The sequence below is a fragment of the Podarcis cretensis genome (genome assembly GCF_951804945.1).
Source record: "Podarcis cretensis genome assembly, chromosome: 16".
Classification (NCBI taxonomy): Eukaryota; Metazoa; Chordata; class Lepidosauria; order Squamata; family Lacertidae; genus Podarcis; species Podarcis cretensis.
The window spans coordinates 10,110,989-10,212,907 of record NC_137186.1 but is presented as its reverse complement, the minus strand read 5'-3'; the positions used below and the strand labels follow the sequence as shown (position 1 = coordinate 10,212,907).

The following is a 101,919-nucleotide window of genomic DNA, read 5'->3' as shown; positions in this document are numbered from 1 at the left end:
GGGTTTGGTGTCAGCGTCGCTCGTGCTGTTCATTTGTGTTTCTTTGGTGGTGAGAGAGGTTGGGGTTGGCCTAGGGTGTGGTTGATAGTTTGTGATTGGCTGTGGTGATCTTTGTTTTCGTGTGTGAGTGGGGTGGGTGGGTGTTTTGGATCAGGTTAGCCATATTGATTTGTACGCTGTTGGTGGATTATTGTCATTGTCTTTGTTATTGTCATTGTTGGGCTGTGTACATGATAAAGGGAAGCCATACCGGGGTAAAGGCGTCTTCTTCTGTTTGTCCCTGTGTCAGTTTCAGTTTATTGGTTATTTTTTCTAGTAGGGCTGTTTCCCATACTATTTAGTACCATTGATCCATACTTACTCCTGACAGGTCTCTCCAGTGTCTGGTTATGGTGTTTCTGGCTGCTGAAAGTAGGTGGGTTATGAGTTCTTTGTGATGTAAATGGGCATCGTTGTCTTGGAAGATGTTTAGTAGGGCCAATTCTGGGGTGATGTCTAACACTTGCTTAGTTATTTTACATATTTCTTGTATGGCTGTTGTCCAGAATAGTTGGATTTTGGGGCACTTCCACCACATGTGGAGTTATGTACCTGTGGAGGTGCACCCTCTCATTCAGGGTTCCAGTTGAAGCTCTGTAGCTCAGTGGCAGAGCTTCTGCCTCACATGCAGAAGGTCCCAGGTTTGATCCCCAACATCTCCAGAAATCATGCCTGGAGCCTGGGAGAACCCCTGCCAGTCAGTGTAGACACTATGGAGCTAGATGGACCCAATGGTCTGGCTTGGTATAAGTCAGCTTCCTATGATCTTCTTTAAACTAGCTGTACATTTTGAATAGTGAGGATTAGAATCTTGCAAGCAGAGGCATCTCCAGATAGAGCTTGGAGAGGTTTCTGCCCGTCTGTGTTGACAATACTGAGCTAGATGAACCCCACGACCTTGCTCAGTATTGGGCACCTTCCTATGTCCCTATAGAAAACTCGTTCTGCACTGCTAAGAAATCAAAACTTCTATAGTGAGGATTCACTGGCAGTTTGGAACTCCCTGCCGATTGACACCGATTGCACCTTCGCTGCACTCTTTCCGGCGCCTGCTAGAAACCTGAGGTTAGGAAAGCCTGCCTAGATTTGCAGAAGGTTAATCTGGTTTCATGGGACGCAGGTGGTGCTGTGGGTTAAACCACAGAGCCTAGGGCTTGCCGATCAGAAGGTTGGCGGTTCGAATCCCCGTGACGGGGTGAGCTCCCGTTGCTCAGTCCCTGCTCCTGCCAACCTAGCAGTTCGAAAGCACGAAGTGCAAGTAGATAAACAGGTACCACTCCGGCGGGAAGGTAAACGGTGTTTCTGTGCGCTGCTCTGGTTCGCCAGTCATGCTGGCCACATGACCCAGAAGCTGTACGCCGGCTCCCTCAGCCAATAAAGAGAGATGAGCGCCGCAACCCCAGAGTCGGTCACGACTGGACCTAATGATCAGGGGTCCCTTCACCTTTTAATCTGGTTTCCGGTTTATCGTTGGTTTTAATTATTCCTTTGAACGTTGTAAAGAGCTGCTCTTGGTAGATAGCTCCGTTGCTGAGAGCGTGGTGCTGATGATGCCAAAGTTGCAGGTTCGATCCCTGCATGGAACAGCTGCATTGCATGGACTTGCCCCCCCCCCCAACTCTATGATTCTGAAACAGTCTGCATTGATCATGTTATTTGCTTTATTCTTGTTGTAAACCTCTTCCGAGGGTTGCTGGTTTCCTTTTACAATCGAGTGGTATAAAATTTGTATGCAATGACAATGAAATAAATTAACTGGGTATAAAATTGCTCAGCCCGTAACACCTACGAAAGGTATTGTCAGGCTCCTACTTTTGTTATAGTACAACTTCCTCCAGCTCCCACAACCACCATCCATTCCCAGTCCCTCCTTCTGCCCCGGCAAACCTCCCATCTGTTCATCTATCTTCTCTCCTTAGACCTTCTCCTTGAGACCCACTTTCCCATCCTCACAAACACCCCTTCCTCCTCCTTTCTCATTCCAGGATCCCCTCTGAACCCTCTCTCTCTCTGCTCAAACAGAGATGGGGGGTCACACCTGGTTTCCCCCCCCCCCCGTCTGCACAAATATCAAGTTATGTGTTCTATGCAGCGCACTAGAAATAAATGTGGCGCACTAATAGCAAAAGAGAAAAGGAGGCAAAAATAAAGAAATATCTCAGCCGAAGCTGGGCTCTTACTTAAGAGATCAAAAAGGGTCGGGACATGAGCAAGATTTCCTTCGCTATTTTTTTGCTTTCCGACTTGCTGTCCTCCCCGCTTCTTTCCACAACAACTCTTGATACATCAGACCAAAGGGTTTTCTCTCAGCCTGTCCTCAAAAGGGAGCCCACCAGAGGTTTGCAACGGGTACGGCATCTCCCCTGCATGCAAAAGGTCCTGGGTTCAAATTCTGGCATTTTCAAATTGGCTGCAAATGACCGCCTGTCTGAAACCCTGGAGTGCTGCTGCCATTGGTATACTGATAATATTGAGCTAGACAGGTCAAGGGCTGGACTCACGTTAAGGCAGCTCCCGTTGTTCCTCTGTAATTCACCAGTTTATTCAGAATCATGAGGACTAGAATCTTAGGGTTTGGTTTTGTTACATAAAAGACCTTAGTTCAGTGGTAGAGCATCTGTTTTGCATTCAGATAGGTCCCAGGTTTGCTCCTGGTTATCTCCAGGTAGGGCCGCAGGAGAATCCTGCCAGAAACCCCCGAGAGATGCTGCTGGTCAGTGTAGATACTACCAGGCTAGATGGATCAATGGATTGATTTGGTATAAATCGGCTACCCGTGTCCTACAAGCGATGTGGGAAGCTGTGGGTTGTTTCCCTTGCTACCGATCCCCAGCACGTGATATTCAGAGGTAGACTGCATCTGGAACTGGAGGTTCCATTTACCCGCCACATTTAAGAGATGTCGATGGGCCAATCCTCCTCCAGGAATCTCTCCAGTCCCGTTTTCTAAGGTCGTCTAAGCCAGCGGAACGTTCCCTACAGTGGAGGCTGTAAATGGACAGCAACAAACACACCTTTGCTTCTCCAACCTGCACTTACTGCTGTTCAGCTTCACGGGGTGAAGCTTTTACAAACCTGAACGGTGTCATTTCCGCCCCAGCAGACCGCTTTGAGTGGCTGCCCTCCATCCCCAAAGCGGCAGCTGCATTTACACGACGAAACCAGTTTGAAACCAGTTTCACTTTAAAAAAACCAAAAAAAACCCCTCCCTGAGAACTGTAGTTTTTTTTCATAGGGGAGACGGATGCTGAAACTTTAAAACTGCAGCCGCACTAGCAGAAGTGCTAAAATTCCCAGGGAGGAAGCTGCTGGACTGGTTGTACTTTTTTGTGAACTACAAAAAAGAAAAATTCTGCTGTGAACCTGAGTTTGTTGGGCCTTGCTCTAATTCTGCCTTGTGACTACCTCTAACTTGCTCGCCCTCAGGCTACCTTCTCGACTTATATATATGACACTACCTTCTCAACCCGTATATTTATAAGGAAACAGATAACTTACAAAAGCCACCCGACTTTCGCAGAATCCTCTCTCTCCCCGCGCGAGGAAGCTGGGAAATAATACATAGATCTTTCCCGGACACCCCCAAGGCTCAGAGAGGGGGCTCCTCCCCCCACCCGCAAAACCAGCCCCCTTTCCTGGCTCCTTGCCCCCCTCTTCATCTAGGTATACTCAGCAGAACTTCTAACCAACATGGGCAAGAGGTGATAAACCGCCGAGAGTAGCACTGGCCCCAGCCTTTGCCGAAGCTGATGCGGACGCTGTGGGCATCGTAGGGCCCATCGTGGTGGCCCTGCCAGGAGGCCAGGTTGCCGGCGCGGTCGTAGTCAAACACCTTGAGGGAGTAGCCGGGAAGGAGCTTGTAAACAGCCGGCCCGGAGCCGCCGGGAGGACCCAGGGTTGGGGAGCAGACAAAGACGGGATGGTCGCTGCGGTTGTAAGCCCAGACGCCGCTGCCTTCGCGGCTCAGGAGCAGGCCTTGCCCGATCTTGGCCCGGGCTCGCTGGACGGCTTGGCTACGGTTCCTGGAGCCCAGCTGGCCCAGGCAGAAGCCGTTGCCGGTTGGAAGGTCTGCGAAGATGTTGACGTGGTCGTCGTGGACGGGGAAGAGCCTTCCCACTCGAAGGCGGTATTCCCAGTAAGCCAGTTTGCACCAGTGGCCGTCTCTGAGGGAGCGCTGGGAGAGGCTGGTGTCTGCGGAGGGGGGGGGGACAGAGAGAAAGGCATTCCCTTCAGAACTTTTTATGTTTATTATTAAATATTTTTATTGGTTTTCACAAAGCAAATCTCACATTTAACACGTTGAAATTTCGAAATCAAACAAGGTTCTTCCGAATCTTAGGACTCACCTCCGTGGGTTCTTAGTAGTGTATCTAAATCAGCTGCATATTATAATATAATTCCTCCACATTAAAGTCCTCCAAGAACTTTTTAAAAAATTGTCAAGTTTGTTAACTAATGAAAAGCGCAAAGATAACAGAAAGAAGAACTTAGTGCAGATACCCCAGTTGCATATTCAATTTGCGTTGCCGTATTTTTAAAAAATGAAAACTTGAACGTAAAAGTTTTTGCAAAATCTCCAAAGAAGAAGAAGAATCTTGGACATAAAAGTTTTTGCAAAATCTCCAAAGAAGAAGGTCGCCAAAATCTACACTTCTGACATGGGTTGCCATACGTCCAGATTTTCCTGAACATTTAAGCAATTTCCGCCCAGATACCGTTTATGAGGGCCAAATCCTGGCTACGTCTGGGAAATTCTGGACGAATGGCAGCCCAAGGCTATTCCTACATTGCAGGGGGTGAGCTAGATGTCCCTCAGGGTCCCTTCCCACTCTCTAAAATAATAATAATAATAATAATAATAATAATAATAATAATAGTGGTGTAATTGACTTCTGACAAGCACACAGAGCGCGAACAAGACTGAGTGTATGGGGGGGTGGCTCGTTTAATTTCACTGCACACATGTGGTGTAGTGACAATAAAGGTTTATTATTATTATTTATTTATGATTCTGTGACTCATAAATTTAGATTATAAAGTGCTGCAGCCTGGAAGGACGAAAGTACAAAGATAAAGTGCAGCTGAAAAGGTATCACAAAGTATTAACTCACACGAATAACGAAGATTTATAAAAAAATTAAAGTATTCTCCAACTGTGAGTTCCATCATTACTGAGAATCAAGGTTCCAACGGAGGTTTAAACACGCTAAACATCTGCATAGACTGATGGCACTGAGTGAGTGAGGAGGCGCCTCAATTGGCATAGTGGTTTGAGTGTTGGACTAGGACAGCGGTCAGCAAACTACGGTCCCTGGGCAGGATCAGGCCCACCTGGGTCCTAAATTTGGCCCGCGCCGCGAAGCTGAGACTTCCGGCGATAGCGATGGGAGAAAGAGGCTGGGCGGCGGCGGCTCTGCCAATCAAACACTGCGCCTGGTTTACCTCAGCAGCGTTTGATTGGCAGAGACGTCCCTGCGCCGTGCTGAGGTAAACCACGCGCGGTGTTTGATTGACAGAGCCGCTGTCGCTCGGCCTCTTCCTCCCGCCCCCGCTGCCCCCTGGTGCTCCTGTGGGCTAGAAAGCACAGTGGTGGTGGCAGCAGCCCCTGGGAAGATAAGGACTACTTGCCCCCCTCGCAGTGTGCATGTTGTTGTTGTTGTTTAGTCATTTAGTCGTGTCCGACTCTTCGTGACCCCCTGGACCAGAGCACACCAGGCACTCCTGTCTTCCACTGCCTCCCACAGTTTGGTCAAACTCATGTTCGTAGCTTCGAGAACACTGTCCAACCATCTCGTCCTCTGTCGTCCCCTTCTCCTTGTGCCCTCCATCTTTCCCAACATCAGGGTCTTTTCCAGGGAGTCTTCTCTTCTCATGAGGTGGCCAAAGTATTGGAGCCTCAGCTTCAGGATCTGTCCTTCCAGTGAGCACTCAGGGCTGATTTCCTTCAGAATGGAGAGGTTTGATCTTCTTGCAGTCCAGGGGACTCTCAAGGGTCTCCTCCAGCACCATAATTCCAAAGCATCAATTCTTTGGCGATCAGCCTTCTTTATGGTCCAGCTCTCACTTCCATACATCGCTACTGGGAAAACCATGGCTTTAACTATACGGACCTTTGTTGGCAAGGTGATGTCTCTGCTTTTTAAGATGCTGTCTAGGTTTGTCATTGCTTTTCTCCGCAGTGTGCATAGGAATTCGTTTTTTTTTTTTTTAAAGTCCGGCCCTCTACAAGATGTGAGGGACAGTGGACTGGCCCCCTGTGGAAAAATTTTGCTGACCCCTGGACTAGGACCTGGGAGTGCAGGGTTCAAATCCCGACTCAGCCATGAAGTTCACCTTGGTTCAGTCACCATCTCTTAACCTAACCTACCTCACTGGGTCGTTGTGAGGAGCAGAACCCAGTAGACCACTTTGAGCTTCTTGGAAGATAAAATTGGTGTATAAATGCAATAAACAAATAAAAATATTTGCATAAGAAATAAGATTAAACATATGAATGAGTCATTCAAGCTCTGCCTTTTAGATACTTTTCGTTTAGGAGATAATCTTTTTTAAGGAAGGGCAATTTGCCAAACCCTTAAATGCTAGCAATCCAGATGATTAAGATTAAAAGTCTTCCAGGATATTAGCCATGGAGCCCCTGGGCTGCTGTTAAGAGATGAGAAATAAGCTCTTTCCTTTCCAAATCCCGTTCCGTTCCCACATACAGCTTCAAAAAAAGCTAGGCGGAAACATGGAAAGATTTTGTTTGTTAACAGAGAGATCTCAGCAAAACGCCGTATTCCAAAATTCATTTGAGAACTTTTAAGGAGAGCCCTGCAGGATCAGACCACAAAGATAAGGTGGGCATTTGTGTGCCACAAAAAAACAACGAGGCAGAGATTTTCATGTGCCGGTGCATATGTACAGATGCAAAGGTATAGATAATGATGCTGATTTAAAGTGAATTGTATTCTACTGGAGGAGTCCTTGAAGGGGAAAAGGCTGTTTGGCTCAGCGGTAGAACATCCAGTTTGCAAGTGTAAGGTCCTGAGTTCGATTCCTGACATCTCCAGGTAGGGCTGCGAATGTCCCCTGCCCAAAACTCTTGGAGAAGTCATTGCTGGTCCGTGCAGACCAGTGATTCTCAAAGGGTGTGGCAGGAGAGGATGGCAAATAGGAAGGGAAGATTCAAGGACCACCAATATTATATTCTGGGAATGAGTCATGTTCTGCATTGTTTCATACTTTCCACATGCCCCGTGGTCATAGTATAATGTAGTTGTGTTCTTTGTTAAAAAATCAAGCACCGCTAGGAGTTGTATATTTTTGTTTTCCAATGCATTTCTTACCAATGAAAAAATCCGGTGAGGCGTGAGCATTTTTTACTCTGAAAGTGTGGCCCAAAGAAAAAAAGGTTGAGAACCACTGGTGTTGACTAGGGTTGCCATAAAATTGAAAATCCAGGCACAAAGTTGTTGAAGTTTTTTTTTTAGTTTTGCCCAAAGTGGTTGAGCTCCCCCACCTCAAAAAAAATAAGTTGTTTTTTATCTATTTTTAAGGTATTTGCCAAAATCTACACTTCCAAGATGGGTTGCCTTACGTCCAGATTTCCACCCGGATGCTGTTTATGATGGCCAAATCCTGGCTATGTCCAGGAAACCCTAGCAGACAGTACTGAGCTTGATGTGTAAGGCAGCTTCCTATTTAAGTCGGCTATTTATCCAGTGCTGGAGGAGACTCTTGAGAGTCCCATGGACTGCAAGAAGATCAAACCTCTCCATTCTTAGGGAAATCAGCCCTGAGTGCTCACTGGAAGGACAGATCCTGAAGCTGAGGCACCAATACTTTGGCCATCTCAGGAGAAGAGAAGACTCCCTGGAAAAGACCCTGATGCTGGGAAAGATGGAGGGCACAAGGAGAAGGGGACGACAGAGGACGAGATGGTTGGACAATGTTCTCAAAACTACCAGCATGAGTTTGCCCAAACTGCGGGAGGCAGTGGAAGACAAGAGTGCCTGGCGTGCTCTGGTCCAGGGGGTCACAAAGAGCTCCTAAACGACTAAACAACAACAACAACAATTTATCCAGATCCTTGAGGACTAGAATCTTCTAAGATAAAGTAATAGGTAGAGCTAGTGACCTTCTGCATCCATAGCAGACATCCTACCACTGAGTTATGGCCCTTTGGCCCCATTGCGGCAAGGCACAGCCCCCAGAAGCAAAAGTAAGTTGTGTGGTTTTTTTTAACTAGGGACTGATAGAATTAAACAAATAAGGAATGGACTGTTCCTCCTGGTCAAGGAGACTGCTGGGTTTCTGCTCAGACAAAGGCGCCCTGGGACAATGGGAGCGGGAAGTCCCACGGGGGCCAGCTGGGAGCGCTGAGAGGCGGCACGTAGGCCCCACGGTCTCTCGCTGGGGTCCTACATCTTTGGCTGGGACAGAGGAAAAGCCAGCCCAGGCGCCGAGAGCTTGCTCAGACGTGGCGGCGTGGCTGGGCGCCAGATCCCAGGCTGCATTGTACGTCAGGGCACATTGTCTGTGTCTCTGCGGGCTGCAACTTCCTCCTGGCTGCCGGGAACCAGAAATAACAGGGGCAGCCGTCTGTCGGTGTCTGTCCCTCGCTTTTTGAAAAGTTTCTGCTCTGCAAAGCATCCAGGAAGGCGTCTGGGCCGGGCCGTTCCCTGCCTGCTTTTCATTCTCCTCGCAAGAGGGCAGCATAATTGGCGTGCCCGGGATCAGGACCTCTAACTGCAGGAGGGTTTTCAAACAGGGTTGGGGGCCACTATTCAGGGTGGTTTTCCCAGTAGTGATGTATGGAAGTGAAAGCTGGACCATAAAGAAGGCTGATCACCAAAGAATTGATGCTTTTGAATTCTGGTGCTGGAGGAGACTCTTGAGAGTCCCATGGACTGCAAGAAGATCAAACCTCTCCATTCTGAGGAAATCAGCCCAGAGTGCTCACTGGAAGGACAGATCCTGAAGCTGAGGCTCCAATACTTTGGCCACCTCATGAGAAGAGAAGACTCCCTGGAAAAGACCCTGATGTTGGGAAAGATTGAAGGAACAGAGAGAAGGGGACGACAGAGGACGAGGTGGTTGGACAGTGTTCTCGAAGCTACCAGAATGAGTCTGACCAAACTGTGGGAGGCAGTGGAAGACAGGAGTGCCTGGCGTGCTCTGGTCCATGGGGTCACGAAGAGGCGGACACGACTAAACAACTAAACAACAACATTCAGGGTGGTCTGAGAGAGGCAGGTTTCAGTCCACACACGGCCAAAAATAAGAAGTGCACTCCTAGATCAGAGCATAGTCCCGTCTAGCTCAGTCTCTCACATGCCTTTCAGAAGCCCACCGATGGGGCATAAAGTCAAGGACCTAAATATATTAATTTTGATTATTTGCACCCCACTCCCCATCCAAAAAGGATGGAACGACTTACTTACAGTCAAAGCAAGACAGTCCCTAGCTGCAGGCTTGCAATCTTTAAAAACAAAAAAACCCACAACACACAAGGAAAGAGGGACAGGGAGGGCAGAGGAAAACCCAAACTCAGGCACTGATTTCAAAACTGTTGCCCTATAACGACCAAACGTGGGCACAGTTCAGGGGCAGGTGGTGCCTGGTGGAGCTGGGCCTCCAGCAAAGCTGATGGAATAAACCTTCTGCTTCGTAACTCTCCCTCTGAGGCAGCCCGATGCCCCGAGGAGACAGGAGGACATACCCTCCGACTGCCCTGACGAAAACGAAACATTCAGATTTTTCTTGTGAGAGGCGGCTAAAATGGCTGCCGCGATCTCGCATTATTTGGGGCTGCACTTTGGGGGGCACAGCAGCCCAAAGCACATGTTTAGAGGTGCTGCGCAAGTTCGCTGCCCCCCCCCAGCACCTTTGGGCCGCTGTGTCCAGAAAAAGCCCTTTTGGGAGGGCTGCAATCTTGCATGGGTCATGAGACTTGCACAGTAGTACAGCCGCAGAAGACTATGTCCTGGTTTCGGGCCTCTTCATATTGGAAGAGATGGGTGCAGGGAGGCTGTATGGGGCTGGCATGTCAGGGCAGAGCAGATGGGGGTGGGGAGCTCTGCTTCCCTGTTCCCCTGTTCTGGAATGCCCACCCCCGGAAGAGATGCCTGGAATTGAAGCTGGAATCTACCAGATGCAAAGCAGATGTTCTATCCCTTCAGGGAGTCTCAGCAACCTGGGAGTAACCGGCCCACAAACCAGATCAGAAGCTGGTTCCAATCCCTGATGGGAAAATTTCTTCCCTTGCTGACAGCCTGGACACAGATTCAGCCGTGCGCAGGATCAGACCCTCTCTCACACCTCCTTACCGAGGCTCCCGATTTCTCACCTTGCCATATTCTGCGGTTGTTGTTCAATGTGTTGGCGCACTTCAGAGGGGTTGCGAAAGGAGAGATCTTGCCGTAGGGGGGCAGGGGGGTCTCTAGAAAAGAAAATAATAATAATAAGGGAAGGCATGAGCCGCTTTTAAATCTTTTGGCTCATATCTTGAGGATTAGGGAGCAGCGGGTGGGTGAGGCCTGCGTTTTGCTGCCATAAGATAAGTCCAGCATCCTATAAGCCCCAGCAAGACTGAATAACAGACAGGGATGGTGGGAGTTGAATACAGAAGAACATAAGAACATATTGAGAGGCAGTGTGGTGTAATGGTTAGAGGACCTGAGAGAGCAGGGTTCAAATCCCCACTCAGCCATGAAGCTCACTGGTTGTGACCCTGGCATGGCTGTCAATGTTTCCCTTTTTTTAAGGGAAATTCCCTTATTCCAAATAGGATTCCTCGAAAGAAAAGGGAAAAGTTGACAGCTATGGACCCTGGGCCATTCACCATCTTTTAGCCTCAAAGGGTTGTTGTGAGGACGAAATGGGGAGGAGGAGAAACTATGCACACCACTTTGAGATCGTTGGAAGATAAAGGTAGTAAATAATAATAATAATAATAATAATAATAATAATAATAATAATAATAATAATAATATCAGCAGCAGGCTGATGGATCTGGCTGATGGCCCATCTAGTCCGGCATCCTATTCTCACAGTAGCTGACAAGATGCATCATGGGAAACTCGCTAGCAGGGCCTGAATACAACAGCAATTCTCCCCTCCTGTGATTCCTAGCAACCGTTATTCAGAGGCAATGACAGTGGCAGGAGAACACAGACGTCCTGGCTATTAGCCATAGAGAGGCTTCACTTCCAATTTGTCCAATCCTCTTTTAAAGCCATCCAAATCGGTGGCTGTCTCACTGCCTCCAGTGGGAGAGAGTTCCATAGGTTTTTTAAAAATGTTTTTATTAACAATTTCAACATAACAGCATATCAAACCATATCATATTCATTATTTTCTCCCCTTACCCCCCCAAACCCTCCCTCCCCCAGAGACTACCCTCAGCTCCTCTCTCTGATTTCTCAGCACATATTATTCTCTGCATGTTATAAAATTACACAAATCCTTACATTATCTGCCTACCATGTTATCAATCAATCAATTTGTGTTTGTTTATTCAAAACCTGCCAAGGAGTCCAACTTGTTTTGTTGGTTTTTTAAGTGATTTGTAAAGAGTTCCCATTCTTCTTTAAAGTCACAGTTGTCCTTATCTCACAGTTTGTATGTCAATTTAGCCATAGTTTAACTATGCATTGCGGGAAGGAGCACTTTGTTCAATCTGCCCCGGATCTCCTAGCGCTCAGCTTCCCTGGAGGTCTACGCAGAGCAGGTTCGGCCCCTGGGGAAAATAGAACGGGGAGCCTGTGGCCCTTGTGAACTTTCTGGGCTCTCCCAACTCCTATCAGCTCCAGCCAGTATGCCCGATAGCCAAGGATGATGGGTGTTCTGGTCCACCAGATGCAGCCAGCATGGCTGGGGGCTGCTGGGAGTTGGAGTCCATCCCATTTGGGGGGCCCCGGGCTCCCCATCCCTGCTTTCCACCTCTGCACGTGCATTTGGTCTGTGATCCCTGATTGGTTGGGACGTGTGTCTACGAGAGGGATGGGGGAAACCTGTGGCCCTTTGGCTGTTGCCCGACCACAACACCCACCATCCCTGGCCTTAGGCCAAGCTTCCAAGGGCTGATGGGATTTGTAGTCCGCCAACACCTGGAGAGTCAAAGGCTCCAAAACATCGCCTGCGTTCCTCACCAGGGACAGCGAGCCGGCTGAGATGATGCGGGTTGCAACAGTGGATGCCGCCCTCTCCGCCGGTGCTCTTGCAGAAGTTGAGGCGCTTGAGTTCGTGTGGGTGACGCAGGTCGGGCCAGCGGAAGAGCCGGCACAGGAGGAGCGAGGCGGGGAGGCCCGGCTTGGAGCCTCGCGACTCCACCCAGACGCAGCCCGACTCACCCGCCCCCCTGCTCTCCACCGCCCACAGCAGCAGCTCCAGCTCCTTCTCCTTGAGCTTCTTGAAGAGGGCCAGAGCCACCGGCTTCAACGCCCCGTGGCTGTCGTCAGGGCTGGGCGTGACGCAGCGGTGCCTCCAAAGCCGTTGTGCCAAGTTGGCTCGCCGAGACCGGAACATGAGGCTTTATGGAGACATAACGACAAAACCAACATTATTAATTTTTTGCGCGCGCGTTCAAAGCATCTCCTCAATCGCATCCCTGTAAAGTAGCCTGTTGGAAGTGCAAGGATCATTCAGTTTGTAATTTAAGGGTTAATTCTGTGAGTGTGGCAGTCACCTGACCAAGTGGTGGTGGAGGTGTTGCTTAGCAACCAGGCAAAGCATCATGATCTTTGCTGAGGGGTTTTTTTTTTTTGCGGGGGGGGGGGACCAGAGGGAGGGCCTCCTCGGTAGTGGCGCCCACCCTGTGACCGCCAATCAGATGTCAAACAGATAAATAATTGCACAACCTTCTGAAAACATCTGAAGGCAGTGCTATATAGAGAAGTTTTTAATGTGTGATGGTCTGTTGTGTTTCCGTATACCAGGCTTCCTCAACCTCGGCCCTCCAGATGTTTTTGGCCTACAATTCCCATGATCCCTAGCTAGCAGGACCAGTGGTCAGGGATGATGGGAATTGTAGTATCAAAACATCTGGAGGGCCGAAGTTGAGGAAGCCTGCCGTATACAGTGGTACTTTGCTTCTCAAACGCCTTGGTTCCCAAACGCCGAAAACCCGGAAGTAAGTGTTCTGGTTTTCAAACGTTTTTCAGAAGCTGAACATCCAACACAGTTGGCGGCTATTGTTTCTGGGGTGCCTGCACCAATCAGAAGCTGTGTCTTGGTTTTCAAACAGTTCAGAAGTCAAAACGGACTTCTGGAACGGATTACGTTTGGCGCTTTTGTTTTTTCTATTTATTTTGTGTTTTTGTTTTTGAGGCTTTTTCGGTTACCGGTTATTTGTTTTTGTGACTGTGTGGAACCCAGTTCAGCTACTGATTGATTGACTATGTGACTGCAGAAATGGATAAAAGCCCCCCATCAAAACAATGACTATCATCTACAATACTGTCTTATTTATTTTATAGCTCTGACTCTCAAATGCTCAAACGGTTCCTTCACATCTGTTGGAGACAGCTAGGCAGCCCGGCTGAAAATCCCACAGCCTGCTCTGCTGATTCCCTGCAAACAGCAGCCAGCCAGCAGCACAACAGCACAAAGCAACTAGTATCCATTATGCATTACAGCCACATTCTAACCCACATGGACTTGTGCAAACAGAGGCACACAAATGGAAAAGAAACCCTATGTATGTGACAACCGCAGCAAGAATTCTTTAAGCCCAAAAATGAAAAAGAAACCCCAGTACCAACGAAAGAAGAGCGGCAGATGAAGATGATGGACTTTGCAGAACTGGCGAAGCCAACAGGAAAAATCTGAAACCAGCACAATCAAGTAGCAGGTATTCCAAAAGGACTGGAGTAAATTTATGCAATATTTCAAAGATTACTGTAAGCAATTAACATCACTAGCAGAGCTGTCTGATGACTTGCACTGAGAAATTTTCTATCTTTCTATATTTATTTAAATTTTGAGACGTTCTGTCATAAGTCTAATTGGAATTGGAAAACGTATACAGTAAATTGCAATGATATAAAGGTTAATTTCGAAAGCCATGAGTCGTTGATAGGCTCTAAAGAGCCAGGATGGTATTGTGGATAATGATGATGTGAATGTATAACGTTAAATGGAGAATAAATAAAAATTAAATATAAAAACGGGGTGGGGGCAGGGAAACCAACCACACTGACCCAACCAGGGGCCACATTCACAACCTACATTTAAAGCGCTGTGATAATACTGCTTTAAACAGCCACGGCTTCCCCCAAAGAATTCTGGGAACTGTAGTTTGCTAGGTGCTGAGAGTTGTTAGGAGACTCCTGTTTCCCTCACAGAGAACTATAGTTCCCAGAGGTTCCAATGAAGAGGGATTGACTGCTAAAATGCTCTGGGAATTGTGGTTCTCAGAGGGGACTGCAGGGGATGGGGGTCTCCTAAAAACCCTCAGCACCTTCCACACGCTACAGCTCCCAATATTATTTTAGAGAAGCCATGACTGTTAAGAGTGCTGAGAGGAGAACCCTCGTTCCCAGCACCCACCAGCTACGATTTCCACCACGGTTTAACTAACAATCCCTCTTCCCAGGGAATTCTGGGAATTGTAGCTCCGGGAGAGGAACAGGGGGTCTCCTATCAACTTTCAGCACCCGTAACAAACTACAGGATTCTTTGGGGGAGGAAGCCATGGCTGTTTATAGAGGCATCACAGAGCTTTAAATCTCTGGTCAGCGGGGGCTATTTCCCACACCAACCTCTGCCCTTGTCAGCACATTACCACCAGTGCCGGATTTACCTATAAGCTAAACAAGCTATAGCTTAGGGGCCCCCTCTCTTGGGGGCCCCCAAAAAAATTAAAGGAAAAAACACCTGGATGTACATTTCCAAAATATAAGATAAAAACAAATAAAACCTACAATTATTATTTCATGTTATAGCAAGTTTCTAGAGACTAGATTATGAATCTTTGTAAACTGTTTCTAAAGGAACTTTCGTGATTGCCAAATGCCAATCAAAGTGTTTGCATTATTAAGTTTGTGCTGAATAAAAAATAATTTTAAGTTAGAGCTTAATAATTATTTCACTTTTAATATACTTCTTCTTAATGGTATTTCACTATTAATATACTTCTTCTTAACTGTGTTTCCGTTCAACATTTACTTTGAAAAAAATACATATTTTCTTATGTGCCAAAAGCTTTAGATACCTATTAGGTCCATAAATTACCAGGTAGCATATATTCAACACAGGAAAAAAACAGCGACAATTTGTTGTTGACAAAGGACAGCGGGACATAGAAAGGGCCCCATTACCTTCAGTAGCTTAGGGCCTCATCAAACCGAAATCCGGCCCTGGTTAGCAAATTATCACCCGTGCGCACCGCGCAAGCGAAAGTGCACGCGCGGCGGGCATCTAACATGTTAATGCACCCGCCCCGGTACCCAGCAGCAGCAAGCAGGTTCCCTAACTGCCCGGCGAGTTAGAGACGCCTGTGCAAAAGCGAGCTAGGGCGGAACACACTCACTGTGAAGGCAAAGAGCGGCTGGACACACCACTGGGTGCAGACCCCGCCAGGAGACCAGGACGGCTCAACCCACAGACTTCCTGGCAAGCTCTTTTCTTGCGGGCTGTTCCCTCCCCAGGCTTCCTCCGTCCAGCCTCTCTCTCTCTCTCTCCCTCTCTCTCTCTCTGCGTGGGAGGCAGCAAGCAGGGGGAGGAAACGGGGCGTCAATGGGGTGGGGGTGGGGGGAGAGCTTGGGGAAAAAAACCTTGGTCTGCAGGGATCTCTGCCAGGGCAAGTCATGCCAATGGCAGCAGGCAGCTGCCAGGGTTGACCTGAAGGTTTTCTCGGTGCCTGGGATGTGGGGGGGGGGGAAGGTTGTTGTTGTTTAGTCATGTCCGACTCTTCGTGACCCCCTGGATCAGAGCACGCCAGGCACTCCTGTCTTCCACTGCCTCCCGCAGTTTGGTCAGACTCATGCTCGTAGCTTCGAGAACACTGCCCAACCATCTCGTCCTCTGTCATCCCCTTCTCCTTGTGCCCTCCATCTTTCCCAACATCAGGGTCTTTTCCAAGGAGTCTTCTCTTCTCATGAGGTGGCCAAAGTATTGGAGCCTCAGCTTCAGGATCTGTCCTTCCAGTGAGCACTCAGGGCTGATTTCCCTAAGAATGGAGAGGTTTGATCTTCTTGCAGTCCATGGGACTCTCAAGAGTCTCCTCCAGCACCAGAATTCAAAAGCATCAATTCTTCTGCGATCAGCCTTCTTTATGGTCCAGCTCTCACTTCCATACATCACTACTGGGGAAACCATAACTTTAACTATACAGACCTTTGTTGGCAAGGTGATGTCTCTGCTTTTTAAGATGCTGTCTAGGTTTGTCATTGCTTTTCTCCCAAGAAGCAGGCGTCTTTTAATTTTGTGACTGCTGTCACCATCTGCAGTGATCATGGAGCCCAAGAAAGTAAAATCTCTCACTGCCTCCATTTCTTCCCCTTCTATTTGCCAGGAGGTGATGGGACCAGTGGCCATGATCTTTGTTTTTAGTTTTATCAAACATTAAAAACATCTCTATACCAGGCTGCTTTCAGATGACCTAAAAGTCATTTAGTTATTTATCTGTTTGACATTTATCTGGGCAATCCACAGAGAGGATGCCACTACCGAGAAGGCCCTCTGCCTGGTTCCCTGTTAACTTCACTTCTCATAGGGAGGGAACCACCAGAAGACCCCCGGAGCTGGACCTCTGTGTCCGGGCTGAACGATGGGGGTGGAGACCGAGGCCGTTTAAGGCTTTAAAGGTCAGCACCAATACATTGAATTTCACTCAGAAACATACAGGGGGCCAATGTAGGTCTTTCAGGACTGGTTTTATATGGTCCCAGCCTCCGCTCCCAGTCACCAGTTCAGTAATGGGGGGCAGCAGTGGAACACAGGCTGAGATTAAACCCCCATCGGTCTGGCACCTGCTATAGCAGCATAGTAGGGAAAGGAGAAAGAAAAAAAATCTGGCAATTGTTCAGCAGCGGAAAAAGGCTGCCCCTTTAGGGATGGAGGGCGTCCAAGACTGATGGCTCAGAGCTGGCTATCTCTTACACTTCCTCCTTCAATTTTCCAGGGAGATAAGCGAGATTTGACTGGCGCCCGGTGCTGCCCCCATCCTCTTTGAGCAGGCAGCTCCAGAGATTTGGGGGATGGGTGGTGACAAACCCGTGAGTTCCCCCCACTATCCTCAACCACCCCCCTCCATGGTCAAAGGGGTGCCCTTGTCACAATTAAAATCCATCTTGCATTTTTTTAAACATGGTTTTTAGTAAGTTGCCCACCCTAATAAAGCAGTAGCTCTCAGGCTAACTTGTGTACTTGGCTACCTAGTAAATTACGGTAGCATTATTTGGCGCTCTTTATGCATTCGCAGAGAATGCCATTATCATTTTGTGTGTATCAAACCTCCTTATCCTTATCCTTTGAAAAGTTGTGTGTTTTGTACACACCCCATACAGTTAAATCACATCCCGTTGCCCAAGAACCCTGGGAACTGTAGCTTACCCCTTCACAGATTTACAGCTTCCAGCATGCTACAGTTCCCAGAATTTGTTTTGCCTTGTGCGCACGCTTTAAATATATGTTGTGTACAGTGGTACCTCTGGTTACGTACTTAATTTGTTCTGGAGGTCCGTTCTTAACCTGAAACTGTTCTTAACCTGAAGCACCACTTTAGGTTACGGGGCCTCTTGCTGCACCGCCGCGCGATTTCTGTTCTCATCCTGAAGTAAAGTTCTTAATCTGAGGTACTATTTCTGGGTTAGCGGAGTCTGTAACCTGAAGCGTCTGTAACCTGAAGCATATGTAACCCGTGGTACCACTATACGCAGTTTTAGTCTGGGAAGGCCCTCTGGCCCAAGCACGTGGCGTTCCTCAGAGAATCCCGGGAACTATAGTTTGCGAACGGTGCTGGGGACTGTAGCTCTATGAGGGTTAAAACTACAGTTCAACAGAGCAGGAGGGTGTGCTTTGAACCTGCTTTTAAGCAGGGTGTTTATGGAATCCCACGTCTGCCGCAGGATTGCAAGAGAGGCCGGGAACAGCGCTTTGCAAGGCCGGCCCAGGCAGGGGCCGCCAAGTCATACCATCACAGAACAGACGGTTGGCACCGGTTGGCACCTCCGGACCCCGCAGAGGCAAAGAGATGTGGAGCCCCGGTTCCTACAGGGGAGTTCCCCGGAGGGGCTGGCTGGATTCTTCGCCAGATTTCAGGCCTGTCCAGGCTGTGACCTTTGCAAAGAGCTCCAGCGAGTCTGGGATTTTGCAGAGAGAGAGGATCTTATCAAGAGAAGCAGGAAACGGCCTGGAGCTGAGCTGGAGACAAGCAGGCAGGGCTAGCCGGTGTCAGGAATGGGGAAGTGGCGACCGAAAGGGGAAGAGGAGGAGGGGAGGAGAGAATAATGCAAGAACCCAGCAGCGAATGCTGGAGGGCTTGGGGCAGGGAAGCTGAGAACTGTAGCGTTGGAAGGAAGGGGCTCCGAGGGTCATCTAGTCGAAACCGCTGCAATGAAGGAATCTCAGCATCCATAACATTCTTCAGAAACTGGGTTTTGCCCCTCAAGCCCTTTTAAATCTGGGCTTGGGCCAAGCAAAAGCAACAGTTAGGCAAAGAATTATAGACACCGAGAGACAACAGGACTGCTTAAGGTGCCCTGACTACAAAATTGTAGAAATCGAGAGATATATAGCTGCACCAGCGGTATATCTCTTTTTTTCTCGTATCGAAAAATGCAAGAAGGGCTTTTACACTTGCCAGAAGCTCGGCTCTGCCCTCGCCGGTCTTGGAAGGGTCCATTTAAAAAGTCCCATATGACCAGAGAATTTGCACCTGTCCATCGGGGAATATGGGGACACGGGTGGTGCTGTGGTCCAAACCACAGAGCCTAGGACTTGCTGATCAGAAGGTCGGCGGTTCGAATCCCCGTGACGGGGTGAGCTCCTGTTGCCCGGTCCCTGCTCCTGCCAACCTAGCAGTTCGAAAGCACATAAAAGTGCAAGTAGATAAATAGGTACCGCTCTGGCGGGAAGGTAAATGGCATTCTGTGCGCTGCTCTGGTTCGCCAGAAGCGGCTCAGTCATGCTGGCCACATGACCCGGAAGCTGTATGCCGGCTCCCTCGGCCAATAAAGCGAGATGAGCGCTGCAACCCCAGAGTTGGCCACGATTGGACCTAATGGTCAGGGGTCCTTTTACCTTTACCTATTGGGGGATATAGGAAGCCCTGAACACATATTTTTTAGATGTCCCTTTTACAGTGAGGCACATAGAGAAACCATTGACCCCCTGCTGGTGAGGCTTGCTGACCTCCTGGTAAACAAAAATTGATCTTCTCCTGTTAGACAAAGACCACAAGACGACCCTGATTGTCTCCAGATTCTGCGCACAGATCTGTAGGCGCAGACCATCCCCCGATTCAATCTAGTTTGCTAAGAAAATTCGCAAACCCAGAACCACGGGCGACTTTGGGTCATTTCTCTAAGGCAGTCTATTTTAAAAATTTTATGTGTTTATATGCCTATTGCACTTTTAAACTTAAAATCCATTGTACATTGTTTTAAATGTTTGTTTTGCTATTGGAATTGTAGTTCCATTTGTGTTTCTCAAGCTGGTCTCTGACCGTAATAAATTTCATGTTCAGCATCCATGACTGACAGCCATCCGACCTCTGCGGGAGTCCCACCACCTTCTGAAGGAGTCTGTTCCATGGTGGAACAGCTCTTGCCATCAGAAAATTCTTCCTGATGTTGAGTCGGAATCTCCTTTCTTGCAACTTGAGGCCCTGGGTTCGAGTCCTGCCCTCCGGAGCAGGAGAAAACAGGCTTGTTGCCTCTTCCATGTGACAGCCCTTGAAATTTATTATTATTTATTGGATTTATATACCGCCCTATGGGGCTGCGGGTGGCGCTGTGGGTTAAACCACAGAGCCTAGGACTTGCCGATCAGAAGGTCAGCAGTTCGAATCCCCACGACGGGGTGAGCTCCCGTTGCTCGGTCCCTGCTCCTGCCCACCTAGCAGTTCGAAAGCACGTCAAAGTGCAAGTAGATAAATAGGTACTGCTCCGGCGGGAAGGTAAACGGCGTTTCCATGTGCTGCTCTGGTTTGCCAGAAGCGGCTTAGTCATGCTGGCCACATGACCTGGAAACTGTACGCTGGCTCCCTCGGCCAATAAAGCGAGATGAGCGCCACAACCCCAGAGTCGGTCACAACTGGACCTAATGGTCAGGGGTCCCCTTTACTGCCCTGTGCCTGGGGGTCTCAGGGCAATTCACAGATCCACCCCAGCCCACTCATTAAGTGGTTGCCTTGTCCCTCCTTGAAAAAAAATGCACAGAGCTCACAGATAAAGTCGGAAGAGTGATGTTCTATGCCACACCCACTTTGAGCGCCATGTGCTCTCCAAGACTCAGATTAAGTCTACTGGATCCACATTTCAACCAGATCACTTAGAAAAGCAAAAGTTTGAGTGCGCACACTTTTTTTTTGTCTTTTGTGGGCGGGCTGATCTGGGGAGGGAGAGAAGTCCCCAAAAGGGATTGTGCCCACGGCAACATGCTCAGAAATCGAAATCTGCTCACGGCCCTATAATGCTTGGTGACCTCAGTCTTGCAATGTCATGAATCACCACCCTGCAGTAATTATTTCAACCACAAAGCCTAGGACTTGCTGATCAGAAGGTCGGCGGTTCAAATCCTCACGATGGGGTGAGCTCCCGTTGCTCGGTCCTTGCTCCCGCCAACCTAGCAGTTCAAAAGCACGTCAAAGTGCAAGTAGATAAATAGGTACTGCTCCGGTGGGAAGGTAAATGGTTTCCGTGCGCTGCTCTGGTTCGCCAGAAGTTCACCTGGAAGCTGTACGCCGGCTCCCTCGGCCAATAAAGCAAGATGAGCGCTGCAACCCCAGAGTCGGCCACAACTGGACCTAATGGACAGGGGTCCCTTTACCTTTATATCTCATTGTTTTATTAACATTAACTTGGCAGATCAGACCAATAATCCATCTATCCTAATATCCTGTTTCCAGCTGTGGCCCAGCAGATGCTGTTGGGAAGCTTACACAGGTTACGTAATAAAAAAATATATATATATAAATATAAATATAAATTTCCCCAACCACTCTGGGCGGCTTCCAACAAAATATTAAAAATGCAATGAAACATCCAACATTAAAAACTTCCCTAAACAGGGCTGCCTTCAGATGTCTTCTAAAAGTCAGATAGTTATTTCCTTGATATCTGATGGGATGGCGTTCCACAGGGCAGGCGCCACTACCAAGAAGGCCCTCTGCCTGGTCCCCTGTAATTTCACTTCTCACAGTGAGGGAATTGCCAGAAGGCCCTCGCACTGGACCTTAGTGTTATGAAGATGATGGGCATTAACTGTTGTTTGTTCTTACCACCATTCAGAGATAGACTGCTTCCCAACATGGCAGTTCCATTTTGATCTCATGGTTTATCATCATCGATAGGCTTATCCTCCTCTGCTAACGTACCTAACACTTCTTTAAAAGCCATCTGAGGTAGTTTCGATCATTGCCACTTCTTGTGGCAGGGAGTTCTGCAAGTTCGTTGTGTGAAGAAGTGCTGATCTGATGAAAATATAGCCAGTGTTCAAAGATACTTTATTAGCTTTTCAGGCTACATGAACGTTTATTAGAGACAGAGGAAGGGCTGAACCAGGAAGCTGGAGGGGTTGGTAGGCACTTCCAAGGAATGGGGCAGGAGGCGTATTCGAATTGCACCTTTCCCCTCTTGGGTACTCTGGAAACTTGCTTGGGGAACATGGGAAAAGTCAGTCCGCCCAATCCCAGGGCACCCCAACTCCATTCTGATTGCAAGAAGCCAACTTTGCAAACTGCGTAGCCCCAGGAACCCATTGGTACAGAGAGGCAATATAATTGTTATGTACTGAAGTTCTCACCCTGGGCCAGCAGGGGGATACTGTAGATAGTTATGCAAATGAAGAATCGAAAGTGATGTTCAGTGATTGGATAATTTTAGAAAGTTGTTACAGTAACGTGGTACTGGAGCTCTATATAAGCAGGCTGGCTGAACCCTTCAGTTCAGTTCTGTTCTGGCCTCTGAATAAACAAGAGCTGTTTGAAGAATCGCTGTGTCGTCTGATATGTTCACCCACAACTTAACACTAATGACCTTGTGTATCTGGATCAGAAACAACACAACCCTCTCTAAAAATCAGATTCAGTCTATAATCACCGCAAACACAGACCACTTCAAAATGCCACTGTGCATGATGGTTTTATTGCAGGGGACGGGGTCAAATGAATCTCCCCTGTCCCATAAAAATCAAAACAAAACCCCCTGCATGAAGAAAGTCAGCACCTCAGGGGCAAGAGGTCTGATCACCCCTTTGGCTTGGCACACTATGTTTCTACATGCAGGGAATTTTGCTTTAATATGGTTCATGTGTATGTGAGAAGCACTAAAACAGGCTGAAGTCATCGTGAGAACATGCAAGGTAGAATGAGGCTCCCCTGGCTCTTCTAAGCTGTGTTGAATAGGGCATTTCAGCTGCCTCCCCTCCAATCCTCACCATGCAAAACCACCAGCAGCAGCGGCTGAAATTCCCTCTGCCCCAGGAGCAGCGGCTGAAATTCCCTCTGCCCTGTTTTCCTAGGTATACTGATAGAGGACATCTCCAGAAGTTGTCAGACTCCGACTTCCAGCATGGCCAATGGCTCATGGAAGATGGGAGTTGTAGTCCAGCCACTTTCCCACCCCTGTCCTAGACACATGTCCCAACCAATCAGGGAACACATCTCAAATGCACTTACTGGCATTGTGCGGGAAAGGAGGGGGAACTGGCTTTTTCCAGCTGGTGTTGGACTCCATCTCCCATCAGCCCCAACCCAGCACAGCCTATGGTTCGGGAAAGCTGGGAATTGTAGTCCAGCCACATCTGGAGGGCTGTAGGTTTCCTATCTGTGGCTTAAGGTCTCCCTAAGCTGCAGTGGTGGAATTCCAGGACAATGTACGTTGTTTTCCCCCCTTGAATGAGCCAGCCGGATACAGGCTGGGAGTCTGTATATCTTTGTTTGGAGTCTTCTATTTCTGTTGAGTCGTCCCCAGCCCGGCAGCTGACGGAAATCCAGCGCAGACACTGGCTTTTTTTGTCTCTCTCCTTTTCCCAGAGCCAAGCCGTCGTTTATCCTCATCACTCTTGGAGAACTGGGTTATATCGGTGGTTGGGTGTTGCTGGTTTATTTCATTTTGGTCCTGTTTACATCTCAGGAGCCTGAAACAGAATAGAAGTTCAGTTGAGGGGGGGAGGGAACTATCCTGCCCTAAACTCCTGTTCCTCTGATCAGTCTGTTCCTGGTGAGCAAAACCCAGCAGGGTTCACTGGTTGCCTATACTCTAGCCCAGGCATAGGCAAACTCCAGCCCTACCGATGTTTGGGACTACAATTCCCATCATCCCTAGCTAACAGGACCAGTGGTCAGGGATGGTGGGAATTGTAGTCCCAAACATCGGGAGGGCCGGAATTTGCCTATGCCTGCTCTAGACTGTCTTTGGTTAGCCTGCTTGGTTTATTATTTATTTGGGAAGCTGGTTTCTCCAGCAAAAACTTTCCTAGTCTCAAACTCCTACCCTTCACACTCATATGTGTGTGTTTTATTGCTGTGCACACACCCCTTTTCCTGGAGCAGACAGAAGTTTAGGGGGCAGCACTACTAAGTTTATTTTCTTTGGCTGAGACAGTCAGGGAGCCTTAAAGTGTCCCTGTGGCATTTGCTCTATTTACAAATATACAAGTAGAACACAGCCAGCATAGCTCAGTTGGTAGAGCGTGAGACTCTTAAGCCCACGGTTGTGGGTTCAAGCCCCATGTGGGGCAAAAGATTCCTGCGTTGCAGGGGTTTGGACTAGTGGTGGGTTCCAATTCTATGATTCTATGATCTATATCAGGGGTCAGCAAACTTTTTCAGCAGGGGGCCGGTCCACTGTCCATCAGACCTTGTGGGGGGCCGGACTATATTTTGAAAAAAATAATAATGAACAAATTCCTATGCCCCACAAATAACCCAGAGATGCATTTTAAATAAAAGCACACATTCTACTCATGTAAAAACACCAGGAAGCCCCCACAAATAGCCCAAAGATGCATTTTAAATAAAAGGACACATTCTACTCATGTAAAAACATGCTGATTCCCAGACCGTCTGCATACCGGATTGAGAAGGTGATTGGGCTGGATCCGGCCCCCAGGCCTTAGTTTGCCTACCCATGATCTGTATCATCATTTGATGCTGGTGACCCCAGTTTTACAAGGGTTTGAGTGCTAGACCAGGGTTCAAATCCCCGCTCAACCATGATGCTGACCGGGTGACCTTGGGCCAGTCATAGAATCATAGAGTTGGAAGAGACCACAAGGGCCATCGAGTCCAACCCCCTGCGTCTCAGCCTAGCCTACCTCACAGGGTTGTTGTGGGGATTAAATGAGGAGGACTTTGAGCTCCTTAGAGGAAAAGGAGGGATATAAATGTAGGAAATTATTATTATCAGGAGTAGTAAAACGATAAAGTCGTGGACGACTCTGGGGTTGCGGCGCTCATCTCGCTTTACAGGCCGAGGGAGCCGGCGTTTGTCCACAGACAGTTTTTCCGGGTCTTGTGGCCAGCATGACTAAGCAGCGCACGGAAATGGCGTTTACCTTCCTGCCGGAGCGGTACCTATTTATCTACTTGCACTTTTTGGTGTGCTTTTGAACTGCTAGGTTGGCAGGAGCTGGGGCAGAGCAACGGGAGCTCACCCCGGCGCGCAGAACTGAACCACTGACCTTCTGATGGGCAAGTCCAAGAGGCTCAGTGGTTTAGACCACAGCGCCACCCGCGTCCCAGATCAGTAGTAGTATTAAATCATAATTGTCTGTTATTAAATAGTAGTAGTAGTGTTTTGATTTCCTACTCGCCATTTACCTTACGGTCCCAGGGCCTGTTACAGGCATTTAAAATATCACATTAAAAAGATGCTGTTGGATCACAACTCCCATCATTCAGAACAATTGGTTAAGCTGGCAGGGAATGATGGGAGTTGTAGTCTCACATCATCGGGAAGGGGCATCAGGCTGAAGAAGAGCAAAGTGGTTGGTAACTGGAAGGACCTCTGCCTGAGATGCTGGGGAGCTGCTGCCAGTCAGAGTGGGCATCACTGGTGAGATGGATGTATAGCCAGACCTGGCAGAGAGCAGCTTTTTATATTACGCAGAAGCAGCCTTGCTAAACTAGATCTCCCACCCAAATTTGCATTACAGCATGGCAAATAGTTATCCACTTCTGCGGTCCCAGGCAGGCAGCAAAAAAACCCCAGCACGTTTATGATCAGTCCCTTCCTTAAACTGGTTCCCTCCGGATCTTTTGGACTACAGTTCCCATCATGGCAAATGACAATGGATGATGGGAGTTGTAGTCTAGGTTGGTCAAAGCAGCATTAGGCAATTGAGAAGCGTAATAAACAAATAAAAACAAACTTACGTGGTATGGTGGCTTACAACGTAGCAGCCAGGAGGAATCCTCAAGATCTGGAGAACCTAGGGCAAAGGCTCGCCCGGAAGGGTAAGGTGGCAAAGGAGCCTGGCAGCTCAGCATGGCGCAACCCACAAGGCCAGGCACCCATGGGAGACGGAAACCCTTCAGTCCAGAATCTCCTTCAGGCACCAGCAGCAGAGAAGGACGTACAGACATTCGCGGAGAGCCTGCAGGGCCCAGTAACCCAGACTGACCACATTCCCGCTTTTGTAGTAGGGGAGGGCAAGCGGTCGTGCGGCCCTTGGGCGGCCAAAGTAGGGGCCCATGAGGGCCGCCAAGACCCACGGACGTGGGGCTGCAAACCTCTGCAAAGGAAGATGCATGATCAACTCTGGGGAGGTTGGCTCAGAGCTGGCTTTTAGCAGACCGACGCTGTCCTTTTGTGCAAATCGCTGGAAACTTCTCTGTTATCCAAGAGGTCACAAGGGCTGCTTTGGGTGCTGCTGAGGCCTGGCCCTTGCTAGCTAGCCTAATACCAGAACAGTCCCCTCTCTTGTCACATGTGGAGAGAAACCCGCCACCCGGAAACCCTTTCCAAACCAAAAGGGCATCTCAGTGTCACAGAATCCTACGTTCTAGTGCTGGAAAGCCCCATCACCGATTCTTTCAAATAGGGTTGTTTTTGCCGGTTTATTATGACAAGGAGCAATCAGTGCTTGTTAGAAAAGCGGTCTGTACCATATTTTACGCTCTATAAGACGCACCAGACCACAAGACGCACCTAGATTTTGGAGGAGGAAAACAAGAAAAAAAATATTCTGAATCTCAGAAGCCAGTGAAGCATAGTAAAAGTAGCAACCCCTCTTGCTGTTCTGGCTTCTGGGATAGCAGCGCAGCCTGCATTCGCTCCATAAGACGCACACACATTTCCCCTTACTTTTTAGGAGGGAAAAAGTGAGTCTTATAGAGCAAAAAATATGGTAATTCAACAGGTGACCTACGCTTCCTTCCCGTCATGAGGAAACCACTGATTTGAGGTCTGTGGTGTGGAGGGAGTCTTGTGCGCAGCGCAAGCTGTTAGCCACAATGCAGGTGTGATGCGGGGGAAGGCACCACCAAAATGTTATTTTTTTTAACATTATAGGCAGCTGAAGGGCTAGGCAGGGCGGTTTCGATCTAAGCAGGGGCACAAAAGGCCACTTTTAACTGCTTTCACAACCTACATTGTTCAACCCTACTGAAATTGATGCCAATCCCGACGTGGGGGTGGGGGCAGATCCCCTTTTTGTGCCCATTCTCCCCACTTGCAAGGATATTAACAATAGTAGAGTCAGCATCTGGCAGCCTTCAGCTGCTGAGGTCCCAATGCCTGAGGTTCCCCCCATAAATTCATTTTCAACTTTGACCCACCCTTTTAACTTCCCATAGTCCTTGACGTTCTGTAACACTGGGGCATTATGGGTAATTAAAAAGGCTGCCCTGAACTAGGGTTGGGCAGAGTGGTCAGTTTCAGTGCCAGGTCTCTGCTTCTCAATTTTCCAGTATTCAGTCCTCCACATCAGCCTGCAAATCTGTTTTTAAAAGTCTTCATAAAAATAAATCCATGCTCTAGTGCAAATTTCTCCCAGTATACACATCTTCCTGTGCAAAAGTTTCTCCTGACAGAATGCATTTCGGTATGTTATTTTCACTAATATATGCATTGCTATCCACATTTTAGCCAAATATTTGTGTTGCTGTATGTAAGGTATGTAAAGGACCCCTGGACGGTTAAGTCCAGTCAAAGGCAACTATGGGGTCAGGAATCTCTTACTCCCAGCAGAGTCACCCAAGGTGGTAAGGTCTAAGGGAAGGAGCTAGACAAAGAATGATCCAATAAGTCCTCAACGGCAGAACAGGAGGATGATAACAAGTGGTATGTTACAACGGCTGTGAAGGGAGGGAGCCGGCATTTGTCCACAGACAGCTTTCCAGGTCATGGGGCCAGCATGACTAAACCACTTCTGGCGCACGGAGGACTGTGATGAGTGCCAGAGCGCATAGAAACACTGTTTACCTTCCCGCCGCAGCGGTACCTATTTATCTACTTGCACTGGCATGCTTTTGAACTGCTTGGTTGGCAGGAGCTGGGACAGAGCAATGGGAGCTCACTCCATTGCGGGGAATCGAACCACCGACCTTCAGATCGGCAAGCCCAAGAAGCTCAGTGGTTTAGACCACAGCGCCACCTGCTCCCCTTTACCTTCCCTTCCCCTGCTCTTTCTATTGTTGGCCTGAGAACTGCAATGCAAAATTCAGAGAAGTGTGCATTTCAGTTCCCTTGTTTCAGGAGGTGTGAAGCAGCCATATGAACTGAGTTGCATTTCTTCCCCGTCCCTAAGCCCCACTCGGCTCACTTGACAGAGGAGGGGGCGAATCAGAGGACCTTTTTCCCAGGGCACCCTCAAAACTGGACCCAGCTTTGTTGAATAGCTTCTAGAGTGAATGTTGATCAAATAGGTTTGAAAAACAGACTTGGGCCCCATTCGTGCCAGACATTAAAAGCAGTATCGTATCACTTTAAACAGATAGCATTCTGGGAGTTGTAGTTTGTAGCCCCTCACAGAGCTCGAGTTAAACCACTCTAGAAACTGTTAGCTCTGGGAGGGGAATAACAGGGTCTCCTTGTAACTCTCAACAAACTACAACTCCCAGGATGCTTTGCAGGAAGCCGTATAGTATAGTATAGTATAGTATAGTATAGTATAGTATAGTACAGTACAGTACAGTAGTATAGTATAGTACAGTACAGTACAGTATAGCATAGATGGGGCCTTTGGTTCCAGCACTTAACACAGGGATGGCGGCCCCTTCAGATGTTGCCAGACTCCCAAGTCCTATCAGCTCCAGCCAGCATAGCCAATGGTCGGGGTTGATGGGAGCTGTGGTTCAGCAACCTCAAGATGGCGCCAGGCTCCCCCCCCCCATGGCAAATCTGGGTGTGTGGGAAGGTCAAAGAAAGGATTCGAGCGCTACTCTTTGGCACCATCGGACCCTCAGAGCCCTTATCTCACTCCACCTTGCCCGCACCCCACTGTTAAAACACACAGCAGAACATAACCCAAAGAGGCAACTGAAGAACTAGTTTATTCCCAGGGTCTACTGTCCCCTCACATGATGGACGGAACGGTGCTTACAGCCAACTGTCACAAGGACAGGGCTGGCCGATCACATTGTCGGTGTGAGAGCAGCCCCTTGGTGTCCCAGCGGTAGTGGCGGCACCGACGCCATTTTGCCTCGGCTTGGCCCAAGCCTTAACCAAGCTAGGCTTTGGGCCTTGTCAGCTCTCCAGTGCTGGCCAGCAGTTGCCGGGGCAACGAGCATCAGGCCTAGCCAGGCTTCAGTGGCGGGAGTTGCGCTCGTCCTCTTCATTTTCCAGCTCATAGGCCGGCCGGTAGGATTCCCGCCCTGCGGCGTTCGTATAGCGCAGCGCCGGATTCTTCTGTGTGTTACTCATGCTCCCAAGAGAAGTGTAGCTGTCAAGAGGGATCGGGGTGGGGGAGAGAGACAGGACGGATTTAAGCCACAGCAAGCAGGGGTACTTCATCTCCAATGTGCCTTAGAACATTTTCCGTATTTTTCACTCTATAAGACGCACTTTTCCCCTCCTAAAAAGTAAGGGGAAATGTGTGTGTGTCTCATGGAGCGAATGCAGGCGGGAGGCTCTGCTCAGAACTCCCTTTAAAGCGCTGCGTGGAGCGTGTGAGGGGCTCTTCGGGACTTTTCCCCGAGGAGGGAGAAAAGTCCCTCCTTTTCTCCCTCCTCAGGGAAAAGCCCTCAAGAGTCGCACACACACTCCGCACAATCTTTAAAGGGAGCGCGGCTCTTGGGGGAGCCTTAGCCGCACGCAGCCAAGCAAGAAGCAAGGACAACCAGCGGGATTGTGCGCGCGGGTATCCCATAAGCCAGGACAGCAAGCAACGGGATCGTTGCACAGCGATCCCGCTTGCTATCCTGGCTTGTGGGATTCAGAATATTTTTTTCTTGTATTCCTCTTCCAAAAACTAGGTGCGTCTTATGGTCTGGTGTGTCTTATAGAGCGAAAAATACGGTACTTATTTACATTTATTCCCTTGCACAAAATGGTAACAAACCGCTCGATTGTAAAAAAACAGCAACAACCCATGAAGTGGTTTGTGAAAAGAATGAAACAATGAGGTAAGAAGAGTGGAAAGCAACTATTTAAAACATTTGAAAGTTAATTGAAATCAACAATTTGCTAAAAAACCCAAAAACCATATTAAAATGCATGTCTACATGCCTTAGGCAAAAATGCGCTTAAAAAGAGTCCAGCAAAGTTGTCTGTCCGATGTCCACAGGCAGGTGGTTCCAAAGTGTAGGTGCTGCCACACTAAAAGATCAATTTCTTACAAATGCGGAACAAGGATTATGTGGCACCCATAATGGTGCCGGTTCTGCAAATCGGAGCGGTTCGGGTGGGCGTATATGAAGGTAAGATGATTTCACCAGTAAATCAGTCCCAAGCTGTTAAGGGCTTTTATGCTAATAGTAACACCTTGAATTTGTGGCAAGTAGGGAACCAGCAGAGGCGCTACGTGCTGAAAATGTCCCGCTCCTGTCAGCAATTGTGCTGCAGCATTAATTAACCACTAACTGCAGTTTCTGGATTAAGCTGCATTCCTGAATCTATCACACCCAGACCCTGGCTCCCAAATCACCCAGCTGGGGTAGAGTCGGTATTGCTATATTATTGTTATTGTTATTATTAATTCTCCATCTATTCTTACCCCTTATCATAAAGAATGCAGTAAGGGATGTAGAGCATGCGAAGGAACTTCCATATATCCCGGTATGTCCAGTCCTGGGAAAAGGAGAGCAACGTAATCAGGAGGGCTGACATTCCTTTAAACTCCTCTACTCTAGGAAGCTATCCAGCAAATGAAGGCAAGTTTAGACCTATATACCTTCCTAGGCACAGAGGATCAGAGGAGGGCCAGAGGCACGTAATACGGTGTTTGAGAAAGGCAGGAAAAGGGTTTGCACTCAGAAGGAAAAGAGAAGTCTAACTCGGTGATGTCTCCTCTAGTGAATAGAATGGATCAGATCGAGCCCCCCCCCCATCTGCGGAATACATTTAAAGCTGTATCATATCACTTTAAAATGCCATGGCTTCCCCCAAAGACTCCTGGGTACTGTAGTTTGTTAAGGGTGCCATTAAAGGTAAAGGGCCCCCTGACCATTAGGTCCAGTCGTGGCCGACTCTGGGGTTGCGGTGCTCATCTCGCTTTACTGGCTGAGGGAGCCGACGTTTGTCTGCTGCAGTTTTTCTGGTCACGTGGCCAGCATGACTAAACCGTTTCTGGCGAAACCAGAGCAGCACACTGAAATGCCGTTTACCTTCCCGCCGGAGCAGTACCTATTTATCTACTTGCACTTTGACGTGCTTTCGAACTGCTAGGTTGGCAGGAGCAGGGACTGAGCAACGGGAGCTCACTCCGTCGCGGGGATTCAAACCACCGACCTTCTGATCGGCAAATCCTAGGTTCTGTGGTTTAACCCACAGCGCCACCCACGTCCCTAAGGGTGCCATTAGGAGACCCCTATTCACCTCACGATGGATTAATATCCTACAGCCTTTTACATGTATTTATGGGATGAGGCAGTATTGTTTCGTTTTTTCTGTTTTAACTATTTAGATGTGCTTTTATATTGTATTTATCTTGTGAACCACCCTGAAATCTTTTGACAAAGGCTGGTGCATTAAACAAACAAGCAAACCAGTTACAATTTCCAGAATGGGTTAACATTCAGTCCCTCTTCCCAGGGAACCCTGGGAATTGTAGTTCCATGAGGGGAGTCTCAGCACCTTTAAGAAACTCCAGTTCCCAGGATTCTTTTGGGGAAGCCATGCCTTTCACGGGGTATATTTTTATTTACTTTCAATAATACTATCTAGGAACAGAATAATAAAAAAAAGTATTCAGCATGTTTTGTCATTTTTGAGTCAGAGGCAGTTATCGCAAAGGTTGTCGAATGCAATACGGCAAGTAACAACAGATCAAATAACTATTCATCCCCCCACGACAACTGACACCCCCCAATCCTTTTTTGTTAGCAATCCACACATACTGCATTCTCCAGGATAACACTTTAGCAAACCTCTATTACACATGGGAGGCAAGGGAGATAAATAAGGCCAGGAAAACGTCTTAGATGACAAGATACGAAAGGTTAAAGGTCATCACCAGTAAGCTCAGTGAATAAGAGAGGAATACTAAAAAAGAAATACAGATGTTAAGCATTCTGGATTTTTACATAGCACGTAGGAGGCGAATTGTCTTCCTTATTAGCGCAACTAATAAAAGAGCAGCAAGTTGAAGTAAATTTTCTCTACCCTGCTTTAAGTGCATAGTGCAGATGACATCTGAGAAGCAAGATCTGAAGCCAATGTTTTATAAGGGGCTGGAGGGCCGGGATTGGTCCATGGGGGGGGGGGGTTTCAACTGACGGGATTCTCCTGCGATGCTGGTACAGCAGCGTAGGTGGCGCCCTTGAAGCCCAGAGCTCAATCTGTGGCTGATACCAGGGTGGAGCCAAGCCATAAGGCCATGCTTCCCCCCTTCCACACTCAGACCCTTAGCTACAATCTCCACCCCCATCGTTCTGCCCGGACACTGAGGTCCAGCACCAAGGGCCTTCTGGCGGTTCCCTCCCTGCGAGAAGCGAGGTTACAGGGAACCAGGCAGAGGGCCTTCTTGGTAGTGGTGCCCGCCCTGTGGAACGCCCTCCCATCGGATGTTAAGAAAATAAACAACTGTCTGACTTTTAGAAGACATCTGAAGGCAGCCCTGTTTAGGGAAGTTTTTACTGTTGGATGTTTTATCGCTTTATTATTATTATTATTAATACAGCCGCTACAGGTTGTGTTTATTTGGGTTGCAGACCACCGAAACCTGGAAGTACTGGAATGGGTTACTTCTGGGTTTCGGTGGTTGTGCAGGCACAGAAGCGCAGAATCACAACCCAGGCGTGCGCAGATGTGGGTTGTGAACATGCATCCCGCACGGATCACGTTCGCAACCCGAGCGTCCACTGTATTAATAATAATAATACAGTGGTGCCCCACAAGACGAACGCCTCGCAAGACGGAAAACCCGCTAGACGAAAGGGTTTTCCGTTTTGGAAGCGCTTCGCAAAACGAATTTCCCTATGGGCTTGCTTCGCAAGACGAAAATGTCTTGCGAGTTTTTCCAACTTTCCCCCCTTTCCCCCCTTTTTCTAAGCCGCTAAGCCGCTTATCTGCTTATCCGCTAAGCTGATAAGCTGCTAAAAGCCGCTAAGCCGCTAATAGCGCTAATCCGCTAATCCGTCAATGGGCTTGCTTCGCAAGATGAAAAAAACGCTAGACGAAGAGAATCGCGGAACGGATTCTTTTCGTCTTGCGAGGCACCACTGTAACAATATTTTGTTGGGAACCCTCCAGAGTGGCTGGGGAAACCCAGTCAGATGGGCGGGGTATAAATAATAAATTTATCATCATCATCATCATCTCTGCTTACTGGGCGAGATGCCTATGAGGACCCCCCACAGACCCACCCAGCCCCCTTTGACCTGCCACAGCACCTTTGCTACATACCAGGAGAGGGTTGACCCGCATATATTGGGGCCAACTGGGGTCCGTCATGCAGAAGGGTGTCAAGGTGCATGAGTAAGGGTCCGTGCGACGGGTGCCCATCAACACAGCCTCTATCTGCGGCTGTTGCACCTTCAGGTCGCCCAGCGCCTGTTTGATGTTCCCGTGGACATTACACATCTGAAGGTTGTACCTGCGGGAGGTAGAAGAGGGAGTCTCGCCTGACGCCAACATATTTTTTTTTGTGCCGGACAAAGAAGACCTTTTCATTTACAACAGATTTAGTAACAATGATGGTGATCCCTGAGGAGTGCTGCATTTTAGATCTGGGTGGAAACCATAGCTGTCAACTTACAGATTTGAAAATAAGGGACCAGCAGCCTCAAAAATAAGGGATCAGCTGCCAAAATAAGGGACTTTCAGAGCACAGGTATGTTCAACTTCTGAGCCCCTCCGAGCCAAAGGCAGAAAGCCCAGCCAGCAGCCAAACAAAGCCTCAAGCGGTGGTTCCCACAGCGCGGCAACCCAGCAAAGGGGATGCAGCAAGGTAAACCACCGTCACCTCTTCGCTGGGAAGCGCTGAGCAAAGGCAAGTCCCCAGGCAACGCGGCCGATTTGATCGGGACAAGGCATGCAAGCTCCACCCCCCAGTCGTCCTTAGACTCCTTATTGGGTGAGCAACGCAGCCAAGCAACACAGTTGGAGCCTCCCTCCTCCCTGGCCGGCAGGGAGGGAGGGAGGGAGAGGAGCTGCTTCCTTTGAAACCCAGGAAATTTAAGGGACATCATCAATAAGGGACAGCAGCGGGACACGGCGCTGGGATAAGGGACTTATGGTGGAAACAGCAAGGAGTCCTGCTGGGATGTTGGGGCCTCAGCAAATCCCCCAGAATGCCAACTGACAGCACCATTCCCATTTCCAAAAAGTCCTCTAGGCGGTTCTCAAAATGAAACAAACACAAAATACGGGAATACAACAAATGAAGGTGCCGATCCTTTTGTTTGATGCCTGTTAAGGGACTTCACACCAGCCCCCCGGAATGAAAGTACATGTTTCGTACCGCTGGGCTGTGTCTTCGATGAACTCCTCCATCTCAGGAAACGGGGACACAATCCGGATGTAAAGAGCCTGCAGCTTCTCCGACCTCTCCGGACACCGCCTGGGTGGGAAAGTGAGAACACAGGGACCCTTCATTTCAGTGGGAACCGGTTAAGCTGCCTTAAAAGGTAAAGGGACCCCTGACCATTAGGTCCAGTCGTGGCCAACTCTGGGGTTGCGGCGCTCATCTCGCTTTACTGGCCGAGGGAGCCGGCGTACAGCTTCTGGATCATGTGGCCAGCATGACTAAGCCGCTTCTAGCGAACCAGAGCAGCGCACAGAAATGCCGTTTACCTTCCCGCCGGAGCGGTACCTATTTATCTACTTGCCCTTTGACGTGCTTTCGAACTGCTAGGTTGGCAGGACCAGGGACCGAGCAACGGGAGCTCACCCCGTCGCGGGGATTCGAACCACCGACCTTCTGATCGGCAAGTCCTAGGCTCTGTGGTTTAACCCACAGCGCCACCCACGTCCCACACTAAGCTGCGTTATACCAGGTTATTTGTCCATTTAGGCAAGAATTGCCTTCTCTGACTGGCAGTGCGGCTCTCCAGGGTTCTCAGGCAGAGAAGAGACTTCTGCCTTCTTAGCAGGTAACGGGTTTTATTTTTAACTGGAGACGCAGGGGCTGAACCTGGGCCTTCTGCATTCCAAGCATGTGCTGGGCCAATGAGCTATGTCTGCCCTGCCACCCCCAAAGCACCCCATTCCTCATGGGGGCCAGCTTCTGGGAAGTCCACAGGCAAGGAAAGAAAAGGTGTTTTCCCCTTCCCCACTTGCAACTGGCACCCAGGGACAGACTGCTTCGGAATAAGGAGGTTCTCTTTATGTATCCTTGTTAACAGCTGCTGCTTTTGCAGGCAGAAAAAATTGTCCTGGACAAGCCCTGATTCTGAGGTCCACAAAATGCCACAAATGGGCACCTGCCCTTCCTGATTTGTATTTTTGTTTTTTTATAGTTCTTCCAAGAAACAGATCTGAATTGGGGGAAAGAGAAAGGAAGAAGAAAAATGCAGATAAGCCAGTGATGAGGACTAGAAACTTGTGCTGCCTTGTTGAAAAATTCCAAAAGTTGGGAAACGACTAAGCTGTGCGATTTGTTATGCAATCAGGGCTAGAAAAGGCTTAAAAAACAACAACCCTTGCCTGGTACCAATCTAGGGAAGCCCTAATGAGAAATACTGAAAAAAGAGGGTGCAAAGTACCTTTGTACAGCAGCATGGAAGAGGTGAAGCAAGGCTGTGCAGTCCTTTCCCCCATTGAATCCGACGCAAAGCTTTGATAGGATGTACTTATCCAAAGCTTCCTCAATGGTCCGAATTGCTGCTGCCACCTTCTGGCCAAGAGTGGAACCTACAGAGAGGTAAAGGCAACTAGGATGAAACAGGGTCTTTAAAAATAATAGTAATAAGAATTAAAAACATTATTACTTTTATTTGCCACCTTTTCCTCGAAGGAGCTACCAAGGTGGTGTGCATGGTCCTGCCCTCCATATTTTATACAGTGGTACCTCGGGTTACATACGCTTCAGGTTACATACACTTCAGGTTACAGACTCCGCTAACCCAGAAATAGTGCTTCAGGTTAAGAACTTTGCTTCAGGATGAGAACGGAAATCGTGCTCCAGCGGCGCGGCAGCAGTGGGAGGCCCCATTAGCTAAAGTGGTGCTTCAGGTTAAGAACAGTTTCAAGTTAAGAACGGACCTCCGGAACGAATTAAGGACTTAACCCGAGGTACCACTGTACTCACAACAACCTTATAAGGTAGTTTAAGTTGACAAGACTTGACCATTGGTGAACTTCGACATCATCATTATTATTATTAAATTTCTATACTGCCCTTCAACGGATGATCACAGGGCAGTTTACAATATAAAAACACAAAAATACTTACCATAATAACAAACAGAAACAATACCCTGCCCCACTTTAAAAGGCCGTGAGTTGTTTAATGAGCCAAAGGCCTGGGGAAAGAGGAATGTTTTTGCTTGGTGTCTAGAATCATAGAACTGCAGAGTTTGAAGGAATCACAAGAGTTATCAAGTCCAAACCCCTGTGATTTGCCACTTCTGCGCATGCGTGTGACTTCATTTTGAGCGTCTGCGCATGCGCGAGCGGCGAAACCCGGAAGTAACCCTTTCCGGTACTTCCGGGTCGCCGTGGGATGCAACCTGAAACGATTTAATCGCCTTTACCCCGAGGTATGACTGTATTCCCCTACCGGATTCTGCTAAGGCATACACATCCTGGGCTGCCTGCGAGACGGGATCGGCCACTAGGGGCACCACGATCCCCGGCGGCAGGTGCTTCATCAGGAAGGTGACCGCTTCCTCCAGGTCCTCTTCAGAATCGGAGTCCAGAGTCAGCTTGACCCGGAAGTAGTTGCTGGCCCAATCCGGGTAGGAGCCCAGGCTCGTGCGACGTCTGAAGTTGGCGTTGGCCCGGTCAAGTATGGGCGCGATGAGGGTCTCTTCGGAGTTGACAAATATCTCCTGCGAGCAGAAATGGGTTTTCTCGTTGCGGAAGAGGTGGCCGAGACCATCCAGCGCTCGCCTCATCAGTGACGGGATGCCCGGGAAAACGTAGACGTTCCGGACGCTGATAAGCGGGTAGGGGAAGCGGCGGCCCGTCTTCTCGTCCTCGCCGTAGTTGAGCAGCGACGACGTGGGGACCCGGGCCAGCTTCATCTCGGGGCAGTCGGCCCCCGTCTTGCCAAAAAACTTCTTCACCAGCTCCACCATCTCTGGGTGGGCAACGAGCTTCTCTCCGAAAGCCTGGGCGACTGCCTCAAAAGTCACGTCGTCGTGCGTGGGGCCAATCCCGCCCGAGGTCAAGACGTAGGTGAACTTGCTGGAGAACGACGAGACTTCGTCAGCGATGGCAGCCACGTCGTCAGGAACCACGGAGATCTTCGCCACCTTCACACCCAGCGAGCGAAGCCTCTTGCACATGAAGAAGGAATTCGTGTCTTGGGTGTAGCCCTGCCAAAACAAGAGAGCTGTCAGTGCGAAGAGGTCTGCCACAAATATTGCCAAATCCTGCATCCTATTACATAACTAAAGGGACCCCTGACCATTAGGTCCAGTCGTGGCCAACTCTGGGGTTGCGGCGCTCATCTCGCTTTACTGGCCAAGGGAGCCGGCGTACAGCTTCCGGGTCATGTGGCCAGCATGACTAAGCCGCTTCTGGAGAAACCAGAGCAGTGCACGGAAACATTGTTTACCTTCCCGCTGGAGCGGTACCTATTTATCTACTTGCACTTTCACGTGCTTTTGAACTGCTAGTTTGGCAGAAGCAGCGCAACGGGAGCTCACCCCATCAATCCTATTACATATTTCACTTAATAATCCACATTGGATTACGGCAATCCAATCTGCGTGGGGCTGCCTTGAGGATGACTCAGGAACTTCAACTGGACCAAACCGCAGAGGCCAGATTATTAATTTATTTCATAATATTTGTATACCGCTTGACTGCAGAACACTTCACAGCTGTTTACAAAAAGGAAAGAACAATAGGGTTATTGGTTAAAAACAAATAAACATATATTGGTGAGGGAGTATCTTGTAGCTTTTTTCCTGTTCCTTTTTTCTTCAGTTTCTTTTAGTTCCTGTAATTAGTTTCTTTTTTTATAGTATTGTGAAAACTTCATTAACCACCACCCCCCCCAAAAAAATTAAAAAATTAAAACCACCAAAATACCCCCCCCAAATGCATCATAAAAATATCTAGGTAGGCTTGTCTAAACAAAAAATTTTTTAGCAGGTGCTGAAAGGGCTACAGTGAAGACGCCTCCTGATGTCAATAGGCAGGGAGCTCTAATTTAGCTCTTGATTTTGTTCCACTTTGGTTTTTGTTATCTTCCTTAACCCTCAGGGTTAGGGAGGGGTCTGCGTGCAGATGAAGGAGACGGGTGGTTGATGAAGGACCCTGCATGAGAGGCAGGGAAGGGAAGATCTCCCAGGTGAGAGCTGGAAAAGTCTCGCCTCTTTGTGCGTGGGACAAGATTTAAGATCTTCCTTTGAGAGAGGACCTTCTTCTTTTCCTTCCTTTTTTCCTTTTCCTTTCATTTAGGTTCATTTTGTTTTTAATTCTATTATGAAAAGTCTTAATGAAATCTTATAAAAACGAAGGATCAATTTAGATTACCGGCTGGGGTTCCATGTAGATCATATAGACCAGGGGTCAGCGAACTTACCGCACCTCAGGCCAGTGTCTCCAGTGCCGATTGCACAGCGGGCCGGGGGGCGGGGGAGCGCGTGCCCATACGCATGCGCACACGCTATTTCCAGCGCACTTCCGGGTCGGAGGAGCACCGGAAATAGCTTGTGCGCATGTGCACGGGCCTCCTCCGACCTGGATGTGCCCTGGAAATAACGCTTGCGCATAAGCTATTTCTGGTGCTCCTCGGACCCGGAACTGGGCAGCTGTGCAGCACAGTGCTGGTAAAAGTGGGTGGCAGGGGTCACTGCGGGCCGGATAAACAAGTCCCTCGGGCCTTATCCAGCCCACAGGCCTTCGTTTGGGGCATAGCTGTCAAGCGTCCCTTATCTGGTGGGACAGTCCCTTATCCCAGCGCCATGTCCCACTGCTGCCCCTTATTGTTGATGTCCCTTAAATAAGCTACTGAAGGTAATGGGGCCCTTTCTATGTCCAGCTGTCCTTTGTCAACAACAAATTGTTGCTGTTTTTTTGTGTGTTGAATATATGCTATATGGTAATTTATGGACCTAATCGGTATCTAAAGCCATTTGCATGCCACAAAATATGTATTTTATCAAAGTAATTGTTGATCCCTTATTTTGGCTGTTGATCCCTTATTTTCGAGGCTGCTGGTCCCTTATTTTCAAATCTGTAAGTTGACAGCTATGGTTTGGGGACCCCTGATGTAGACTAAATTGCATTGGCTCTCGCAGGAAGAAGGATGGGGACAAACCTAGAATCCAGGCTCTGCCTATTACTGCCTCTGGCTCTGCCTACTGTTGCCCTCTCTGCCTCCAGCCTCACCAGCCCGCAACGGGCATCACTAGCCGCCACTGCGTCTAAGACAAGGGCCACTGCTACACCTTCCCGCAGCTCACGCACCTTTAGAATCTCGTCCCCGATAACTATGATCCCAGCTGTCACGGTGCCATCCGAGGTTCCTTCACTGGTTCCGGGAGCGGCGGCGCTGCTCTGTGCTGCCATGGCTCGGAGATACCCGCTCTGCCGTCCCGTGTGCAGAATGCCCTGGCAGAGCCGGAGGTTCCAGCGCATCACTGCCAGCGCTCAGCAGGGCGTAGGGGGGCCCACATGGCAAAGCAGCAAGGAGGCTGGCCCAAACTAAAACTTGGGAACAAGCAAGATGATCACAAAGTAGAATTCCCTGTTTACCTCTCCTTGCGATGGACCACTCCTTGTAAGGCCTTGTACGTTTAAAGCCACGCAGATGCAGGAGTGGAGACTTGGGCCAGCTTGCTTGGTCACCTGCATGGGGTTCCTTCTCGCCTACGGCGACCAAGCTATGGCTGAATGCAAAGCTGCCACCAGATTCCATGAAACAGCACTGAGTTAGAATTAATAAACAGTGAGAATGAGCACTGAAATGTCCACAGGGCAGGAGCGAGGGTTATGGCTGTGTACACATGAAGGCACATTCAAAGCACATTCTGTCCCTTAAATAATTCTGGGTACTATAGTTTTCTTCCCCTGCCCCAGCAACTCTTAACAAACTACAGTGCACAGAATTCTTTGAAGGGTGTGCTCTGAATGTGTTTTAAAAGTAAAGTCATCTGGCGTAGGGGTCCCCAACCTTTTCTTTTTGGGGGAGTTCCACAGGCACATTTGGAAACCTGAAAGACAGCAGCAGGCCCCGCAAAATATCCATTTCACAGAAGAGACACTGACGATGCTCAGAAAGGTCCTCTCCAAAACAGGCAAAACCTCCTCCGTGCCTCCAAACAAACAAGGTAAAGGTAAAGGGACCCCTGACCATTAGGTCCAGTTGTGGCCAACTCTGGGGTTGCAGCGCTCATCTCGCTTTATTGGCCGAGGGAGCCGGCATACAGCTTCCGGGTCATGTGGCCAGCAGGACTAAGCCACTTCTGGCGAACCAGAGCAGCGCACGGAATAATAATAATAATAATAATAATAATAATAATAATAATAATAATTTATTTGTACCCCGCCCATCTGGCTGGGTTTCCCCAGCCACTCTGGGCGGCTTCCACAGAGACCAAAAATACACTAAAATATCACACATTAAAAACTTCCCTGAACAGGGCTGCCTTAAGATGTCTTCTGTATGTCAGGTAGTTGTTTATCACTTTGACATCTGTTGGGAGGTCATTCCACAGTGCGGGTGCCACTACCGAGAAGGCCCTCTGCCTGGTTCCCTGTAGCTTTGCTTCTCGCAGCAAGGGAACTGCCAGAAGGCCCTCGGCGCTGGACCTCAGTGTCCAGGCTGAACGATGGGGGTGGAGACGCTCCTTCAGGTATACTGGGCCGAGGCCGTTTAGGGCTTTAAATGTCAACACCAACATTTTGAATTGTGCTTGGAAACGTACTGGGAGCCAATGTAGGAAATGCCGTTTACCTTCCTGCCGGAGCGGTACCTATTTCTCTACTTGCACTTTGACGTGCTTTCAAACTGCTAGGTTGGCAGGAGCAGGGACTGAGCAACGGGAGCTCACCCCTTCATGGTGACTTGAACCGCCGACCTTCTGATTGGCAAGTCCTAGGCTCTGTGGTTTAACCCACAGCACCACCCACATCCCTTTTGACACATGCATGAAAGGCCGGTAACATCCCTTCTCAAAATGAAGGAAGCTCTCCCCCGCAGTGCTGGCTGCAGCCGACTGGAGTGCGGTCCTAAACACCTGGAAGCTTCCAGGTTGGTGAAGTCAGAGCTACACTTGCCCTTCCCTCTCAAGGAATTCAGGAATCCAAGATCTCCAGCCAAGCTACATAGCAGAAGCACCTGCTCCTTCCTCCCTGCTTTGGGCCTAGAATCCAGGGGTCTCAAGGATGGGTGCCAACCGGTCAGAAAAGAAAGGAAGGAAAGCACCCTAGGTTCAATCTCTTGAGCAAAATTAGTGAAGTTTTGAGGCACATATTATTATTACTATTATCAAATTTACTAGTCGCTTGTTCGTACAAGGTCTCCAAGCGACTTGCATTTTTAAAAATAAGCAAAAATGCATCAAGCCATTAAAAAACTGCATAAAACATTAGCATCCTCATAAAACACCTACACGCACACACAAATGAAACACCCCAGCTCCCCCTATTGACTGCAATATGTTAAAATCAATATATATGCGTGTAAATAAATTAAAACAAGTATTACATTATCTACAATGGTACTTCCCAAACTTACAATAATTGGGTTTGAAAATTTAGTCTTACTGGCAGGCCCCTTCTTGGAAGATAATTTGGGGGGAGTTTTAATAATACTATTTTATCTATTATATATATATGTGTGTGTGTATATATATATATATATATATGTCATATACCATTTGAAACCCTTTCCTGTACCCCCTGGGGTATGCGTACTACAACTTTAGGAAACACTGGTCTACAATATTCTTTGAGAGGGAAGGGCAAGATAGAAATAAGAATGACCTGTGTTTATATGAGTAGCCACTGAGAAGATCCATAAAAAAGCAACAGTACCAAAAATAATTGTTGTGAAAATAAGAAATATTTGGGGGGTGTGTGTGTGCCAAATTTTGTCCTGGCTCAGGGCACCAATCTTACCAAACTCTGCCCCAGTATATATTGGTAGATCAATGAAAATAAGCATTGTGTTGTATAGAATATTGTTGTATTATTATTATTATTATTATTATTACCCACTCTGGGACTTCAGTGTGAAAATCAGGTAAGAAATCTAAAATAATTATTAATAAAAATTAATAAAAGAACATAATAAAATCAACAATAATAGGTGAAGATGTGGCTGTCACGGGAGATAAAACTTTGCTGATCGCTGCAGATCCAGCTGCTCTTAAAAGGCACAGCTTCAGGGGCCAGTGCGGAAGTTGGCAACCCTCTGTCCACTCCAAGGCTACATGATTTCAGCTCTAAGCCTGTTTTGTGTCCCCTTGGAGGAAAAGCACTCTGCACGTGGCCATCCTTCAGGACACAGAGGGGAAGGGGATGGCCCTGGAAATACATCCTGGGACGGAGCCTCGCGAAGCCCCCCAAAGTCATATTCAAAGCTCTTCCTACTCACCTCCCGTCTCAGATCAAAGCTCATCGAATCTCCCCGCCCGCCTCTTGCCCATTGGCCGCTCCATCAACGTCGCCCCGCCTCCTCCCCTCCCATTGGACAGCAGGAAAAGGGGCGGGGAAAAGAACGGCCTATGGAAAGGAACCGATTGGCCAGAAGCTTCGTCTCGTAGCAAGCCTGAAGCGCCTACTAGAAGGAAGATGGAGAATGAGCAAGAGACCATTGGGGAGCGGGGGACTACGATTCCCATCGTGCTTTGCGGCATTCACCTTCGTTCGAGGTTGTTTTTGAAAGGCAGGAGGGAGGTTGGGGCTCTTAGGGCGAGAGATAGCTAAAAGTAAGGAGATGAAATGAAGGATGATAATGAAAATAATATTAATACACTACAGATCATCATCAATCTAGGAAGGTGTATGAGCAGAAAATGTTGGCAGATGTATGGAAAATATTTGGGAGGGGGAGACAGAAAAGGGGGAGGAAGAAGAGACTAAATCTCTCAAAGGTTCAATAAGGCTTGGGTATGCTCAGGTGGCGCTGTGGGTTAAAGCCTCAGCGCCTAGGGCTTGCCGATCGAAAGGTCGGCGGTTCGAATCCCTGCGACGGGGTGCGCTCCCGCTGCTCGGTCCCAGCGCCTGCCAACCTAGCAGTTCGAAAGCACCTCCGGGTGCAAGTAGATAAATAGGGACCGCTTACCAGCGGGAAGGTAAACGGCGTTTCCGTGTGCGGCTCTGGCTCTGGCCAGAGCAGCGATGTCACGCTGGCCACGTGACCCGGAAGTGTCTCCGGACAGCGCTGGCCCCTGGCCTCTTAAGTGAGATGGGCGCACAACCCCAGAGTCTGTCAAGACTGGCCCCTACGGGCAGGGGTACCTTTACCTTTTATGCTCAGTGGCACTGTGGGTTAAACCACAGAGCCTAGGGTGGTTCGAATCCCCCGCGACAGGCTGAGCTCCTGTTGCTCGGTCCCTGCTCCTGCCAACCTAGCAGTTCGAAAGCAGCTCAAAGTGCAAGTAGATAAATAGGTACCGCTCCGGCAGGAAGGTAAACGGCGGCGTTTCTGTGCGCTGCTCTGGTTTGCCAGAAGCGGCTTAGTCATTCTGTCCACATGACCTGGAAGCTGTACGCTGGCTCCCTCAGCCAATAAAGCGAGATGAGCTCCACAATCCCAGTCGTCTGCGACTGGACCTAATGGTCAGGGGTCCCTTTACCTTTACCTATGTTCAGTGGCTACAGAGTTGTAGAGCTGGAAGGGACCACGACAGTCATCTAGTCCAGCCCCCTGCAATGCAGGAATTGTCTTTGCCTAACGTGGGGCTTGAACCCACGACGCTGAGATTAAGAGTCACATGCTCTTACCGACTGAGCTATCCCAAAACTTTGGTGGAGATGGAATGCAGTGACTGAGCACACTGTACAGAAGCACTTCATGCTGCCATCTTATATAAATATAAATCCTCCGTAGCAGCAGTTTTCAAACTCTGTTGGGAAGAAAGGCTATCTTACAGATTGCTTGGGACTACCAGTTTTCCCTTGCAAGGTGTGAGGTGTGTTTCTAGGGCACAGTTGCAGTCAGCGTAGGCCAGTGATGAATCCCAACCAGTCTATCCAGTAAAATGGGTTTGTACCCTGCTCCCAGAATCCACTGCATGTGGTCAGCACTTCCTCAGCAGATAGGTTCTGACTTGGAAAATATTTCCTCAAAGGAGGAGAAAGTTGTGAAACATCAGCTTGTCTGTTAACTATGCACTCAGACACACTAGAAAAGTACTACAACGAGAGTTTTCAGATGTCCCCTTCATGACTCATAATGTGAATTCACCCTGGCAGATTTCTTTTGTGTGTGTGTGAACTCTCATTATGGTACAAAATGTTTTTGAGTGCTTGTGTTTCCCCTTAGTAATGATGTGCAGGCCAGGACATGTCAGTCAGTCAGCTCAGCTGCTATAGGGCATGTTAAAAATTAGACTATGCTTCGAAACCGTTTAAAGTTCTGCTTGTGTAGAAGATGACAGCCTACTTTGAGATCTGGGTGGACCAGGGTTTTTATATCTCACACAAATCCTGCTCATAAAAACTCTCTAAAATGCTGCAGCAGTTGCTTGTGTTTGCACACAAAGCTAAGCCAAGGTTTGCTTTAACCATGGTTTACTCAGCAAGCCATTACTCATATTGCAGAGAACCCATGGTTTGCTTCTCCAAAGCTTGGTTTGTTTTCCAGCTTCTGTTGCTTCTGTAGGTCAGCAAACATATGTGGTGGGATGGCAAAAGCAGCCATGGTCAAGCAAGGCTGTTAGGATTGGCCCTAACAACACACCGCGGCCAAAAAAACTGTTTCCTAAGCCAAGGAAATTGTGACTTCACAGTTCACTGCCAGAAAACAAATCGTTGTTAGTTTGTTGGGACCAGACAACCTATGCTTTGGTTGAGCAAACCATTACTTTGAATTGGGTGTAAACCAGACAACTGTATCTTCCCACCTCTTAATTCTCACTACCACCTCTTGAGTCAAGTTGGTGGAGCCTCCAGATGCTATTGAGCTATAGTTTTCATTGCCCAAAGCCATTGCCCATGATTGCTAGGGCTGATGGGAGTTGTATTTCAGCAATACCCAGAGGCTAACGCTTGCCCACTCTTATATTAAAGGCTGTTGCAATGGCTCTTCTGTCAATTAGGGTGCTTGCTGCCCAATTTTAAGCTTACCCAAAAAAATTCCAGGTGGACTTTACGACATTTTGCATTTGAGCTGGAATAAAAATAATTCAAATTTTCTCTCCTGAATGCTCTCGCCTGTTCTGACGTCCTTGGGACTCAAGATAGGTTCAAATTTTTAAAAGCTGTAGGTGAGGCAACTAGTTTACTGTTTCACGAATAGCTGTTAGGTTGAAAAAGCTACCCTACCCTTGTACTAAAGGAAACTTTCAGGGAGCTAGTGGTGGGCATAGCCAGAGACAAAAATGGGTGGAGCAACAGGCATGACACTTACCTTTGCATGGTTGAGTATGTTTCAGCCACACTGAAGACAGAGGTTTCAACACATACAGACCTCTGTGTCCACATCCAGGCAAGGAAAAGGCATTAGCAAAGGATATATTCCAGCCAGGCAAAAAGCACTCAAGGAAAGCACAAGGTAGGGTCAGTAAGGGGTGTAGATAGTGGAAGTCTTGAGAGCCAGACAGAGAGGACTGGAGGGCTGCAATCCACCCCCAGGCAAGAGGTTCCCCTAACCTTAACCCATTCCTTCGTTTGTTCATGCTAGCAGCTTTGCCAAGTCTTTCCGCAGAGGTGGAAGTTGCTTCTTTAAGAGGGAAAAAATACTGTGGAACTGAATGCACATGACCCAGCCCCCACTTGTTCCTATGCCCACTTAAGTATTAAGGAGAGGCAATGGGATGCCTAGAGAGGTAGCTACGTCCTTTCTTGATGCGTAAAGTTTGTTTTAAGAGACAGTGCCATTTCTGCGGAAAGGCCTCAGAAAGAGAAGCTGTAACACACGTTACAAAGATGTCTGCAAACGTGACATCAGCCTTGCTATGTGGAAATTCCTTGCAGATGACCGCAGTGCCTGGAGACACGACAGTCACGCCATTTTTGCACAGCAATGACCAGAGGAGGAATGACTGCTGGGAGGAGCGCAGAGAGAAGAAACGCATCTGCAGCAGCACAACCGGATGCCTTCGTCTGCCCCACCTGCAACAAAACATGTCTCTCCCATATCGGTCTCTACAGCCACAGCAGGCACTGCAACTTTCCAACAGTTTGACATCACCTGCAAAGGCATACTCCTCCACTATCTCCCGAGACAGATGGATGCCAACAACATGCACAAGCTCATCTGCAGCTTATTTTTTAAATACTTCTAGCTCAGCTTTGTAAATAAATCCATAAAGGTTATTTACCAGCAAAAATAAAATAATTTAGTAGCCTGCTAAGAGGTTTGTTGTTAGCATTGTTATGGTGACCATGGAGAAGGGAGGCACAGAAATAACCACTGATTGGATAAAAATATAGATATCTACCCAACACACTGGCAGATCCTCCCCTTCTCTGCCTGTCCATTCACTTGTCTACATGCAATTCCATGCACTGTTTGCACATCAGCTGTTAATACAAAGCTGTTCAAGCCACATTTGAGAGTACAGCAATCAGAAGGTTTGAGGGTGTCTATGAAATAAGCAAAAAGGATGTGTAAAACCTTGGTGCTTTATTGACAGACCCTGAAGAACAGTCATATCAAGCATAACTTTTAAAAGTTCCAAAGGATTAACATGAAATACAAGGTTTTAAAAAAAGATTTAAAAAACATAGATTAGAAATATCCAACCAGGGAAACACACTGCATTCTCCTGGGTTTAAAAACCAAACCAGCCCTGCTGTGTGGGATAAAGCAGGAGCAAGGCTTCAGCCAGTGTAAAAAAATATCAATGTTTCAGCAGCTAAAACCAATCCTTTTCAGCAGACAGTCTTTCTGCAGCAAGCAAAGCTTTTCTTGTCCGGCATTAACTGTTGCATTGAGTGGCCTTTTCTTGACGGACATAGTGAAAACATTTGTCAAACTTTTCCAAAAAACACAGTTTGCTGGGTTTTTTGTTTAAAGGTGCTTATAGCTAAAACATGGGGAAAGGCTCAAGCACATCATTTTTCTGGCTTCTTTGGCAGCGGCCGTCGGAAAAGCAGGATGTGGGGCTCTGCAGGGAGAGAGGAAATTGCATGTTAAAAAAAGATCTAGAAAATAATATTGAAAGGCCAGGTGACTCAAGCCTAACATGGGTGTTTCTAAGCATATGTCAAAAATCAGATGAGCACTTTGCACATGGCACAGTCACAGCTGTGTCGCAAACATGACCTCCAAAACAGCATCCGATGCATCCATCAGCTTCCTCCAAATCCAGGTTTTGATTTGAAGTTGCTAATCCACACTGCAGCAACAATAAGCTTAAAGCTACAACCATGTGAGAGCAGTGGTAGAACAGCTGCTTTGCATGCAGAAGGCCCCTAGATTCAATCTCTGGCATCTCCAGGTGTGGCTGAGAGAAACCCCTGCTTGAGACACTGGAGAGCCACCGCTGGTCAGTGTAGACAACACTGAGAGAGATAGACCAATGGTCTCTCAGTATAAGGCAGCTTCCTATGTTAAAAAATCTGCAGGCAGAAGGGATCGGGAGAAGCAGAATCTTACGCTTGTCACAGGTCCCCCTCCCTTTTCAAAAATTGTGACTGCAGAACATTGTAAGCTGTTTTTGGTGGTTAAAAGATTTCAAATATTTCATTTTTTTCTACTTAATCACATTAATTTTTATTGATTTATCATAAGCATATGTATAAGCCAACATATAACCATAAAGAACTATACACAGAGCATATTCAGTATAAAAACAAATTACAGAGCCAAGTTTTTAAGATGAGTCTATATAGCACAATTACAGTAAGGCGTGAGTTATAGGAATAGTTCTTAAATAAATGACTGCATCAAAACTCTCATTTGGTTTTCCTGCAGGGCACTTTCTCTTCTTGATATCCCTGGCCAGCTCCCTGATCAGTTCAGAGCTCCTGTCACCCAATGAGTGACAGGCCAACCCCGACTGTGATCTGGACAAGGGGAAGACGAAAGTAACTTCCTGCTTTAGTGGAGGTAATGGACACTCCCGACTATGGCTGGTGCTCTGCCAAACTGAGAGGCAAGATATGCAGTATATGCCAGGAGTCTTTTCATCTTGTCATATTCAATCACGTACCAAGGGTGGTGAACATTATGAACACCAGTAAACGGCCATAAGGAGTACTTTATTAATACATAAACTCTGCTCCTAGGGGAGGCAGAGGCATTTGCTTAAATAGAAAGGAGTGAGGAACTAGCAACTTTAAATCAAAACTGGGATTTGCAAGAAGCCGACAGAAGCATTGGATGCTGTTTTTGAAGCCACATTTGTGTGCTTTAAAAAACACAGGCTTTATAGGGCAGTGGCTCTCTGCAAAGGCCTAAATATCTTTAAGTCTGAATAGATATACAGTCTATACAGTTACTGTGATTGTAGTTATAATTTGTGACAGTAATCTGCACCCCTCACTGCCTCCCTTTGAATGGGAGAGCTATCTCCCTTCAGACATAGCTCTCTGAAGAGCATAAGAAGAGCCTGCAAGATTCCTCCAGCAAGTCCACAGGCATAAAGGCAAAAGCCCTCCTTCACTGTTGTCCATAAGAACACAAGGAGACCCCTCTGGATCAGGCCAATGGACCACCTAGCTCAGCCCTGTGGGAAACCTGCAAGCAGGATCTGAGAACAAGAGAACTCTTCCATCCTGTAGTTTTCATCAACTGGTACTTGGAAGCATTACTGCCTCCAGCTCCGGAGGCAGAGCATAATCACCATGGCTAATAGGCACTGATGACCTTCTACTGCATGAATTTGTCCAATCCGCTTTTAAAACCATCCGAGTTGCTGACCAACACTGCCTGCCTCCTGTGGGAGCGACTTCCTTGTTTTAAGTATGTGCAGTGTGGAACTAGAGGAGCTGTTTATATCAGGTCAGATTAGCTGTTCATCCAGGGCAGGGGCAGGGAACTTGTGGCTCTCCATGCTCTGCTGGACTTCAAATCCCAGCAGTCCCGGCCAGGACTCTCAATGGTCAGCCATGATGGAAGTTGTGGTCCAATATCTGGAGGGGCACAGGTCCGCCAAGTATGCCCTAGATACATGTCCCAACCAATCAGGGATCACATATCCTCCACCCCTAGACGTAAGAAAGCCAGCTGCCTAGAATTTTGGCAGGGCACAACTCAACTTGGTGTTTAAAGCAGCTACTGTAGTACAGCTCTTTTTGGTCATCAAGAAGAAGAAATGTGTGCACGTGCAACAGAGAGATAGCAGGTCTCACATCCTGCCCAATCTATTTCCTGCTACCCTGATATCAGAAAGCCATTTTGTCAGCCCTTCCCCTCAAGCAAGGTCTCTTAGCATTTGCTCCAGGCCTCCTGTGCCATTGTGCAACCTACCTGGCTCGTGGATCATGTAGTGAACCCAGCCCTGGCTTTGCTGGACCCCCAGGTTCCGCCACTCTGACTCGGACATGAGGTGGGTCTTCGGGACCAGCTTGGCAATGTCCTTTGGAAGCATCACGTGCCTGCAGCGGCAGGATCAAGAGAAGAGAATGTTAAAAGAAGCACAGGAAGGATCGCTGTAAAATAGTTTGTGACCATTAAGTCAATCATCAGAAAGTAAAGAGAACCAACACATTGGACCCATGGCCCATCTGGTCCAGCAGTTATGTTCAATTGATCCAGTATATGGAGGGCAAGCCTATCAATGGCTACTAGCCATGATGGCTACGGTCTACCTACACAATCAGAGGAAGCAATGTTTCGTTCTGCATATCAGTGGCTGAAAACAGCAGGAGAGAGTTTTGCATTTGGTTGGCCACTATGAGAACTGGATGATGGACTAGATGGGTCACTGGCCTGATCCAGCAGGGTCTTACATTTCTGGGAAGCCCACAAGACTAGACTTGAAATAAATGTCACTTTCCTATTGTCATTCTTCAGCAACTGTTAAGCATGTTGCCTCCAATACTCAAGGCAGCACAGTGGTGCCCCGCAAGACGAATGCCTCACAAGACGGAAAACCCGCTAGACGAAAGGGTTTTCCATTTTGGAGGTGCTTCGCAAAACGAATTTCCTATGGGCTTGCTTCGCAAGACGAAAATGTCTTGCGAGTTCCTGCGGGTTTTTTTCCCCCTTCCCCCCTTTTTTCTAAGCCGCTAAGCAGCTTATCTGCTTATCCGCTAAAAGCCGCTAATAGCGCTAATCCACTAAGCCGTCAATGGGCTTGCTTCGCAAGACGAAAAAACCGCTAGACGAAGAGACTCGCGGAACGGATTAATTTCGTCTTGCGAGGCACCACTGTACTATATACATATAGTAGCCATTGGAAAGCCACCTCTCAAGTACTGAATCTGCTGCACCCAACAACCCACAATCATAACTGGTTATTCTGATTACTATCCTGAGAGATTATTCCTAAAAACTATCCCCTACACCAGAAACGATGACAATAACGGTAATGCTAATGCTAGATCCATCCAAATAACAGATTACGAGCTTCATTGCAGAGCTGCTCCCTAACTTACCATCAGAACTGCTCGTTATTCCGAAAGATTCTTCCTGAAGCTATTCCATTATAATATTACGTTTTGACAGCACCTTTCCTTCCAAGGAGGCCGAGATGGAGCAAATGGTTCTCTCTTCCCTCCCCCATTTTATCCTCACAACAACCCTGTGAGGTAGGCTAGCTTGAGAAGCCAGCCACCACCTAATGGACTTCATGGCTGAGTGGATGGATTTGAACCCAGGGCTTAGGCTTCACCTTCTAACCACTACACCACACTACCCACCTCTCTTTTATGGAAGGCCCCGCCCACTCCCTTAGGGCCACGCCCCTCAACGTAGCCATAACAACCCCCTAGCCACGCCCCTCCTCTCCCTCTCAGGGCAGACCCCGCCGCTTCCCCGCCTTCGGCCTCGCCTTTTCTCACCGGTACTCGAACTCCTCGTCGTCGTACTTGTCCGAATAATAGATCTGATTGTGAGCCATGAGAGGGAAACAACAACAACTACGATAATTAACAGGAGAATCCCGTCACAGAAGTATCCCGGCAGCCCCTGCAGCAGCAGCAGCAGCAGCAGCCAACGAGCGAGCGGCGGCGCGCGCTCCGGCCTCTCTCACTGGCGCCCGTTGGAAGAGGAGGCGGGACGAGGGAGGAGCCCGGCGCGAGACCTCCTTTCGGCGCCTGCGCGAGGGCGCCTGCTGTCCTCTCCTTCCCTCCCCCGCGCTTCAGGCACGCAAACACACACCCCTTCCTCAACCGCCGCTTTTCAAACGCCGCCGCCGATGGCGCTGATTGGGCGGAGGAGGCGCCGGGGGGCGACGTTTGTTGACGTAGAGAGTGCTGATTGGCTGGCATTGGTATTGGCTTGGGATTTCCCCTCCCCTTCCCCTCGCACGCTTTTCTTAATTTTTTAAAATTAATGATTTATCGCCGTGCGTCCTCTGCGCGGAAGTGGAAGGGAGGCAGGGATAATCAGGACCGTGGGGAGAAACTTATTGTTTATATGACATGCAATTTAAATATCATATAAGATATAATAAATATGTATCTTTATAGCGTTAATATTTTATTCGTTCGTAAATTGCTGTCTCGCCTTTCGGCCCTCATATAATTTATATGTACAAATGTAAACGATGCAGTCGCATATTTGTATAATAGCTTTTGTTGTTGTTTAGTCGTGTCCGACTCTTCGTGACCCCCTGGACCAGAGCACACCAGGCACTCCTGTCTTCCACTGCCTCCTACAGTCTGGTCAGACTCATGCTGGTAGCTTCGAGAACACTGTCCAACCATCTCGTCCTCTGTCGTCCCCCTCTCCTTGCGCCCTCCATCTTTCCCAACATCAGGGTCTTTTCCAGTGTGGGGGAGACTCTTGAGAGTCCCATGGACTGCAAGAAGATCAAACCTCTCCATTCTGAAGGAAATCAGCCCTGAGTGCTCACTGGAAGGACAGATCCTGAAGCTGAGGCTCCAATACTCTGGCCACCTCATGAGAAGAGAAGACTCCCTGGAAAAGACCCTGATGTTGGGAAAGATGGAGGGCACAAGGAGAAGGGGACGACAGAGGACGAGATGGTGGGACAGTGTTCTCGAAGCTGCAAACATGAGTTTGACCAAACTGTGGGAGGCAGTGGAAGATAGGAGTGCCTGGCGCGCTCTGGTCCAGGGGGTCACGAAGAGTCGGACACGACTAAACAACAAGAAATTTGCTTCCCTGCCTGTCTCACACACTTCAGTCTACAGCCTATTCCATATGCCACACCCATCTCTCGTATTGCAGGTGGTCCCTAAAAGGTAAGGTAAAGGGACCCCTGACCATTAGGTCCAGTTGTGGCCGACTCTGGGGTTGCGGCGCTCATCTCGCTTTATTGGCCGAGGGAGCCGGCGTTGAGCTTCCAGGTCATGTGGCCATGAAGACTAAGCCGCTTCTGGCGAACAAGAGCAGCGCACAGAAACGCCGCCGTTTACCTTCCCGCCGGAGCGGTACCTATTTATCTACTTGCACTTTGATGTGCTTTCGAACTGCTAGGTTGGCAGGAGCAGGGACCGAACAATGGGAGCTCACCCCGTCGCGGGGATTTGAACCGCCAACCTTCTGATCGGCAAGTCCTAGGTTCTGTGGTTTAACCCACAGCGCCACCCACACCCCCTACTTCCTGGTAAATCATAGAATCATAGAATTGGAAGGGACCCAAGGGTCATCTAGTCCAACCCCCTGCGATGCAGACAGGAATTTCAGCTAAAGCGTCCATGACAGATGGCCATCCAACCTCTGCTTAAAAACCTCCAAGGAAGGAGAGAGCCCCCCCCCCCGAGGGAATCTGTTCCACTGTCGAACAGCTCTTTCCATGGGAGGGGAGGAAGAAATAAAAACAACCCCATTAGGAACTTTAAATAAGAGTTGTTGTTGTTTTTAAGAGCCTTCCGACTTTCAGGCTGCGCGTGTCACTCTACCCTGATTCCTATCTCTAGCGGGGTTAGCAAAGGGTTGGTTAAAAAAAAAAAGAGAGGCGGGGCGTGCGAACCAGAGTCGGGCTGGAGCCATAGAGGAGGAACCGGAAGTAAGCCATTGAAGAACGGAAGTGAGGTTCTGGGGCGGCCGCAACCGGAAGTGGTTGACGGGGAGGAGGAGTGGGGCCCGGGGCCCAGCTGAAGTTTGCCGAGGAGCTGCTGCGCGACGGAAGGAGGCCGCCTCTGCCTTCCGCTGAGGACCCCCATGGTGCCGCCGCCCCGGTAAGAAGCGCGGGCCCGCCCCTCCCTCGTAGCCCCTCCCCCTCCCCCGTAGCCCCGCCCCTCCCTCGTGATTGACTCCGGGCGATCCCCCCCCCCTCACGGCGCTCTAGACTCGCCTCCCCCCGGACTTGGGTCTTCTTCTTCTTCTTCCTTTCTTCGTCTTTCCCTTTGCGAATCGTATGTGTGTAGCAAAGGAGGGGGCCGCCCTCCTCGGAATCCTCGGCACAGCCCTGCAAGGTAGGCCAGGCAGGGAGGGAATGGGTTAAAAAACTCAGCCTTGCGGCGGATTCGAACCTGCGCCTCGCGCCTCCAGCCCGTGATCTCTGCATCTGAGTGGTTCTCTCCCATGACAGCGGGGCTTGGGAGTCATCCAACCCGGCAGCAGATTCAGGGTAGGCTAAGTGGTGCGTGTCTGTGTGTGTTTAAACCCCACTAAATTCAACAGGACTTGCCACTGAGCAGACACGGTGAAGGTTGTGCCGGTAACTTCCTTTAAAAGGAGATCGGGCAGATTCATGCAAGAGGTGGAGGAGGAGAAGTCTGCAAACAGCTGTGAGCCGTGTCTGTGAAACAGAACCTCCGGGTTCAGAGGCAACATACCTCTGAATACTTGTTGCTAGGGGAGAAACCAGGGAAGGGCAGGCCCTCCCTGCCCTAGTTGTAGGTTTCCCAGAGGAATCTGGTTGGCCACTGTGTGCGAAACAGAATGGTGAAGTAGAGGCAGCCTGTGTTTCCCAACCTTGTGCCTCCAGCTGTTTTTGAACTACAACTCCCATCATCCCTGATTAGCAAGACCAGTGGCAAGGGATGATGGGAATTGTAGTCCAAAAACAGCTGGAGGCACAAGGTTGGGAAACACTAATCTACTCGGTCCGTTATTGTATTCAAAAAGGGGGAGGTTGAGGGGTGTGTGGGCTCTTGGCACAGGGCGACTGCTATTGAAAGGAATCTTAAACTGAAATGGAGAAGCACAGCATTTAATCTGTGGTGGGGGGGGTCATTATTTCCAATGATGATTGTGCGTCTTAAAAGTCTTGAAATCACCACACCAAGTTATCTTGGGGGTTCTTCACAAGATGCAGTGATGGCCAGCAACATGTGTCCTCTTTTTCCAGGGGTAAAAATTGAGACAGACTGCATTTATTTGCTTTGAATTGCCGTCATTGCGTCCTCTTTTTCCTCTTCAAAATATGGCAAGTTTGTGGTGGATATAAGTGGCCACAATGGCTATGTTCTCCCTTCACTGTCGGAGGAGGCAGTATGCTTCTGAATCCCAGCTGCTGCTGACCACATGTGGGGAAGGTTGCTGTCGCCCTCAGGTCCTGTTTGCAGACTTCCCATTGGGGCCTCTAGGTGGCCAATGTGGGCACAAGAAGCTGGACAATGAGCCTTTGGCCTGACCCAGTTGGGTTTTTCTCTTGTTCTTATGTACAGTTACCAGGATTCCCTGGGTAAAGCAGTGTGCTTTAAATGGGCATTGAATGTGCTTTCAATGTATGGTATGGATTTGATCTCTGTTAATACCTGTTTGGGATGCGGGTGGTGCTGTGGGTTAAACCACAGAGCCTAGGACTTGCCAATCAGAAGGTCGGTGGTTCGAATCCCCGTGACGGGATGAGCTCCCATTGCTCGGTCCCTGCTCCTGCCAACCTAGCAGTTTGAAAGCACGTCAAAATGCAAGTAGATAAATAGGTACCACTCCGGCGGGAAGGTAAGCGGCATTTCCGTGTGCTGCTCTGGTTCGCCTGAAGCAGCTTAGTCATGCTGGCCACATGACCTGTACGCCGGCTCCCTCGGCCAATAAAGTGAGATGAGCGCCGCAACCCCAGAGTTGGCCACGACTGGACCTAATGGTCAGGGGTCCCTTTACCTTTTTAATACCTGTTTAGTATTCCATGAAAGCTACAAACATGCACCTAAGACTATAGGCTTAGACAAGTTCATGGAGGAGAAGGCTATTAGGGCCTATCAGCCACAATGATTATGATCAGGCAGCCTGAATACCAGTTGCTAGTGGAAACTGCAGGAAGGGAAAGCTGCTGTTGGGCTTCCCATCTGGTTGGCCACTGTGAGAACAGGATTCTGAACTGGATGGGCATTTGGCTTCATCTAGCAGCTAGGCTCGTATTGTTTTCTGAAATTTTTCACAACACCTTCTCTTTCATTGGGTCAGTACTGTATTATCATCCCTGTGTTGTGGAAGGTGGTCTGAGAGAGAAGACCGGTTTGCTTATAAGGCAGAGCTGGATAACTTTCAGCCCTCCGCAGACATTGCTGGACTATTGCTGGACTACAACTCCCATCATCCCTAACTATTGGCCATGCTGGCTCTGTGGCTGATGGGAATTGGAGCCCAACAACACCTGGAAAGGCAGTGTTAGAAACTGAGATATGAAAGCTAAGAGCTAAACGACAACTTAAACCTAGGTTATGGATGCAGCAACAGAATGTCTAGTTGGCTTTTTTATAACAAGAATGCAAAGCTGAGAATGAATGAACTGCAGTTAAAATATTATGTTCATTTTTCACATGGTCTAGTCCTTCCCCTGCCCACCCCCCCCCCCCTAATATTCTTAAGAGGGTCTCCAGAGAGTAGCTGGAAGTGAGGGAGGCAGAAAAAGTTCCTCCTTCCACTCTGCAGTTTTAATCTGAAATCTTAGGCGCAGTGCTGCGCCCTTAGCTCAGAGACTGCTCGAGCTAATGACATTCCCTGTCGCAAAATGTGCCTAAAACAATAGCAGTTTTGAACACTGCTGGAAGGGGCAAAGGTTCCTACACTCTTGCTCTCAGTTAATGAGTTCATCCAGAGGCCAGGTCTGCCACGGCTCAGCCTCTTTGTTACTTTGGCCCAATAGTTCTCTTATGGGAGAATGAGTCCTGTTAGCAGACCTAGAGAGCAAGGAAACACAATGGCTTAGGTCCTAAATGTGGTGGAGAGGGGACCTCTGGCTGTTTACGCCGCTCCTGTGTCGGGTATCCCTGCAGTGCTGTCGGTGCGGTGTGGAGCAAGACTAGGGGGGATCCTTTGCAATCCAAGGGCCGCATTCCGTTATGAGCAGCCTTCTGAGGGCCACATGTGAAAATGTGCAGAGCAATAAGTGTAAATTTGTGCAGTACACACATTCACACACCATCAAAGCAAGCAAGAGGTGTGACCAGTGTTTAAGGACACATTCCAGCCAGGCAAAAACACTCCAGGAGGTTGCAGAGCAGGGTCACCGAGGGGTGTGGCTTGGGGAAAGTTCTGAGGGCCAGATAGAGAGACCTGGAGGGCCACATTTGGTGCCTGAGGTTCCTCACTCCTGTCAGAGAGGAGTACCATCTCTCTTTCCCCCTTATATCCTCCTTTTGGCAGTTGCTGTGCCATTTTCTCCTATAGTCCTTCACTAGGTGGGTCTGAGTTTTGTCTCTTTCCCATCAGCCTGCCTGGTTTGAGCTGGAACCTGGGGCTGAGCAGGTGGTGGTGGAGGGATGCCGTTCTGGCTGAGTACATGAATCCCACCCCATTGTGAAATGCTTAGCTTTGGGGGGGTGTTATTTTTAAAGGACGTGAGTAAGCAATGAGTAATATCCCATGATTACAAAATAGCAGATGTATAGCTTTTCTCTTCCAGGCAGGGTCCTCCCTTGGGGGCAGAGAAGGCAAATGCTGTATTCAAATCCCAAGCTTTGGCAACCAAATCTGTGGGGTTTTCCAGTCTTGCATGTGGCTTTCCCTCCTCTGCGGCAGCTTCTCCTTGCGCCCTGAGCCAGTGGTGTTTCCCAAGCATTTGATAGTTGCAGCAAGCTTTGATCTGGATTTAAATTAACTGGTGTTCTTGGGGTCTCCCCCCGCCTGGTTTATTTTAATAATGTTTTCTTCTTTCGGATGAGCCTCCTCCTCCCGGCCTGTGTGAATTGCTGTTTGGAGGAACGTGTGAGGCTACTTTATACAGATCATCCATTTCACCCACTATTCTCTACTGGAAAAGATGAGGAACCTGTGGCCCTCACAGGTTTCTGGACTCCAGCTCCCATCAGCCCCGGCCAGCATGGTATGGGATGATGGGAGTTGTTACCTAGCAACATCTGTAGGGCCCCATGTTCCCCATTCTTGTCCCCAGCCAGGTACATATCCCATCCAATCAGGGATCACATATTGATTGGAACCAAGCCTGCAAATCCTTGGCTATAGGTTTCGGGTTGATGATAATCCTGTTGGCTGCCTGCCTGACATGTATCACAGCTCAATCTGCTGCGTGCTAAGTGTGCCAACACTCTTCAGCCATGGAGTTGATCCTGGAAGCAGCCGTGAATCTTCTCTTGAACTCTGTGGCCCCTTTCCTCCCACACAGTTCTGCTACTTCAGCTGAGATCTGACAAAACACTGAGTCAGGTTGCAGCTGAGGTTCAGGAAATGCTTGTTAAATTGGAAAAAGGAATCCTCCTCCGTTGTTAAGGCTTTGGGGGCATCTTGATGCCTGGCAGAACAACCACAGCCCAGTCTCTGCTTTGCATGCAGAAGGTCCCAGCTTCAATACATGGCATCTCCAGGTAGGACTTGGCATGTTCCCTGCCTGAAACCCTGTAGAGCAGTGTTCCCCAACCTTGGGCCTCCAGCTGTTTTTGGACTACAATTCCCATCATCCCTCGCTAGCAAGACCAGTGGTCAAGGATGATGGGAATTGTAGTCCAAAAACAGCTGGAGGCCCAAGGTTGGGGAACACTGCTGTAGAGCCACTGTTGGTCAGTGTAAACCAGGGTTTCCCAGACTTGGGTCTCCAGCTGTGGTTGAACTACAGCTCCCATCATCCCTGACCACTGGTCCTGTTAGCAAGGGATGATGGGAGTTGTCCTCAAACCACAGCTGGAGACCCAAGTTTAGGAAACCCTGGAGCAGACCATACTGAGCTAGCTGGACCAGTGGTGTGACGGAATAAGTCAGCTTCCCATGTTCCTATTCATAGGAATCCTATCCTTTGTTTTAAGATCATAAGGGTTGGAATTTTACTTTCTTTCCAAGGGAAGGACCATGGTTCAGTGGCAGAGCATCCGACTTTCATGCAGAACTTCCGAGGTTCAATCCGCGGCCTCTCCAGCTAGGGGTGGGAATGCCCTTGCCTGAAACCCTGGATTGCTGCTGCTAGTCAGTGTAGACATTACTGAGCTAAATGGTCCAATGACCTGACTGACTACAAGGCAGCTTCCTTCATTGATCTGCAGTTACAAGGATCTTTTAGATCAGTGCTAGAAACTCAGATGTTTAAGCTAGGCGCCAAATGGCTCCTTAAACCAAGGTTGCAGTCACCAAAACGGAATGTCTAGTTGCCATTTTGGGGCAAGACGGCTCTAAAGCCTTATTTTTCAAATGTCTGACTCACTGTGATTGATTATCAGTTAAACATCTGGCTAGTTCAGATGACAACCTTGAGCTAGGTTAAGAGCTTTGAGAAAAGTCCCTTGATCCACAAACAGTCCACATATATATATTGGCCTATTCTGAACTCTTTTTTAATGGTGACTGTTCCTGTTCAGGCTGCTCAGAAAAAGAACTTTGGTTCCAGAAAATTCATTCCGATTGTGCTGATAAAATATACCGTATTTTTTGCTCTATAAGACTCACTTTTTCCCTCCTAAAAAGTAAGGGGAAATGTGTGTGCGTCTTATGGAGCGAATGCAGGCTGCGCAGCTATCCCAGAAGCCAGAACAGCAAGAGGGATCACTGCTTTCACTGCGCAGCAATCCCTCTTGCTGTTCTGGCTTCTGATATTCAGAATATTTTTTTCCTGTTTTCCTCCTCCAAAAACTTTGTGCGTTTTATGGTCTTGTTTGTCTTATAGAGCGAAAAATACAGTAACTGGTGGAATTCTACAGGTTGGGGTATTAGTGTGTGAAAACAGTCCAGATCTAAGGATCCCTGAATGGTGGAAATGTCAGGTGCCATCCTAGCACCCAAACATCGTTACTTGGTCCCAAGTGGTTCCTTTTGCACCTTGCACCTAGCTAATTCCGAAGGCTGCCTCAAACAGCCAGGTTGGAAAAGGGAGATTGTAAGAAAAACCCTAAGAGACCAGGGATATGGGGCAGGAAATTTTCTTGAAAACTTTCCAGCCTTCTCTGGGGGAATTCTTTCTGTTTCATAAGTCCATTGATAACGATAGATGCCAGCTGCAGATTCTGTGTTAGGTGAGGCTGGCAGTTTCAAAGGAGGTAACTGCTTTGTACAGAGACAGACCATGTATCGTTTCAGGCAGAGGGTTATTCCCAGCCCCACCTGGAGGTGCCAGGAATTGAACCCGAGGCCTTCCCTATGCAAAGCAGGAGCTTTGCCTCTGAGTTACAGGCCTTCCTCAGGACATTTAGCATTGTTTTAAAAATAAAAGTAAAAGGAACATACTCTTTAGGGCAGGGCTGGGGAACTGGATCCAGCTGGCAAATCAGATCTTTACCTCTGCACATACCTGCAGAGCCACCCTCCTGTCAATCACCTGAGAACAACAAGCTTCATAATCCATGGCCACTGGTCACGCTTGCTGGGGCTGATGGGAGTTGTAGTTCCACAACATCCAGAGGGCCAAAGTTTCCCCATACCTGCTCTAGCTGGCATCAGAAAATGTTTTGATTCAAACTGAAAAAACGCTCTGAATCGAATTTTCCTAATATGTGCATGGCAAACTTTTCCAGTTCAGAATTTTCTGAAAAAGCCACATTGTTTATAAAAGATCCACTGCCTGGCAGGGCTGGACAACACATGGGAAAACGAGGCAAAGATACTCCAGTGACTCCACCCTTGGCAGGGATGGGTAGTGGGCCTACAACTTCCAGGGGTGATGCGATTTGGAGTTCAGCGACATCTGGAGCACCAAGGCTGCAGGATCCATCCCCGTATGGGACAGCTGCATATTCCTGCATTGCAGGGGTTGGACTAGATAATCCTCAGGGTCCCTTCCAACTCTGCAATTCCATAATCTGGACTTTTAAGGGAACAGGACGTGGGGAAGCCTACCTTATCCCAAGTCAAGACCCCTTGGCGTTTCTAGCTAGGTACAGTGGTGCCCCGCAAGACGAACGCCTCGCAAGACGGAAAACCCGCTAGACGAAAGGGTTTTCGGTTTTGGAGGTGCTTCGTAAAACGAATTTCCTATGGGCTTGCTTCGCAAGACGAAAATGTCTTGCGAGTTCCTGCGGGTTTTTTCCCCTCCCCCCCCTTTTCTAAGCCGCTAAGCTGCTTATCTGCTAAGCCGATAAGCCGCTAAAAGCCGCTAATCCGCTAAGCCGTCAATGGGCTTGCTTCGCAAGACGAAAAAACCGCTAGACGAAGAGACTCGCGGAACGGATTAATTTCGTCTTGCGAGGCACCACTGTATTCTCTACACAGACCAGCTGCTCTCCAGGTTTTCAGACAGGGGTTATTTCTCCACTTTGCATGCCAGGGACTGAACCTGGGGTCTGCCATGTGTGTATCAGATCTGCAACCGAGCTACGTTTTTTCTCCTTGAAATAGCTCAGGGTCCTAGTCCTCATGGTTCTGAATGGTTTATAGGAAGCGTACTATTGGTCCGTCTGGTTTATAGCAAGCATCCTATTGGTCTGACTAGCTCAGCATTGTTTACCCTGACTGGTAGCACCTCTCCAGAGTTTGACAAGGTCTTTCCGCCCCCTTTGTAAAGATTCTGGAGCTTGGACCTGAGACCGTCTCTGTGCAAAGCAAGCTCTTTACCGCTGTGCTTCTATCTGCGACACCCTTTTCTCTGGTCCTTTAACTGCCTTCCGCTGAACTTTGTGAAAGAAAGAAAGACCAATTCTTCTGCCAGGTACATCAAGGCCAGTGTGAGTTCCTTCCATGGTCTGGTTGGGTTGGTCACCTGGGGGACGTCTGAGAACAAAGGAATGTCTGAGCTAGGACTGGGTTATGGGGCTTGTCTTGTTCCTGCCAGAGAGGGCTGGCTGATATCTCAGATTTCAGGGCTTGTAAAATCAGGATGGCCTGCAAAGGAGGCGGGGGGGGGGGGGAAGAAATGAAGAACCAGAAGCAGTTTTAAGTTAGGGAAACCTCCTCTTCTCTCTTCTAGGAAGAGGAGGAGCGATTCCTGAAGGGGTGAGGCTGTAGTTTCTACTCTCGCGTTTGCTCTTACTTTCTGAGACGGGGGTTAGCAAAGTGTGTGTGTCCAGGCCAGCTTTTCAGCAGGGCAATTTGCTCTCTCCGTTCCCAATCTGTCTGTGCGAGGGATCGCCGGCCTTTCGTAAGTCAGCCGCCCGGGAGGAACAACGCCTTCCTGCCTTTGCCGGAAGGGAGAAAGAGAGTGCCATGTCTCCCTGCGCCGGCCTCCGTTTGGAAGGGAGTGTGCTTGGCCTCTGCAGAAGCCACAGCCCGCAATGGCACTCTCAGGCCGGGGTGTGGGGTTGCTGTTTCCCACATCCTTATTTCTGCAAAAGGTTGACACCTCTGCAGCTGAGTTGGAGAGCCGAAGTTTATATATGCCTCTAAACCAAAAAGTAAGCTTTGGAACGCCCCGAGTCTTACATGTCTGGGGATATGCCATAGGAACACAGGAAGCTGCCTTATACTGAGTTAGACCACTGTGTAGGGTTTGGGGGCAGTGTCTCCTATCAGCCCTGCCTGGAGATGGTGAGGACTGAACCCAGGGCCTTCTGCATGCAATGCTGGAGCTCTGCCACTGAGCCACGGCCCTTCCCTTCGTTGCTCTGAGTGCAGCGATCAACACCGAGACTTGAACCCATGGCAGCAGAATTTCCCTACTGACTTATTAGTTATTGCATTTTCTATCCGGCCTACAGTAGTATCTCGGGTTACATACGCTTCAGGTTACATATGCTTCAGGTTACAGACTCCGCTAACCCAGAAATAGTGCTTCAGGTTAAGAACTTTGCTTCAGGATGAGAACAGAAATTGTGCTCCAGCGGCACGGCAGCAGCAGGACGCCCCATTAGCTAAAGTGGTGCTTCAAGTTAAGAACAGTTTCAGGTTAAGTACGGACCTCCAGAACGAATTAAGTACTGTATTTTTTGCTCTATAAGACGCATAAGACGCACCAGACCATAAGATGCAGCCAGTTTTTGGAGGAAGAAAACAAGAAAAAAAATATTCTGAATCTCAGAAGCCAGAACAACAAGAGGGATCGCTGCGCAGCGAAAGCAGCGATCCCTCTTGCTGTTCTGGCTTCTGGGATAGCTGCGCAGCCTGCATTCGCTCCATAAGACGCACACACATTTCCCCTTACTTTTTAGGAGGGAAAAAGTGAGTCTTATAGAGCAAAAAATACGGTACTTAACCTGAGGTACCACTGTACTTCTCCAAGAAGCTCCATGGTTCTCCCCATCCTCAGTCAAAGAAAAATAGAATTGTAGAGTCGGAAGGGGCCCTGAGGGTCATCCCCACACAACAACCCTGTGAGGTAGGCTAGGCTGAGAGGCAGTGACTGGCCAGGGCCACACCCCGTGAGGATTCGAATCCTGGTCTCTCCCAGGTCCTAGTCCGACACTCTAACCACTACACCACTCTGCTTCTCTGGGCAAATTGTTCATGCAGTTTTCCCCCTCCTTTTAATGCCGCAAGTCCATTTGGTCAAGCGTTCTGCTTTCATGAAAATCCCCCAGTCATGTGATGGGGCGAGCATCTCTCACCCCTGTTTGTCCCCCTGCAACTGGCATTCTGGGATGGACTTCCTTTGAACATGTGGGCTCCACGAATCCATGGAACCCACCCCCCTTCTCAAAAGCTACATAAGCCATAGGGAGACGGCACTGGGCACCCAGCTCTGCCTTCCCTCCTGCTTTCAGGCCTCCCTGGCTTGCTCCCCCCACTAGACAGCTCATTAATCACAGCCTGTTTACTGCTGACTTTCTCTAGCCTGCTGCGTTTTCCTGCTCCTCCTCTGAGCTCCCCTTATCTGGTAGCCTCCCGCCCTAATCTCTCCCATCAGCCAGGCTCCATGCCTGGGGCGAGGTTAGGGCCCCAGATAGAAAGGCTTGCTTGCTTCCAGCAGCAACACCAGGAAGTTCAAATCCTGTTTGTTTGCCTCCCGCACAAGCATATCTTGGACTCTGCATTCTTCCTTTGGAGGTTACCGGGGAGGGGACTTTGCCACCATATCAGCCCAAGGCTGTGGGAATGTCTATGAGGAGTGTGTGTGTGTGTGTGTGTGTGTATGTATTTCACACAAACACACATAAACTCAATTTATTCATTTTGGAAAACCAGAAAATGTACAACAGTGTACGATAGGAACTTCCCAAAATGCTTAGTTTATCAAATACAGTGGTGCCTCGCAAGACGAAATTAATCTGTTCCGTGAGGCTCTTCGTATAGCGGTTTTTTCGTCTTGCGAAGCAAGCCCATTGACAGCTTAGCGGATTAGCGCTATTAGCGGTTTAGCGGCTTTTAGTGGATCAGCTGTTAAGCAGCTTATCAGCGGATCAGCTGATAAGCGGCTTAGCGGCTTAGGAAAAGGGCGAAAAAAGCGAAAAAAAACCGCGGGAACTCGCAAGACATTTTCGTCTTGCGAAGCAATCCCATAGGGAAATTCGTTTTGCGAAGCGCCTCCAAAACGGAAAACCCTTTCGTCTAGCGGGTTTTCCGTCTTGTGAGGCGTTCGTCTTGCGGGGCACCACTGTACAATAATCACATTTGTCAGATTATAATTGCACCCTTAATAACCATAATCATCATAATTTATTAGTTATATGCTAACTAATCTGATCGGTTGCCCCAGCCACTCTGGGCGGCTCCCAACAAAAATAGTAAAGCACAACACAACATGCACCAAAAACATCCCTGAACAGGGCTGCCTTCAGGTAGCGTCTTCTCTGAAAGACTCTTCTCTGGTTGACACACTGGCTGACAAGAGTACAGTAGACACAACCTGCAGCGTCCGCAACCCGCAGTGCCGCTTCTGCACATGTGCGGGTCGTGATTTGGCGCTTCTGTGTTCGGTACTTCTGGGTTCGGCGCGGTGTGCAACCCAAAATCGCACAACTTGAAGCATCTTGTAACCTTCAGTATGACTGTACTCAGTTCTGGGCTGCATGGATAAACAGCATCTTGTGTGGGAAGGCTGCTGTCCGCACGATACATTTAAAGCAGTATCATACCCCTTTAAAAAGTCATGGCTTTCCTGCAAAGCACCCTGGGAGCTGCAGTTTCTTAAAGTCACTGACACTGCTGAGAGTTTTTAGGAGACCCCTGTTCCCCTTGCAGAATCACCATTCCCAAAGTGGTTTAGCCCTTCGCTTCCAGAGAACTCTGGGAGCTGCAGCTCTGGGGTGTGAGGGAATAGAGGTCTCAGCACCCTTAAGCTACAGCTCCCAGGATTCTTTGGGGGAAATGGTGACTGTTCAAAGGCATATGACGCTGCTTTAAAGGTATAGTGCGGATGGGGCCTCAGTTCAGCTGTTCAAGCTCCTCTCTAGCATCTGAAATTTCAGCAGGACTAGGCACTTGAGGAAGGGATGGGGTAAGGTGGGGGGTTAGAAGTTGAGACTTCCTGGGAAGCTGAATCTGCCACCCGTACAGCATTCTGTTCTCCTACGAACCTCTCCTTATATACACCCCCAGCAATGCTGCCTTTCGGGTTTTGGCTTAAAAGAGCTTTCCAAGGCAGCTTTGAGCAGGGTTGGGAGCAGAGACGTCTCCCTGATGACATCTGCTCTGAAATACAGCGGTACCTCCGGTTACATACGCTTCAGGTTACATAGGCTTCAGGTTACAGAATCCGTTAACCCAGAAATAGTACCTCCGGTTAAGAACTTTGCTTCAGGATGAGAACAGAAACCGTGCTCCGGTGGCACGGCGGCAGCTGGAGGCCCCATTTGCTAAAGTGGTGCTTCAGGTTAAGAACAGTTTCAGTTTAGAATGGACCTCCAGGACCGAATTAAGTACTTAACCTGAGGTACCACTGTACTGTCCCATGGACACCCCCAAACCTCCTGAGCCTGCGTACAGCAGTTTCCTGCTTCTTTCATGTGTTCCCTGATTTCCAGACCCCACCCCACCCCGCTTTCCAGCATACGCCATGGCTCGGACTGTCCTGGCTAATTCCCTCTTTGTCACTGAACCGCAGGTCTCATTCCCAAGAAGAGGGGCCCTCCGGCATCTGCCTGTGATGGAGTACACGGTAAGGCCGGCTGCCTCTCCCTTTCCTGGGTGTGGTGGAGGGCTGGCTGGCTGGCTGCTATGGTGGCAGGTCAGCCCTCTATGTCCCCTCCCTTCCCTCTCTTCCCGGTGGCGTTGATTGTGGTCTCTCTTCATTCATTCATTTTATTTGCTTTTCCACACATGGTGGGGGGGGGGGGAATCACGCTCGAAAAGGCTTGCAGCAGAGAAAGCAGGGGTGCATTTCAAAATCAACCCTGGAAAAACAATTTCATACCAACATAATAAAGCAACAACTCAACAGCAAATATCACAGCCTGCAAAACAATGGCAGCATTTCGATAATATAGTGATAACCAAGTTACATTAACAGGATTCAGAAATAGCAAGGGAGCTTGACAGTCTCACCTTGGTCCTAGGAACACCTCACCTGTGATTTTCCTCGCTGTCGGTCCCCTGCAGCAACTTGCAAGCAGTGTTAGAAACTCAGATACACAAGCTAGGTGCTAAATGGCTCCTTAAACCAAGGTTGCAGTCATCAAAACAGAATGTCTAGTTGCCATTTTGGGGCAAGACAGGTCATCTTATTTTTCAGATGACTGACTGACTGTGATTGATTCTCAAACATCTGGCTAGTTCAGATGACAACCTTGAGCTAGGTTAAGAGCTTTGAGAACTTAGAAGCCCCTTGGTCCAGGGACCGTCCACATATATATTGGCCTATTCTGGGTTTTTTTGGTTTTTTTAATTAATCTTTATTGGTTTAAAATCAACACATGCACACAAAGAACATTTAGGGGGGAAAGCAAAGAAGAAAACAAAAATAAAGCAGACAAAGAAATAGCAAAATTATACAAAATAAAAAATATACAATATATATTGACCCATTCTGAACTCTTTTTCTTTATGGTGGCACGGACCATTCATAACGTAGGGATGTTCTTCACAACTGGGAGCAGGGCAGAGGGGTGGAGTGAGTGAAGCCAAGCTACAATAATTAATTATAACGTTTTTCATTGCTCCTGCTCATTCTGCACAAAAAAAGCATTTTGGTTCCCGATATTCTTTCCGATTGTGCAGATAAAATATAACTAATAGAATTCTACAGGATGAGGTATTAGTGTGTGAAAACAGTCCAGATCCAAAGATCCCCAGGCTTGCACCTCTAGATGGTGGAGACACCAGGCGCCATTCTGGTGCCCAAGCATCTTCGCTTGGTTGCAAGTGGCCAATAGCCAGGTGCAAAATGCGCATGGCGCATTTCAAACACTGCTTCCAAAGCTGGAAACAGCCCCCCCCCCATTATTCTGCTCTTCCTCTGATCAGGGGATATGGCAGCATACAAGGTTTCCTAGGCTGGTGGGAGTTGTAGTTCAGCAGCACCCGGAGGGCCAAAGGTTCCCTGCGCCTGGCGCATGTTATCAAAAGGGACGGCAAGGCATGAATCTAGAGAGGCGGGAGCCTGTGACCTTTCTGATGCTCAGTGCATGCTATCCTGACCTAATAGGGCAGAAACAAAATGGAAATTTATAACTGGGGCAGAAACGAAATGGAAATTTATAATTGGGGCAAAGGCCCTAATCCAGTCACAAACTGAAAGTGGGTTGCGAAGGTTGTTCAAATGGGTTGCAGGCTTTGCAAGTAAACCCCAAATTATTACTGCATGTGATCTTGAAGGGGCACGATGAGCAGCCCTTACAACTCTCTGTTTTGTTGGTGAATTGTAATGCTGTTGTTGACTGCCTTTATTGTGGCCCATACCACCAAAAAAAAAACCCGTGCTCCCTTGATTCTTTGCTGGCTTCCAATGCTCTGCGCTGCAGCGACCCCACCTTGTGGCTAAATGAGAACATCATTGCTCAGCCCTGAACACTTAACAAAGGAAGACATGTATGGGTGCAAATTTCACAGGGACTAGCATCCTGCTGCCCGCGATTTGGCAGGTGGTTTCCAGAATGAATATGTGAACCCCATCCTGTGCAGTTGTCCTCTCTCCCAGTTCTCCCTCTTCTTCAAGGTCTTCTTCCTCCTCCTCTCCAAGACATCTCTGCTTTCTGCCACCTGCCACCTCCGTCCTTCCCACCCACCTTGCATTTTTTAACCCGCCGGCTAACATTTCTGTTGGCACTTTGATCAGACCGCGGGTCGACCAGTTGGACCACGCTGGCTGTTCAGTCTCACTCATTATTGCTTACACTGACCGGCAGGGTTTCAAACGGCAAGTTTCCCACCTGGAGATCTTGCAGGTGGATCCCAGGACAGAAGTTTCTAGCCCTCATGGTTTGGAAAAAGCAGAGGTCCCGGGCCCTAAGGAAGTCAGACTATCCTCCACCAGGGCCAGGGCCTTCTCAGTGATGGCTCCGACCTGGTGGAATGCTCTGTCCTATGAGACCAGGGCCCTGCAGGATTTAACTTCCTTCCGCAGGGCCTGTAAGACAGAGCTATTCCGCCTGGCTTTCAACTTGAACTTAGCCTGGTCTTTTATTCCCCTTCCTTCCCTCCCCCTTCCCTTTTTCTGAAGATTACCTGCTCTGCGATCCCACAGCTAATTCTCCCCTGGTCTCCTCGCTGGCCCAAATAGGACTAATTTAGCCAGCTAGCCCTAGTGATCATCTAATGTTAATTGGATGGATTTCCCCCCCCTAAATTGATTTTTGATTGTTATTCACGTTTTATACTGTATTTTATGCTGTTTTTGTTGCATCAATTAAATGTTTTAAATTTGTTGTTAGCCGCCCTGAGCCCGGTTTTCTGAACCGGGAAGGGTGGGGTATAAATAAAAAAATATTTATTTATTTATGATTTAAACGGCAGCAACTCTCTGGGGTTCCGGGCAGGAGACATCCTGAAGAATTGAACCTGCGACTTTATGCACCCAGAACTGGTGCTCCAACCACTGAGCGCTTGCCCTTCCCCCTTAGCCTTATGGTAGGAGACCCCCCCGCTCCAGGAAAACTTTACCCCCGGACAAGAAACCACCTCGGAGGGCCAGGCTGCTGCGGAAATGGCTGCTCTTTCCGCCCCCTCCCAAAGCCCCTATAGGAAGAAGGCCCAGAGGGGCCTCCCGCACAGGGTGTGCCTTCCTGTCTCCCTGGCCCCCAGGGTTCTTGAACTGGGGCTGAGAGGCCAAAGGCACATCCGCTAGCCTTGTTCGGGGAGGGAGAGCCATTATTTAACCTTCCCTCCTCCTTCCGCTTCTTCCCTCTTTCAGGTCTTGGGGGTCTCATGATCCTGCCTCCCTCTTTCTTTCGGAGGAGGGAGCCAACGGGTGAAACTCTGCCTCCTTCCTCCCCTTGAAAGCTTCCTTTTTTTTATTTATTTAAAGGAACCAGTTCCAGTTCACAGTCCAACATGTTTAAAAGAAAAGGAACTTCCACCCCCCCAAGCTAATGTTTGTCCCTTTGCAGAACAAACCAGATCAGTTCCTGTTCCGTTCGGGGTGCGGGGGGGGGGGGAGGCCAACCAAAATGATCAAAGGGGGGGAGGAATAACGTTAGTCAGAGATGAGGAGACAGAAGGTGATTAAATTTATGCATGCCATGGAGAAAGTGGAATGAGCAAAAGTTTTTCCTCCTCCTCTTTATAACGCTCGAACTCTCAGGGATGCCCAGTGAAGCTGAAAGTTGGATGGTTCAGCACAGAAAAAGTACTTCTTCATGCAGCGTGTTGTTAAACTACAGAACTGCTTCCTACAAGAGGCAGGGATGGCCAGCAGCTTGAACCCTGGCCTCTCCCTGATCAAAGGCTTAATTTAAAAAAAAAAAAAACGCACACCCACCCACACTGGTATAAGAATGGTTTGTTTTCTTTTTCCTGACAATTTTGAACTTTCATCTTAAAGGCCCAAATCATATATACCGTGGTACCTCCGGATGCGAACGGGATCCGTTCCGGAGGCCCGTTCGCATCCTGAAGCAAATGCAACATGTGTCTGCGCATTTGCATGGGTCGCTATTTGCCGCTTCTGCGCATGCTCATGACATAATTTTGAGCGTCTGCGCATGCGCAAGTGGCGAAACCCGAAAAGGCTTACCCTGAAGCGACTTCAACCCAAGGTATGACTCTGTGTGTGTGTGTGTGTGTGTGTGTGTGTGTGTGTACACAGAGAGTAAGAAATGAACTAGAAATTGTTCCAAGCTTTGCCCCCAAATGGACTTAATCAGTTCCCCCAGCGATTTGGTGAACTTCACCCAAGCGTTGCCTCCTTTTCCACCTGGGCTTTTGACCCCTTACGAAATACCAGCACCTAGCGTGTATCTCTGTCTTTGTAACACTGTGACCGGCCTGATCCGGCAGCCAGGCTCGTCTTCTTAGAGGACTAGACAAATTCAGGGAGCATAAGGCTCTCAGTGGCTGCTGGCCAGCATGGCTACATCATCCCTCCATGATCAGAAGTGATATGAATGGCAGTCGCTGGCCGTTGCAAGTGGGGAGAGTGGCTGTTGCGCTCAGGTTCAGTTTGCCAGCTTCCTTTAGGAGTATCTGTTTGGCCACTGGGAAGGCTGGGCTAGAAGGGCCTTTGGCCTGATCCAGGTGGGCTTTTCTTTTGTTCCCATGAGTGGCAGGGAGGGAAGGAGGGCTCTTGCCTGTGGACTTCCTGGAGGAATCTGATTGGACATTGCAAGAACAGAATGCTGGGTTCCAGTGGGCCTTTGACCTGATACCAGGAGCCAGGCTGTTCTGATGTTCTTGAATACATAGCAGTATTGTTGATCATAGGCCATGCTGGCTGATGGGAGTTGTAGTCTTAACATCTGGATGGCACAAACTCAGAGGACGATAGAATTGTAAAGTTGCAAGGGACCCAAAGGGTCATCCACTCCAACCTCACCCTGCAAAACAACAACAACAACTTGCCAGAGGCTGGTTTATACCTTCCTCCTGGATTGAGGGAATTCGGTGCTTAATTGTGGGATTAAAAACCGGGATTTTTAAAAAGTGCAGCTTGACTCTGATTGTGGGCTTCAACACCTAGGAGCTCGCAAACCTTTGTCTAATGGCTAATCTTGTTATCGGATCCTGCCCCCCAATTTTTATTTTTATTGTGAGGATTTGGAGTGGTGAAGAATTGCTTTGTGTGGCTGGAATCGTCGTGACAAAGGGAATGCTCTAGCGCTAAGAGACCGAGGCTGCAAGCGGAACCCGCCTTTATCTGGGAGGAATCCCCCTTAGATTCAGCGGGACTTGCTTCTGAGTAGGCCTAGGTGGGGCAGCAGCCCGAGTTGTGTGAGAAGCCTGACTCTCCTTTCGAATCTTGCTACTTGCATATTACTTGGACAAAGCCTTCCTTTGCTTCTCTCTCTCTTTCTCTGTCCAGGTGCGAGGAAATTAACAGTGGCCTACCTTGCAGGCCTACCTTGCGGGACGCGGGTGGCGCTGTGGGTTAAACCACAGAGCCTAGGGCTTGCTGATCAGAAGGTCATCGGTTCAAATCCCCGCGATGGGGTGAGCTCCCATTGTTCGGTCCCAGCTCCTGCCAACCTAGCAGTTCGAAAGCACGCCAGTGCAAGTAGATAAATAGGTACCGCTCCAGCGGGAAGGTAAACGGCGGCGTTTCCGTGTGCTGCTCTGGTTCGCCAGAAGCGGCTTAGTCATGCTGGCCACATGACCCGGAAGCTGTACGCCGGCTCCCTCGGCCAATAAAGCGAGATGAGCACCGCAACCCCAGAGTCGGTCACAACTGGACCTAATGGTCAGGGGTCCCTTTACCTTTACCTTGCAGGATATAGTGTCAACTTTTATATCCTAAAGCGTTAACTAAGAAAGAGGGAGAAGGGGTTCCCCTATGCCATAAAGAACTCCATGTAAAACCAGAGGTGTTGTCAAGTCAGGAGTGTGGCTTCAGATGAGGAGTGGCCCATATTAGATCGGGACCCACCTTGTGGTCCCCATTCTCTCCTCTGCACCCTCTGCGCTTCCTGCCTGTGTCCTGCCTCCCCCCTCTCCCCCCTGCGCTCTTCCCACCCCACCCCCTCCAGCCTAGCTGCCGGAAAAACCTCCCTTCGCTTCCCTGTGCAGCCACTGACCTTGATTTTCACAAGTGTGTGTGTGCTGCCGCTCCGGCTCTCTTCCCCCACAAGGCCCCACCTCCCTCCCTCTGCATTTTATTATACAGATGCCTTGTCTTCCTTTCCGCACATTTGGGGGGGGGGGCAGAAGCCAAGCTCTTGTGAGTCAGCACTGCCCTACCATTGGCAGCGGGGGGGGGGGGGCTTGGCCTCTCTCTCTCTCTCTTTCTCATTCCACCGCACCCCCCCCTACCCGCCCGCGCCTGCCTCTTCCCCAGAACGGGAGCCGCAGTCACTTAGAGCCCAGCAGAGATTGCGAGCAGGATGCGGTAGCAATTAGTGTCTCTCTGCTCTGGAAGAAGCAGCAGCAGCAGCGACTGCAGCCAGGAAGAGGGGAGGAGGAGGAGGTGTGGGGAGAAGAGCCCAGATTGGGGCTGCCTGCTGGTTCCCGAAAGCAAGGGGGACTCGGATTCCGCCTTCGCCCCTTGAACCAGCCGGGTGCAGGGGGGCCACCACCCGTTTCCCCTTCTCTTCGGCTCCCGGCGTGTTCCCAGACCTCCATCTCTCCGAGAGAGGCAGGCTGGCGTCTGCCCGCTGATTGACACGTGGGCTCCCGTGACTTCACAGAGGAGCCTTATTCGCGTTCCTGGCAGACCCTGCGGCCGCGCCACCTCTCCGGTCCTTGCCAAGCTGGGCCCAGCTGGAAGGCGCTCCAGGGCCTCCCTGCTCTTGGATAATAATTTTTCTCCTTTTCAAATACATCTGTATACGTTGAGCATCCGTTCAGCGGAGCGGCAGGCGAGCTCGAGACCGGAGCATCCGCCGTTCTGGACGTCACCGGCTGCTTTCTGCGTCGGCTGCTTTCTGCATCTCAGCTCTCTCTCCCCCCCCCTCTCTCCTGGGCTGTGTGAGACCTGCTGGCGGGGCGTGGGGTGCCTGTGGCCAAGAGGACGTAACAGGACCTTTGGCAGGCGGCCCCGGGGCAGGGCGGCCGTTCCACAGGTGGCGTGACGGCTCTCCAGGGTGTGTGCCAGCCACTCCTCCCTCCCGGCCATCGCTCCGGCCTCAGGGACTAGCCGGCGGCCTCTCCCTCTTCCTCTCGAGCGCAGCAAAGCTGTCCAAGGGTCGCTGGTCATCTGGCGGCGTTGTCAGGGGGCGGGGGGCACGGAGCAACGTCTGCGTCCTGTGACGACGACAGTCTTTCACCTGTGGCACAGTGTCCCCGCTTCTGCTGCCCTTCTTGCGCCAACACCTCTCTTCTCCGCAGCCATGCCTACAGGGGGCCGGACAGGAGTCGTCTCGCTCGGATCCATTCTGACTTTCGTGGGCTCCTGAGTTTGGTGTCAGGGCTGCACACCCTCGCCATCTCCTGCTTCTCTCCCCCCCGCCCCCTGGCGCCTTGGTTTCGTCCCGTCTCCTCCATCGGTTTCGGGGCATGGATCTGCTGCAAAAGAGCAAATACAACCACTTGCGCAATGACTCCCTTTCCTCCCTGGAGGAGGGCTCTGTGGTGGCCGATGGGGACTCTCCTGTGGACCCCCTGGTGGCAGTCCCCTCCCTGCCCAGCTCGCTGTCCTCCTCCTCGCTCAGCCCCATGCTCCCCCTGGGCGAACTGTCCTCCGAGTCAGAAGACAGCCCCACCACCCTGTGCTCCTTCTTCCCCAAGATGGCCAACCTGAAGCTCGCCAACCCGGCCACTCTGCTCAGCCTCCGTGCCTTCTCCAAGGAGGCGGGCAGCTCCGGGGAGCATCCGCCGCCAGCGGCACCACCACCACCTCCTCCTCCTCCCCCCGTCGCTGCCGCGACTACCTTCGCGGACTCAGCGGGGACTGTTGGTCTCTATTCCCAGGATATGAACAAGTTGGGCTGCGCCAAGAGGATGAGGGTGGAAGGCGGCCAGCTGGGGGGAGACGAGTGGACACGGCACGGCAGCTTCGTCAACAAGCCCAGCCGGGGCTGGCTGCACCCTGACGACAAGGTGATGGGCCCCGGAGTCTCCTACCTCGTCCGGGTAAGTGAGCGGCGATCGCGGGGGGCGGGGACAGTAGGTAGTTCAGGGCATTTGTGGGTGCAGCGGTCTGGCAGCAAGTCCCAGTCGCTGGGAACCCTGATTGGTTGGGACACGTATCTCGGCCGGGGATGGGGAACCTAGTGGTCTTCTAGATGTGGCTGGACTCCAACTCCCATCTGGCTGTGCTGGCCGGGATCGAATGGGGTCAGAGTCCAGAGCCCACGATAGAGCCGCTGGTTGGCAACTAGCAAGGTCAGTATGGGAAAGTGGACCAAGAGCTTTTCTCCCCTTCCTAGTTCAGTGTGTTACTTGGGGTGCACTGATTGGCCATAGCTGTCTTTCCCCGCTTTCACACACCCCTCTGTTGCTGTGGGTGGGGAGGGGGATAGTTGATCCCACTGAGGGAATCGCTTGGATTTGATCTTGGGGGTCTCCAGTTGCCAAGACCTAATGTGCAGGGGACATACTTTGCTGAAGTACGTCTGCGTGTTTGTGTGTGTGTTGGCAGTGCCTCTTTAGCTAAGAAAACAGCGCCTCTCCAGAGCATACAGAGAGCCTCTTTTCCATAGCTGGCCTCTCTGGGAACAGGGTAGGTGCTTCCACGTGGAGAGAGGGCGTGCATGACCTACATAAGTTGGGAGAGGGCTGTCGCTCCGCAGCAGAGCATTGACTCTGCATGGAGAAAGAAGGCCCCAGTGGCATCTCTGGGTAGGGCTGGGGGGGGGGGAACTGTCCCCACTGAAGCCCTAGAGAGCAGCTGCTGCCATTCAGCACAGACAGTAATGACCTAGATGATCTAATGGTGTGATTCTGTATGAGGCAGCTTTTGAATTCGGCTTCGCATCTTTCTTGGTTCCTAGGAGGACAGTGGCTTGAAGGCAGAACCACTGCTTTGCATGCAGAAAGTTCCAGATTCAGTCCCCAAGGGTTGTCTCCAGGAATGTCCCCTGCCCAAAACCCCAGAGAGCCAGTTGGTATCGATAGTACAGAGTTAGATTGACTATATCTATACAACACAGGTCAGGGATCACTGCTACGAGGAAAGCAACCTGCTGCATCAATCCCCAGCATCTCCAGGTAGAATCATGAGGACTAGAATCTTCCTGTTCCTTTTCAGAGGCAGGGCTATAACTTGGCTGAGGGATCACATGCAGCGTTAGAAACTCAGATATACAAGCTAGGCACCAAACAGCTCCTTAAAACCAAGGCTGCAGTCACCAAAACATAACATCTAGTTGCCATTTTCGGGCAAAAGAGCTCTAAAGCCTTGTTTTTCAGATGATTGACTGACTGTGATTGATTCTCAGCTAAGCATCTGGCTAGTTCAGATGTCAACTCTGAGCTTGGTTAAGAGCTTTGAGAACTTGAAGAAGAAAAGTCGCTTGATCCAGGGACAGTCCACATATATATTGGCCTATTCCGACCCCTTTTTCTTAACGGTGGCTGCTCACGCTCAGGCTGCACAGAAAAAGCATTTTGGTTCCAGAAATTCATTCTGATTGTACAGATAAAATATAACTGATAGAATTCTACAGGATGGGGTGTTAGTGTGTGAAAACAGTCCAGATCCAAGGGTCCACAGATGGCGCCCAGGCATCTTCACTTGGTCGCAAGTGGTTGAAAGCCAGGTGCAAAATGCGCCTGGATAATTTCAAACACGGAGCACGTGCCTCACACACGGATGGTCTCAGTTACCTGCACCTCCAGGTAGAGCAGGGAGTATCCCCTGCCTGAAACCCCAGAGAACTGCTGCCAGCCAGTGTAGACAGCACTGAGCCAGATGGACCAGTGATCTGAGTCTCTGTATGAGGCAGCTTCCTATCTTAACTTGTCATTTTGAGACAGGAGCTGTTGAAAAGGCCACCGAGGAGAGTTCCTGCTGTTCCTTTCAGCCTCCTCCCCATCTCCCAAGAAAGGCAGCACTGCAGACAATTCTGGGCAGGGGCCACATCTTACTCTGGCCTCTTTGTGCAGAAATGAGGGGGGGGGAACACACACAGCCCCTTTCTCCCTTTTCTCCCCACAGAGGCTGCCAGCCATGGCTGCGATGTGGCCTCCCTGGCAGGCATCTGTCCCGGGTCTTCTGCTCTGCCACATGATTGCTTCTGACAAGCGTGCGCCCGAGCGTCCATCCCCCGGGCCACAGCGCACATGCGCCAGGCGCATAAAGTCGGCCTGCATTTCTCTTCTACTTCCCCCGCCCCCCTTCCAAGCCTCTGGCTGTGATGACCGCCAGCCCCAGATCTCCTCTTTGGGAGGCTGGGGCATCCCTCTGTGGTTTGGCGGAGTCCAGGGACTGGTCAGCCCGTTGCTGCTGGTCCAGGTGTGTGCCTCTGCATCGTCGCGCTGCCCACAGACTGCTTGAGAACTGAGATTATCTGGCAGGAAGATCGTTCCACCCACCCACCTGCCCCAGGTAAATGGTAGGTCTTGGTGATGCCTTGATACATCGCCCAGGACTGGTTTGAGGGCCTGAGCACGATGGCACTTTCACCCGCAATGTAACACCAGGTGAAGGCTCCATTGCGCTTTGACCCTCAAACCGAGGGAGGAATAAGCTGCTAGGCGCCGTGGCTGATAGAGCCCGTTTTCCCCTCGGCGTGCTGGGTGCTGGCGGTGGAGGGATTCCTGCCAGCGCCATGCATGTGGAGGAACGAGCCCCGCAAGTCTGATATTGTCACTGCTCCTGCCTAGGAAGTTGAGGCGGTTTCATCTTGGTGCCTCGTGGGGCCGGGCCCAACGCAGCTTGTTCCTCCCACCGCTTTCCAGTGCTGCGGTGTATCACTGTATCGCGATGTTTGGCTGGTGTTTGGCCCAGCTCTAATGAACGGAACAGGCTGCCTTGCCTGTAAAGCGCAACCAGAAATGCCAAATAAACATTCCCCTGATGGCGTGCAGAGTGCATACCTTGCTGTTTCCCCATTGGGTGGTCTGAAGTTGAGTCCGAACCATCGAGTCAGACCGTTGCTCCACCAAACTCAGTATTGTCACACTGGCTGGCAGCAGCTCCCAAGGTTTCAGGCAGGGGTATTTTCCCCAGTCCTACCTGGAGGTGCCGTTGAGGATTGAACTTGAGACATTCTGCAAGCGAAGCAGGTGCTTTACCACTGAGCTGTTGCCCTTTCCCTGAAAATAAACCAAGATTCTAGTCCTCATGTTTCTGATTCAATAGGAACATAGGAAGCAGCCTTATAGCAAGTTCATCCATCTCACTCTGGATTGTCTACACTGACCGGCAGCAGCTCTCCAGGGTATTTCCCCAGCCCTACCTGGAGATGCTGAGGATTGAACCCGATACACCTTCTGCATACAGAGCAGATGTCCTGCTGCTACCCAGACTCCTTTTAACCTTTGACGCCACTTCACCTTTCCCCCAACCCTGGACTTGAGCCTCACTGAAACCTTTGTCTGGTGAGGGGCACACAGCTGTGTCACTGGGAGTGTCTTTGCCCTCGGTGCCCCAGTGCCGACTCTGTACAGAGAACGATTGGTTGTACCCTTAACGGGAGAAGGTGAGCAGTAGGAGGACTAGAGTCCAGATCCAGGTCTCCAGTCCATGTTTTCTTGACCACCATTGCTGGTACAACACAGGAAGGGGGCCGGTTTTCCAACACCCCCCTCCTTTTCCTCCCCCTGCCCTTATATCCTTTTGGATTTATGCGGAAACAAATTCACACGCAAACCCCTGCAACCCACCCAGGGGAACGCCTCCTTTCATGCTCCTTGCTTGCTGTGATCTCCAGGGTCAGTTTCAAGACTGATGTCTTGGAGGCAGCTGCAGCTTGGTGGCAGGACACCTGCTTGGCTTGCAGAATGTCCCATCTTTAATTCTTGCCATCCCCACATCGGGCTGACAAAGGTGCCCTGCCTGAAACCATGGAGAGCCGCTGTCAGTCGGTGTTGACAGTGCTGAGCTCAATGGACCAATGTCTTCCTGTCGATTCAGCATCATGAGGACTGGAATCTTACGGTTATTTTTAAGGAAGGCCATAGCCCAGGGGCAGAGCACCTGCTTTGCTTGCAGAAGGCTTGATCCCCGGCGTCTCCAGGTAGGGCTGGCTATGCCCCCCTCTGCCTGAAACCCTGGAGAGCTGCTGCCAGTCAGGGTAGACAGTATTGAGCTGGAGGAACATCTGATCTGACTTGGCGCAAGACAGCTTCCTCTTTTCCAAATCGCCACTCCGCTACAGAGACCGAGCCTTAAGCGTCCTTGGCTTAGCCTACTCCGTAGGGTGGAGACTCGGCAAGACGACAAGTTTGCTGCCTCTGAGTGCCCGGGAGGGTGGCAGAGGATTGGAAGACGGAACAGTGCCCTGAGAGCGTTCAGAAACAGGGTCTGGCGAGCAACACTTGTGTTGCCACTTCCCCTTCTCTGACTCATACTGGTAGCCTCACCTCGCCTTGCTGGCGTCGCTGAAGTCTTTGTGTCTTCCCACCGCGCACAGCCGGCCTGGCAGGTGCCCAGTGGCACATCCTGTGCCAGCTGCTTGCCCCTTCCGCCCTCTTTGCTGTCGGTTCTTCATCCCAGCTGGCGATTGTGCCAACGAATCTCTCCTGCGCCCTGTTCCACGAGCAGCAACAGAAAGGCTGTGGCTCGGTCGGCAGAGCCCCTGCCTTGCGTGCAGAAGGTCCCAGGTAGGGGACAGCATCTTAAAAAGCAGAGACATCACCTTGCCAACAAAGGTCCGTATAGTAAAAGCTATGGTTTTCCCAGTAGTGATGTATGGAAGTGAGAGCTGGACCATAACGAAGGCTGATCGAATGGATGCTTTTGAATTCTGATGCTGGAGGAGACTCTTGAGAGTCCCATGGACTGCAAGAAGATCAAACCCCTCCATTCTGAAGGAAATCAGCCCTGAGTGCTCACTGGAAGGACAGATCCTGAAGCTGAGGCTCCAAGACTTTGGCCACCTCATGAGAAGAGAAGACTCCCTGGAAAAGACCTGATGTTGGGAAAGATGGAGGGCACAAGGAGAAGGGGACAACAGAGGACGAGATGGTTGGACAATGTTCTCGAAGCTACCAGCATGAGTTTGACCAAACTGCGGGAGGCAGTGGAAGACAGAAGTGCCTGGCGTGCTCTGGTCCAGGGGGTCACGAAGAGTCGGACACGACTAAACAACAACAACAAAAGGGCTGGGAGAGACTCCCTTTCTGAAACCCCGGAGAGCTGCTGCCAGACAGTGCAGACAATACTGAGCCCAATGGTCCAAGGCAGCTTCCTGTGTTGCTAACCAGCTGGAAACGCCACTTTGCGATCAGGACCAGGAGAGGCTCTTTCTCACAGGCTCTGCTGTGTATGTGAGGTCATGGGAGCTGGGGTTGCTTTATCCAGATGAAGGATACAGAGTGTGTTTGTTTGTTTGTGTGTTTGTTTGTTTGTTTGTTTGTTTGTTTGTTTCTCTGGGTGTAGAAGCTAGCTCACTGCACAGAGGTACAATTCGCATCCGTTCCTCCACCCACTTCAGAGATGGGTTGGTGAGGAGTCACGGGTGTCTCCCCGTCCCACTGCGACAAGCTCCCCTCCCGCCTGGTCTCCCAGAACCAGAAGAGGCATGAAAAGGACAGAGCAGTGGAAGGCTGCATGCAGGCACAGTTTCTGATTGCTTGGGGAAATCCCCGAAGAGAAGGGGGCTTAGGCAGCTGCGGGGAGGCAGGGACATTCAGTCTGGGCAATTAATAATAATAAGAAGAAGAAGAAGAAGAAGAAGTTGTTTTATTTATACCCCACCCTCCCCAGCCAAGACTGGGCTCAGGGTGGCTAACACCAGGTATAAAAACCAATTGATTAAAATACAACTTAAAAACAAGATTAAAATACAACATTAAAATGCAGCCTCATTTCAGTAGAAACTCAAATCAAAAACTTTTTGGGAATGAAAACGTCAAATCTTCACCAAGGCCAACTATCCAGACTGGTCCTACGTGGGCTAGAAAAAAGCCAGGGAAGTCCCCAAATAGGAGTTCCATCACAGAAGGAGAAAGGATTGATGGGGGAAAGACCGACCAGGGATAAGCTGCTGTGCTCACTAGGCCTGACTGCCAGCCAGTAAAGACCGTGTTTTTACTAATAAAGAGTGAACTCCAACTTTGGTGTGATTTACTGCTGGCTCGCTGTACGATAGGAGGTGGCCTGGAACTGGGCCTTCTCTGTGGCAGCCCCCTAAGTTCTAGAATTCCCTTCCTGCAGAGGAGCGAGCCTCTGGCATTTCCACTATACAGCCTTTGACCCCTGAGATGGTTGTTTCCGGGGCCCATCGCCCTATTCCTGCAGCTGCATTTGGCTTTAAGTTGTCGTCGCCCTCCCTGGGACCTGCTGGCGGAGGACAGAAAATAAATTCAGTGATGGTGGTGATGACTAATAAAGATAACACTGCAGCTTGGAAGTCTTCCAGGGGCCCTACCTGTCCTCTTGTTCCCTTAGGGAAAAAAGGGGAGGTGAGCAGGGTGGAGGTGGAATAATTGATTCATAATATCTTGGTGGTGGGGATGAGAGTGAATGGGAACAGAGGGGACTTTGGGACCTAACAGGCTCTCCCATTCTTCCTTCTCCCATCAGTACATGGGCTGTGTGGAAGTTCTCCAATCCATGCGAGCTCTCGACTTCAACACGAGGACTCAAGTCACAAGGTGAGCTGTGCAGTCATCTGGGGGTGGGTGGGTGGGGCAGGGGAGATTGGGCGGGATAGTTATGTTGTGCCGCCGCACAGGCTTCAGTCAATCACTCGGGGTCACCGACTGGTTGGATGCAGAGGAACAGTGGGAGGAACCAGGTGGGAAACCCCAAGGGAAGAAGGCTCAGAGCCCTGGGATTGGTGGTGGGGCGATGATGCAAGTGGTCAGAGGGAGAAGACCAGAAAGAGGTGGTTTCAGAAGAGGAAGAGGTCACAGGGTTTAGTGAGCCGGGAGAGTCTGTGGCAGAGAGGAGTCCAGAATTGGAGGTAGGAGAGTGGGATGAGGGAAGCCAAGAGGCGGAGATAAGTCAGGCTGGTGGAGAGTCACAGGTGTCTCTCCCACCCGCTGTGAGAAGCTCCCTTCCCCACTTGTCTCCCAGAACCAGAAGAGGCATGAAAAGAGCGGAGGAGAGGTTGGCTGCACGCAGGCTCTCAGTCTCTGACTGCTTGGGAAAAAACCCTGGGGAGGAGGGGGCTTAGGCAGCTGTGAGAAGGCGGGATCCTTCAGTCTCTGCAACTGCTTCATGGGGGCAAGATGAGTTGCTGTTCTCATTAAGCCCGACACTCCTATTCAGACTTTTGTTTTTTGCTAATAAGGAGTTAACTCCAACTCACTTGGGTGATTGACTGCTGCCTCGCTCCTGTCACTCACTAACCCCTAAAGCAGAAATGCTGTAAGCTTTGAGAGGGTGTGTCCCGTTGTGTCTCTGCGTGAGTTGCCGCTCTGGGCTTATTTCTTTTCCATATCTGCCTGTGTGTGTGTATGTGTGCAGAATTCTGCTGTACCTCTGCACCGTACTGGGTATGGCTGCACAGGGAGCATTGAGACGATCAAGACACATGTCTCTGCATGAGGCTTGTCTTATGTGTCTCTACATGAGTTGCTGCTTTGTGTTTGCCTCCTTCCAATCTGCATTTTCTCGGTGGAGGTCATTTAGCTTGACGGTGTGATCCGATAGTCTTTCCTGCCCTCAGAGGAGGCTGCCTGTTGTAACTCTGGATGAGTTCCTGCCCCGGGTTTCCTCCTGCCCTCTGGCACCTGTTGGGGAGCCAATTTTGTGGCGCCTCTGCATTGGCTGTGTATTGGCTCAACCAGTCACTCCCAATGCAGAAACACTGTGGAATTACCCACTGTCCGGGGAGGCTGCCTGTTGTGCCTGTGGATGAGACACTGTCCTTCCAACCAGGCTTTGCTGGGGGCCAAATAATTCTGTTACGCCTTTCAATCGGCTCAACCTGTTGTCCCAGTGCAGAAATGCTGTAGAGTCGCCCACCATTAAAGGAGGCTACCTGTTGTGTCTCTGGGCGAGATGCCGCCAAGTCATTCCGTGGTGCATCTACATCAGATGCAAACTGGGCCCTTGGTGCAGCAAGATAAACTGTGTCTCCCCCACCCCTGTTAATTAAATCCCAAGAACCGAGCCTGTAATGCCCGAGACTCAACAATAATATTAATAATAATTTTATTATTTGTACTCCACCCATCTGATTGGCTTGCCCCAGCCACCACGGCCGTGGGAAGCCAAAATTGGCTGCAGAGGCCAGCAGAGAGGCAGGCTGCTCCAGCTCATGTCCTTAGCAGCAGCAGGAAATAGTTAAAGCTGAGTTGGAGGGGGAGCAGAGAGGCGTGTGTGTGTGTGTGTGTGTGTGTGTGTGTGTTTGCACTGTAAGCCTGTCCATTACCGGGCAGACGCAAGGTCTGGAAAAAGGTGACCGGAGGGAGCAGCCAGCAAGAGATGGAAAGGCATCAGCAGCCAGGCCCCAAGCCTGCCATCAGCGGCCGGCGTTTTTTTGTTTTTTTTTTTAAATAAAAAAAAATTAATCCGCTAAAGACAGGAAGCATTTATACAGCATCATCAAATATTAACAGCACTCGCTCGATTTCTTCCCCCACGTCCTCTTCCATCCTTGCTCTGCTACCAAGGAGCTGGGAGACACACAAACACACACACACACCAAACAAACAAACAAAACACAAACACACTGTGTGTGTTTGTGTGTGCACGGGCTGCCTGTAGGGGCCACATGTGGCTCTTTAGCCAGCCCTCGGGACCACACACCCCTCGCCAGGCCACGCCCCCCCAATCCACCTTGCTTTGCATCCTCTTTGGGTTTTCTTTCCTGCCCGAAAGGCGTCCTTGAGCTCTCACTTGCTTGGAAGGGTGACCGACGGATGTGTGATGTGCGTGTGTGTTTAGAAACCTCTTGACTCTCGGGTGGCTGGCAACGTAGCCTGCTGGGCAAAGGAAGCAGAGCAGTGACAGGGCAGCGTCTCGTCCAGAGGTGCCCTCACTTGAAGGTGAAGGGACCCCTGACCATTAGGTCCAGTCGTGGCCGACTCTGGGGTTGCAGTGCTCATCTCGTTTTATTGGCCGAGGGAGCCGGTGTACAGCTTCGGGGTCATGTGGACAGCATGACTAAGCCGCTTCTGGCGAACCAGAGCAGGGCACGGAAATGCCGTTTACCTTCCCGCCGGAGTGGTACCTATTTATCTACTTGCACTGGCGTGCTTTCGAACTGCTAGGTTGGCAGGAGCAGGGACTGAGCAACGGGAGCTCACCTCGTCACGGGGATTCGAACCGCCGACCTTCTGATCGGCAAGCCCTAGGCTCTGTGGTTTAACCCACAGCGCCACCCGTGTCCCATGTGCCCTCACTTAACGGCGGGCAATTCCACAGTGCTTCTGCACCGGGAGCGGTCGGTTGAGCCCATGAGCACCTGACATAACAATACGACAAAGGTAGAGAGTCCTAAGAACCTGACAAGACCCCTTGTGGGTGAAGCCAGCAGCCCGTCTGGTCCAACACCCTCTTATTTATTTAATTTATATACCGCCCTTCCTCAAAAGAAGTCAGGGTGGTTGGCCCACGCTGGGAAAACAGGCTGCTCGACATGATGGCAGGTCTTTGTCCTCTCCCGGCAGGGCAGTTCAATGAAAGAAAACGGGCGAGGGTTCAGGTGAGCTCTTCTACCACTTTTTGCCAGTACATACTTGAGATTGCAGTTGAGCCTCCAGGTCCTTTCCAGCTCCACAATTCTAAGATTCTAAACACCCATCCCTCATTTCTCTCCTCTTCCTTCAGGGAGGCTATTGGCCTAGTCTGTGAAGCTGTGCCTGGTGCCAAGGGAGCCGTTCGCAGGAGAAAGGTGAGGTGGACAGAGAATACTTCATTGTTGTTCTCTTTGGCTCTCTGTTGTCAAAATTCGCCTCATACATCTCAAGAGCTGTGACGCCACTTTGAAACTATCATGGCTTTCCCCCAAAATACAGTGGTACCTCGGTTTATGAACTTAAACCGTTCCGGAAGTCCATTCTTAAACCAAAACCATTCTTAAACCAAGGCACGCTTTCCCTAAAGAGGTCTCCTGCCGCCGGTGCCCTTCCACCATTCGGCTTCTGTTCTTAGACCGAGGTAAAGTTCGCAAACCAGGACGCTACTTCCGGTTTTGCGGAGTTCGTAAATCAAATCGATCGTAAACAGGACTGTTCTTCAACCGAGGTACCGCTGCTGTATTCTGGGAGCTGCAGCTCATTACGGGTGCTGAGAGTTGTTAGGAAGCTTTCCTCTTCCTCTCTCAGAGCTACAATTCCCAGAGGTCCATAGGAAATGGGCTTGATTGTTAAACCGCTCTGGGAATTGGCAGGTAAGGGAAAATAAAAGAAAAAGGAAAGTTCCCAGGTGAGAGCTGGAACGGTCCACCACTTTCTGTGTGAGACAAGGGTTGAGAGCTACTTTTGAGGAAGAATGCTGCGTTTTCTCTTTCTCTGCTTTTTTTATTTTTATTTGGATTAGTTTCCTTTATCTTAATCGTATCACGAAAAAGCTTTAATAAAATCTTGCCAGACTGTATGTTGCCTTGTGTGCAGCTACAAATTGGATTCCTCACGCAAGGCAGCCTTCTGCGGTAATCCAGTGGTAATCCACTCTCCTTTCAGTGCAGTTCATGGATATAGCATACTGCAGCAGAGAGAATGAGTTACAACTGCTCCAGTCTGTTAGGGTATGATTCTGGGACCACCCTACAATATTTCACATATTCAAGGGTGTAACTTGTAAAAATGTCTGTTTTTTTAACCTATCACTATTTTTCTGAAATGGGGGGCGAAATCCCCACTGGGAATTGTTATCTCTGGGAGGGCAACAAGAGTGGGCTGGGTCTCCTAACGATCCAAGGCACCCTTAAAAATGTCAGATACCTTTGGGGAAGCCGTGGCTGTTTATACTGGCATTGCGGTGGTTTAAATCTGTAGTTTGAACAAGGCTTAGTAGTCTGTGCAAAGATCCCCAAGCAAGCAAGGCAAAACCAACCACAGAGGGCAGAATAACTCTTAAGGGCTTGTGATTCGGATAAAAGGAGCTGGTGCGAGGATGTGTTCAGCAGACCCCAGCTGGAACAGCAACACTCCCAGAGTGTGAGACGCGAGAGAGCCGCGCGTGCTTTTCAGGAAAGCTTGCACATGTGTCTGTGCGTGATTTGATTTGAGGTCTCCAGCCTCGGCCCCCCCTTTCTCCCTCAGGCTGGGAAATGGGGACCGAGTTGCTGCAATAAAGGCTCGGCGCAGGCGAGGCTGATCAATAGATAACCATAACAGCCCGTCTAATGGACGCGAAGGAAAGTGGAGGGGCATGCGCAGGGTGGGGAGGTGAGGGGGCTGTTTGGTCATCAGCCCATCTCCCTTTTGTTCCTTCTGCCCTTCCCAGGCTTGCTCTTGCCTCTTTCCGCTGTGCACCCTTTTCCCTGATCTCTTAGGAACATATAAGGGGCTGATTGATTGATTGATCGATTGATTGCCAAGACTTCCAGCTCAGTTATGTCTGCGCTGGCTGGCAGCAGCTCTCCAGGGTTTTAAGCAGGGTTCTCTGTCCAGCCCTGTCACCTGCCTTCCTGCCTTCCTTAACAGCCAATCCCAGGGGTCCTTGGCTCTGGCTCCGGCTACTGTGGGCCTCCCACCCCCCAGTCCCAATGGCTACCAGTCACCCTTCCCGAATAGGCTTGGGTCTTAGGAACACAGGGAGCTGCCTGATACACAGAAATAAAGATCCTAGTCCTCACGGTTTTGAACAAGCAGCTGCTTTTAAATAGAACCTGCCCTATTCTGAGCCGTACCATTGGTCCACCTACCTTAGTATTGTCCGCAGTGGCCGACAGCAGATCTCTAGGATTTCAGATTTCAGTCCAGGGCTGGATGGAGACCTTTAGAGGACCTAAGCACTTAAAAGGTTTTGGTAGATCTAATTCAAAACAGAAACAATAATAAACCGTAAAATAAATTGTTGATTTTTCGAAATGAAACGAAACCTACGGCAAGATGGGAAACGATGTTTGTTTTTGTATACTTCCACTTGATTTATATTTGAAAAATCTTCTCCTGCTTTTTCTAATTGCAAAGCCTTTGATCAGATCCTTACGTAACACATCTGCTTCTATACTTAGTAGAGGTAAGGCATCCAGCCTGCTTTGTTGCACAGTAGTTCTGTTGGAATTTTTAATATGCTTCAACTGAGAAAATGGAACACGCAGCCGAGCAATTTGTGACTGTTAATGTTAGAAATCTGGCAGTGGGAAATTTATGTGGTGCTCCCCCCTTTCTCTTGATGCCCTAAGCACATGCGTATTTTGCTGATTGGTTAACCCAGACCTGTTTCAGGCCCCATAGCTCAGTGGCCCGTAGAAGTCCCCGGGTTCAGTCCCTGGCAATCCTGGGGTGCTTTACGGAGAAGGGCCATCGCTCCGTAATGGAGCATGTGGTTTGCACACAGAACGTCCCAGGTTCAGTCCTGGGCTTCTCCAGCCGGTGCTGCTGCTAACGTCCTTGGGGTGTGTCTGTCTCCCTCTCGGCAGCCCTGCGGCCGCTCGCTAAACTCCATCCTCGGCAAGAGCAACCTGAAGTTTGCCGGCATGCCAATCACGCTCACCATCTCCACCAGCAGCCTCAACCTCATGGCATCTGACTGTAAACAGGTGAGGAGATATCTTCCCTTCCAACCTCCTCCTCCTCTGGGACACACTGTTTAGGGTGGATACTTGACGGACGGGTGTTGAGGATCGTGGGCTTAGACAGCCTTCCTCCTTGCTTGTTATGACCCTCCAGATGTTGCTGGTCTACAGTTCCCTTTGTCCCTTGACCATTGGCCATGTTAGTCCAGCAACATCTCTGTATCCCTGCTTCACATGCATTTAATGCGTGATCCCTGATTGGCTGGGACAAGCATCTAAGGCAAGGCTGAGGAACCTGCCAGGCATTGCTGGGCTCCAACTCTCATTGTTCCTGACCACTGGCTGGGGCTGATGGGAGTTGGAGTCCAGCAACATCTGGAGGGTCAGACGTTCCCTATCCCTGAACTGGACCACTGTTTGCCTTCTCTAAGCTCTGATCACATTCCTGTCTTATTCCAATGTGGGGAAGGGGAACTTTCATCCCTTCCAGCTACTGCTAGGCCACAACGGCCATCAACCATTGGCCATGCCAGCCACGTCAGGGGTGCTTCCCAGACACGGAATGCGCAGGGCAGAGAGTTAACTCTTTATTGTCTAAGATAACACAGTTGCTTCTAGGGCTCTGGATACCTGCACACAGCAATCTAGCATCTAGGCAGCTATTCCCGGGTCATCGCTCTAGGGGGCGTTGGCAGCAACTGGGGACGACCTCCCCTCCACCAGTTTATATACACCTTCCCCTAATGGACTGTGCGCACTTAGCCAGAGATTGCACCCATGTGGATACTGTTTCTGCTCTTCCTGATTCAGCTCTCTACTGGTTCTGGGCGACAGTGCTGCAGGGGAGGGTGGAGAAGCACCCTCTGATGCTTTCCTCCTGGCTGGTACAGGCCCCCACAGACCACTGCCCCCCTTACCCTGATGCCCACTTGCCAGTGCCCTGCCAGTCCCTGCCAGGGCATCAGGTTGGAGAAGTCTAATCCAGGAGAGCTTGACTTTACTGTAAGAATTTCAGGAGGGTGGGAAGGGGCAGGGAGGAAGTTTGCTTTGTGTTTTTTTGCTGTGCTTTGCGTCTCATTTTTCCTTCTTCCTTCCCTTCCATTGTTTAGATCATCGCCAACCATCATATGCAATCAATTTCTTTTGCATCCGGAGGGGATCCGGTGAGTGTCGAGAGGGTTTTGTGGGTGGGTTGTTTTCAACACAGGGCTAAGGATTTCTACTTCCCTGGCAGAATGTTCTCCCCGCTCCCTGGTTTGCCCCCTAACCTTGTTCTGCCGTTTCTGGAGACGGTGTGGGATGCGCATGGGGAAAAACCTCCTGCATTAATGCTAATCCTTGCACAGAAAATTAGTTGAGTACCATCCTCTCCCAGGGACACGGGTGGCACTGTGGTCTAAGCCACTGAGCCTAGGACTTGCCGATCAGAAGGTCGGCGGTTCGAATCCCTGCGACGGGGTGAGCTCCCATTGCTCAGTCCCTACTCCTGCCCACCTAGCAGTTTGAAAGCACATCAAAGTGCAAGTAGGTAAATAGGTACCACTCCGGCGGGAAGGTAAACGGTGTTTCCGTGCACTGCTCTGGTTCGCCAGAAGCGGCTTAGTCATGCTGGCCACATGACCCGGAAGCTGTACGCCGGCTCCCTCGGCCACTAAAGTGAGATGAGCGCCGCAACCCCAGGGTCGTCCGCGACTGGACCTAACGATCAGGGGTCCCTTTACCCCTTTACCTTTACCATCCTCTCTGCATGTGAGCCATGTGTAGACTCTCCCTGTGGCTAGCAGAACCTGTATAAATTATGCAGATTAACTCCATTTGCATAATTTATGCAGGTTGCAGAAATCCAGTGATTCATGCTGTGGAAATTTTAGGGTCTTCAAGCACAGACTCCATGCAGCCCTGACTATATTCATTCCACTGCACCCCAGTTGCTAGATCCGTTGACCAGCCCAGGCATAGGCAAACTCCGGCCTTCCACATGTTTGGGACTACAATTCCCATCATCCCTGACCACTGGTCCTGTTAGCTAGGGATGGTGGGAATTGTAGTCCCAAATATCTGGAGGGCCGGAGTTTGCCTATGCCTGGACTAGCCATTCTCCCCTCCATCAGGATTCAGATAACTTATTACCCTCCTTCATGTCAGGGAAACTGAGAGCTGGTGTGGTGTAGCATTGAAGTCTGGGGAGAGCCAAGTTCAAATTCCCACTTGTTCCCAAAGCAAACTTTGTGACTTTTGGCCACACACACAATCCTACCTTGCAGGGTTGTTAGGATAAACCAGGTAGGAACAATTTACACGATCTTGAGCTTCTGGAGGGAAAAAGGTGGGAGATAGATAGATATAGCAAATAAAGCAGCTCCAGTGAAGTATAGTTGTGGGGTGCTTTCTCTTCTTCCCTCTCTCCCCTTTTTAATCTGGCATTTATCAAGTCTCCCATCTTCCCAGGACACGGCCGAGTATGTTGCCTACGTTGCCAAAGACCCTGTCAACCACAGAGGTAAGACATTCTGCACCAATCAGAAACTACCTGGGGCCAGGTCAGCTGGGTTTAACAGATTTGCATCCTGCTTTTCCAGCAACCGTGTTCAGCTCACTCACAATAACGCCAGCAGCATTTTTTTTAAAACTAGCGAGCACTTTAATCAGAATAATCAAGGTTTTATGGGTGGGGGCCAAATTGGGAGGCCTGGTGGGCTTGATCTAAGCCTGTGGGCCAAAGGTTTCCCACCTCCGGTGTAAACAGTCCTGAGCTGGATGAACCCAATGGGTCAGGCTTGGTAGAAGGCAGCTTCTAGGGCTGCTACAAGAAGCTGGAGAAATGATCATTGATGGTGCTCGACAACATGAGCTACATGTCTTGTTTGTTGAGATTCTGTTAGCATGCCCTGTTTGCTTTGTTTATCGTTTTGGATATGAATAGATAAATAGATGAGGGGTAGAGAGAGAAAAAGATTCTAATTGCTATTAGATTCCATTAAATTTATAGATATAGGTATAATGTGTGTGTGCAAAACATGTATTTACGTCGGTTTGTAACTGTTTTTTTCCCATCCCAATCTTTTTTATCACGCTTTCAGTTTGCTTGGGTTTATTTCATTGTGGGGTTGGTTTTTTTTGCACTGCTTCTACTCTTGAGCACCGGAAACGGCATCCGATACGACCTGTTACCTTATTCTGCTTCCCCCTGCCCCCCCCCCCACAGCCTGCCACATCCTGGAGTGCCCCGAGGGGCTGGCGCAGGACGTGATCAGCACCATTGGGCAGGCGTTTGAGCTGCGCTTCAAACAGTACCTCAAGAACCCTCCCAAGCTCGTCACCCCTCATGACAGGTAAGGCCAAGCGGGTTTTATCGAGCAACACCCACCCGCTTCCCAAACCAGTCATGCCCCAACCAATCAGGGATCACATATTAAATGCATGTGCAGTGTTGGAGAATATAGCGATTACAGAGGAAAATCACACAGCACCTGAAATTCAGACAAGGAACAGAATCTCCAGCTCCCTGTTTATATGCTGTGGCATCTGTTTTTTATAGCAGTCTCCCTCCGCTTTTCAAATATTTTTTATTGAACAACTGTAGGCAAGAACAACAATGAAAGAAAAAATATCTTTATTTTAAAGAAAGGTTAGTTGTCACAATTGTCAATAAAAAAATAAAGGATGCAGCTATGTGATTTACTGAATCGATAAGAAAACATAACCAAGAGAAGGATGTGTGTTCTGTGATTACAAAGGGTTCCATGGTTTAAATCAAAATCATTGCCATTTTTTAACTTTTCAATTTTATGTAACCTTGGACTGTACTAAATCTGGATGCTTGCTTAGACCTGTGGGTACCTAGCCCACCTGAGCTGCTGTTTGTATATAAAATAAAATTATACCTAATGGCAAAGAAGCCATTAGGTCCTTGGACACTCAAGCGAGATTTCCACCCCCCTTTTCCCATGAAAAAAACAGGCGATATTTTTCAAGAAGGACAATTTGCGCTCCCTTCTTTCCTGTGGCTGTCTTGTATCTTGTTAGCTGCCTATTAAAAACGAAATAAAACCTGTTTGCAGAGTAGTAATAGCAGGGATGCGGGTGGCGCTGTGGGTTAAACCACAGAGCCTAGGAATTGCTGATCAGAAGGTCAGCGGTTCGAATCCCTGCGACGGGGTGAGCTCCCATTGCTCAGTCCCTGCTCCTGCCCACCTAGCAGTTCGAAAACACGTCAAAGTGCAAGTAGATAAATAGGTACCACTCTGGCGGGAAGGTAAATGACGTTTCCATGCACTGCTCTGGTTCGCCAGAAGCGGCTTAGTCATGCTGGCCACATGACCCGGAAGCTGTACACCGGCTCCCTCGGCCAATAAAGCAAGATGAGCGCCGCAACCCCAGAGTCAGTCACGACTGGACCTAATGGTCATGGGTCCCTTTACCTTTAATAGAAGGAGAGGGCTATAGCCTCTGTGCCCTGTTGTCTGCCCTCCCTAAGGCATCCAATTGGATCATGTGGGGATGCTGAGCATCATGGGAGCTTCCCTGGCCTGATCCAGTAGGGCTTCCCTTGCATTCAGCTCCTGCCCTCTGTCCTCAGGATGGCTGGATTCGATGGCTCCGCTTGGGACGAAGAGGAGGAACCGCTGCCAGACCACCAGTACTACAACGACTTCCCGGGGAAGGAGCCCCCGCTGGGAGGCGTGGTAGATATGCGCTTGAGAGAAGGAGCTGCGGCGGCCCTGATGCCCAACCACTTAGGAGCCACCCTGGTTAGTGCGCCGGCATCCCTCTGCCAACTCGCTCGCTCACCTGCATGCAGTTCCTACTCGCCATAGGCGACCAGGCTGGTTCTTAAATTGGTAGAGTGTGGAGGAAGTGAACAGGGGGCCAGTTTTCTCTCTCAATCTCATGACACTAGAAGCCAGCAGGATTATCTGGGGCAGCCGAAGGTTGGGATTCCTGCATTGCAAGGGGGTTGAACAAAATGACCCTTTGTGTAGCGTTCTCAAAGCAAGGAAAGGATTGGACTCTGATTAATAAAATACACATGAGGCTTGACCAGCAAGACTCTGGGAGGAGTGCGAATAATAATAATAATAATAATCCTTCCACCCCTTGACCCAGGTCGTTTTATTCACAAAAGAACTTTTAACACAGTGTTCGTAAGAACCCATCAGATTTCCTCTGAGCATTTCAAAAAAACCTCACGTGGGGACAAAGTTAAAGTTAAAATTACAAAGAGCTAATTTAAGCATGCATACAGTCTGGGGTAAATAAAACAGGATTAAAAGGAGGAATGCATTCAGCAAACCCGGAGGTCATAAACAAGTGGTAAACAGGAGAGGAAGGGCGGCAAGGAAAGATTAGGCATCTTTGTCACCTCCATGTGAAACTATTTCCTGGCCCTAAGATTAAAAAAAACAAGGAAAGGTACGTCAAAGCTAACTGGGCTGCATCAATAGGAGTATAGCATCTAGATCAAGGGAAGTAATAGTGCCACTGTATTCTGCTCTGGTCAGACCTCACCTGGAGTACTGTGTCCAGTTCTGGGCACCACAGTTCAAGAAGGACACTGACAAACTGGAACGTGTCCAGAGGAGGGCAACCAAAATGGTCAAAGGCCTGGAAACGATGCCTTATGAGGAACGGCTAAGGGAGCTGGGCATGTTTAGCCTGGAGAAGAGGAGGTTAAGGGGTGATATGATAGCCATGTTCAAATATATGAAAGGATGTCACATAGAGGAGGGAGAAAGGTTGTTTTCTGCTGCTCCAGAGAAGCGGACATGGAGCAATGGTTCCAAACTACAAGAAAAAAGATTCCACCTAAACATTAGGAAGAACTTCCTGACAGTAAGAGCTGTTTGACAGTGGAATTTGCTGCCAAGGAGTGTGGTGGAGTCTCCTTCTTTGGAGGTCTTTAAGCAGAGGCTTGACAGCCATATGTCAGGAGTGCTCTGATGGTGTTTCCTGCTTGAAAGGGGGTTGGACTTGATGGCCCTTGTGGTCTCTCCCAACTCTATGATTCTATGATCATCTTTATGACCCAGGATGCCGGATGAAGCAACTGGCCTGTGTATTTAGAATGCTTATACGTGCCTGTCAGGTGTAGAGAAAGCAAATGGCAGAGGTGCAGAGGCTTGTGGGATTCGATCAGAAACTATCGTCAATGCATCAAACCCAGTCAACACAATTGCTGACACAATGGCTTGCTCCATATTTCAGAATTCCTCATAGCAATCCCACCTGACCCCCAAGCTCTGGATACTTGCACACCTACACCTTTGGGTCCCTTCCAGTGCTACAGTTCTGTGACAATACTTCTTCCCACAGTTAAGCCCTGGAACTCACTGCCACAGGAAGCAGTGACGGCCACCACCTTGGATGGTTCTAAAAGAGAATTAATGGGAAAGGCTGTCAATGGCCACAACAGCTATGCTCTTACCATCCCGTTGGAGGCCGTGATTTGCCTCTAAGCATCTGGTTGAATAATGTGAGAGCAGGGCGCTGTAACAGATGGGCTACTGACCTGATCAGCCAGGGCTATTCTTGTATTCTGAAGCCCAGAGTAGCACTCTGCTCCACCCTAACTGCAGAGTCCTCTGATGCTGTTGGGGACTACAACTCCCATCACTGCACCATTGGCCAGGCTGGTCAAGGCTGATGGGAGTTGGAGTCTATAAACAGGGGAAGGGACATTGGGTTCCCCATCCCTAATCTACAGGTATAATAAGAATGTTATTATTTATACCCCGCTCATCTGGCTGGGTTTCCCCAGCCACTCTGGGCAGCATACAGCACATTAAAAAATTGTAAAACATTAGACATTACAGTGGTACCTTGGTTCTTGAACTTAAACCGTTCCAGGAGTCCGCTCGATGCCCGAAACTGTTCATAAACCAAGGCCCGGCTTCTGATTGGCTGCAGGAGCTTCCTGGAGCCAAACAGAAGCCACGTCAGACGTTTGGTTTCCAAAAAACGTTCGCAAACCAGAAAATTTACTTCCGGGTTTGCGGCGTTCGGGAGCTGATTTGTTCAGGAGGCAAGCCAAGATGTGATTGTAATGTCAAGTGCATCTTTAAACATTTGAGCTTCTATTTCTTAAGTACAGAAGCAGGAAGCTGGCTTCCTGAGGGCCCCTCTCCCCCTGCCGAATCCAGTCTAAGCTTTGATTCCTCACTCACTGCCTTTCTTCCTTCAGCCTGTCTCCCAGATGTCTGCCGGGGACTACGAATCCAAGAAACCGCACCTCCCAGCACAAGGTGAGATTCCAGGCCACTCCTTTGCCTTGAGCGGGAAAAGGGAACCCTTTGCATCCAGTGATGCTGTAAGGCTTTGGCTCAGTGCTAGGGCATGCAGAAGGTCCTTGGTTCAGTCCCCGGCATCTCCAGGAAGGGCTGGGGATGTTCCCTGACCGAAACTCCAGGGAGCCACTGCCAGCCCTGAGCTAGGTAGACCAATGGACTGGCTCAGAATAAGGAAGCTTTCTATTTAAAATTGCCTTTAGGTAAGGGGCAAAGGGACCCCTGACCACTCTGGGGTTGCGGTGCTCATCTCGCTTTACTGGCCGAGGGAGCCGGCATACAGCTTCCGGGTCATGTGGCCAGCATGACTAAGCCCCTTCTGGCGAACCAGAGCAGCACACGGAAACGCCGTTTACCTTCCTGCCAGAGCGGTACCTATTTATCTACTTGCACTTTGATGTGCTTTTGAACTGCGAGGTTAGCAGGAGCAGGGACCGAGCAACGGAGCTCACCCCGTCGTGGGGATTCGAACCGCCGACCTTCTGATCGGCAAGTCCTAGGCTCTGTGGTTTAACCCACAGTGCCACCACCAGTTTATGCTTTAATTTCAGAAGAAGGGCCATAATTCAGTGGCATAGCAGCTGCTTTGAGTACAGAAGGTCCCGGCCTCAATTATTGGCAACTCCTGATAGGGCTGGGGAAAAGACCCTTGTCTGAAACCGTGGAAAGACTCTGCCAGCCCATATAGATGGACTGGAGGGTGTGAATTAGTTTAAGGCTGCTTCCAATGTTCCTGCGTCCCCATTCCCTGCCAGAAGTGGTAGACCCAGCCTTTCCTGGTAGGCTACCTCTGGGCATGGAGGCTCGTCTTAGCTACCCTGGACCTCCTGAGTTCCCCATCCTGTTTGCTGCCATGTGGGGCTTCTATTTGTTACAGTCTTTCTGCGGGTTTCCTAATGCTCTGTTCTGTCCCCTCTTGCAGGAAGGGAGAGGGGTCCACCCGGCCGCACGGATCTCTTTGACGACCCCTCCTACGTTAATGTGCAGAACCTGGAGAAGGCGCGGCAGGGGGCTCCGGGGGCCACTGCCAACGGCAGCGCCCAGCGAGATCTCTTTGACATGAGTGAGTGTCAAAGGCATGTTCGTGTATGTGTATGTGCAAGAGACTCGTGGGCATAGGGGCAGCAACCTTGCAATTAAGCACTTGCCTGGTAGCCACAGGCGGGTAAAAAGGCTGGTGGAAGCACCTAGTGTGAAAATGTTGTGGGGATGCCTTTTGAAAGGGGAAAGGCAAACTCTCCGTCCCTCCTCTTCCAACAGGCTAGTACAATTATTATTAGTAACCTGCAAGCTAGCTTTGGCTTGTGAAATGGGCACTTCTCACCAAAGTCCCAAAGTGATTTGCATCCTAATTAAAAAGAGAGGGAGAGAAACAATAATAAGATCTCATCATGTCTTTGCCTGGTGCCAAATATTGGTCCTGGCAGGCTTCCCTGGGGAGAGTTGTCATATCATGTGTTTGTACCCCATTCTTCAGCCAAAAATACTCCCAGGAAGCCACCGTACGGTCAATTAAAACAAGACCACAAGCCTGCAGGCAGGTGCTATCTTAAAAATGAAAGACACACAGGGAAAAGGGGGAAGGGAGGGAAATTGAACTCGACACTAATTCATAGAATCCAGAGTCGAAAGGAACCACAAGGATCATCTAGTCCAACCCCTGCATTGCAGGAACCTTTTTCCCAAAGTGGGGGTCAAACCCAAGACTCTGGAGTCTCACGCTCTACCAACTGAGCTATCAAATACAGTGGTGCCTCGCAAGACGAAAAGAATCCGTTCCGCGAGTCAAGCCCATTAGCGGATTAGCGCTATTAGCGGCTTAGGGGCTTAGCGGATCCGCTGATTAGCGGCTTAGCAGATCAGCTGATAAGCGGCTTAGCGGATCAGCTGTTAAGCGGCTTAGCGGATCAGCTGTTAAGCGGCTTAGCGGCTTAGAAAAGGGGGGGGAGGGGAAAAAACCCGCAGGAACTCGCAATACATTTTCGTTTTGCGAAGCAAGCCCATAGGAAATTCGTTTTGCGAAGCGCCTCCAAAACGGAAAACGCTTTCGTCTAGCGAGTTTTCCGTCTTGCGAGGCATTCGTCTTGCGGGGCACCACTGTATTTAGTATTACGGTCAATGATCAGCATTAAGAAACTGGGCTAAGAAGTGCATTGAGCACATCATCTGAACTGTGTTATGAGGGAAGGGGGGAAAGGGGGGAATAAAATTAAGCGAATGAAAATAACACAAAATAAGGTAAAACAGGCCCCTGCATGATCGCCAGAGTGGCTGAGGTCACACGACACATGAGGGAGAAGCGACAGGGAGGGAAGAGGGGGAAATCAAACTCGGGCACGTTCTTCAACCATTGGCCGGCTGGCGCAGGAGCTGGGCCTCCAGCAGAACTGAGGAAACGAGCCTTCTGCTCCTGATCTCTCCTGCTGAGGCAGCCTAATGGAATGGCTGCCCTCAAGCAATAGCAGAGGGGAGAGGAGGCCGGGCGGAGAGCCTTCCATGAAGTGTGGCTTGAGGTTGGGACGCTGCTAGTAACGTTTGGTGACCTTATTTAAAAGGCTTATTTACAAGTGTTTACTTTTAGAAGACATCTGAAGGCAGCCCTGTTTAGGGAGGCTTTTAGTGTTTAATGTATCACAGTATTTTAATATTTCCTGGAAGCCGCCCAGAGTGGCTGGGGAAGCCCAGCCAGATGGGCGGGGTATAAATAATAAATTATTATTATTATTATTATTATTATTATTATTATTATTATTAGTGTGTTTCGGGCTGGAGGATATTTGTTTGATTGGTTTATCTACCCCCCTTTGTCACAAGATCTCAATAATCAGGTATAAATAATCTAGGAGTGTTAACTCCTCTCCCATCTCAAGATATACACCTGTTCCTGCAGAAGTGCATATCCCATTCAAAAGAGATGATTAAGAAATAGTGTTGATGTGTTTCTGACTTGAAACCATTCCATTTAATTATTGTGGTATTTGTAAACTTTTGAATTGGGAGTAGTGGGAGAATTCCTAATGCTCAAAATCAGGCTTCACCAATGTGGTGCGTTGGGCTCCAGCTCCCACCATAAATCCCTAATAATAATAATAATAATAATAATAATAATAATAAATAAATGAATAAAACAATGAGGGAGCTCCCTGCCCCACTCTCATTTTCCCTCTGTGGGCTTCTGCTAGCGTCTTGTAGTCCCCAACCAATGACAGTGGTACCTCGGGTTACAGACGCTTCAGGTTACAGACTCCACTAACTCAGAAATAGTACCTTGGCTTAAGGGCTTTGCTTCAGGATGAGAACAGAAATCGTGCAGTGGCAGCAGGAGGCCCCATTAGCTAAAGTGGTACCTCGGGCTAAGAACAGTTTCAGGTTAGGAATGGACCTCTGGAACGAATTAAGTTCTTAACCCGAGGTACCACTGTATATCTCGCTGGCGCTGAAAGGAGTTGTCAAGCTCCTAGTCCTCACTTGGCTGTCGAACGCCTCTCACCGCTTGCCTCTCTCCCCAGAGCCATTTGAGGATGCCTTGCGGGGGCCACCGCCTGCGTCCCCAGCCCAGCTGGTGGCCTCCATGGAGGAGCAGCTCCGACGGGAGCCCTGGTACCACGGCCGGATGAGTCGCAAAGATGCCGAGAAGCTGCTGCAGGCCAACGGAGATTTCCTGGTGCGCGAGAGCAACACCACGCCGGGGCAGTATGTGCTGACCGGGCTGCAGGGGGGGCAGCCCAAGCACCTGCTCCTCGTGGACCCCGAAGGAGTGGTGAGGCTTCCTTCTTCTGCTTCAGGGTGTGGGGCAAGAGGGGCCAAGTGCGACCTACAAAACAGCCCCTCCTGTCACAAATCCCCGCTTTGCTGACTGCCCCCTGTTGAGACTAGTAGGGTGGTAGGTCGGGAAACCCAACGGTTGGCAGAGCCAGAGCCAACAAGAGGTGGAGCCAGAGGCAGAAGGACAGGAGGAGGGAGACCCAAAGGTGGGCGGAGCCAGAGCCAACAAGAGGTGGAGCCAGAGGCAGGGAGACCCAACGGTAGGCGGAGCCAGAGCCCAACAAGAGGTGGAGCCAGAGGCAAAAGGACAGGAAGCGGGGAGACCCAAAGGTAGGTGGAGCCAGAGCCAACAAGAGGTGGAGCCAGAAGTAGAAGGACAGGAGGCAGGGAGACCCAATGGTAGGCGGAGCCAGAGCCAACAAGAGGTGGAGCCAGAGGCAGGGAGACCCAAAGGTAGGCGGAGCCAGACCCAACAAGAGGCGGAGCCAGAAGTAGAAGGACAGGAGGCAGGGAGACCCAAAGGTGGGCGGAGCCAGAGCCAACAAGAGGTGGAGCCAGAGGCAGGGAGACCCAACGGTAGGCGGAGCCAGAGCCCAACAAGAGGTGGAGCCAGAGGCAAAAGGACAGGAAGCGGGGAGACCCAAAGGTAGGTGGAGCAAGAGCCAACAAGAGGAGGAGCCAGAGGCAGAAGGACAGGAGGCAGGGAGACCCAAAGGTAGGCGGAGCCAGAGCCAACAGGAGGTGGAGCCAGAGGCAGGAGGCAGGGAGACCCAAAAGTAGGCGGAGCCAGAGCCAACAAGAGGTGGAGCCAGAGGCAGAAGGACAGGAGGCAGGGAGACCCAAAGGTAAAGGTAGGCGGAGCCAGAGCCAACAAGAGGAGGAGCCAGAGGCAGAAGGACAGGAGGCAGGGAGACCCAAAGGTGGGCAGAGCCAGAGCCAACAAGAGGCGGAGCCAGAGGCAGATGGACAGGAGGCGGGGAGACCCAACGGTAGGCGGAGCCAGAGCCAACAAGAGGAGGAGCCAGAGGCAGAAGGACAGGAGGCAGGGAGACCCAAAGGTAGGCGGAGCCAGAGACAACAGGAGGTGGAGCCAGAGGCAGGAGGCAGGGAGACCCAAAGGTAGGCGGAGCCAGAGACAACAAGAGGTGGAGCCAGAGGCAGAAGGAGAGGAGGCAGGGAGACCCAAAGGTAGGTGGAGCCAGAGCCAACAAGAGGTGGAGCCAGAGGCAGGGAGACCCAAAGGTGGGCGGAGCCAGAGCCAACAAGAGGCGGAGCCAGAGGCAGATGGACAGGAGGCGGGGAGACCCAACGGTAGGCGGAGCCAGAGCCCAACAAGAGGTGGAGCCAGAGGCAGAAGGACAGGAGGCAGGGAGACCCAAGGTAGGCGGAGCCAGAGCCAACAAGAGGAGGAGCCAGAGGCAGAAGTACAGGAGGCAGGGAGACCCAAAGGTAGGCGGAGCCAGAGCCAACAAGAGGTGGAGCCAGAGGCAGGAGGCAGGGAGACCCAAAGGTGGGCGGAGCCAGAGCCCAACCAGAGATGGAGCCAGAGGCAGAAGGACAGGAGGCAGGGAGACCCAAGGTAGGCAGAGCCAGAGCCAACAAGAGGAGGAGCCAGAGGCAGAAGGACAGGAGGCAGGGAGACCCAAAGGTAGGTGGAGCCAGAGCCAACAGGAGGTGGAGCCAGAGGCAGGAGGACAGGAGGCAGGGAGACCCAAAGGTGGGTGGAGCCAAAGCCAATAAGAGGTGGAGCCAGAGGCAGAAGGACAGGCGGCAAGGAGACCCAAAGGTGGGCGGAGCCAGAGCCCACTAATTCTTGTTTTGTCCCTCTCCTCCTCTCATGGGCTCTTCTGGGGGTTTCCCCAACACCAACTCCCAGGCCAGTTTTGTGGGGTAAGAGGCAGGAATGGGGGGAGCCCCACTGCGCAGGTGGTGCATTTAGGGTTTACTAAAAAATAAAAAGCCTTACAGTCAGAGTCTCCTTCCCCCACCTGCAGGTCCGGACGAAGGATCACCGCTTCGAGAGCGTCAGCCACCTCATTAGCTACCACATGGACAATCGGCTGCCAATCATTTCGGCGGGCAGCGAGCTCTGCCTGCAGCAACCAGTGGAGCGGAGATCATAAGCAGCGAGGGGCCGGGGTTTCATCCTAATCCCCACCCTGCAAATCCTTCAGTGGGGGAAAAAAAATAGCCGCCTTGCCCCTTCCAGCAGCTTCACCTCAGCTTTTCCTGCCTTTTACGGGTGTTCTGTTCCTCACACATGTGTCGCCTGTACACCAGGCATCAATGGTTCCCTCCACCACAGGCCAGAGCGGTGCCATCTCTGCCAAAGCGTCTCCCTTTTATTGCGAGCTGGACACCTGCCTCACTCCGCAAATCCCTCCTTGGTAGAAGATCCTCTCCGATTATCAACAAACTCTCCTGTCACTTATCGTCACCTGCCTTTCATTTCTCACAAGGAGGCCCTGGGCCAGCACTGCCTCACCTTTGCAAAGCCTGCGCAGGGCGCTGGTCCTCAGCGAGGGCGCGAGGGTCTCGGTTTCTCGTGGCCCTTGCTGGATCCCGTGCCTGCACAGCTTCCCTTGGGGCAGAAGAGCCCCAAACTTCGCCTGCCTATTTACCCCCACCCCACCCCCAGTTCAGGTAACCTCACCCTTCTTCTCTTGACTTTTTAAAGCGGCTGGGCGGAAGTCCGTTCCCGTCTCCGTTTGTAGCAGCGCCTGATTGAATCTTTGCCAAATGGATTCAGCTAATGCCAAAGTTGCTGGTCGTATTTTGTTCTTTTGTGGGGGAGAGGGTGGAGGGAGGGAAACAATAGCCTCCCCCCCCCCGCCTTTTTTGTAAAGCACAAAAAGAGATAGCGCAACTCTCCCCCTAGACCCAGATGTGTAACACATACACCCCCCAAAACACTCACTTTACATATTAATTAACTCTGCGTGCCTTGACCCTTTTACAGGTCTGAGATTTTATGCAAAATCCCTCTTGCTGTGGTGGCCTGCTTTGGAGGGCGGTGGGGTAGGGGTGGCAGAGAAGAAGGCTGTTGTTCTCTTTTGCCCCCCCCCCCCAATCTCTAGGACCTGCACAGCCATCACTGTGCCCCGGCGCGCACTCCTACACCCCTTGGGCATCCCTGTTGGCAAAAGTGCCCTGCAGGGAAGGTGGAGGAGGGGGCGGGATTACTCTGGGCTATGCCCTACACTACAGCCCCTCTCCTCGCCTGCATTGCAGGGGGATGGACTAGATGGCCCTCGGGGTCCCTCCCACCTCCGTGATTCTATGAAAGCACAGCCTTAGCAGCGCAGGGACCCGCTCGGGATTTGTGGGACCCTTGTCCTTGAACTCGTGGACCTTCCGCAAGGAGGCAATATTGGGGTGGGGAGCACAAAGCCTTCCAGAGCACCCAAATGACCCAGGGAGAGAGGAGGTGGGGGTAGAAGAAAGCTACGTCTCCTCGCAGTGCTCAGGCTGCAGCCACACCTCCCTCCCCTCCCAAGGTCTGTAAATAAGTTTGATAACTTTAGTGTTGCATGTACATTGTTATACTCCAGAAGCCAAAGTGTAGCCCCCCCCTTCCTCACACACACACCCATGATCACTGTGCCTGTCCCCCCACCCTGGGGGACTTCATTTCCACCTCACGTGTCCCCCCCCCTCATTCCCCCATCCTATACACACACTTTTTATCGGTTTGATTTTATCTTGATTATACCAAAGGAACCCAATGATTATTATTATTATAATTATAATTATTATTATTATTAAAAGTTGGTATTTCTTTAAAGCTGTGGCTGCTGGAACCTCCTTTTTTGTTTGTTCAGCTGCAGGTGGGGCGGAGTTGGGGGCACCCAGCAAAGAGTCTTACTTGGGTGGGAGAAGTTCTTTTTTTCTTTTTTCTTTTTTTCTTGATACAGCAAGAAAAAAGAAAAAAAAACACAAATACCAAATTACACACAGGAATAACCATAGACACATAATTTTCTTAGCAAACAATAAAACATATATCGGTCTTAACATTAAAGACCCGATCTCCCGTCTATTCCATATTTTGATTTCATGTTACTTATTGCCAATACACACTTTTGTCATAATTAAACTTTTTCTTTATATATCTAATTACTTCTAATATAGAAGTTCTTAACTGTTCCAGAGCAGATCCGAAGGCTCTGTTTTCAGGAGAGGAGCTGCTGGCAAAGCACTTGCTCCTCCCCACGTGTATAGCGCACTTGCTTGTCTCTCTGGAATTTCAGCTGCTTCCCCAAACCTGTCAACTTTTCCCTTTTCTTGTGAGGAATCCTATTCGGAGTAAGGGAATTTCCCTTTAAAAAGGGGAAAGTTGACGGCTATGCCCCAAACTCTCCACTGGTGGCCGCTCGCTCCCACTGCCTCTGCAGTAGGGAATCGCTTGTTCCTATTCGTTTCTACGATTCCCATGAGCCTAAGCTCCATTGGCTAAGAGCTTTTTGTTCCTTCCTGCTGATTGGCCAACGGCCGTGCCTGTCAGGATTAAGCCTGCCCTTCGCCTGCCGTTTAGGAATATTCCACAGGGGTAGGTAGGGAGAGGATGTGTGTCATGTCACCCGTTCTGGAAAAAAAAGTGGTCTTAACCTTCCGGCCATGCCTTCATTTCATTCCGCCTGAGGAACCTTGGGCAGGGTCAGGATCTACTGTAACTGCTAAAAAGTTTCTCTATTCCCTCCCCCCGCTGACGAAATGGTACATCCCAATCTCCCTTCACTCGCCTCACGCCTAAACTCTCTTCTTATTGGCTAGGTTCCTTGAGCCATAGAGAGGGGGAAATAGAGTGTCCC

The 101,919-nt window shown here is 49.8% G+C and overlaps 4 protein-coding genes and 2 long non-coding RNA genes across 10 annotated transcripts; 2 read left to right on the top strand and 4 right to left on the bottom strand.

Annotated features, from left to right (window-relative positions):
* Nucleotides 1–1,682: 1,682 nt before the first annotated feature.
* Nucleotides 1,683–15,680, bottom strand: LOC307205666 (mothers against decapentaplegic homolog 6-like). Its single transcript, XM_079958358.1, has 4 exons — nucleotides 15,554–15,680; nucleotides 12,174–12,553; nucleotides 10,370–10,462; nucleotides 1,683–4,230 (listed from the first exon to the last, which is right to left on the bottom strand). Exons 2-4 carry the CDS (start codon nucleotides 12,547–12,549, stop codon nucleotides 3,695–3,697), a joined length of 1,005 nt encoding a protein of 334 aa, XP_079814484.1. The 5' UTR covers nucleotides 12,550–12,553; nucleotides 15,554–15,680; the 3' UTR covers nucleotides 1,683–3,694.
* Nucleotides 15,681–21,674: 5,994 nt separating this feature from the next.
* LOC307205874 lies at nucleotides 21,675–26,287 on the bottom strand. The gene is made up of 2 exons (XR_013834143.1): nucleotides 25,565–26,287; nucleotides 21,675–23,325 (listed from the first exon to the last, which is right to left on the bottom strand). It is a non-coding gene; the product is annotated as an uncharacterized lncRNA (long non-coding RNA).
* A 2,379-nt stretch (nucleotides 26,288–28,666) lies between these two features.
* On the bottom strand, nucleotides 28,667–42,556 carry FLAD1 (flavin adenine dinucleotide synthetase 1). Its single transcript, XM_079958173.1, has 8 exons — nucleotides 42,508–42,556; nucleotides 39,375–39,617; nucleotides 36,511–37,270; nucleotides 35,495–35,642; nucleotides 34,252–34,350; nucleotides 33,195–33,384; nucleotides 30,346–30,419; nucleotides 28,667–29,073 (listed from the first exon to the last, which is right to left on the bottom strand). The coding sequence occupies exons 2-8, from the start codon at nucleotides 39,543–39,545 to the stop codon at nucleotides 28,938–28,940; spliced, it is 1,578 nt and encodes a 525-aa protein (XP_079814299.1). The 5' UTR covers nucleotides 39,546–39,617; nucleotides 42,508–42,556; the 3' UTR covers nucleotides 28,667–28,937.
* LOC307205915 lies at nucleotides 34,371–35,401 on the top strand. Its single transcript, XR_013834189.1, has 2 exons — nucleotides 34,371–34,882; nucleotides 35,249–35,401. It is a non-coding gene; the product is annotated as an uncharacterized lncRNA (long non-coding RNA).
* Nucleotides 42,557–46,685: 4,129 nt separating the features above from the next.
* CKS1B (CDC28 protein kinase regulatory subunit 1B) lies at nucleotides 46,686–51,296 on the bottom strand. The gene is made up of 3 exons (XM_079957466.1): nucleotides 51,030–51,296; nucleotides 49,495–49,622; nucleotides 46,686–47,188 (listed from the first exon to the last, which is right to left on the bottom strand). Exons 1-3 carry the CDS (start codon nucleotides 51,086–51,088, stop codon nucleotides 47,136–47,138), a joined length of 240 nt encoding a protein of 79 aa, XP_079813592.1. The 5' UTR covers nucleotides 51,089–51,296; the 3' UTR covers nucleotides 46,686–47,135.
* A 1,886-nt stretch (nucleotides 51,297–53,182) lies between these two features.
* SHC1 (SHC adaptor protein 1) lies at nucleotides 53,183–100,892 on the top strand. Of its 5 annotated transcripts, none has more exons than XM_079958097.1 (14): nucleotides 53,190–53,336; nucleotides 65,396–65,449; nucleotides 73,285–73,446; nucleotides 80,006–80,076; nucleotides 83,204–83,267; nucleotides 85,965–86,084; nucleotides 87,170–87,223; nucleotides 88,509–88,560; nucleotides 89,266–89,392; nucleotides 90,640–90,811; nucleotides 93,241–93,301; nucleotides 94,266–94,406; nucleotides 96,853–97,103; nucleotides 99,103–100,892. In XM_079958097.1, exons 2-14 carry the CDS (start codon nucleotides 65,438–65,440, stop codon nucleotides 99,229–99,231), a joined length of 1,416 nt encoding a protein of 471 aa, XP_079814223.1. In that variant the 5' UTR covers nucleotides 53,190–53,336; nucleotides 65,396–65,437; the 3' UTR covers nucleotides 99,232–100,892. The 5 variants fall into 5 exon arrangements, with proteins under 5 accessions (XP_079814225.1, XP_079814223.1, XP_079814226.1 ...); XM_079958098.1 differs by lacking the exon at nucleotides 53,190–53,336 and adding an exon at nucleotides 61,447–61,558; XM_079958099.1 differs by lacking the exon at nucleotides 65,396–65,449 and having other exon boundaries at nucleotides 53,183–53,336.
* Nucleotides 100,893–101,919: the final 1,027 nt, after the last annotated feature.

Coding starts and splice junctions, on each gene's coding strand:
- LOC307205666 (XM_079958358.1), bottom strand. CDS start 12,549: ATGTTCCGGTCTCGGCGAGCCAACTTGGCACAACGGCTTTGGAGGCAC. Junction 10,463..12,173: donor CAGCCGGCTCGCTGTCCCTG/GTGAGGAACGCA, acceptor TTTCTTTTCTAG/AGACCCCCCTGCCCCCCTAC. Junction 4,231..10,369: donor CAACCGCAGAATATGGCAAG/GTGAGAAATCGG, acceptor CCCCCTCCGCAG/ACACCAGCCTCTCCCAGCGC.
- SHC1 (XM_079958096.1), top strand. CDS start 72,871: ATGGATCTGCTGCAAAAGAGCAAATACAACCACTTGCGCAATGACTCC. Junction 73,447..80,005: donor GAGTCTCCTACCTCGTCCGG/GTAAGTGAGCGG, acceptor TTCTCCCATCAG/TACATGGGCTGTGTGGAAGT. Junction 90,812..93,240: donor ACCACTTAGGAGCCACCCTG/GTTAGTGCGCCG, acceptor TTCTTCCTTCAG/CCTGTCTCCCAGATGTCTGC.
- CKS1B (XM_079957466.1), bottom strand. CDS start 51,088: ATGGCTCACAATCAGATCTATTATTCGGACAAGTACGACGACGAGGAG. Junction 49,623..51,029: donor GACGAGGAGTTCGAGTACCG/GTGAGAAAAGGC, acceptor CTGCCGCTGCAG/GCACGTGATGCTTCCAAAGG. Junction 47,189..49,494: donor CTACATGATCCACGAGCCAG/GTAGGTTGCACA, acceptor CTCTCCCTGCAG/AGCCCCACATCCTGCTTTTC.
- FLAD1 (XM_079958173.1), bottom strand. CDS start 39,545: ATGCGCTGGAACCTCCGGCTCTGCCAGGGCATTCTGCACACGGGACGG. Junction 33,385..34,251: donor ATCGAAGACACAGCCCAGCG/GTACGAAACATG, acceptor TACCTCCCGCAG/GTACAACCTTCAGATGTGTA. Junction 29,074..30,345: donor TGCATTCTTTATGATAAGGG/GTAAGAATAGAT, acceptor CCCTCTTGACAG/CTACACTTCTCTTGGGAGCA.